This window comes from Peromyscus eremicus, chromosome 3 (genome assembly GCF_949786415.1).
Source record: "Peromyscus eremicus chromosome 3, PerEre_H2_v1, whole genome shotgun sequence".
In the NCBI taxonomy this organism is placed as follows: Eukaryota; Metazoa; Chordata; class Mammalia; order Rodentia; family Cricetidae; genus Peromyscus; species Peromyscus eremicus.
Window position 1 is genome coordinate 80,473,692 of NC_081418.1, and position 144,179 is coordinate 80,617,870.

At 41.4% G+C, this 144,179-nt stretch overlaps 2 protein-coding genes across 6 annotated transcripts; one reads left to right on the plus strand and one right to left on the minus strand.

The window, feature by feature from the left end:
- Positions 1–24,758: 24,758 nt before the first annotated feature.
- Positions 24,759–40,584, plus strand: Serbp1 (SERPINE1 mRNA binding protein 1). 5 transcript variants are annotated; one of them, XM_059257918.1, is made up of 8 exons: positions 24,759–25,248; positions 28,875–29,028; positions 29,587–29,727; positions 29,837–29,926; positions 30,585–30,659; positions 35,223–35,400; positions 38,854–39,027; positions 40,186–40,584. In XM_059257918.1, exons 1-8 carry the CDS (start codon positions 24,936–24,938, stop codon positions 40,240–40,242), a joined length of 1,182 nt encoding a protein of 393 aa, XP_059113901.1. In that variant the 5' UTR covers positions 24,759–24,935; the 3' UTR covers positions 40,243–40,584. The 5 variants fall into 5 exon arrangements, with proteins under 5 accessions (XP_059113901.1, XP_059113902.1, XP_059113899.1 ...); XM_059257919.1 differs by having other exon boundaries at positions 29,855–29,926; XM_059257916.1 differs by having other exon boundaries at positions 24,773–25,248; positions 30,540–30,659.
- A 7,627-nt stretch (positions 40,585–48,211) lies between these two features.
- Positions 48,212–117,445, minus strand: Il12rb2 (interleukin 12 receptor subunit beta 2). The gene is made up of 15 exons (XM_059257055.1): positions 117,430–117,445; positions 117,017–117,301; positions 114,275–114,389; positions 113,211–113,395; positions 112,097–112,239; positions 107,711–107,861; positions 98,807–98,886; positions 73,888–74,104; positions 66,454–66,654; positions 61,050–61,148; positions 60,806–60,964; positions 57,254–57,391; positions 56,695–56,785; positions 53,830–53,956; positions 48,212–49,461 (listed from the first exon to the last, which is right to left on the minus strand). Exons 1-15 carry the CDS (start codon positions 117,443–117,445, stop codon positions 48,943–48,945), a joined length of 2,526 nt encoding a protein of 841 aa, XP_059113038.1. The 3' UTR covers positions 48,212–48,942.
- Between the last annotated feature and the right edge of the window lie 26,734 nt (positions 117,446–144,179).

Consider the following 144,179-nt stretch of genomic DNA (forward strand, 5'->3'; position numbering starts at 1 on the left):
TGCCACCCCAAACTTACTTCTAACACCTACAGCCTTCTCTGTAATGACACAGAATACCTCCTAGATTTATATAAACAATATGGATACAGCATCTAGTGTATTCCAACGTTATGCTAAATTTCCCTCATTATTTTGTAGATTTCTCAGGCCAGCCTGGGTACTCTTCACTCTCATTTCAAACTCAACATAGAGGGCAGCTAATTATGGAGGCTTTTTAGAGCTCCCTACGAAAAAGATAGATTGTTCCCTGAATCCCAGTCATCCCACCTGACTTTATTTGTCTTTCTCCATAGTATTAGTTACATCTGCCATATTTACAGTGCCTGGCTTATTCTCTGCTCTTCCATCAGAATACAAAAACTATAGGGAGGGATTTAGTTTTGTTTCCTCTCTATCCCCAATGTCGAACACTATGCCTGATGCATGAAAGGCACACCCAAACATTTATGAATGAATGAATGGTCCTGTAAATGAGGTAGCATTGATACCATTTTGTTTTGATCAAATGCAAGGTTTGAGATGTGCTCATAGGCATGAAAAATGTGGCTGAGCTGGGCTAAAAAGTCTAACACTGACCTCATACCCCACTGCCTTCAGGGAAGATCATAGAGATGACACTTGATAGCCATGGTGTGTTTCTGTTAGAAGAGTCTGATGGCAATGAGGAACAAATAAAAGCCACAGCTGTGTCTAATGTGTCAGACAATTTGGATGAAGTAAGTATATTCTAGTAAACTGTCCTTTTCTTCCCTTCTGATGCTTTTCACACCTAAAAAGTTGTTGCCGTGTTCAAGATGGACTGTGTATATGCATGCATGAAATGGTTCAAGAGAAAAGAAAGTAACAAAAAACAGAAACAAAAAGTATCCCAGACAACCTTCTCATTAGGTCTAAGTAAGAAGACTAGGTAGGAAATGTCAGGGCTCCACCATCTCTTGCCTGCTTTGCCAACCTCCTGTAATTTCTCTTGTGGATGTCACAGTTCCAGTAAGGAGAAAGTGGATATGCAGTTCCCTGCATTAGGATGCTTCATCCTTTATCTCCACTACTCATGGGTGAAGTTACTAGCAGCAAGTGTTTTTTTTAAACTTTCTTTTTAATTTATTTTTTGTGTCTTTCAGTGAGCATCCCGATCCCACCCAACTCCAGTCCCTTTGCATCTGCTGTCTGCCCCTGCAATGTCCTCCCCCAAAATAAAACAAAAGAAAAAAGAAAAAGAAAAAAGGGAGAGAGAGAACATTTCGTCATGGAAGTTGCAGTGTGGCACAGTTAAAAGCCCTTTATCCATACATCTTTACACACAGGTGTTCACCGCAAAGAATCGTTGGTTTGTTTCGCGGTCCCTGGTCTCTTCTACACTTTGGACACTGGGCCCTCACTGGGATTCCTCCTGGACATACTGTTGCTGCCCTGTGTCGTGGCCACATTTTTCATGCCTATGAGCCCCCACACACACACCTGTGCTCCAGCAGATCACAGATGGGGTGGATGTTGGGGTGGGCCAACACTTAACCCTGGTTCTGGGCCTGGGTAGTTGCAGGGTTGATCAGCCTACCAGCTCTCCCCTGTCTTCACCACCGTGTGTGAGTTCTCCAGCACTGCCCTGGCTAGCTCACCCCTTGCAGCAGTGAGCAAGGGGCGGGGCCAGTTCTCCCACTTTCACATCCTCAGGGTGGGCTCTCCCACACCTACACCTTCAGGGCCAGCCCTACTGTGTTGCCCAGTCCAGGTGTAAGGACCACTTTCCCGAGTGAGCAGCAAGTATTTTAAACTGACGTTTTGTAGAAAACTAATAATCAAGAGGTCAAGTATCTGCTTCCTCTTGGACACTTTGACCTACAATGCTTCTCCTTGTGTGGAAAGAGCAGGTTTCAGGGCCAGATTTCCTCAGTCCTCAAGGCTTTGCGCTCTCTCCAGGGAGGAGGTTCTTGCCTAGGGAAGAAGGTTCACTACTAAAATAAATGATCCTAGAATGTGGTCGGGTCAGCACGAGAAAAGGACACCCTGGAAGTCCTAGGAGTGGCGAGGGAGGGCAACAATTCACAGGTCTGCTGCTCCTGGCACAGTGCTGTGTCACTGTAAACGGAAAACTGGTTTTGTAGGTACCATATGCCTTTCTGCATCTCAGAAGAACCTCGCCTGAGATTCTTGAGAGCTTCTTGAGAGCAAACAAATAAAAATGGTCAGTGAAGAAACCGCAATGGGCAAGGCACACAATCACAAACAACTTAGGTAAGCCCAAATTTCATCTGATAGAAGGTATGCATTTAAGGGTGCGCTGGGATTAGCTGCATTAACTCAGGGATGTGAAGAGTTCTCAACTGAAAGTTGCCTGATGGTTTCTGGTTTATTTAGAAGTCGTTTGGTGGCTAGACACAACCTGACCAGTGTCCATTAAAAGGCACTCAGCTGAGCTCACATGTTTTAGACTATATATATAAAATCTTTGATTTCTCACCTCACAGGAACCTTCACACACTTCGCCGCAGAAATAATGTTTGATTGTGTCCACTGACATTCAAACTCACAAATGTTTGCCAGCATCCCCACTGTTAGGTTATTTAAAGCAGCTGTAGAGATATGGAAGATGGAAAGAGAGGCTTGGTCTGACCTTAGGCAGGACTACTTACTCACTGCAAGGGGACACTTCTGTCACCCACGAATGTGGATGGGATGCTTTTCTCCTTGTGGGAAAAACACCTACAGAAGAAGATGGGATGCAGCACCTTATAGGGGTGGAAGTAACTTCCATAGCCCCCAAGGGAAGTTGGGAAATGTAGTCTTAAAAGGACCAGGCAGATGCCATAACAGGCTGCTCAGTCTTCTCTCAGAAATCAGGCCTCAATTTCAGTTTTCTGAGACTTGAGCAAGCGGTTTCTGGGAGGGCCATGAACAAAAGACATGGTCCTCACGGTAGCTCTCTTTCTGCACATACTCTGACTGCTCAAGGTTCAGTCAATTGTTTACTGCCTTGGACCCCTCACCAAACTTAGAGCTATGTGCATGGGTCAATGTGAATGTGCCAGGCCAGCCAGCCTCCATGGCAATTCAAGGACAAAGTCTGGGATTTGTCCAGGGACTGCCCAAAAATGGATAACTGTAATCCCCAGCTAACCCTAGCCAATTAAAAGTTACATGATTGCCACTCACATAAACCAATCCTGAGTCTGTTCCTATGAAGTCTGTAGACCCCAAACCCCCTTTGCTTTAAAAACCATACCCCATTGTTACTTGGGGTCTCTTTTTCTCTGCTGCTTCATCAGATGGATGGAGAGTCCAAATTTAACTCATAAAAATACAAAGACTCTTTGCTTTTGTATCGGATTTGGTCTCTTGGTGGTCTTTGGGGAACTCTGGGTACAACAGTCTTTTAGCAGAAAGCTATCATTCCTAACTCTGAGAGGACAAAAAATTCAGGGCAGGGGTATTACAGCTCTTTTCTGTTGAGTCTTTGTCAGAGGGTGTAGTTCTGGGTTCATTGAAGGGAGTGTCCTCTGGTCATGTATGTAGCAAGGGAAGAGTCCTAATTTGATTGGCTTTGACGACTCAGGCCATTGCTGTCCTGTGTTCATGAACAGACATGGAAAATAATTATTAGAGGGCTATAAGCAGATGATTTGACTACACAGTAGAACTGAGAGATTTGGGGGGGGGGGAAGGATAGGGGAGGGAGAGGAGTGGAGCTGGGAGAAACAAAATAGGCCAGTGAGAGAAAGTGGGCATAGAGTTGATTCAGAATGACAATGACTGGTCCCATTGCCAGACTGCTGCGTGGACATGAGCTGGCAGAAGCAGCAGAGAGCTACAGAGCATCGAAGGAAGGGAACAGGAGAAAACAGAGGACTAATGTAAAGAGTTGTAGCTGACCTGCAGTGAAAGAGGTGGAGGTTCCTTTTAGCCAGAGTTTCTCCACATCGTCTAAAAGGCCTGTTTGCGGCTCTATCGAGAACAAATGGAGGGAGCTATTGTAGGGTGAAAGCTATTGGGAGAGCTTGTGTGGAATGTTTTGTTTGGATATAGGGTGAAATTCTGTAAGCAAAGTATTTAAAGGACAGGGTAAAAACATAATTATGAGGATAATAAGTAAGAAAAAAAAATGAACCATGGAAAGACCTAGAGTAGTAGGGAGCCAGAAGCCCATACATAGGAGGAGACTTGTGGTTGCATCTTTGTCTGGCTCATGTCTCTAGGCACCATCTCAAACCAGTTAGGATTTGTTGGCATGGAAGCAGTCTTGTTTGAGGAGGAGAGTGAAAATCTTGGAGTACTGCAGGAGTCAAGGAGTTGAGCTGGTCCTGAAGGATGTTAAGCTGATCTGAGCTGGTGAGACAGAAAGGTTAGCTGATGCAAAGAAGGCTTCAGTCCAGCTGTTTTAGTTCTGAGTTCCCCAAACAACGTCTAGAATAGTCAGAAGAGGGTTGAGTTGGATAGCCCATGGCCCATTAGTCACTGAACTGCTTTTAGGGGTCTGGGGCCATTGATCTCTTGATAACTGCTTCATGGCTGACAGAAGAGTGACAGGGGAGCAGTAGATAGAGTGCCTCAGAAGAGAGTCCATCCAAGGGGCTGATAAAACTGAACAGTTGGCAAATCCAGAACATGAGCCAGGGCTATTAATTGTACCACTTTGTTAATAGATGAAATCACAGGAGGAAAACTTCTGTACCAACATTAACGTGGGTTAAATGCAATGGTCCAACTGGCTGGAGCATGCACTGGAGCTCTGGAGAAGGATAAGGTGATTGTGATCAGCTGTTTGCTTACATCAGACTCCTGCATAAGGAACAAGCAGGTGGAAGCTTTGTGAAAGAAGTCAGCATCCAAGGCATGAATCCAAACAGAAAGTGTCTAAGTGGTATCTCTCGCTTCCACGTGGGATAAACTTTCTATATTTGTTCCAGATGTTAACAATCCCAGCTGTTATTTATGGAACAAAACCAGAGAATCTCAAGTTAAATATAATTTTTGGTTAGAAACAATTTGCTAAGGTAAATTTTTTTTAAAAAATTGAACTATTACTTTAAATGACCATATCTAGTATTTGAAAACATGACTTAATACATATTTTTCTTAACATCAAATTGTTATACCTGTATTCCAAAATTGTATAGTAAATATCAAGCTACATGAAGTTATATTCCCCCCAAAAGAAGTGATTTTCATATTCCAACTTAAAAAATATACTCCTAGAGATGACTGCCTTGTCAAGAGTAAACGATTCAATTTACACTTTCTAAAATTAACTCTAGTAATAGAAACTTTAAAAAATGCTCTACAACATTTTTATCCCATACACTCAGCTAACAGATGAGAGATGAGACGAGATCGGGTCTCCCATCCAAGTACTAACCAGGCCCGACCCTGCTTAGCTTCCGAGATCAGACTAGATCTGGCTAGATCGGGCGCGTTCAGGGTGGTATGGCCGTAGACCAGATGAGAGATGAAAGCAGCCAGTCCTGTCGAGTCTGTAACAAATAATTTACATGTAACATGGACTTTGCAAAGAAGGCTGAAGCCAACTCTACTCCTTTTGTCTCTGGACAAATCTTTAGGTCACCAAATACTGACATTACTTAATATCATTCTATTTTAAAATAGACTAACTGTTTAGAGGCATAATTTGTAAAGCAAGATAACACAATTCAGTGAACTTTAACAAATACCGACTTTTAAAAATTCTTAGAAAGCATCCCAAGCATCACTGCCAAAGCCTGTATACTCCTTGTATGCTTCAAGGTGAGAGCTCAGCCACTGGCCCTGGAACTCTCCCTCTGGGTAGGGACTAGTTTATATTCCCACAGCACCACAGGTGAGTGCAAGTTGGAAAGAATCTCCTTCATCTAAGTCACCTCCTCCTGAGGAATCTGAGAGCTTGGGACATCATTTAATAGAATCATTTGTTGACTCTACAGATATAAAACCAATGGTCAAAGACACCGCTTGGGTATTCTGAATAACTTTCCAAAGCTGTGAGTCTGATGACAGAGTGTCTGGCATCCTCCTTTAATCAGGGAATATGGGTGACTAGGGAGTGAACCCTAGAATTAGCTTTTGCTAAAAGGAAGAACTGAAAGCCAAGGTAAAGGACATGACCAACTGAACTAGCATACAGGTCCCATCCCAGTGTGGTAAGCTTAGATACATGGTTCCCCTGTTCACAGCAGCCTCATATGTCAGTTTGGGAGACACTGAGGACAGAGTAATTATTATTTGCCTCTCTATTGTTTGAGGCATTTAGGGTGTGGGTGAAGACTGAGGTCCTCCACTGGGCAAGAGAATCCATCCTGCTATCATGTACCTCACCTTTGGATAAGGAGGTTTCTTTCTGGTTGAGTCTTCATGGCTAGAGCTGGTCAAGCCCATTGAGCCAGAATTGGCCAGGCCTACACAGCCAGAGGCAGAAGCAGCAGACTTGCGGGAGATCTTATTTCCCATGCAATCTTGTCCTGTAATGAGGCTAGCATGAAACTTACTCTGGTGGGATGGAGCTCTACCCAAGGGAAGTCTTTGAGCCTGGGGGTTGCCGGTTATTCAAGGGTATTGTACTTTTAATACATTATACTCAGGCATTCAATTTCTCATAACCAGTTTTTATACACCTGATTTTTAATATTATTCTACATTAAACAAGCTAAGTTTACTTTAAACTTGTTTTTGAGTTACTTGCTTTGACAATATATAAGAAAGTTATATAATAGGAGATATAAATTGGTCTCACCCTCTAAGCTTGTCTCTGTAAATAAATTATATTTTCACTTAGCATGGCTAATCATTAACTTGTATATCTTAATTATCTTTAAAAGTTTACAACAAGTTGGTATCTTTTATAAGATTAGGATTTTGCCCTTTTGTCCCTGTTAAATTTGAGCCTTAAAAATTATAATTCTTAAATTAAAGATCCTTTAGTATTAAAATAAACTTTAAACCATAATTTTTAATCCACAGAGAGACTAGGAACCTTATTTTTATGATCCTTTTATAGTGTATTTTTACAAAATGCCAATTTTTTATGTGATTTAGTTTCTCCAAGTAACTAAAGCTTAACAAAGATAGCAAAAAAAAAATCCATTTTTTTATGACTCAGTTTTACCAAATAGCTAAAGCTTAATGAAGAGCAAAAATATCATAGTTTTTTTTTATATGACTCAGTTTCATCAAATAGCTAAAGCTTAACAAAGATAGCAAAAAAAAAAATCACAGTTTTTATATTAACCAGTTCTAAAATAAACCATTTGGAGATACAATGAGAAGCATAGGGATACCGTGTGATCACCTCCACCAAGATGATGGTAAAGTCACATAGCATGTTCCCATCCTGATGAGGTCATCAGCCAAGATGGTGACAAGCCACATGGCTGCTACTCCATCAGCCAAGATGGTACCCCAAGGTGAGCCTGTCATGCACACACACTTTTCCTAAACAAGAGTTGACACCAAGCTACATATATAGCATGTTATAGCAAATTTAAATTATCTATACATCCTTTTAAAATCAAGCTCAATGAGCTTACAAATCCTAAAATACAGAAAGTTAAAGTTTCACCCAAGTTCTAAAGATAGTAAACAAAACCAAGGGGAAGTGAGAAGAATTCAGAGAGCTAAACACCTTGCCATCTGTAACCTCTGTGCACAAAGTGTCTTTTCCTGGGATCTTCTGTTTTGCTCTCCTTCTCCCTGTCGCAGAGTCAGCTGGCCAGTGTGACCCAGAATAGAGACTTTGGAGGAAACTTTTAAACAAACACGCTTGAGTCTGGGGCAGATAGGCCAAATTCCCACTCCAGAAGAGCCAGTCTTCTCAGTGGAGTAGAACAGCATGAAATAACTTTTCAGTATTATCCATACCCCAAAGACATTTGAATCTCTGTAAGACTGAACCCGGTGATCAACGTATCTGTAAACAGTTTGTGTGTGTCTGCAGATGGGAGCAAATGATCTGCAATGCTTTTACCTCTTAGCTGATAAAGATACAAGCAGGAGTTTTCCAGATTTGGAGAGCCAGAAACAGAAGTAGGCCAAAAGCATAAGGCCAGAGAGGCATAAAGAAAAAAAGATTCTATATTACCGCATCAAGGAATAATTGTAAAGATTCAAATTTGGAGGCCCAGCAGAAAAGATGGGCATTCCAGCTCTGGGTGTGGTTGTAAGCCAGAGCCTTGAGAAAGACTGGTGTGAACTATGAGTCAGAAGGGGGAGGGGCCTCAACCACACTCACATTCCTTCTCCAAGAGTTACCTACATCAATTTAGTTATTAAAAATCAAGAGCTCTGAATTTGGGCGAGAAGTGGCCATTTGTCCAGTATGTATTGAGGCCAGATTTGGACTGAGAACTGAACAAGTGAACACCCCCAAACCATTACAACTCCAGGGTTAATTAGCTACTGGGCCAGTGGATGGTACTCAGGACTTTCAGCTGATGGAGTGATAGGACAGGGGAGAATTCTCAGATTTAGAATTCTCAGCCAAACTCTCTCATATTGTTGGGTGGTATCCACCAGAGAGGACTGCTTGGACATAGGTTTAAGCCAAAAGAAACTCTTTATTAGCTGGCTGGCAACTACATTTGGCATTCAGGATCCCAGTGAAGCACTGAGCCTTCCTAAGGATAGGCTTTTAAGCACACAAATCATATCCCGGGTTGCCATACCTCAGTTAACAAGAACAGGTAGCCAGAGTCGGAACTACAGAAGCCAAAAGGCAAGGTTAGTACATTTAAAGATTTCTCTAGACTTTTATGGATTAGGTCTTTGTTTTTGTTTTGGCAGTTGGTACTGTCTACATGCTGAGTTTTACAGCCTGAATGGTACTTCCATTATGGAGTCAGTTGTGCTAAGATCTCGGGCCCCTGTTACAACAGCCAGTGGGAAGTCTCCAATGCTATCGACTGAGATGGTCTTTAAAAAGACAGAGGAAAGCTCCAGTGACCTCCCAGACCTAACTACGGTGCCTCTGAGTTAGGTCCAACGGATTACCTTGTCCCGGCATTTTGCTGTGCGCATGTGTGCTCTGGTTGAATGCAGCATGGGCTTACACCTAGAAAGTCTGAATGTGTCAGTGTAAGGCGGTGAGATGAGAGAGAAAGGGCAGGGAAAGAGAGTGGAAAGAAAAGGCTTTCTGAGAGAAATGGGAGACCCTGCCTAGCCTTCTGGGGTTGGCCAGGGCTCATATGAGAGCCAGGGAGGTTTTTTGTGGGTGGAATTGAGCCCCTACTAGGCTCAGATTTCCCATCCTGGTTTTCAGACCATATGTCAGATTATTTTAAAGTAGCCACAGAGATGGAAGGTGGAAAGAGAAGCCTGGTTTGATCTTAGGCAGGACCATGTTTATTCGTGGCAAGGGGTCACTTTTTTCACCCATGAGTATAGATGGCCAAATGCCTACAGAAGAAGATGGGATGCTGCACCTTATAGGGGCAGAAATGACTTCCATAGTCTAACAGGGAAGCTGGGACATGTTGTAGAATATTATTTTAAGGTATGTTACTTTTGTTTATGTTGTATTTGTTTAACTCTGTGAAGCTTTGTTACTGTGTCTGTCTAAAACATCTGATGGTCTAATAAAGAACTGAATGGCCAATATCAGCAGGAGAAAGGATAGGTGGAGCTGGCAGGCAGAGAGAATAAATAGATGGAGAAATCTGGGAGGAAGGAAGAAGGAGCAAGAGGAGGAAGAGGACACCAAGGGCCAGCCACCCAGCTACCCAGCTACCCAGCAAACCATGGAGTAAGAGTTAGATTTACAGAAGTAAGAGAATGGGAAAAGTCCAGAGGCAAAAGATAGATGGGACTAATTCAAAGTTAAGGAAAGATGGCAAGAAACAAGCCAAGCTAAGGCTGTGCATTTATAATTAAGTATAAGCCTCCATGTGTGATTTATTTGGGAGTTGGGTGGCAGACCCACCCCAGAAGACCAAAAAACAAATAACAACAGGGAAGTGTAGTCTTTCAGCAGGAAACTGTCACCCACAGATTCTGGAGAAATTCAGCTAAGAACTCTTATGATGTCTTATTCTGAACCACCTTGTTTTGTGTAGCTCAGGCCTAGGTTTTGTCTACCTTCTCTCAGAAGCAGAGAGAAGTCTAGGTCATGTGTGACCTTGTGTGTACACATGAACCCACACACACACACACACACACACACACACACACACACACACACATCTGTGGTATTAGGTGGATTTATGTTGGGAGGTCCTGCTAGTCAGAGGTTGCAGTCTACCATGGCCTGGCAGCTCTCGCTGAGCTCAGCAGCACAGAGGACTCCTGCCCCACCCCCAGCAGAGGACTTCCTACTCTCTACCTGATATTATTTGGAGAATGTCTCTAGGCCCCAATGCCTGACTTATCTCTAGTGTGATCCCTGACACAGTTTTCCCCTGCTGTCCATATGGTAATCAGACATCATGTTAGGAGCTTTATGATTGGACCCTGCTGCCACACAAGGAGCCTTAGGATAGGAGCGTGCTGTTTAATACAAACTAAGTGGTGTTCCAGCCACTGTCCCCCACCTTTACATCTCCCCTTACTCTGGAATAAAGCTGAGCTGTAACACTGAAGCAGTCTCCCAGAAGGCTATTTCCATAGTGCTCACAGGCTGGATGAGGCCCCACCTCCTGCTTTTACGCCCTTTGCCCTCATGGCCCAATGGCCAATGGACCGTGGGGAAGTAGGAGAACCTCAGATTTAAGAAACTTTTTTGTTAAAATTTCGTAAAAGCAATATACCTGTCTATATATGGAATAATTTGATGATTGCTTTGCTAACCCACAATATTGATTGATTATGCCTTACAGGAGGTGTGGAGCACAAGTTTCCAACTGCATGATGAATACGAACTTCTTCTTGCATGTCCTGACGACAAATATACAGCCTCACTTGCGATCACGTCAACGTGAGCCCCAGGGCAGTCTTTGGCTGCTCCAGTCTAGTCTCCAAGTGGTACTGTCCTGGAATCTCTTGCTTTGCTGTCCTAATGCTAATCTGGCAACTCCACAGAACTCTACTGAAGCTGTCCCAAGCCGATTCCTTCAAGCATAGGCTTTCTTTGTAGTATACATTTCTAGTGCTGAATTTATATTATTTACATTGACAATGAGGCTAAAACAGGGGTGTCTAGAGTTCAAGGCCAGCCTTAGCTGCCTAAGACCATGTCACAAAATCAAGGGTTGGGGTGCGCTTCAGTGGCAGAGCATTTGCCTGCCATGCACAAAGCCCTGGGTTTGAAAGGAAAAAAAGAAAAATTAGTCTGTTGGACAAAAGGCCATCTTCTGGACCAGGTGCTGCTTAAAAGCTCTCCTCTCACTTAAAATCCCTTTCCTTGTGGGCTTCTTTTTGCCTCTCACTGCAACCGTTCCCTTGATAGAGGAACCGCTTGTCTTGGATCTCTGGGAGTTGGATACAGGCAATTAGCTTCAGATTTCCTGCTGAACTACTTCACGGCCATCCTATATGGGAAATGATTGTTACTGGAGCAAACTGCAGAGTACCTTCACTCAAAGCTACTCTTCATTCTACTGGGCTAGGGAGTTCACTAAGTTTAGGGGTAAATTTATTATGTAGGAATAATGAGAACATTCCCACAAAATGGCTGCAGCTACCCTTGACTGGGAAAACCGTAAAAGCAGCAAGTCTGTGGAAAGGACCCTTGATCAAACACCTATGAATAGTTTGTCTTGGTGGCCTAGTCCTTCTGACTTTTACAGTGTTTGTAACTGCTGAAAAACTTAAACTACAAAACATCTAACTCTATCAGCCAGGAACCAACATCTTTTTCTTTTTCAATATTTTTATTTTATAATTAATTTAATTTTACATATCAGCCACGGATTTCCCTGTCCTCCCTTCTCCCACCCCCCAGCCTCCCTCCATCCACCCCCCATTCCCACCTCCTCCAAGGCAAGGTCTTCCCTGGGGAGTCAGCCCAGCTTGGTAGATTTAGTTGAGGCAGGTCCAGTCCCCTCCTCCCTACACCAAGGCTGAGCAAAGTGTCTCAGCATGGGCCCTAGGTTCCAAACAGCCAGCTCATGCACTAAGGACAGGTCCCGGTCCCACTGCCTGGGGGCCTCCTAAACAGTTCAAGCTAATCAACTGTCTCACTTATCCAGAGGGCCTGGTCCAGTTCCATGGGGGCTCCTCTCCTCAGCTATTGGTTCACAATTCATCAGAACAGAGCAACATCTTTTTCTTTTCCTCAGTGAATTCATAAAGTTTTTGGTAAATGCCTTGAGTGTCTTATGAAATGTGTGGCAATTTCATCGGTAAAAAGATCTACCAAGCAGATAGATGTCTAGAATCCCAGCACTATGGAGACTCACAGGCAGGAGGATCATGAGTTTGAGGCCAGACTGCACTTAACATAGTGAGAGACCCTGTCTCAACAAAAATAGAAGATAGGAAGGAAGGGAAGGAAGTCAGGCAAACAAACAAGCAGAAAAGGAGGGTCGCTGGTTAAGAACACTTGCTGCACAAGCCTGAGAACCTGAGTTCAAACCCCAGCACCCACACATAAGGCTGGATTTGGCTATGGGCACCCGCAATGTTGTGGTGGGCTGAGATAGGGGGATCACTGTTGTTTAATGGCCTACCTCCAGTTTCAGTGACAGGCCCTGTCTCAAAGTAGAGTGATAGTGCAGGACAATTTATGTCCTTCTCTGTCCTCTATGCATTTGTATAGGTACACACACACACACACACACACACACACACACACACACACACACACACGAAGAAGATAAAGAAACTAACTCATAGAATATTTTCTTTGGGTACTCTGTTGTTAGAGTAGAAAACAGTTCCTTGTCAAGAGAATGGAATCTCTGGCCTGGGTGGAGACCCAAAATTCCGGTTGGGCTGGTTCATTCACTTTTGCTAAGAGACAACCCCTAGGAAGGTGGGCTTAAGCTAAAGAGATAGATGGGATAATTAGCTCCTTGATGAGATACTGTACTATTCCTTCCCAAAATCCCCACCCCTAGTACAGAATCTTACGGGCCACAGCCATGTAGGGTCATAAATATGCTTGCATTTCTGAACTACTCAGGAAAGTACAACGTTACCTTTTCTTCCTTCTATGAATTTTCTAAGCATGTGTCCTAATCAGGCTTCTGTTGCTATGATAAATACCTGACCAAAGCAGTGGGGGAGGGAAGGTTTATTTGGCCTCCATATCCTGAGTCGAAGTCCATGGAGGGAAGCAAATGCAGAATTTAAGACGAGACTCTGGAGGCAAGGAGTCATGGAGGAAAGCCATTTACTAGCTTGCCTCGCCTGCTTTCTTATACCACCCAGGACCACCAGCCCAAGAATGGCACCACCCACAATGTGTTGGACGCTCCCACGTCAGTCAATAATCAAGAAAATGCCCTACAGAGTTGCCAACTGGCAATATGATGGAGGCATTTTCTCAGTAGATGTTCCTCTTCCCAAATAACTCTAGCTTGTGTTTAGTTGGGAAAACAAAACAAAACAGAACACCGCATATTTTTGTGACACTTTGGGCTTTTCTTCAAATTTTAGGCTTCCTTACTTTCTCTGAAGCTTTCTCCCTGCCTTATGGCTGCTTGTGGGCCACACATCTGACCTCTACGGCAGCTAAAATGGCATGGCTTTTTCTTTTTCCTTTTCCCCTCTATTCTCCTTCTTGGGGCAGAAGCTTAGGTTTTAGAGTCTTCCTACCCTACAGGTCTTCTTTTAAACTTTAATAAAATTGTTGTGTTGACATTTGAGTCTATTTTCAAATTTTGTTATTAATGAGTAAGAACTCCAAGAGGAGACTTATTTCCTCTGTATGATTGCGTCTTCCATAATTTATTCCCAGTGAATAAGCTTTGTGATCAATATTTGTTCCTTTAGTAGTTCACAACCTATTCTATCATGCTTTTTCCAAACAATTTATCATTGAGTCTTATGATTCTGCAGCTTGATTGGCCTGGCAAGTTCTCACTCCAGGTCTCTTGAGTCCTTCTAGTCAGTCTACTTGGGCCGGGCCTGGTTTCACAGCCCATCACCTGGGCCATGTACAGGACCCTCTGTTCAGAAGGGTCTCAGGCTCAGCTCAGAAGTCTGCTCTTGCTGTTTTACATTTCTTCAAAAAAAAAATTATTTTCGAGACAGAGTTTCTCAGTATAGTGTTGCCTGTCCTGGAACTCGTTCTGTAGACCATGCTGGTCTCGAACTCACAGAGATCCACCTGCCTCTGACTCCTAAGTGCTGGGATTAAAGGTGTGTGCCACCATCATCTGGCCATTTCTTCAAATTTTTGAAGGCAGATCTGTGACTTTTCTTTTTTTGCTGGGGCATGTAATTATACTGTTGGTCTCTGCTGTAGCTGTTCTTCTCTGAAAGTGTGACTAGTCTGTGCCTCCAAGATGTCCCCTTCACACAGGTGGCAGATAAGGCTTGCTGTTGACTGGAAGCTCTCTGTGGTTGTCATCCGGAGTCACTGCTCATGACTTCTCTGTGTTGCTTAGGTTTATCAGAAAGAGTATCTCAAGAATAAGTGATTGGAGAAATGTCCGGAGAAGCTGAGCCGCTCCCATGGGCCTTCTCAGGAGACCCAGAAAGTCATTCACAGCAGATTCTTTAGATCTGGAAATCTCTGAGGACCAACCCAGGTTCTAAGTTAAGAAAATTAGGCTTTATTATTGTTTTCAAACTTTAAAAATTTACATCATTTAAGTGTGTGTGTGTGTGTGTGTGTGTGTGTGTGTGTGTGTGTGTGTGTGTAAGTCAGAGGACAGCTTGTGGTTCTCTCTTCCCACCATGTGGTGCCTGGGCTTCAAATTCAGGTTGTCGAGCTTGGCAGCAATCATCTTTATCTAACAAGCCATTGGCTTGCCCACTACTTCATTTTTTAAAAAGACAAATAAAATGGATGTACAATTATGATTTTCAGTATTTTGAAATATATACATTGTGGTATGACTAAATTTAACAGGCTATCCCATTTCTTACTTCATTTACTTATTTTTTATTCTTTTAAATTTTTTATTTTATTTTTACTTATGTGTACGTGTCCGTGCACCTGTAAGAACAGATACCCTCAAAAGCACATCACCGGGTGGCGGTGGCGCACGCCTTTAATCCCAGCACTCGGGAGGCAGAGCCAGGCGGATCTCTCTGAGTTCGAGGCCAACCTGGTCTACAGAGTGAGATTCAGGGTAGGCACCAAAACCTGATTTCTATCTTGATTGAAAATGCATTACAACGTTTAATACAGTCAAAAGACAAAAAGCCATCTACTATCTCAAATTAATTCTAACCAGCCATTTTTTTCTTTTTATATTTTTCATGTTTCTGCATAGACAGCAAACTTCATAGTTTGTTACGATTTTGATTAACTATATGTAAAGTGTCTAATACTGTGCCTGACACATAGTAAACACTCAGAGTGTGGTATTTGTGAATGTTCTGAGATTTGAAAAAAAGTCCTGGCACCAAGGCTCAGGGGACAGCTCAAAAAGAAAGTGGGAAGAATGTAAGCGCTGAAGGAGGGGGAGGGGTGTTTCAAAATGCAAATTTCTGTAGTTGACATAGCTGTAGCACTCAGGAACTCACACCAGCTGTGGCGGTTCTTGCATAACATCAATCTGGCCAAAATTCCAGCATAGATGGGGTAGATGATTCCAGGCCCCATTCATTACTAAGAGCTACCCGCAGTTGATAGCTGCTGGGGGAGGGAGAATTTAACACCTGTAACCTTCTCAGATGGCCAAGAACCTGAGACTAGATAGCCCAGGGAACTAGAGGAAAACCAGATATTACTATTCTGCAAATGGAATGTAGCAACAAACTGGCTAGCAAATTTCTGCCATACCCATTGATCAGTGTCTTGCTCAGCCACCATCAGAGAAGCGTCTTCCCCCAGTAGATGGGAATAAATACAGAGACCTACAGCTAGACAATGTGCATAGAGTAAGAGACTTTGGAACACTTGGTCTCTAACGGGATGTCTCCATCAAATCCCTCCCCTCAGGGCTCAGGGAACCCTGTGAAAGAGATAGCAGAAAGATTTTAAGAGCCAGAGGGCATGGAAGACACCAAGGAAACAAGGCCTTCCTAAACATAGCAGGATTGGTGCACATAGGAATGTAGAGACTGCGAAAGCATGCTCAGGGCTTGCACAGGCTTGGGGCTGAGTGTGGACATGGACAGAAGCCTGCATCCATAACCCAGAAGCTATCTTTAATTGATAACCACTAGCAAGTGAAAAATTATTTTTCTCCAATGGAATCTCACTTGGGATACCAACTACTCATAAGGCCAGGCCCCATGCCCAACAGTAGATGGCCAAATCAAAATGAACTCAATGGTTTTTTTCATTTTGTTTGTTTGTTTGTTATTTATTTTTATTTTTTATCCTACTGGTCTTCTGCTTACATATTAGGATTTCCTATTTTGTATTTTTGTGGAATTTCTGTTTGTCAATGTGTCTCTGTGTCTATATGTGTTTCTTGAGCTTTTCTTTTCTCTTTATTCTTCTGTTTGTTTGTTTTGTTCTACTCACGTTTGGTGTTTATTTTATCTATTATCTTTTTTTTTTTTTTTTTTTTGAGCTGAGGACCGAACCCAGGTCCTTGCGCTTGCTAGGCAAGATCTCTAACACTGAGCTAAATCCCCAACCCGTATTTTATCTATTATCATTATTATTGTATGCTTACTTGTTTTCTAATGAGAGAGAACAAAAAAGGGTGTGGATTTGGGTGACCAAGGAGGTGGGGAGGAGCTAGGAGGAGCTGGGAGAGGGAGAACCATAATCAGAAGATATTGTATGAAAACAAATAGAAAACAAAGGCCTTGTTTATAATGTTCCCCACAGAATCTGTCGAATCAGATCAATACCCTGGACTATGTGCAGCAGCTGTTGAATTAAATAACTTGTTGTTAATAATAGTTGTTGAATAACTATGAGAATACCTAAGAGCGGGAAGTATGAAATCTATTACCTACTTTCAAAATGCTTTCTATAGGCACAATGGAAACATTATTGGATGTGTTTAAACTGAAAAACTTGAGCTGGGAGATGAGTCAATGGCTAAAGTGTTTGCCATGTAAAAAGCCTGATAACGGGCCGGGCGGTGGTGGCGCACGCCTTTAATCCCAGCACTCGGGAGGCAGAGCCAGGCGGATCTCTGTGAGTTCGAGGCCAGCCTGGGCTACCAAGTGAGTTCCAGGAAAGGCGCAAAGCTACACAGAGAAACCCTGTCTCGAAAAACCAAAAAAAAAAAAAAAAAAAAAAAAAAAAAAAAAAAAAAAAAAAGCCTGATAACATGAGTTTGATCCCTAGAATCCCAAGATGTAAAATAATAATTTTTTTTTTTTTGGTTTTTCGAGACAGGGTTTCTCTGTGTAGCTTTGCACCTTTTCCTGGAACTCACTTGGTAGCCCAGGCTGGCCTCGAACTCACAGAGATCCGCCTGGCTCTGCCTCCCGAGTGCTGGGATTAAAGGCGTGCGCCACCACCGCCCGGCTAATAATTTTTTTAAAGGCAAGCATACACCCACTGTGTTATATCCACAACCCTTGGTGTTTTGAGACAGTACAGAATGTGTACAGAATGCATGGCTCCTTGTGCCTGTCTCTTGAGTGGCCTTACAGGCAATATAGCAGGAAACATAGAAGAAAACATCAGTAAACTTGGGTTGGGCAAAGTCTTGTTAAGTGTGACAACAGAAGCATAAACAACAAAATAAAGATAACAGGACTTCATCATAGAGATCCTTTCATGCTGCAAAGGATACTACAGAGAAAGTCAAAAGTAAACGTTAGCTTCAACAGCATATAAAATATGACTGAAAAAAAAAAAAAGGTTGCTGGGCAGTAGTGACTCACACCTTTAATCCCAGCACTCAGGAGGCAGAAGCAGATGAACCTCTGTGAATTCAAGGCCAGCCTGGTTTACAGAGTGAGTTCCAGGACATGTAAGAACAGCTAAGGCTACAGAGAGAAACCCTGTCTTGAAACAAACAAACAAACAAACAAAAAAACAAGAAGAAGAAGAAGAAGAAGAAGAACAACAACAACAAAAACATGGGAAGATCAGAATTACCCAGGCACAAGGACAGCATGCAGATTTGGGAAATGTTCCTTATTTTTAAATGTAGTACAATTCTAAACACAAATATCCAGCTTTAATACAGAAAGTAAATCTAAGTCAGGCAGTGGTGGCACATGCCTGTAATCCCAGCACATGGGAGGCAGAGGCAGGCGAATCTCTGTGAGTTTGTGGTCTGGTCTACCAGAGTTGGTTCCAGGACAACCAGGGCTACATAGAGAAACTCTGTCTCGAAAAACCAAAAGCAAAACAAGAAGAAGAAGAAAAAAAAAAAAACAAAAAACCGAAGTAAACCCAAGGATATGGAATTTTGTGGCTACCTTTGGAATTTTAAAATATAATTTTACTACATTTATTTATTTATAAATGTGTGTAGGTCAGAGGACAACTTGTCAGAGTCAATTGTCTCCTATCTTGTGAGTCCTGGAAATCAAACTCAACTTGTAAATTTTGACAGCAAGTACCTTTGCCCACTTTAACCAAGTACCTTTACCCATCTTGTTGGCCCTTGAATGGTCTCTTAAATAAAAGGCTTTATGTGGGAAAAGAAAGTGAAAAATCAGCCCATAGACTAGGAGAAAATATTCATAGGTATTATATCTGATAGAACAATCCTAAAGCATATGAAGAAGTCCTACAAAACAACAATAAAAAGATAAACACAGAAATTATTAAAAGGCAAATAATCTGAGTAGACATTTCCCACAGGCCATGTAAAAAGGCCAATAAGCAGGAGCAAAGGTACTCAGTTCCATCAGCTTTACGGAAAGTGCAAATCCAAGACCCACAGACCCCCGTGTCACATCCAGCAGGATGGCCATGACCAAGGACAGAACAAGGCACGATAAGGGCATGAAGGTCTGGGGCTCCTCTCATTGTTGGTGGATCCTTAAACGGAGCGGCCTTTTGGGAAGATAGTTGAACAATTTCTCAAAAATGTTAAGCACAGTGTTACTGTATGACCTAGAAATTCTTACCTGGTATATCCAGTGAAATATCCAGAGAACTGAATAAATATAGTCACACAAAATCTGTAAACCATCATTCTGACAGCATTACTCATAAATGACAAGGAGTGAAAATACCTAAATTTCTGCCAACTTGAAAAAGAGATAAATAAAATAGGTCTATTCTTGCAGTGGAACATTATTCAGTCATAAGAAGCAATGAAGTATTGATTCGTGCTACAGTAAGTGTGAACCTTGAAAACATTCCATGAGAGAAGGCAGCCAGTCACAAAAAGACACACACTGTATGATTCTATTTATGTAGAGAGAATGGATACACACTAAGAAAAGCACCCTAGTGATTGCCTAAGGCTGGGGATGGATGGTCTCAGTTGTGTGAATATACTAAAAATGCATGAAATAACTACACAACAACACCCTTTAGATGAATGGATTATATAGTTAATGAATTATATCTCAGTAAAGTTGCTTTTCCGTTCTTTGTTTGTTGTTTCATTCTTTTTTTTTCTTTTTAAAGATTCATTTATTATGTACACAGAAGAAGGTTCCAGATCTCATTACAGATGGTTGTGAGCCACCACGTGGGTGCTGGGAATTGAACTCAGGACCTCTGGAGGAGCGTCAATGCTCTTAACCTCTGAGCCGTCTCTCCATCCCCTCTTGTTTCATTCTTTTGAAACAAAGTATCACTCTGTAGCCCAGGCTGGCCTTGAACTCACGGTGGCACCCCTACCTTAACTTCTTGAGTGCTGGGACTGCAGGTGTGACTAGAACACTAGCTTTGTGGGTCTGGTCAACAATATTCTTAATTTTGTTTTAAGAGCAAAATGGAAGAAAAATAAAAACCTGAAGTTTAAGTCAAAAGGCTCACCCTTCAAAGTAAGTTTACCGTAGCAAAACAGGGAATACAATGTTTCTGTTTTCAGCTCTGAGAGTCCCTAATTTTAGCGAGAACTCAGACTTGCAGTACTATGCTGAAAGCGTTCCATCCTCATACACATTAGATTGGTCCTTTTCATAAAAACCATCTTCAATGTATTTGCTTTTAAAAAATGAATTATACATTAGGTAAATACTAAAATGTATCACTTTCCTACTTACTTTTTATGTGATGCCTGTTCCCCCAATGTGTTCTATTAAATTATAATTATAGTTTTATTTTGGTACTTGTAGTAACAACGTAAAGATAAACTTTTTCCAGGACCACGGCTCTCACAATGATAAAGATTGGGTTCTACCAAGTTATAAGCCCAGACTGCTTGGGATTGAAGAGATGGCTCAGCAGTTAGGAGCACTTGTCTTCCAAGTGAACAGGGTTCAGTTCCCAGCACCCATGTTGGCTCACAACATCTGTAATTCCAGTTCCAAGGGCTCTAGTGCCCTCTTCTAGCCTCTAGGCACACACGTGGTGCACATGCATATATGCAGGCAAACATCAATACACATAAAATAAAAAGAAATAAATTAAAGAAAATCAGACTGCTTGGGCTCTTAGTCAATGTGAATTTATGGGAGTACTTAAATTCACTAAACATAAAAGAAGAGGGAGGGGCTGGAGCGATGGCTCAGCAGTTGAGAGCACTTGCTGCTCTTGCAGAGGAGGGGTGTGTATGTGTTCAATTGCTAGCAGCCACATGAAGGCTCACAGACTCAGTCACTCCAGTACTAGGAGATCTGATGCTGTCTTCTCCCCTCCAAAGGCACCAGACACACAGGTGGTGCAGAGGCATACATGCAGGCAAACACCGATACATGTAAAATAAATAATAATTAAAATTAAAAAACCCGATAGAGGTAGTAGTATTATTTCATGTTATTCTGAGAACTAAAGGAAATGAGGCATACAGCATACTTAGCACAGTGTCTAGGACATGGTGAATGCTAAAGTCTTAATTGTCCTTAGTTATTAATTATAGGAACAGTGACAAAGGATTGAGGTTATTAAGAAATGTGTGAGCAGAGCCAGGGAGAGGGCTGTCAGTAAAGAGCTTGCCACAGAAGCATGAGGACCTGGATTCGATCACCAGCACCCATGTAAAAGCTGAGTGCACCTGTTACCCCAGCACTGAAAAGGAGGAAAACAGAGAACCTCTGGGGCTTGCTAGCGAGCCAGTCTAGCCAATAGAAGAACTTCAGGTTCAGCAAGAGCTCTTATCTCAAAAAATAAGGTGGAGAGTCGAATGGGGAAAATCCCCAGCATCAACCTCTGCCTCCATGTGCGAATGCACGAAGGCATGTGCACGCATGTGCACACGAAAAAATGGGTGAAAACAAAATTGCAGTGTGGCTGAGAATTGAGTATTATTAGCATCAAAAAAGCAAGTACTTCTGAGTTTTACTATTAGGCCAGTGTTAGACAAATATGCTATATATTTAGTCAAGGTATTTGGGGAGTTTTCACATTTATGGATAGAATATTCTTGAGAGAAGCTTGCTGTGCATAAACTGTGATGCCACATCAGTGGTTTTAAGAGACTATAATGTGGCTCCAGTAATGCTGCAGATCCTGGAATCTGAATGGGAGTGTTGGAGAGTCTCCCCTGCTCTTCCTGTGAGGATTGTCCCACCAATATTCATTGTGATACTAGCAACCATTTTTTTTCTAGAAGTTTGGTTTTTTTTTAAAAACATTTTAGTGTGTGTGTGTGTGTGTGTGTGTGTGTGTGTGTGTGTGTGTGTGTGAATGTGCCACAGCATGAGTGTGGAGAACAGAGAACAACTTATGGGAGTCCCATTTCTCCTCCCATCCTGTGGGTACAGGAGACAGAAGTCAGGATGTCAGGCTTGGTGGCAAACATCTTCACCTGCTGAGTAATCCTGCCAGCCCAGTATTTTAATATTTTAAAGTCTATATGTGTGTGTACTTTGTGGATGTGTGGTGTTGGGAATCAAACCTAGCATCTTCTACCTGCTAACTAAATGGTCTATCACTAAGCTTATATACTGAGCTCTAAAGACCACTTTAATTTCTTAGGATAAAGACAAAATTAGTGCTAATAGTTGTGAAATAACAACTCAATAATAGATCTTAAGATGTAAAAGATTTAACACCCTGGGCTTTATTTGTATACTTTAGAAATGGGCATTGAACTTTTTCTGGATTAACTAAATTCTAGATTTACAGGTTCTTTGAAGGCTCTCACCATTCTCTCAAATGTTTATTCTTAACATTTTGAAGTTATCACAATAGGTAAGTTCTCTGGAGTAGGTCAGTCTTATATATTTCTAGGTAGCCATTTCTATGTATAATCTATGTTCTTAGGATAAACAATGCTTGGCACCTGTGAAGATCTGTTTAAGAAAAGTAATGAATTGTCAATGAAAACTGACCAAGCGAGGCCCTCTGGTTTCCTATCCCAGGGTATGAGGTGAAGGAGTAACTTAACCTCATTGTGCCTCATTTTCTTCACTTTTCTCCTCCCCTCCCCCACTCCTCTGGGGACTGAAGCATCTCACACATGCTGGTGCTCTACTACTGAGCCATATCCCCAGTCCCCATTTTCTTCATCTTAAGATGAGAGTATTACTTAGGGACAGAGCCAATGGGATTAAATGGGATCCCATATTGAAAGTGCATTAGGCACATAGTAAAATATTGTTTTAGTTATTAATATTATTATGGTGGCAGTAGTCAGAAAGAAGGTCAGAGTTTCTGGAGATGCCTCAGAACTATAGATAGGTACTATACTTGTTGGAGAGGAAGCATTTGTTAAAGTATGATCTTGCAAATTGTACTTGAGCTCTTTTCAAAGGGTGGAAAGAGTGTTGTATTCACCGGAGAAGACTGATTGGACACGGGTGAAGCCAATAGAAAGTCTTTATTAGACGTCTGTCCATAACACTGGGTGGTCGGGATCCCAGTGCAGCCCTGAGTCTTTCTCAGGGTGAGCTCTTAAGCCAAAAACCATGTTCTGGGTTGACACAGTTCAGTTAACAAGAACCGTTAGCCAGAAGCAGAACTACAGAAGCTAAAAGGCAAGGTTAGTACATTCAGAGACTTTCCCAGAACTATATGGACTTTGATGGATTAGGTCTTTGTTTTAGTTTTTAGCAGGTGGTGCTGTCTTTGTGCTGAGTTTTACAGCCTGAATGGTATTTCCATCATGGAGTCAGTGGTGCTAAGGTCTGGGGCCCAGAGCTGCTTGTTTAGTATTGGGTAAGAGCCACAGGCTGTGGAAGAGAGAGAGAAGGTGTGGACCTGGGGGTGGGCGTGTGGGGGGGGAATGAAGCAATGGGGAAATAAATGATTTTGTGGCATTTGGGAGGATGGAACATAAGAAAAGCAGGAGGCATGCTGCTGATGCCTGTAATAGAACTCTGTATTCTAATTTCCTCAAGGCATTGACTTAAACTATGCTCAGAAATTATTACCTTCAACCATGTTGTTTAAACTTCATTTCGTTATCAGAATTTCAACACTTGTCTTAACTTCTGTCAGGACAGAAATTGGTTTACAGAATTGATGTCAACAATCTCATAGTGCAGTTAGAAGACTGCCACTGGCACTTAACATAAGTGCGAACTTGGTAAGTCATAGCACCTCTGACATGATTTCATCGCTTGCGGAAAGGGGACAATTTAAAAAGATGTGGGGACCGAACATTCCTAGCACCTGCTACTTGAGAGATACGTTTTCTATTACATTCTGTGTCAATGGAAAGGGTTTAAAAACTATAATATGTATTGGCACTGGATTACCTTAATGGGATTTAAAGTTCCCAACTAATGTCAGTGTTTTCAAGTGGTTCCTAGATTAATTTTCCTCCCTTCACACATAATACTCAATGCATTATACTTATTCTTCTTGAGCACATTTTTTTTTTGAGGGAAGGGGGGGGGGTTTCTGCTGTGTAGCCCCTGCTTTCCCTGAACTTGCTCTGTAGGCCAGGGTGGCCTCAAAATCAGAGATTTGCCTACTCTGCCTGGAGTGCTGGGATTAAAGGCATGCGCCACCACCTCCAGGCTCTCCAGTACATTTTACTAATACCGCTGCCTCTTAAGCCTTGGGTGGCCAGATATTGATGGATCCGTTAATCGGATTGATTCTCGAAAGCGTTTCCAAGCACACTGCCTTTTGGAGGCTGGCCGGGCGTCCAGTGCGGTAGTCGGGAGTTAACAGCTCTCAAAGCATGGTCGCAATGACCGGAAAAGGCGCGCAACCCAGATAGTTCAACTCGTCTTTTTGATTCGTTCTGCCACCTAAATTCACGTCTCGGTGCGAGCGAACTCCGAGTTCCGTTCCACATTAAACCCAAGTGCTTCGATTCGCTGCAAAGCTGGAGGATGATAGCTCCGAACCCCAAACGCTAGGGTTGTGCAGCCGAGCGGCCGCAACCTGCAACCTACGGGAGGGTAGTGTGACACCTCACCCCCCCGGAAGTTTTTGAGGCTCCAGTTACTAGGTCTGGGAGTCACCTTGACCCTCTCAGAAAGGTGGAGAAAGTCCTCGGCCGGAGAAGGGCGGGGTGGGCGAAACCAAAGACAAGAGAACACTTTCGTGAGCAGAAGACACGCTCACGTTTTCCTGTTTTCAGGGGTAGCTAAAGACCGAGAGAGTTTAAGGGTGACAAGAGCAGGTGGCAGAACTCCGCCCAGCACACGCTTCTCCACCTTCAGCTAGCACGCTTCACTCTCTCCGTGAGATCCCGCCTCCCAGGCGCGCGCGAAGAGTGGCTGCGCGGTGCACGCTGGGGGTTGTGGTTCAGGAGCGCACAGCCGTCTCAGGACGATCGGGCGAGGCCTACACGCCCCATGGTGCTGTGCGGCGCAGGCCGCTCCCGGATGTGTGCCTAGCGCCGGAAGAGAAGGCGGCCCCCTTCTCTCGGCCCGGCCATCTTGTGGGAAGAGCTGAAGCAGGCGCTTTTGGCTCGGCGCGGTCCGCTGCAATCCGTGGAGGAACGCGCCGCCGAGCCACCATCATGCCTGGGCACCTACAGGAAGGCTTCGGCTGCGTGGTCACCAACCGATTCGACCAGCTATTTGACGACGAATCGGACCCTTTCGAGGTACTGAAGGCAGCAGAGAACAAGAAAAAAGAAGCCGGCGGGGGCGGCGTTGGGGGCCCTGGGGCCAAGAGCGCGGCTCAGGCCGCGGCCCAGACCAACTCCAACGCGGCGGGCAAACAGTTGCGGAAAGAGTCCCAGAAGGACCGCAAGAACCCGCTGCCCCCCAGCGTCAGCGTGCCCGACAAAAAGGAGGAGACGCAGCCGCCGGTGGCGCTTAAGAAAGAAGGTAAAGCCGGGCGAGGCGGTGGGGAGCCCCGGGGCTGGCGGGCAGGACGGGGGCGTGCGCCGCCGCTTTGCGTGTGCAGCGGCAGGGCCCGCGGAGCCCGCCTCACGGTCCCCTGCCGGTGCCCGGAGCGTGGCCGACCCCGAGTCCACGCCGCCGCTCGCAGGCTCGGTGGGAGCCTTCCCGCCTCGGGCTGGCTGAGCGTGCTGGGAGAGGGCAGCCCGGGCGTTCCCGCCGATTCGGGCCGGGCGTTCGCCGCCTGCCTCTCGGTGCCCGGGTAGCAGCGCGGGCACGTTTCCTGCCCGGCGTGCTCCTGGGGGCTGCTGCTGCCCGCTCTGGGCTCCTGCCCTGCCATCTTGTCCCACAATGGCGCGGACCTTCAAGGAAAGGCCGGGGGGGGGGCTTGGGAGTTTCCCACTCGGGCTGCGTCTCAGTTTGGGGGCGCACCGTTCGAGGGGAGGGAGGTGGTGTTTGGGTCCCACGTGCGCTTTTTGTTGCACCCCTTTTCGCTCTCGTGTTAAAACTTCACTGTAACTTCCTGGCGTGAATGAAACTGTTGGGATGGAGAGGAATTTGGCCCCCCTCTTTTTAGAGGGAGCTCTGAATGAAGACCGGTCATGAGCAGGTCCCTTCTCATGTCGCGATCCCTTCTTCCAACTCCCTGAAGCCCCCAGGTCATAGGGCTTTTCCTGCTTTTGGCTTGGTGGGTAAAATGAGTGCCCAGCCTGTCACGTCCCGGCCGCCGAGCTCCTTGGAGTCCTGCAGCTTTGCCTCCGCACGTGCGTGAAGCGTGGTCAGGTCTTCATTGGCGGTTAATAGTCCCTTCCAGGGCGCTGAAAGTTCCGTAGTTGTTTTGATTTTCTTGTAGCATTCTTCCCCAATACTGGCTTATTGTGGGTGAAAAGGCAAAGCAATTAAGGGTTAAGAAAGTGCAAAATCAATAGCAGGTAGGTATAGAATCTAAGCTGTGAGTCTTTACAATTGCCATTATATGTTAAAGTTGCCTCTTACTGCCTGCCACGTGCTCATGAAAGGAATTGTTTAGGTTTTGGTTTAAGGTATCTTTTTGAGCGCGCGCGGGGGGGTGTCTCTCTCTCTCTCTCTCTCTCTCTCTCTCTCTCTCTCTCGGCTTTGAGTAAACCTAGTTGATTGAATAAAAGGAAGAATTCTTGTGCTAAAATGAGAGATTTGGAAGGGCAGTCTGGAGTGTTAGGAAACATCACCTGGGCAAAAGTACCCAGCCGATTAAGCTTCTTGACATCACACAGTTGAATAAGGCATTTAATTCTTGTGTTAAGAAATTGGCTGGTGTATTTATTTTAAACTGTTTACTTCTTTGATGACACTAATTAGAAGAAAGTACATGAATAAGTTGTGTCTAAAACACACCAGGTAGATGCCCTCACTCATTAAAATGTTCAAAGCATGAAGCTTAATTGAAATTACTCAGTTTTCACCACGAATCCAATCTATGGTCTTACCTGGAAACTAACATTGTAAGTCATAAATGTAGGGAATTTTTATTATAGCCAGGATTGTTTGTCATTTACTTCAGTCCTTTGGAAAACTTATTCACTCACATTGCTGATCGACATTATCAGCATTAGTATTTCAATTTTTTTTGGTATTGGGGATTGAACTCTGGACTTTGCCCATGCTGGGGAAAAGCTGTTTCCTACATCCCCAATTCTTAGATCACTCTAAAACCAGAGCTTCTTAGAACAAGGGTATACATAAGGGGAAATTTTGAATAAACATGTCAGTTGTTCTCTGTATTGGGTGGTAGTTGGTACCTCTAAGAAAGGAAAGAATTGTTAACCTACGGTGTGTCTCGTGTCTCGATAACACAATGCTGGAATGTAATGGTGTCTATTTGAAGAACTTGAGAGTTGGCAAAATGTTAAGTGTAGACCAGGTTTTTGGATTTAAAAAAGCACCAGGATTCTACTGCAGTTACAATTCAAGTATAGGTAAGTACATCAAAACAACCTTGCGTGTTTTAAAAAGTATCAATAATTTTTCATTAGATGAATTTACTTTTTGTGGTGATATTGGTAGAACCCAGCGTTTTGCACACTAGCCTATAGTAGCTCTCACTGAGCAACACTCCCAACCCCATAATGAGTTTAATAAGTTTTTCTGATTATGTAGGCCTCATTGAATATTGGGTGGGGAAGCAAGCCATTGTTCCTTGGGTGTGTTTAGCTTGGTTATCATTACAAGGACTGAGCTGGTTCCATAGCTCCACCCTAACACACTGTACCTCTGATGAAATTTATGTAAATGTCTTGGTATAAGGTCTACATTTAGGTCTTGTCCAGAGAATTTACAGAGAATGAAGTTTAAATATTAATTTCATCTTTACTGTATGACTAGTTAGGGCTATCTGAACAAATTGGTATATCCTGATGGTGTTCCGTTTTCTTAAACTAAGTCACATAACTTAAAAAACAATTTCTGAGCAGTTTTTTGACTGTCAAAACCTGTGGTTTGGTAATTAGAGCATACCTGAAATGGTAGGCATGTATTTACCATCAACTTGTCCTTAAGACTACCAATAATTCAATTCATATTGGTTCTTTTTTGTGAGTTTCCTATGTTATCAAAAAGAAAAATGAAGGTAGAAAAATTGATTTAGGCTTTAAGTGTCACTTAAAGAAAATTCTGTTTTGTTTTTTGAGGGTGGGTACTGTGACTGAACTCAGGCCTTCCCATGGTACTATCATTCTGGATGGTTGCAGCCTTCTTAGTACATAATTGCTAAATGAGGATCTTTCTGTGTGTGATTTGTGAAGATGCTTTGAAAACAGATACTTGAAAGAGCAGACATAGAAAAAGCTTTCTATCCATACCAATTATGTAGTATTTCCTAATGGTTACACAATAGTGTTAAAAGTTAGAATTGGGAATATGTATATAGATTTGTGTATACATACTTGGACTTTGAATGTTAATGAGGAAAGTGGTGTTTTTTTTTTTTTTTTTTTTTTTTTTTTATTAAATAGCTCTATTTGCTTGCTTGAGGTGGAGTTGGGACATGGTCTCTGTAATCCAGATTGGCCTTGAACTTCCAAACCTGCCTTGTGCCCCACTCTTCTAGTGTTAATATTGTATGCACCATGTCTAGCTCAAATAGCTATTTTAAATTAGTTTTTTTTCTTTCCTAGAGCTCATAAATGTCTTTTATTTTTCTTTCAGAATTATAATTTTCTAGATTTAAGAGTTCTTTACTGCCTTCCCCCCTGCAGATTATATAGAAAAATAATAGTGTGAATTTCAGTGTTTTTTAAGGGGCATATTTAGTGAATATCCAGTGCTTGGTTATTTATTACTGGCTACTGGTATTAGCTTTGATGTCTTTAAAGCCAAAAATATATCACAGGACTGAAATATCTATAAGTTTAAAATTTTGTAGTAGGCTTTTGACTTCTTGGAAAGTAAAGGTGTGATGGTGCCCAGTGATTTCCAAGTCAGTTCTAAGTTGTAGATGAAGTTTGAGATGTTTACTGTTGAATAAAAATGTCCTAAAACAGTTTGTTACACATGGGTGATGCCCATCAGCCTTAATAGTCTAGCCTAAACTTTTGTGTTGTAAAAATGATTTGCTTATGCTGGTTGTTTGTCATAAGGAATAAGGCGAGTTGGAAGAAGACCTGATCAACAACTTCAGGGAGAAGGGAAAATAACTGATAGGAGACCAGAAAGGCGAACACCTCGGGAAAGAAGATTTGAAAAGCCACTTGAAGAAAAGGGTTCTGAAGGTGGTGAATTTTCAGTTGATAGGTAAGCTTTAAACAAGCTTTTCCCGCTTTGTTCTCTTATAGTTAGATCTTAATGTAAAGCTGTAAATTGAGCATAATTGCCAGGTAGTAGTTGGGGTGGTTACTTAGGTGTATTTCAGAGAAAAGTGAGTATATGTTGTTGCATTTATATTTATGGATAACCTGTTCTAATCTCTTAATAGTAAATATTTTGAGTCAGTGGCCAGTTTCTTTTCCTCCCTTTGTCCAGATACTGAGTTTAAAAGGATAGTGGTATTGTCTGTCACTCATCATGCAAGTTGGATATGATTATTGTAGTTAAGAGTATTGGTGAATACAAGTATGACTGATGCAGTGAGTCAGTAAGGGAAAAAGTGTACTGGCAGCAATGCTTTAAAGAATAGCAAAAGTTTCTAATTCTTTCTCCCTTTATGTGTAGAAATAAACTTGGAATTACATATATTTATTTGTTGAGTTATAAACCAGTAAGCATAGTCCATATTTTTGAGCCTTGGAGTGGATTTTCCCTGTTCCTTTTTCTAGAAACGTCAGAGGTATAATTTTAAAATTTGTTTTGTAGACCGATTATTGAACGGCCTATCCGAGGCCGAGGTGGTCTTGGAAGGGGTCGAGGAGGCCGTGGACGTGGAATGGGCCGAGGCGATGGATTTGATTCTCGTGGCAAACGTGAATTTGATAGGCATAGTGGAAGTGATAGATCGTAAGTCTCACTGATTGTTGTATGTTTTAGATTTAAATGTGCTTATTTAATAAAAACAAAATTTGAATTTCTAGAACTAAAGAGTATAATGTTAACTCAGTTTTGTTAGTTCTTTTTCGCATTACAGTGGCCTGAAGCATGAGGACAAACGCGGAGGTAGCGGATCTCACAACTGGGGAACTGTCAAAGATGAATTAACGTTGGTATTCTGATTTTTTTTTAAGTTAAATAATTTGAAACCAAATGCTTAACTTACTAGAGGCTTGTCAGTACTTAAATTTTGTTCTGGAGATAAGAATGGATGTTCTGTTTCAAAGCTATAGCCTTATAATATCTTACGGGATGTTTGTATTTAAATAAAAATAATTAAATACATGAATAATTTTATTTTAGTGATAGATGTACGTAGTTTTTCTGAAGCCCCATGATAAAGATACTGGGAGTATTATGACTTCAATTGTTTGAACTCTAGTTATCGTAGTCTTCCTTACAAAATTTGGTAAGGCCCTTCACCCCCATTTTTGTATTTTTGAAATGGGTCTTACATACTCCAGGCCAGCCTTGAACTTGCTGTGTAGTTAATTATAGGCATCCACTATTACGTCTGACTTATAAAATCTTGTTTTAAAAGTGTGTAAACTAATTTAATAATTTGTTTTCTCTTAGACGTCTACTGAAGCGTAAAATGAATAGAATAGAATAAAATTAGTAATAAAATACATAAAGAATGTAAAAGTTTTTACTTTGTTATGATGGACTTTTGGCTACGTGTACATGGACCTAGATGCCTTTCTTTTTCTTTCTTTCCTTAGAGAGTCTCCCAAATACATTCAGAAACAAATATCTTATAATTGCAGTGATTTGGATCAATCAAATGTGACTGAGGAAACACCTGAAGGTGAAGAGCACCCAGTGGCAGACACTGAAAATAAGTAAGTGGTTATGTGTGGAGGAGATGTAATGCTCCAACTTGGGAATTTGTCTGGATTTTTACCAATAAAGTAACTCAGGAGACTTTCTTGCTTTGAGACATTGTCTTGCTGTGTAGTTCAGGATGGCCTGGAACTCAGTATTCAGTATTCTCTTGTGTTACCTTCTAAGTCCTGGGAGTACAGGTGTGTAATACCATGCCTGACTAAGTGTTGATATGATAATTTTACTGTTTTTATACACCTTAGAAAAAAATAAGGAATATATGTATTTTAAGTAAAATCTTTAAGCCCTGATCATAAAAATCAGCTGTTGTTACCCAGGTATGAAGGAAAGGAGCAAAGTACTTTGCATTTGAATTTAGGAAGGGTAATTCTAATGATAGCTGTACTACGCTGAGATTCTGAATAGGTGGAGTGTGCTAAACTGAACTAAGCTGGGCAGTGGTGGAGCACTCCTTTTAATCCCAGCACTCGAGAGGCAGAAGCAGGTGGATGTCTAAGTGCAAGGCCAGCCTGGGCTACAAAGTGAATTTTAGGACAGCCAAAGCTGCACAGAGAAACCCTGTCTCAAAAAAACAAAAAGAAAAGAGAGAAACCAAACTGAACCAAATTGTTGGTATAAGAGATGTTTGTAGTGTTCAGTTCAATGCAATCTCAACATTGTCAGTTTTAAAATCTATATCTTAAAACTTTAAAAAACAGCTTTGTAAAAAATTAGGCTCAGACTGAAAAGCAATGATGAGAATGCTCATTAGCATTCTTTTAAAAGTTCATGTGTATGAGTGTCTGCAAGTTCATGTGTATGAGTGTCTGCCTGCATGTGTGTTAAGCGTATTGCATTCATGCAGTATCTACAGAGGCCAGAAGAGGGTGTTGGATCCCCTGGAACTGGACTATTAAGTAATGCTACAAGTAAACAACGGGGTGTGGGTGTATTTTTGGCATACTGATTTTATTTCCTTTGGGTATGTTGTGGAACTCAATCTACTGGGCATAACATGAGCATTGCTGTCCTGAAATCGTGGCACCTGTTGCTAAACTAACATTTATTTATGGGCTTGCAGGTGGTCTGAGGGCCCCTACTTTGAGTATGTATAAGTCTTTAATGATTGCTAAGGGATGGGGGGGGGGGGCTCTTCTCTGTTGGTGTTACTGCTCATAGGTTTTCTGTGTTCCTGTAAATAACCACTCACCCATGCTCCTATAAATAACTAATGAAACTCATTGGTCCACCAAGCAGGTGGAATAATTTTCTTAACTTGTGTGTGCTTGTCTGGAGTGAATACATGTTTATTCATGTCTACCCAGGAAAAGTTAAGCTCAGCACAATATGTGCCCAATGATAAAATTTTTGATCTGTTTCTAGTTTTTATTCTTTTGAGAATCTTTGATTTCCTTTGTAGTTGTATTGATGACATTTCTGAGGGTATTTTCTCATCATCCTCACTAGCATTTATTTCTCTGTTAATAGCCATTTGTGACAAGGGTGAGATGATCTCATTGTGATTTTGATGGTGTTTTGTTTTGTTTTTAGTCAGGGTCTTCAGTAGTCTGACTGCCCTTGAACTATGTAGTGGAGGATTATTACTTATGTATGATTCTTTCCAAGTACTGGGATTGTGGGTGTGCTCAGTCATGTCTGTTTTGCATTGCTAAGACTTACCTCAGGACCTCATACATGCTAGGTATGTACTATCATGTGAGTTACATCCCCAGGCCCATAGTTTTCATTTACTTTGTGTAACAGCCTTGGCTGCCCTAGAACTCACTTTGTAGAGCAGGCTGGCCTTGAACTCTGCTGGCCCACCCACATTTACCCCCCCCCCTTTAAGTTAGATTATGTGGGTGGTTTTTTTTGGGGGGGCTCTTGGGCTGTTTTGGATTTGTTACATATTTTCTATTAGTCACTTGAATGGGTTACAGGTATTTTTTTCCATCTGTGCACATTGTCTTTTAGTTTGATGTAATTCCATTAGTCAGATTTTGCTTTTGTTAACTTGCCTTTGGGGTTTCTTTGGCCAGCCAGTTCCCTGAAGGACACCCTCCATTTAAACTTCGTTATTTTAAATTTTACGTGTATGAATGTTTTGCCTACATGCATGTGGTATATCCATGGAGGCCAGAGGAAGTTAATTGGATCTGGGTCTGGAGTTGTAGATGATAGCCTGTATGTAGGTGTTTGAATGTGGGTCTTTGGGAAGACTGGCTAGTGCTCTTAACTGCTGTACCATTTGTCCAGTCCTGTTTGGTTTTTGAGACAGGGTCCACTATGTTGTAGTGCTGGCCTAGAACTCTAGACCAGACTGTCTTTAGTTCACAAGAAGATCTATCTGCTTAACTGTCTCTAGTGCTGGGATTAAAGGCATGTGCTGCCACTCCCTGTTCAAGTCATTTAAAATTTTTAACTGTTGAATTGGAACCTCTGAGACTACATCAAAAAAAAATTAGAAATGTGATATGCTGTTTTGGTGAACAACTCTTGTTTTTGTTTTTTTTTGTTTTTTTTTTGTTTTTCGAGACAGGGTTTCTCTGTGTAGCTTTGCGCCTTTCCTGGAATTCACTTGGTAGACCAGGCTGGCCTCGAACTCACAGAGATCCTCCTGGCTCTGCCTCCCGAGTGCTGGGATTAAAGGCGTGCGCCACCACCGCCCGGCGGTGAACAACTCTTAATGATGAGAGGAAGCATTGTATTTTGTGGGCTTGTTGAGATAAGGAAACAATCACTAGAGTATATCAAAGTAATGGAATTAGATGGTCTCTTGCGTTAAGAATCGGGGTGTGTGTGTGTGTGTGTGTGTGTGTGTGTTTTACTTTGGAGGAGGGGTAAGCATAATGGGGATTAATGGTACCTCACAATACTCAGCACATCCTTTTCTTTTATTGAACATATTTGAGTCGCTTTCAGGGTGATCCTCAAAGATTGTGTTTCTCAGAAGGAAATGATATATTCATGGGGTATTAGAAAGGATTCTTCTACTTGGGACCTAGAAGCAGTTGGGGATAATTGTTCTAACAAAGATGATGGTCACCATTTCAGAGCAGTCTATTCTTAGAAAGTAGGGGGAAATGGATTATAATTTTTTATTTGCAGGATAAGTTTAAGAAGCAAAGTGGTCTTTCAAGGTCTTTAAAGGTAGGTATCACGGACTGTCGACTAGTGAGTCACGAGGACAGTTTTCCAGAGCTTTAGTTCTGTCATATGTAAAAGTGACTTGACAGACTTGATGTCCAATGTCTTATCAAGAGCGAATGTAAATTTGTTTCAGGAAGTTGTAAGATAGAATCTGTCCAGATATAAAGAATTACATAAAGATATTTTAGCAATGATGCTAAACTAAATCACTTGCTATCTTTGGAAGGAAGCAGAGCTCTCAAAATAGCAAATGATTTGTTTGGTGACATTTGGAATTGGACTAAGATAATGGATTCCTAGGCCAGTGCTTTATGTAGAAAGGAGGACAGATAACTATTTTGATATAAATATTGAAAGCAATTTGTTTTGTGGACAGTTCCATTACTGATGAAACCTCAGTCTTCTGCCCATATATTAGAGGTTGATTTGAAAGTTGGAGTTATATAGAGTTTCAGATTTGTAGGAATCAGGCTTGTATACTTTGCTAGAATGCTAGTAACTGAAGTAGAAGAGCAACAGATAATGATTTATATATGAAATGAAAACGATGGGGTTATGGAGGTATTTCAGTCAGTAAATCGCCTGCTGCTCCAGCTTTAAGACCGAAGTTAGGTCTAGCACTCACATAAAAGCCAGGCGTGGGTGCACACCTGACCAACCTTAACCCTCCCAGTGGGGGTGGGAAGATTTTCTAGAGCCATCCAACCTAGCCAGTTGGTGAGCTTCAGGTTCAGTGAAAGATCTGGTCTCAAAAAATAGAGCAGAGAGTGATCATAAAAAATACCAACATTGACCTTTGGCATACCTTTGCATGCACATGCATGCATGCACCATATGCAGTTTAGGAGAAAGTAGAACATGAAATCAATTACACGAGAGGGTACAGTTTAAAATGTAGTTTCAAAGAAATGTGTATTACAGGTTGATAAGGCCAATTCATGGTATAATCATTTAAGAAAGCAAGTTGTAAGGTAATCTGTATTCACAAATCAATATGCAAATGAATTGGTCTCTACCATTCTTGGAGTTGGTTGCTGGGTTATAACAGAAAGCTGCGTTTCTTCTCCAATAGTCTTTCTAACAGATACTAAGAGTCAGGGTCATTTTCCTTATTGTAATTTGAAATATATATATATGTGTGTATATTTAAAAAATTTTTTTAATGTATATAGGTGTTTTGCCTACTTGTATGTATGTGTACCATTTGCTTGCCTGTTGCCTATGGAGTTCAGAAGTGGATTCCATATCTCCTGGAATGGGAGTCACAGGATTTTAGGCAGCCATGTGTGCTGGGAACTGAACCTCAGTTTCAGTTCTCCGGGAGAGTACCCAGTGCTCTTAACCTCTTGGCCATCTCTTCAGTCCCCCAGAATTTTTTCTACAAATTTGTAACAACCATCAGGTATAAAATTTAAATATCTTTTTCACAGGGAGAATGAAGTTGAAGAGGTTAAGGAAGAGGGTCCAAAAGAGATGACTTTGGATGAGTGGAAAGCTATTCAAAATAAAGACCGAGCGAAAGTAGAATTTAATATCCGAAAACCAAATGAAGGTGCTGATGGACAATGGAAAAAGGGATTTGTTCTGCATAAATCAAAAAGTGAAGAGGTAAAATTGTTTGAATTTGTTCATTTGTGCCTTGAATTATAATTTTTGTTTTAAATTTCATATGGATAACTTTTGTTTGTTTTTTTGAGACAGGATTTCTCTATTTAGCTCTAGCTGTCCTGGAACTTGCTCTGTATACTAGACTGGCCTCACACTCACATAGATCCACCTGCCTCTGCCTCCCAAGTGCATGTACCACCACAGCCCAGCTAATACAGATAACTTTTAAGCTTTATTTTAGACTTATTTGGTGTAGAAAACTTAATCAGAAAGAAAGAAAGAATATTCAGGACTTAGAAAATGTTAGTATTTTTCCTTGTTATGGAATGGTGTCTTTCTTATAAAGACTGATTAGAGTTTCTTATGTAAGAAACATGGAAACTAATGTAAATACTTCAGAAAGTCATGCTGATAGGGGCTTATGTGAATATGAATTTAACCAAATTATTTCTTAAAAATTTTTTTCTAGCAGCTTTTGCTGGCCTTGATACATGTATTCATTCATGTAATAAATTGGGCTGTGTCACTTATTTTTGATATTGGGAATTGAACCCAGGAACATGCTAACATGCACATGCTCTGCCATTGAGTCATAACTTCTGTCACTCAATTTCTTAATACATTTTGGTTTATTAGACATACAAATGGCTGAGACCAGTATAGGAAACACTGTTAGATAAAATTGAGGTTAAATAGAGTTGGTTTTCTAAGTTTAGAGAAGGCATGGTTTTTAATATTTACTCCATAAAAATATAAATGAGAAAATTGTCTTAGATGTCAGGTCTTAAAAAAATTTTTATCCCAGTTCTTACAGATAAAATTGTTAGTGTTACTGATTGAACAATGAAAATTAATGTAGGAGTTTCCATTTAGAATAATAAGTGGCCTATGTTAATATGAAAAAGGTTTACCTAGGCTCTGGCTTTTCCCATTAAAATCTAGTTGAAATATTAGGTAATTCATTAATATATTGAAGTCTTTGTGTGTTACATGCATGTTAAGATGTTTCCCAATTTGAAATGTTTTATTCTGATAGCAGTCCTATTTAGCTGTGTGTTTTTTTTTGTTTTGTTTTGTTTTGTACCTTGTTTTCAGTTAACCTATAGTTAACTAAGGTCCAAAAAATAGTAAGTAGAAAACTGTAGAAATCCATAATTTTACATTGCACGCCATTCTAAATATTGTTGTAGAAGCTTAGCATTATCTTGTACTCTCTGAATGTATGAATTACCGATTTACAACTGTATCTGCATTGTGTATACTATTTGCCTATTCGTTAACTAATAGCTCATATATAGGTAAAAGCATAGTGTAGGGTTTGGTGCTGTGGTTTCAGGCGTCTCCCGAGTTTAATGTCCTGCAAATACTAGGGACTGCTGTATCATGCAAGGTAAGGTGTAAGAAATTTTTGAAAATTGCTTCTGAAAAAATTTGGAACTTTGACATTATTTATCAAATCACTTATATTTGGGTTAATATATTTATTGTGTCTTTGTCATGTGAATACTTAAACAAATATGGGCTTACTGATTTATTTAACACTGATATTACCTGTATGGCAAATAATGAGGTGGTTCTGAGAAGGAAGAAATGTGGTTTGGGGAATGGTAGACTGAGTCATTGTACTGACAGATCTGAGGTCAGAGCAAGTTGACATCCTAAATGCTCTAGAGAGATAAGTGAATTTGTCTGGTTTCATCACATTCTAGAAGTCAACCTAAAAGTTAGAAATGTGCCCTAAACATCAAAACTTTTTTGTAGTAAACCATCCAGATTTAAGTTTGTTTTGTTTTGTGCTCTAGAAAGTTATTGACATCGATGGTTTGAAATACCAAACATTTAAACCCAGATAAAAGACAAGCTATAAAAATGATTTTTTAATTTTCGTAGTGCTTTTGTAGATTTATATTTAATGATTTTTAGATTTCCTTAAAATTTATATTTGAGAAACTATTGTCTTTAAATTATTATCATAACTAAAGGGATAGAATTTAATTTGGGTATCAGTATATGGAAACATTAATGTGAACAACGTTCATTTGTGTTTTTAAAGTAGTTATTAGCAGCTGTGATACAGGCTATAAAGGACAGTGTACTTGTTATCCTTCAAAATAGATTTTATATGTATTAAGAATAAATAAAAAGTAGACTTTTGTTAGCATAAAGCAAACTTTTCAGCCAAGGAGTATAACTAATTTTATCCAGAATATATAAAGCTAGAGGCATTAAGCGGTATTAAATTCTATTAATTCCTCCTTCCAGGCTGAGACATCTTACTTTTGTAATGTCTCATTTATTAGTAAAGTGCTTTTAGTGCATTTAAGGGGTGGACTTATGTATAGTTCTAAGAATCTCACGTAAAGTTTATATTGTTTGACTTTTGAAGTTGGCAATTTATGTGGAGGAGCAATGAAGGCTGAGTGAGTAATCCTTGTCTGAAATGCTTGAAACCAAACATGTTTCAGGCTTTGGGAGATTTGTGCAGAACATTGCTAATTTAAAAGTTGGGGTGCACAAAAAATTTAGTATTTGAGTTAGGCATGCTTGCTCAACTTACAATTGTATGTAAACAACAAAACTTAAATGTGTACATTCATTCTTGGGTAGGAGGGTCTAGTTTGGAAGAGTATAGATTAACAAAAATCTCAGATTTATCACTAGTAAAAACTATATGTCTTCTATCCAAAGATCATCAGGGATTCACATTGGCATTCCAATTTTAAGGACCTGTTGTGGATGTCACATAGATTTAACTGCTGAAGATTTAGTAGAGTGGGAACTTGTCACTTGGATTATCACCTGCAATTCAGAGAAATTGATGATAAAGGAAAGTTAAAAGAATTCCACAACAAAGTTACTACCTGACCCCCAAGTGAACTGTACTACCTGTAGAGCTAGAAGTGGATGCTGTGGAGTATCTTTTTGTATGCTGTGAGGGTGTTGCTCTGATTGATTGATTGATTAAATAAAACACTGATTGGCCAGTAGCCAGGCAGGAAGTATAGTGTAGGCGGGATAAGGAGAGAAGAGAATTCTGGGGAAGTGGAAGGCTGAGTCAGGAGACTGTCAGCTGCCCCATGAGAAGCAAGATGTAAAGGCAGAACTGAGAAAAGGTACCAAGCCACGTGGCTAAACATAAGTAAGAATTATGGGTTAGTTTAAATGTAAGAGCTAGTCAGTAATAAGCTTGAGCTAATGGCCATACAGTTCGTAAATAATATAAGCCTCTGTGTGTTTACTTGGGTCTGAGCGGCTGTGGGACTGGTGGGTGAGAGGAATTTGTCCTGACCACCGGCAGGCTGGGACACAGGAAAATTTTAGCTACAAGTGGATGTATTCATTCACACAAAGTACAGGATTAATAATTGAGTCTTTAGAGAGAAAGTACATTTAGAAATTTTGCAGCATTACTTTTATATTAATTAACCCAAGGGCCTTCACTTACCATTTTAGGCTCATGCTGAAGATTCGGTTATGGACCATCATTTCCGGAAGCCAGCAAATGATATAACGTCTCAATTGGAGATCAATTTTGGAGACCTAGGCCGCCCAGGACGTGGTGGCAGGGGAGGACGTGGTGGACGTGGCCGTGGTGGACGTCCAAACCGTGGCAGCAGGACTGATAAGGTGATTTTAAGATGCTTTTTTTCTGTCTTAAGCAATTTAGGACTTGTAAGAGATTACTGGCTGGATATTCTGGAGGGTGGGGGATACAGAACTAAAGAAAGAAGTGACTTATTTTCAAGAAACAACAATTTGCAATAGTTTCACTATGGCTCCAGCCTGACTGGAACTGATCTGTGTAGACCAGCCTGTCTTTGAACTCTTTGATCTGCTGTGAAGTGCCGGTAAACATATGCACTGTCACACCAGGCATTAGTTTTATTTCTGTTTAAAGGACTTTAATGATTATAGTAGTGCTGCCATTGAGTTGAATTAAGCATACTGTTGAATTCTTATTTTATGCTTGTCAGGGTGCTGTGTTAGGCTTTTTGCATGCTGGCATAATTTCTTTTTACTCTGGGGTGTTTATCCTCACTGCTGAGTAAATTGAGGTATAGAAAATTCTTAGGATTGCTAAAGTTTCCGTGGAACATACTTTATGCCGTGATTTTTAAGAGTGGGATACAATATTAATTTGTTTATGGGTGCTATGTTAGGCTGTTCCCAAACTGCAGTCAGGTCTCACCCTCCCAAAGGTCCTTTATACCACGTCCAGCTCTAAAACAAATTCTTAGTGAGAATTTTGATAGATGCTCAAGGAGTTGATTTTGAATTCAGAATTGTCTGTTGACAAAGTATTAGGGATAACTTTAATGTCCAGTTTGAAAAACAAACCATATTTATTTTATTTTTGGAGCTTTTTTGTTTTGAGACTGGGTCTCACTACATAGCCTTGGCTGTCCTGGAACTCATTGTAGACCAAGTGGCCTTTGCCTTCCAAGTGCTGGGATTGGCAAAATCTTGTCCGAAACAGGGTGGGGAGGGGGGCAGGAAACGTATCAATCAGTGGTAGAACACTTAACTTAGCAATATACAAGCTCTGTACATGAGACCTAGCACATCAGATAATTAAAGTATTTCATTGGAGAAATAGAGTTGTTGCTGGTGTATGTATAGTTTTATTCTGATGTATAATTTTGTGTCTAAAAGCTTCAATCTATTTTATGTAGTGTTTTAACCTGAAGACTTTATAGAATTCAGTGTCTAAATATAGACAATAACAGCCTATTTTTAATATTTGAGAATTGTGGTTAATTTTTTGTTTTTTTTTTTCCTCCTCAGTCAAGTGCTTCTGCTCCTGATGTAGATGACCCAGAGGCATTCCCAGCTCTGGCCTAACTGGATGCCATAATACAACACTGGTTCCTTTGTGGACCCTCCTGTTCAAAGCTTTTGCATGCTTAAGGATCCCAAACAACTAAGAATTAAAAAAAAAAGACTGTCATTCATACCATTCACACCTAAAGACTGAATTTTATCTGTTTTGAAAATGAACTTCTCTAGCTACACAGAAGTAACAAATATGTTAGTCAGTTTTGTATTTAGAAATGTATTGGTAGCAGGGATGTTTTCATAATTTTCAGAGATTATGCATTCTTCATGAATACTTTTGTATTGCTGCTTGCAAATATGCATTTCCAAACTTGAAATATAGGTGTGAACAGTGTGTACCAGTTTAAAGCTTTCACTTCATTTGTGTTTTTTAATTAAGGATTTTGGATGTTCCCTCAATTACAAGCCGGTTTTAAATATTAGGCACAAGACTGGTTTTAATATCTGCTTTGCATTTTCACACATGGTCAGCTGGGACATGTAAACTTCTGATTTACCAGATTTTATGCTGCGTGAAATACTAACCACTATGTATTTTAACTATATATTTTTATTTGGGAGTTGAATTTTTTTCCACAACTTATGATAGCTGATATATACTAAATCTTTATACAGAATTATCAGTACTTGAATGAATTCAAAACACATTGGTTTATTAACTCTTGGCTCATGCATGGTTTATTAGGTTCAAATTACATCTGATTCACCTATATTTACTTTTAAAATGTGTGGCTTCCCCATTTTAAAAGTAAAACTAAACACTGCTTTTGGAACTTGTGTAAGCTATTACTTCTTTACAGATACAGCCTGTGTTCAGTAAAATAGTTTTGTGGGTGTGGGCAGAGTAAGTTAGTTTGATAATGCCTAACAGTTAAACTTGTGTAAAATAAGAGCCTAGCCATTTGATATTTGTGTGCGAAAGGTCCCCAAATCAAGGTGGTTATCTGTAATTAACAATCTTTATTTTTGATTTATATAAACCAAAGGGCACTCATTGGTTACTATGCTGAGATGGAAAACTATCTTGTAGTATTTCAAAACCAGCTTTACTTAGTTTGGAACAGCAACACCATACGTAAAATACAAAACAATATCTTGTTTATGAACTTACTATATATTATTATGATTTTGCCCTGGTTGATAGACAAATGTATATCAGAAAGTGCTATAAGTTTCCATTTCCTCCATTAGAAAAATAGGTAATTAATGGATTTTTGAACAGAAGCATCACTGCTTATTAAAAAGTATGTACACAGAATTATCCAAAAACAAGTTTTCTAGGATATTTTTATTCACATTTATTAATTAACCAGGGAAGGAATTTTATTCAAAGCTTTTAAGACTTGTCAGTTGTCAGTTTTTTTAAATCTGTTGTAATTTTAGAAATAATGGAGATCTTAAATCTTACATTTGCTAGTTAGATGATTGGTTTTTATGTACACATCTAAATGATATTGTATAGTACATTTAGTTATTCATTTAATTGCATTTACTTATCTGGTTGCCACCAAGTCTGACAGCTTGAAAAGAAGGTTTTTTTTTTTGTTTTTTTAAATAGAACTTGCTGCACAAGTTCTGTACTAATGCCGATACCTAACTTTTCACATGTTAAGACACCTCTCCAGAGGTAAGGGTTAGCCCATGTGGACTTGTTGGACCTTTGAGAGTGCAGCATATGCACCCTTAAGTCAGTATGTTTAAACTTTCAAGTATCTTAATTGACTTTTTAAGAGTAACACCTTTATAAATTCAGATTTCCAGCAACATATTGCAGAAAACACCTTCTCTTAGAAACAAAGGTTTTACTGAGTCGCTGTCACCAGAAAACACAGTGGCATTTGCAACATTGTTGCAACTTTCAAAGTAGGTTGAATTTGAAGAGGTAGGTCTATTCTTTCTGATAACCTGTGAGTTTGCTTTAAGGTTCACTTTTATGTGAAGAACTGAACGTAGACTTTGTTTATTGAAAATGACAATTTATTGGCATGTTCACTTCCTGAAAGATACAAAAGCAATCAAGTGGGAGCCCCTTTATATGTTTCTTGGCTTCCCATTTTCTGATCTCTGTGCACTGTCAAGATAATGCTACTTTTAAGATTTTGAATGTTTAGATAGCACGTGAGGTTTTAAATGAACCGCTGACTCCTATGCGAGGAATACTTAATGACAAAGTTGGGAAAGTTAGTACAATAATTTCAAGAGTGGATATAATAGTTGGCCTAAATGCTTTTAAATATAAATGGTGTCAGTTGAAATTTTTAGGATAGTTCCAGCTTGGATTGACGGGAGAATGAAATTTATTAGTTGAATATTATTTGGAGTTGTCCAGAGATCTTAAATGTACCAGCAGGTACTACAGTTCATTTTATTCAGTTCAAGACACGTAATATCCAGAGTTGTGAATGTATTTCGTTTATTTTGGGTATGGGTTTGGAGAGATTATTACATATTCCTTCTGATTGTTATTTTTATAATTACTAGAGATGATTGATGAAATAGAAAAAATGTTATATTTAGTTTGCAAGTGAAGTGTAAGTATTCTGTGTTAAATTTTTAAAAACGTCTTCAGAGCATTAGCAGGTGGAAGAAACCAGGTATTAAAAGTTAAAAATGAGAAGCTGCCAGAACCTTACCCATGTTGACTCTAAAGGTAAGACAATGCAGGCACATCTTCTGGACAGGTGGCCCAACACTGAACTAACTGGTATAGTATACCTATGATGCATGCCGTTTTGCTTCCCCTCCCCGACTACTTTGGTGCTGGGTATCTGCTGGGCAAGTATGCTGAGCTATAACCACAGTACCACAGTAAAGGAAAAGTTTAGTGAATATATTCTAGCCCAAACCTTTGTGATTATAGTGAGATTAATATGTAAATGTTAAATCTGAATGTCATATCTTCACAGTAACTCAAAGCCCAGAAACCAGACTACTAGTATGCTTTGAAGAGTATGACTAATAACAAGACAGTAAAGTATTACCTTATTGAACACCCTTAGTAATTTATCTGCATCAGCAAAACCAGTTGTCGGGTATTTTTTAAGGTTGATTTGAAGTGCTAGGGATTTGTGTATTCTAGGCACATGTTTTGCCACCAAGCATTCCTTAACATGAGTTGCCAGGTTTTGTTGGGATAAATTAGTTGGCTGCTTTCTGAAGTGTGAGTGGGGTTTGCTAGCTATGTCCTTCCTGACTGTCTGCTGTTACTGATCATCCCAGGCCAGAATGTAAATGCTCCTTTAAAATAAAAGTTTACCTCTATGTATCCATTAAGTCATGCTACTCTTAAAACAATCTGTCACTTTAATCCAAAGTGTGGGGTTGGGTACAGTGTCTCTCTGGTAGCCACTTAACTTGCCCATAGTCAAAAAACTATAGAGGCAGTATCTGTTAGTTTTTTTTTTTTTTTTAAAGATTTATGTATGTGAGAGAGAAGAATGATATGTGTCTGTGTGTCTTTCAGCATGTGAGACTGCAGATGCCCATTCAGTCCAGAAGAGGACATTAGATCCCCTAGAGCTGTAATTAGAATTCTAGCCTCTGATTTTGCTATTTTAAAACAATATATTGTAGCTTGCATTAGTTAAATTGGTTTGCATTACAATACTTGGTTTACAGTTATTTCTAAAATTTAGTAGTGATGTCTAATTTGTAGAAATTTATTTACATACACATAAAAATCTGTGAACTCCAGATTAATTTATTTGACTAGGATTTTGTTAGGGACTAAATGCTTCTAGTCAGTACTAAGTGAGACAATTTTTTAAATTTTATTTAATTTTTCACTAAATTTTAGAGCACATACAAAGGTTCTTTTATACCTGTAATCCACAGAGACCTAATGTTTGGTTTGGATGACAGTTTCTGTGGAAGTTCTTGACAGGGCTCTTTTAGTAATTCAGTATTTAGTAATGAATTTAAAAAATAGGTTCAAGAAGATGTTTTAGTGTTCTCCCATCACATACATGAACATGCTTATGTCTTCATGATGTGAAGTTAAATGTACTTTTAGAGACAGGCAATTGGGTGGGATTTGAGTGTTTTGTTTTTCTAGAGGCAGTGCTTTGCTCAGGATTGCAAGCTGGCCTGAAACTGGGGATCTCCACAGCCTGGGTTTTCTGAGTGGGTTGTAGATAGGCAGTACCATGCCTGGCAGTTCTTTTGCATATTCTTCCCAATTTTCAGAATTTCTACTAGCTTCAACTTTATTCTATATACCTTTTTAAGTGTTTTCTTTATGTATTCATGAAGGGTTTACTTGGGTATTAACATCTAACATCAAGTAAGACAATTTTGCTATGTGGGAGACCTGGGTAGTTCATTGCCCTCTTATCAGTGTGCAATATGATGTGAAGTTATGGTGAATCCATATTCTCAGTTATGTAGTATGTGCCTCACATTAATTTTTTCTCTTAACAGTATACTTACTATGCGTTTAAAAGCAGATGACACTTTGTCACTATATCAGAAAGCTCTAAGTTAATTTTTTTATTAGTGATAGGCCTAGCTTCCATGCATCTCAGTTTAAGAGTCGAGAAGTAGAGGTAATTTTTCCTGAAGTCGGGGATGTTGCCAGTAAACAACTGCAAAACTTTACTAGCACTTCCTAGTTACAGGAGAGCATGGATGCTTTCTTTTTTCGGCTTCATCAATCAGTCTCTTGATATTTAGAGTTTATTGCAATTTTAAAGTATCACTTTCCTGAGAAAGGCACTTTTCTGATTGTTTACAGGAATTGAAAAGAATCTAAAAATTGAGTTGTCCAATGTTGAGGGAAACTAGTGTTTTACTACAGTTTTAGGTAAAGAAAACAGATGGTCAGTAGTCTTTAATTTGTTGTGATGGAATAAAAGTTGTAACTTCTGTTTCTAAGTGAAATCTTAGAGAATCCCACGTATTAATGAAAGGTTTGATTAAATCTGAAGTTTAGCAAGTGAATAATGAACTTCGTTGCTTATATTCAGTTTTGAAGGTATTTTTACAGTTTTTAAAACCAAGAACTGTAGACGAAGACCAGGCCAGCCTTGAGTGGTGGCATTGAAAGCATGAGCCACTGCACTGGATTTAGTGTTTTAGTGAAAATATTCTTGATGATTTTTGATATGTTAATGAGAACCAGTCTTCATAATGTTGCCTGGTTACCTATTTTTTCTGGAACCGTTACTGCAAAGTATAGCTCGTGATATCTAGAGTGAAGTAAAAGACATTTTTTTAATGACTGAAAAAATTATCCATGGCACAAGATTCAGGCATCTTTTTTTGACTTAAATAACTTAAGCCACACTTCAAAATGCATAAATTGGGTAGAATTAGGAGGTGGAAGATTATTCTCAGTTAGGGTTTAAAAGGCATGCTAGGCTTGGTGGTTCTTGAGGCTGAGTTTAAAGTTACAAGCTGAAGGTCAGTCTTCTTGCATAGAAGGACCTACCTTAAAACCCAGGTCTACACCTCCCAAGAAAAGCATGTTTTATTTTGTTTATCAGTGTGATAGGTTTTTTGGTTTTGTCAACTTGTCACAATCAGAGTTGTCTGGGAAGAGGGGAATTGCACCTATTAGATTGGCCTGTATGTAGTCAAATCTATGGGAACATTGTCCTAATCTATAGGAAGAGGTGCCACCCCTGTATCTCTGGGTTGTATTACAAAAAGCAAGCTGAGCATGCCAGTGAACAGTTTTCATGGTGTCTTGCTTCAGTTCCTGCCTCCAGGTTCCTGTTGTGACTTTCCTCCGTAATGGATGAACAGTGATTGAAATGTGTATGACAAATCATTTACTCTCCATTTACTCTCAGTCTGCTTTCAGGGTTTTACCATAACAACAAAGTAAACTAGGACACAAGTTGGTACCAGGAGTGTAATAATGCTGTGACAGACAGACCTGGCCTTGTTGCTTTGGGGAATATTGTAGACATGGCTTAAAGCTAAATGGGCTATTGTGTGGGAGCTTGGAAGTGCTGAGAAAAAGCCTAGAAAGCCGCTTTCTTTCATGGTCTCCACTTCTATTCCTGCCATGGCTTCTCAGTAGTGGTCCATGATGTTTTATCATACCAATAAAAAGCAATCATACAGAAGTTGGTACCAGTAGTAGAGTTTGAATCTACATAGATAGGTCCAATGTACTTGTATGAGCATGTTCACTTAAGTGTGGAAAGCAGAGGCATTGCATTGTGTTCCCCCACCCCCCAGCCAGACTTAATAGGCAGTTTTAAGACATCCTGTGTGGATGCTGCAAATTAAACTCTGGTCCCCTGTAGTAGCATTCCATGCTTTATTTTTAATAAGACTTCATTTTATGTGTATGAGTATTTTGCATGTTAAGTGTGCACTGTGTGTGCTGTAGCCATGGAGAAACAGCTACCAACTTGGTGTTGGGAGTGGAACCTGTATCCTTTGCAAAAGCAGATTGCTCTAAGCCACTGAGTTGTCTATATAGTTAGTATTCTTTATCATCAGTTTTATGCCCTATCTTAATTTTAGGGATATCAAAATGTGAAAGGCTAAGTCCTACGTGCCTCTAGCATGCACAAGGCCAGTTTTATTCTTACCACCACTAAAAAGAAAACACTGAGACCAATGGCACAATCAGTTTAATTAGGGTTTTGCTTAGAATTCAGAATCATGTAGAGTCGAATTCCTTGAATGCCACAGTATTTTTATTGTACAGATAGGCACTACTAGTTTTTGAAGGGCCACCATTTCAATTCACTGATGAGAAATCCTGTGTTCCTAAGATACTAAGCTGCTCTTAGCTATGTTGATGAGAATTGAGTTGGCTATTAGAATTTTGTTGAACATTGTCCAGCTGCCCCTCAATTGTCTACTAACACCAGTTTCTCTTGATTAATACTGGCTAATTCTGTAATCGCTGCTAAACTGGTGGAATTACTTAGATAGTACTTGGTTTGCATTTCCTCAATTACAGTTGACCACAGTTAATTATGTACTTTGTCATTGAAGTGCAGTCTTTCCGATGTACCTGTTCAAGTGCCTTATTAAGGAACTCGTTTTATTAGAAATTTATTTTGGTATAAGCTATAAATTCCAATTTGACTTCTTTAAATCACTCAGATTGAAAAGTTCTACCACATATAAGAACTTGGGAATCCAAGTGGTAGGCTGTTGCTTCTCATAGAGCTATGCCTTTTAGTCTGAATTGCTTTTCTATTTGAGGGAAGAAGGAAGGTCTTTATCTGAAGCTCTTTGAAAGTGCTTTGTTCTGGAAGTTTTAAAGTGGACAGTGCAGGATAGAAGAAAAATAAACCTTGAGAGGGCTTGGTCTTTGATATTGGGACTGGAGGCAAGTTTCAGGTGACTCAAGAACAGATCCTACTTAGAAGAATGGAACACAGAGAGTAGCTAGTGGCATTTTTTTTTTTTTTCCTGGCTCCAGGACATGGGTGAGCTGTAGTTGCAGCTATTAGTGGGAGACGAAAAGTGATGATAGGGTTAGGACTGGGGGGTTCGGTGTGGGGGAATGAGAGATTAAGTTTGACATCCCACTTGCCTGCGAGAGGACTAGGAAAAAAAACAAAAAAATCCCTGGCTTCTGGGAAAGGACATTTTCAGGGCAGTGTGAGAATCCCTACCTGAACTTGAGGTCTGGACACAGTAGAGTTTGTCTAACAGAATCATGGATCCTACCCCCACACCTTCAAAAGAAACCCAAGAAGATTTCCCTGACCTTTAGTGTTGTACACTATGGTATTTAGATTCCGGAGAATTGTGGAATTTTACGAGTTAGAAAGTAGAATTAGTTGGTGTTGGTGGAATATATTTTAGACTTTAAAAATACCAAGGAATGAAAGACTTAACTATTTGGAGTTTTACTTGGGGAAGAACAACTACTTGTAGTAGTGGGCAAAGGTTACCTGTTGGCTTTGACATTCATCAAGATCTGTCAAATCTATCAGGCAAAGAGAGACCTGAAAAGTAATGTAAGTCCCTTAATGTGATTTTGTTTTTGTTTTTGTTTTTTTTTTTTTTTTGTAAAGCTTGTGCTATATATAATAGCTGGTGAGTGGGAAGCAAGTTGGATCGGCCAACGGAAGTGATAACAGGTGACATGACCAGGAACTATACTTGGAAGACCTTGCCAAGGTTGTAGATTAAAGTAACATGAGAATCTTGATGAGGGAAAAGCATGGAAGAGACGGTCAGCCTTACATAGAACCTTGTCATGGCAATCAACTAAGGAAACTTGATGCATGCAGAGATGCCAAAGCTATACAGTAGTTAGGGTAGAATAGAAATGTAATGGAAAGCCTCATACTTTGAAAAGGACTGTGCAGATTAAGTCTGGAATAGCAGCAGGAAACGATGTTTATGAGCAAACTGACCAGATATGTTCAGTTTCTAGAGCTGCATAGGAAACAGGCTGAGAACAGTTTACAAGACTAGGCTATACGACACATTGCTAATTTAGTAGGTTAGAAAAGGAAGCACAGATTTACAATAAAGAAGCAAAACAGCAAGGTCCAGGTTCTTGTGGCTTGAGCTTTTAGACCCAGAGGGAACTGGTGTTAAAGGCAGCAAGTCCCTATGGTGAAACTAACAGTTCAGAGACAGCTGGCTGGTCTGCACTGTCCTGAAGCTACAGCCAGGTCTTATACTACCAAAGATGGTGACCACTGGAGTAGGAACTGGGTAACTAGATATGTTGTGCTGCTCTTGTGATTATAATTAATGGGCACACTGACTTTCTAGGTATCAAGCCTCATTACTCATGAGGGAGTCATACCCCATCTTTAACTGATCCAGAGTCAGCCTCTCGCCACAGAAGGTGAGTGGGCGAAGAGAACTTGATGCAAAAATGGAAAGAGAGATGTGTTGGTGCTCCAGTTCTAAAGAATCAGTTGAAGGAGCCTCATGTGGAGAGAAGTCTTCTATGTTGGAGGGTAAATAGCCTTCATGGCTGGGAAGGTAGTCCACTGGGGTGACTGTCAAGGAATTGGTCAGGTTGCCCAGTTTTGAGTCAGGTTCCCTGCTTTCCAGCACCTTGTATAGATGAACTAGTCTTGTGTCGGCTGTGAGAGTTCCTGTAGGTTGTAGACTGGAGGCAATGTATATTGTGTCTTCCTTGGGGGTAGATTGATCTTGGAACCCTTGTCCTCTTTTGGGGCAATAGGGTTGTCTGAAGATTGGGGTCATTTGGTAAAGGACCTCATTGATGATCAGGGGCTCAGGCTCTTCGGGAGTGGGCCAGGCCATTAGGAGACTGTCCATGGCCTGGGAGAAGAAAGAATGGGTATGTAGGTCACTTTGACAACCTGTATCTCTGAGTTTACAAAACCTTGCACCCTGCCCTGTCTCAGCCTCAGATGAGAAGCTGGACCTTTAAATTTTGTAGGCACTGGAGCCCGATATCCGTTCCCTGCTCATCATTGCCAATCTCCAATCAAGGACAGATTGATGAGCTTAACCTTCAGTCTCTGAATCAAGCTATACCATTTGCTTTTTTCTAGTGGCATAAGCCTGGAGACAGAACGGGAAAGCTAGAGTGGAGTCTGGAGAGATGGAATATTTTCCGGGTTGGAGGTGGTAGAGGGAAATTAGTGTATTGAGCCTGCTGGTTTGTTGTCTTCTACCATTCATTGCTGAGAATCAAATCCAGGGGATTTTACGTGCTAAGGCAAGTGCTTTACTACTGAGTCACATCCCTAACCCTGTTATTTGTTAGTACTGGGGGAAAAAAAACAACAGAGTTTAGAAATGGGGGAGACTACTCATGAAGGACTTCTACTAAAGACTGCATCATCACTATGTAGTCCTGGCTAGCCTGGATCTCTGCCTCCTGAGTGCTGGGATTAAAGGTGTGCATCATGTCATTAAGGCCCTTTAAGAACATGCTAAGGGGTTTGGGCTTTGATGGAATTAGATGGTTTCAGATAAGGCAATGTTCTTGTCAGATTGGGATTTAAAAAAGTATTTGAATAGCTTTTCTGTAACAGATTTTCATCTTCCCCTTTAGCTAGTCTTGATAATGCATTACTAAATTTTTCTGTTAACTTTTTCAGCATTTCTTTGGTCACCAGCTCTACCATGTCTTCTTAATAAGTTTACTGCCAGTTCTCAAGTTCAAGTCCTTGGCACTTGATTAACATTTCTCCTACCAGGCTTTAGTTGAGTTCTTACATCTTATTCTGTTCCAGTTTGCCTGGGCTTCCCAAGGTAGAGCTGTTAACAACTAGGCTTATATGAAAAGATTTCAGCCCCTAGTCTGCTCCTTTCTGCATCTATTTCCCATTTTACTTCCACATAGTTTCTCAGTGGGAGCAACACATCTGTTTGGCACCTGACATTTCCATTAGTTCCCTATTTGCACTCCACTCAAGCAGTACATGCAGACCACCCAGGAGGATCTGAATACGTAACTTTGAGAATGGGCAAATTCTGAGGATGAGTCCCAGCTTTGATAGTCTTTGGGAATTTTTGATCAATCTCTGCCTTGTTTTTCTCATTTATTAAATGACAAGTTGCACTTCTTGGTATAATTAGCCTCTGACATGGCCACCTTTTGAGGGCATGACAAGTGTCAAGAAAGGAATGACGACAATGTCAAGAATTCCATGAAAGGCTTCCATTGTTCTCTTTTAAAAGTTGGTTCTCCCATGGTCATCCTCAAGCTGGTCCTGGCATGTATGTTTGTCTTGGAACATGCATGGCAGCTGTGCCAAAGCAAGGCTACCATGTGGGAGAGATTAACAGAATGGGAGAAGCTGTTTGTTTTCACTAGGTGAGCTGTTCTGCCTCTGTGGGACAGTACTGACAGACTTCTCCAGCACTTCCTGGGGGCTGGCTTCTAGAAAGCCCCAGGGAAAATTCCTTTAACCTTATGGTTCGGGAACACCATGGGCACTGATTTTAGTGATCTTCTGTGTAGTTTGGCCTTTTCCTTCAGAGTTTTAAGGTATATCTTTATTTCTAATCTATTTTCTGCCTCAGTCGGGCACAAAGTGCATTATATAGTTTTTTAGAAACAGACTACCTATGTACTTAAGTCAAACCATCCAGGCTGTGGGGTTGCCTCCAAAGTCTTTATCAACTAAATTTTTAAAGGCTATTTGTGGCCTGGAGAGATGGCTTAGAGGTTAAGAGCACTGGCAGCTCTTCCAGAGGTCCTGAGTTCAATTCCCAGCAACCACATGGTGGCTCACAACCATCTAATGAAATATAGTGCCGTCTTCTGGTGTGCAGCCATAAATGCAGACAGAACACTACACATAACAAATAAATTAAAAAAAAACTTAAAGGCTATTTATTCTTTGTGTATATGAGTGCTTTGCCTTCATGTATGTTCTGTGCCACATGTGTGAAGTACCTGCAGAAGTCAGAAGAGGACATCGGACCCCAGAGGTGGTTGTGAGCCACCTTTTGGGTGCCAGTAACAACCCAGGTCCTCCTAAGCAAAAATTTGTGCTTTTGACCATTGATCCATCTTTCCAGCCACTAAAAGCTTCTTAATTTTTTTCCCCAATGGACTATTTTTACAAAGTAATAATTCAGAGGTCAAAAAGAATATGCAATAAAAATCAAAAGACTTCATATTTTCAACTTTTCTTCAGAAGCAGCCACCATAGTGGGCTTATGTATTTGGCAGGCTTCTGTAAAAGCCATCTCCTTCATACCCATGAAAACTACATTAAGCACTTGTTACAAACTTTTGACTTTTTTATGAGACTCCTGATAGCTCACATTGCTCCTGCTTTAGCCTCCCCAGTACAGAGATATGCATGTACCTTTTACCCTCCCACTTGTAATTTGGTTACAAACCTTTAAGCACATACAGGTCTCACTTTTCTTTATGCGTGTTGTTTTATTGCTATGACTAGTGTACTTTTGCCATGTGGCTTTGGGCATCTATATGCCAGTTTTTGCTGCTGTACTATCTCTAAACTTTTGTGCATCTTATTTGACGTTTTGTCCAGCCAGTAGCATCTCTGTGTGCCTCTATTTCCTGGTCAGAGTCCATGGTTACAGTGTGAAGGCCAGTGTTTTCACCCAGCACAGAGCTGCCTTCCACTGTGTTTTAGCCTTAGATTGTCAAGTTTGATTGGTTCAAATCCTGGTACTTGAATACTCATATGCCAGCAAGGCAACTTCTAAGGCCTTGTGGCTCATTGTATACTCCTGTAGATTATGGTCATCCAGTGAGGGCCAGTGTGTGGATACCTCCCTAGTGAGTGTTCAGCTCTGCAGTATGGGACACTAGAAACACTCCTCATACTGTGTTTAAAGGTCTGTTGTAAGGTGTAATGTCTTCATGTCCTGCTTGGAAATGAATTTAGGATCCATTGTTTATCACTAGTATTGGGCAAGTTATTTGGTCCTCTGCTTCAGTTTACTCATCTGAAAAATCAAGATAATACTATGACTTATAGCTGCCAATAAATTGCCGATACATGAAATTAAAAGTGCCTGCTACATAGGAAGTAATATGTAGGTTATATATAAATATAGTAGGTTGATGTACTCTAATTACGTACCTGACTAGTACATAGTATAGTATATGGTGAATGTACGTCTATCATTGTCACTACTCTTGCTATTGTAAACAAAAATCCCTCAATAGAGAGAAGTCTCCAAGTATGGTTGTTCTTGGGAAGAAATGAAAACTGAAAAGAAGTGGACATGGTGGATGATGCCTATAATCCCAGCACTTGGGAGTCTGAGGCAGGAAGATTTGTGAGTTTGAGGCCAATCTGAGCTATAGAGTGAAAAGCTATCTCAAAAACAAACTGCAACAAAAAAGTAAAAAGCATTTGCTTCACATGTTGTCTTATTTACTCTTCAGTAATAAAATGTGAAACGATGGCACTTGGTACTCAGATAGTTGGACAAGTTCTCCAAGATGCACACTGGGAAACAACAGCAGCAGGCTCTTCCAGAACCAACTGCAAAGATGCCGAACTGCAGTGATTTCAGTTCCTAAAGCAGAGGCGACTAGGAGCGGTTCCTCTAAGCAGAGGCGGGGCCACTGGCTTTTGGCTTAAGGAAATGAATCTAAAGAATCTTGAAAAAAAGGCTTTCAGGACTCAGCAACAGGAAAGATTGGCACGTGGCTTCCTTTCCCTCTTGTTCTTCAGATGCAACAACTTTCCGACCTCCTCCAGAGATATCCCATCTTGCTCCCTCCCGTGCCAAAGTCCCTTTGCTTCTTTATCCCCAGTGCTCTCTCATTTGTATGTTGAGCGCCATCTCTTCCATAAAGCCTTTTCTTTATATACATAATGGCTTTCCACAAAAATCAAATCTAAGGGTTGCTTTTACTTTGTTCTGTCCTCCAACAGGATTGGGAAAGTTAAATTCAGTTGCTTGAATTTGGATCAGTTAATTATCAGAGTACTATTCCAAATGACAAAAAACAACCAAAAATACATGCTTTCTTCTTTTTGAAATAAGTTGAAGTGAGGGGCATGAAAGCTCATGGAGTCATAAAGTTTGGTAGGTCTTATGTTCATGGGCTTCAGAAGTTCTCATGCATGGACTGCTCTTGAGTCCAGAAGAAAACTGATAATTCGTTATCAACTCAGCTCATCCACAGTATCTTATTCCTGGGAGCATTTCTTTAGATGTGGTCATTCACTAGCACTATACTAGCTGCAATGTGACTTTGTACCTTACCTCTGCAATGGGGTACTTCTTTACCCATGTGCTATTTGCTGGATCTGGAATGGTTCTGCTGTACCATTGAGGTCTGAGAGTAGAAAGGAAAGCAAATAACCTATAAATAAGAAAACAGTGACAGTTAGTTAGATGTGTGTACAAAGGCACAGGCTCTCAGTGCAGTTATTTTAGGGGAGAGGATTCTTCTGTATGAAACGAGTAAAAGACAAACCCTGAAAGAAACATTATCCAAGGCAGGAGTTCTTTGGATTGATGACAGTAAGTCAGGATACAACCACTTAGAGTTTGCTAAATAAACTAAAAATTTTTGTTCCACTAAATTTTTAGTAGTCCCTCACTATTTAGCCATGCATTAATTCAGCAAGTAACATTAAACTAAACATGTGATCAGTACAGTGGCACATGCTGGAAATAGAAGAGCAAAGCAGAAGATATTCATATTTTGGAGGATCTTGCTAGTGAGCTAATTAAAATATTAATACATTATTATAATGAAGATTTAAAATAGGATATAGAATAGTGTAATATCTTGATTATAATCATGTTTAAAATACCAAGAAAAGGGTATTTTAGAGAAATATCTGTTAACGGTGATTACACTTTGTGATCAGAGGAAATTGGAGGTCTTAATGTGATGAGAAAAAAATTCAAGAAGCTTATTAAGTGCACATGACTTAAAATTATTGGCCGTTAAAGAATTAAAACCAGTCAGGCAGTGGTGGCACATGCCTTTAATCGCAGCACTTGTGAGGCAGGGTCAGGTGGATCTTTGTGAGTTTGAGGCCAGCCTGATCTACAGAGTGAGTTCTAGGACAGCCATGGTGGTTACACAAGAGAAACCCTGTCACAGGAAAAAAAAAAAAAAAAGGAAAAAAAAAATCAAACCCAATATAAAGTATTGTTCAAAGACTGATAAGCTTTGATGAAGAAAGGCCAGCTATGATTTAACTGTTAAATTAGGGATTCTCAACCTTTCTAATGCTGTAGCCCTTCCCTATAGTTGCTCATGTTGTGATAACTTCAACCATAAAATTATTTTCATCGCTACTTCATAACTAATTTTGCTACTGTTATGAATCGTAATGTAAATATCTGATATACAGGATATCTGATCAGCAACTTCTGTGAAAGGGTTGCTAACTCACAGGTTGAGGACCACTGTGTTAGATGACTAGATATGCTGTGTGGCAATGATGGGTAGTGATAGCTTGGATATGATTCTCTTTTACTACTGAGATAAACTTTATCAAAGTATTTTTTAAAGTTATTTGTTTTTGTCTTTTTATGTGTATGAATGTTTTGCCTGGTGCCCACAGAGGCCAGAAGAGGGCACTGGATTCCCTGGAACTAGAGTAACAGACAGTTGTGAGCCACCATGTGGGTGCTAGGAAATGAACCTGAGCCCACTACAAGAGCAACTGGTGCTTTTAACTGCTGAACCATGTCTCCAGCCCCTTACAAAGTCTAAAGAGCTCTGCTTTGGTGATCTTTGGGTAGATCTGCCAGACAAAGTGCACCGTCTGGCAGAATGTCAAGTTTGTTATATTTGAATGCCAAGTTGTATTACTTGGCATCTAAAGAAAGCTTTGTGTTGAAAAATGAACTGATTATTTTTTCCTTTGCAAAATAGTATATTTTAAAATTAATTTTTAAAAAAAGATTTAAAATATTATTTTGTATTGGTGTGGGTGCACATGTGTTATCATGCATGTGAAGTCAAAGGACAACTTGGTGTAGTGGGTTCTAGGGATCAATCTGTCATCAGACTTGGTGACAAGTGCCTAACCCACTGAGACATCTGTCTTGTCGGCCCAATTTTTATAAAATAAGTAGAAATAAATTCACCTATGGTTCCCAGATATAACCACCATTTAATACTGTGTTGTGTATCTTTGGAGCAGAGTGTTCATTGCCACTTAATATTTTTTTTCCTCCTTTTTCCTCAATTCAGGTTCTTGATTTATTGAGATGACAGTGAATGCAGCTAAAAGACCATAATGTTAGCCACTCTTGCCTCACTGAGTTATGTCTTTTGAGATAAAACTGAAAGTATCATATGCAACTTTCAAGCTCCTTAAAAGGAAAGAATTGACACCTTTTCCTTTTTCCCCCATTGTAGAATACAATATCGGTAGTTCCCACAGCTGTGAGATCACAGGGTGAAAGGTCATGCAGAAGCTGTAGGATAATAGAGTGCAATATATCATCCAAATCAGGATAGAAAATTTGTTGCTGTCAACTGTGGAGCTACCAAAGCAGCCCTTTACCCAGGTGAGAACGTGCTACACAGCTTATATAGATTCAAGCTGATAGAGTACACACAACCAACTGCGTATTGAGAGCTTATTTGGAGGTTGTAACAGGAACACAACTACTCACATACCCTTGATGGAAGAACAGTCCTCTACCTTGGAAAATGACTCTTGGTGTGTTCCTTTGGGAGGCACTGCATAGAGTGATAAGGGAGGAAGGGGACCTCTTCCTAGTTAGTCAGATGAGCTGAGTCACCCTGGTGATTAGTGGGGTGTCAGATGTAGTCAGATTGCCTGCTCACCTCAACTGTGTATGTGACATGTTTCTGTGTATGGATTATTTCGAAATGTAAATACGGTTTGCAAAATTTAAAAACTAATAGCATTCATTACCTCTAACTTCAATATTATCTTTAGTGGATAAATAGTAAGACACCCAACATCCTTCCCTGCTCTCCGCATACCTATGCATAGTTTCCCCGTATGTGCATACACATATGTATAACACACACACACACACACACACACACACACACACACACACACACGTATTAAATTGGGGGATGTAACAAACTCAACTCACTTTTGCCGGAAGGAACGGATTGAGAAAAGACCCACCATGATGATAGCAATGCAAATGCTTGATGCCACAAATGCTTTCCAGTTGGCTTTGCCTGCAAAGTTAGCAAATTTTGTTATGGTGTTATCGTCAGGAAAGACTTCAAAAGTCTGACTTTGATGAATACTCTAGACCTTAACCCACAGTGCCTGGGTAGTTGGGTTTAGGAACAAAGTCAACTCACTTTTAACTATTCAGTTAGAAGGACACTATGGGGACCCAGCTGTATATATTCTAAGAGGCATCCAGTCCTGCAAGGGCTCCCCCAGCTCACAGGTGTGGAAGGAGTATTCAGTGGTGGATATAAGCCTCGCAGGGCTTCCTGGATGAGGGGTAATATTTCTACTGCATTTTGAAAAATGAGTTGATAGTCTTCTAGTAGACAGTGCGGTGGGAGGGCAACATACAGATTAATAGCAAGTGTGAAGTGCCTGCAAGAAAGTCAGCAGTGAGGTAAGAAAAGTCGAGTAGGAATGTGTCTATGTTAGAGTCCACAGTGGACTGGCTGTCTTCAGTTTCTTACCCTGTGGACAAAATTCCCTTTCGTTTCCTTGGGGACTTTCACCAGCAGCTGTCAGAGCTGTCATCCATAGGACGTATGTCACTCCAGGCTGCAGGCTGCTTATTGGATATGAATTTTGGGAGTGTCTGTACGGAATTTCTGAAAGGAAGACAAAGGAAAACAAGGCTGTGTAAAGAAAATAAGCAATGTAGGTACTCACCTATTTCTATTTTTAATGCATCATTTGATTTGAGAGAGAAGCATATTTGCCTCCTATGTACAATCTCCTGGGTTGCATCCTCAGCATCTGTCAAGCTAGAATGTGAATAGCAGTAGCTGCTGGCTCACTCAGCCAGCCTGTGCCTATGCTGAGGACAATAGAGGAAACTGGAACTTAGGACTGGGTCCAACTTCATCAACGGCCCATGAACAGTCACAGATGCGTGTTGCCTGCTCTGAACACACAGCATCACCTCAGAGAATTCACCATGTAACAGGAAGAACAGACTTTGTCCACTCTTCTGTTCTACTTAACTGTGGGTAGATAGTAAGAAGGAGCCCTGGAATATTCCCTCTGCCCCACTAAAAAGGGTTGAGGCATGAGCAGATCATTTCATAGGCTGTATTTTATAACTTTTTTTTTATTTTATAAACTATATTTTACAACCTGTTGAGAAAAATATCTTGTGGAAAATTCCAAGGTCTGCTATAATTGCTTACAGAGACTTAAGCAATATGATTAAGTGGGTGTGTGGGGATCCCTATTCCTAAAGGAGGGGATTTTAAAAAAAACTTTCTTTTAGGAAGCGCTTCTGTTCATCTTGCAGGCACCAGGGAGTCAGCTGTCCAACTGTGTGAGGTGTCCTGAGCTGAGGAAGCGAGATGAGACACTGGAACAGAAAGGAAGGGATTTCTATGGTTTGCTGGGCTGGTTCGCACATGCCTATTTGAAGAACAAAAATAGCAGCTGATGTGGGGAGGTGAGAGTGGCAGAGTCAGCAGTTTTGTTGGCAAAATAGGCTGAGTTGTGTAATGAGAGAAGTCAAGCAAGAAAGACTGGTCCTGCTGCCTCTGGGCTGTGTTCCCAGGAGAGATAAAGGGGTCCCTTCAAGCCTCAGTGGATGGAAATTTAAACTCAGGTGGTTCAGTGATAAAGGGATGAATTTAGAAGGATGTGATCGCTGCCAACTCTCTGAAAGAATGTGGCTATGAAGGTCAAGAAGAGTAGACTTGAACAGTTACACTGATTCTGGGAATGTATTCAACCATTTGTTATTCAATGGATATCTGGCTTACTTAGTAAGTACACCTACCATCTCTCTGGTTGTGTTCTAGAGGAGAGAAATGGTGATTGAATTGCTATAGCTTGTGTCCTTGAATGCTCAGAACTTGTTGGCAAAAACAGGCAGGCAGAGGCAAGTGTCCTGCAGAAGGGAGGTTTTTGCTGTTGGAGCACCAGTGCATGTGGCCATGCCAGCAGATATCCCGACAGCAGGCTGTGCACTGATGCCAGGGCACTCTTAATTCTTCACCTCACCTGTCCCCGTAAAGCTAGTGTAGTGACAAAGAACTGATACTTCCACATGCGTTTGCATTGCTCTCGGGGACTGAGTAATGTAGTGGTATTTGCTCCGCCCATGACCTTGGGCTGTAGGGCCTGAAGGAGGTGGTGTTTCCTGCCTGTACACGACCTCTTGAGAGGGAGAACGGTCACATGTTCTTTAACTCTGGCATGATCAGACACCAGCAGGTCTTGGAACTGAACCTGGGTCCTCTGGAACATCAGTCAGTGCTCTTAACCATAGAGCCATCTCTTGTACAATGCACCCTATAGCCCAAGGTCATGGGTGGAGCAAATACCACTAGACTTTTCTAGTTCCTCTGCACACTGAAGGCTGTGAGGATAGGGAATGGGGCTTAGTCACTAATGTGTGCTTACTGGAATAAGTGGGAATTTAATCTAGACTAGTAAAAAAATCAGACTGTGAATCTTGCCTTTTAGCTTATTTAAAAATACCCTTGTGTAGGCTCTACATGCATCAGATCTGTGAGAAAATATAGTAGGTTATTTTCAACATCTACAGCAACAGCTACAAGGACCAACTAACCACACTGATCTTTGTGGTTGTAAATAGGCATTGGCTTAAATTTTGCCAAAAGGAAAATCATTTCTGGGGCAAATATTACAGGAAGGATCCCAAATACCCCATGAAAAGGCCAGTTGATTGGCCAGCCTTTAGGAGGCCTCAGAACTGTCTTACCCTGACAGGCCTGGTGACAGATTAGCTAACAAATGACAGAAAGTCTACAGAGCTGTTAATTAAGAATGAATCAACTCACAGAGACAGATGTGGAAAGATCATCAAAAGTGCAGGTCCATATAGAAAAAGATCCCAAGCACATTTTTGTGTGTGTGTTATTTTCCCTCAGAGCAGCCTGAGAACTTTTATTTTCTCTCAGAACTAATGTAAAAATTAACAGTGAGAGTCATAACTGAGAGAAAGGTCAACAGAGAAGACAACTCTTCTTAAGGTTCCTAGGCAAAAAGCTCTCCCGTGGCAACACTCTGGAGCCTACCACTCAAGTAGTCATATTTCTGAGCCAATAATTCCAATGAAGGGATGAAAATGCCCCTTCTTTCTAACAAATGCTCCTGAAAGAAAGCCAACTGCTTATGAAACAGAGAGGGCCAACCCAAGAAACAACAAAAATAAAAACAAAGCAGTTCTGATTAGATCAAAGATCTGAAGAGCAGAACTCAAGTGACTAGTTACTTGAAGGAATGATTCATGAAACCATTTGAGATAATGCTGCAGCCAGAATTTATTGTAATTGTGTTTGCTTTTCCAGCTATAGAACAATTATAGGTCATAAAAAGTTATCTAAATTGTGCTGTATTTTATTCCAAGAAGAAAATAATATGATAATTACAAATGTGAAGAGTTAAGAAGTATCTGAATGTTTTGAGTCTTGAGGACGTATATGATTAGCACTGAAGTGCCTTAACTGTTTCATTAAATTGCCAGCTCTACTTTGACAATCAACATCATCAATGACATTATAAGTCTGAGCTTTCTTGAGTGTCATATTCCTCTTGTTTAAAAACTCATGCTAAACCAGGAGTTTTGGGTTGTAAAACTGGATTTCTTTTTACCTTTTACCTGTCTTTATGTGTGTGTGTGTGTGTGTGTGTGTGTGTGTGTGTGTGTGTTTTACCAGTTCAACAAATACACAAGTGTTATTATTTGTCATCTGCTTTGAGACAGAGTCTCACTGTGTAGCCCAGGCCTACCTTGTCTTGCCTTAGCTATCCTAGTTTGGTCTTTGTGAGCAGGCGCTGTGAGAGCCTAGTCCACTCATTTCATTTCTGTATTTTTAACAATTTGCTTAGCATGTAACACATATTCAATAACTTTTCATGTGTGCATTTAAGTGTCTTTTATTTTTCATAATTCAGCTCATTTCACAAGTGCTGACTTAGTGCTAGCACTTGTGTAGAGTGGAGACATGCCTAATCTGTGCTTTTCCAATATCTAAACAGGAGGCCCCACAGCACTTGGTTTTCACACATACCACAGAGCTCAGGCTGCACAGTAGAGTTTCGTTCTTTCCAGTATATTCTGTAATGGAGGATGCAGCCCACTGACTCCTGGACTGGGATATGGGACCAGGAAATCAAAAGGCTCTCCTTTTTCTCTATGATGTCAGTGATCTGAGGGCCAGTCAGTGGTGCTGGGGAAAAGGACACAAGAGGTTTCTGTCACCCTCTAAATCCAAACCACTAACCGAAGCTTGAGTGAAAGATCCTAAAGGTCACCTTTGTGGCTGGAGTCACCCAGGGTGGAGCTGCAACCCCCTTGGTCCTCTGACAGTGCATGCACCCGGATTTCATAACAGGTGTAGGGACAGATGTTCTCTGCACGAGAAAAAGTCATGTTAATACCTGCATCTAAGTCATTTTTAGTTTTCCTTAGTTTGAAGATTGAAGAGCAGTCTGGACTGAGAATAAAGGGATGGCCTAAGTTAGAATTTCCCAGTATCTTACGTCCATGATGCAAGCTTCTAGGTACCACTTCCAAGAAACATAAGGGATTTTATTTATTTTTGTAATAAATTCTTTCTGTGTAGCCCAAACTGTCTTCAAATCCACAGCAGTCGCCCTGCCTCAGCCTTCTTAGGCCAAGAGTTCAGACATACATTACTATATCTAGTTTCTTCATTTAAGTGACCAGAGTAGCTGTTCTTAAAAAGGAGATAAAGGCCTTTAAAAAGCTCTAATGAGGATTTAAACATATCCATACAAGCATACCGGATATTGGATTCTACAGATGAGTCACTTGTTTATATGGAGTTATTGGACTTTTGCAGGCATAGCACCTCAGTGGCTTTCATATGCCACACTGGTTTGTGACTAAGGGGTGTATGCAGTGCAAGCCAGCCCCTGGTTCCTGCTCTTGGCTCCCTTCCAGTTAGATCTCAGTTGTCTTACAGCCTCAAATATTGGTGATTTCCAGGAATGTTAATGTTCCTTTCTAGCTTTGAAATGCTATACTCTGCAATTTTTTGTCAGTCATGAGGAAAGTCAGTGCCTCTTTCCCACCCAAAGTCCTTATTGTACTGCCTGTGAAGGATGGTAAAGTCCTTATAACACTGCCCATGATGTGCCTTTAAAATTCCAAATCTTGCTGGGCCTGGTAGCACACACCTTTAATCCCAGCACTGGGGAGGCAGAGGCAGATGGGTCCCTGTGAGTTCGAGGCCAGCCTGGTCTACAAAGTGAGTTCCAGTATAGCTAGGGCTACACAGAGAAACCCTGTCTTGAAAAACCAAACCAAACCAAACAACCCCCAAATTTGCTGGGTGGTGGTGGTACATACCTTTAATCCCAACACTCAGGAGGCAGAAACAGGTGGACCTCTGTGAGTTTGAGGCCAGCTTGGGCTACAGAATGGAGCCCTTCCAGGAAGGGCTCCAAACCTACACAGAGAACCCTGTCTCAAAAAAACAAAACAAAACAAATCCCGCCCCCCCAACAAAAACACCCCCCCCCCAATTCCAAATCTCCCCACCCACCCCAGCTTATTTTTAGTTTTGTGTGTGGGGATGGGGGTTGGCTTGGTGTGTCCAAGGAAGCCAGAATAAGAAAGGTATCAGATCCCTTAGAGCTAGAGTTACAGGCTGTTGTGAGCTGCCTGATATGGTTCCTTTGGGAGAGCAGGAAGTGCTCTTAACTTTTGAGCTATCTCTAGCCCCTAAACTCTAAATCTTGAAGGCACGAGAGAGATGATTCTCACTAGGTAACTACAGTATCAGGTGCTTAATGCTGCCTGATGGCTTACTTGGGTACCTCTACTCTGATAATTGACTATGACTTAATGTCTTTTTGGGGTGCAGAGGAATTTTACCTCACACAATTATTGATTAAATTTGTGTGTGTGTGTGTGTGTGTGTGTGTGTGTGTGTGTGTGTGTGTGTGTGGGGTTTACATGAAAGCCCATTAAATCATCACACAACCATTGTTGGAAGAGAGCCTGACAAGATCAGATTCACATGAGAGTAGGTGCCAACTTGAGTTCATAAACCAGAGAAAGTGGAGAAGACTCTTGCCACCTTAGTCTGTAGAGTGCCATGGGATCCATGCTGAAGGCAACGGAGGGTATAGAATCACACTTCCTTGGGAAGGGTCTGGCAAGTGGCTCTCATTTCCATGTTTGGTTTACTTTCCTGTCCCATGTCGTGAGAAGAGCCAACCCACCCACTGCCCTGTGGAGATCTGTGAGTTCCTGATGAGCCTTGCAAAGCAAAATGTGAGTGAGGGCACTACTATACTGATCAGAAGCTGTGTCCCCCCCCCCCCCCCCCCCCCCCCCCCCCGTGAATTGCCTGCCCTTAGTCAAGGAGGAAAGATACGTGGCTGTGCGTCTTCATTGACATTTTCTCTTTCAAGAAGAGCAGAGCCTTCCTAGCAAACTTTTTACTGATTTTGGCCTTAAGGAGACACATTTTTTTTGGATCATTTTGTATGAACACTCCCTGCTCACCCCCCCAACCTATGGGTATCTATTCCCCACTTTAAGAACCTTCAGTGGAGGAAGCCCACCAGCAGAAGACTCTCATTTCCTTTGCAATATGGCCCAGTTTCCAAGCTTATTTCATGTTACTATGCTGACCTATATGCTCAACACCCTTGGGCAAAGGCCTTGTCTTTGTTTATAAGCTATTCTACAGACTTTTTTTTTTTTCTCTGCAGAGATTTAGTTTCACGTCAGGTGTGGGAGAATATAAGCAACTCTTCCATGAATAATGTACCCAAGAGTCATTCTGTACACACCAAGAATAACTTGTGAGGGACACAGCTACCCTAGGTCTTGGGAAAACTTCCAGACACTGAGATACAGTGGGCAGACAGGATGGGGCTGGTAGTCTCTAGCTAGCTCCACCGTCCCACAGTCTAGGAATCAGGTTTATTCTGACTCATTCCAGGACATCTGACACTGTCCATACAGCCAGAGTAAGAAAAAGCTTGTAAGGACCCAGTGGCATTAGGAATAACATTTGAATTCGTGAATTAGTGAAATTTTCAATTCAACAGAAAGTGATAGCAAACTAAATATTTCCCAAGTGGCAGAATAATCATAATCAGTTATTTTGTAACTTTATTAAGTTGGTTTTATTCAAATGCATAATTCAAAAGTGACTCAGAATATTTTATTTTACTAAGTATGGAGAACATGCTTGTCATCTACTTTATGGTATTTGTATAGAATTATCTGATTTCCAAAAGAAAGGCAAGGTTCAAATTGTCCATGAGGGATGAATTTTGATATTACCTCACAGATGAATTACTGCTTTTCCTATCTGTATGCCATTTAATTTGGTGGGTGTGATATCACCCCCCTCACCCCCCAGGGAGACTGGTCCTACTGCAAAGCCTCCAGCTATCCCAGAAGAAAGTCACAAAGCTGCTCTCAAATTTGATGCCTCCTTCTGGGCTGTAGTAATGAATACATGCCTTCAATTCCACCACTCAGCAGTCAGAGGCAGGAGGATTTCTGTGAGTTCTATGGCAGTCAGGACTAGAGTGAGACCCTATTTCAAACAACAACAAAACTTGATGCTTTCTTTTCTTACCATTTCATTCCAGGATTTGAATCTTGCTTTCTTGAGCAACCAAGGGAATACACACATACTTTTGGATGTATATATATATTGTTTGATATTGTTGCTGAAACCAGCAACAATAATCAAACTGCTGCCTCATCCCTTCTAAAATCTCTTCTTTTTTTTAAAAGATTTATTTATTTATTTATTTATTTATTTATTTATTTATTTATTTATTTATTTATTTATTTATTATGTATACAATGTTCTGCCTGCATGTATGCCTGCAGGCCAGAAGAGGGCACCAGATCTCATTATAGATGGTTGTGAGCCACCATGTGGTTGCTGGAAATTGAACTCAGGACCTCTGGAAGAACAACCAGTGCTCTTAACCTCTGAGCTATCTCTCCAGCCCCTAAAATCTCTTCTATGGGCTAAATGGTTTCCAAATGAAAAGTTCTAGATTCTCTGTGTCTTGCTTTTCTTTTTCTGGATGCTCACTTTATTTGGCCTCCTCCTTAAGGGTTAGTAAGGAGATTGTAACCCGTTAAAGTTTGGGCAGGCCCGCCATAGAAGAGGCACACATTTAAGGACCAGCTCATATGTTATTGTATAATATATTTTTCTCCAAGTAAAGCTTATCTTAAGCAGATTGTATACATCCCCCTGGAGAAGTGGAATGATTTTCATGGTGGAACAATAACATAGTTTAATGTTTGGAGCTTGTAAACCTATTCAATTCTTATTTCTGACACATTTAATAATAATCACTTGTTCGCTAAATTATTCAGTACATGAAATATGCTAAGCACTGTTCAGAACATCTTCCATATATTAATGCAGTCAGTCCTCATAACCACTCAGATGAGAAAAGAGGGGCATAACAGAAATCTGCCTAAGATCTCACAAGTGTTAGTGAGGGAGCCATGACTCAGACCTGCGTAGGTTGTCTGTATAGCCAGACTGTGAACCACAATGCTGAGCTTACATTTAATATGACATTAGGTTCTCTAGTCCTTTTAATATGTTTTCAGATACTTTCACTTTATTGCAACCCCTGACAGAAACCTCACTTAGGAATAGAGATCCCAATTATGATATAATAGTTCAAATGACAAATAGCAGGATTGGGAATGAGAATCTCCTGGTTTTGTTATCTGTATCATGGCTTTAAAATAATGACTCAATGCACAAAATTATTTTGAGTTAAATGACTTTGCAAAGATAAAGGTATTTGTTACATCGACAAGTTAATTTACGTTTCTGCCATGCTTATTTGGTTCAAATATTGTTTCATCTTACTGGGTATGGTGCTAGGGGACATAATTCTTCCATAAACATAAGACTTCTTCAGTTAGTTGGTCCTCAAATTAGTCCTAAGGACAGTCTTTGCTTTTTCAAGACAAAGTCTCACTATATAGCTTTCACTATTCTGGAATTCACTGTATAGGCCAGTCTGGCCTTGAACTCACAGAGATTTGCCTGCCTCTGCCTCCCAAGTGCTGGGATTAAGGGCATGCACCACCACATCTGCCTTACAGGGCAGTCTTGATGGACTCCAGGTCCCCACTGTTTAGGATTGTAGTGTACCATGTAACCCTCTGTAACTGAAGGCAAAATTTCTTGAAATCTCCCCACATGTCTTAGGGTTTCTTTTACTGTGATAAAACACCATGGCCAAAGGCAACACGGAGAGGAAAGGGCCTACTCCATCTTATTATAGCTTGTATTCTACCATCCAAGGAAGTCAGGGCAGGACTCAAGGTGTGATTCTCGAAGCAGTATCTGACGCAGAGGCCATGAAGAAATGCTGCTCATTAGCTTGCTCCCTATAGCTTGCTCAACCTGCTTTCTTATAGCAACCAGAACCACGTGCCCAGGGGTGCCACCACCCTCTGTGGGATAGGACTTCCCACATCGATTGTTAAGACATAGTCTTGCCTACAGACCAGTCTTATGGAGGCATTTTCTCAATTGTGGTTTCCTCTTCTCAGATAACTCTTGTTATCGGGTTGACACAGAACTAGCCAGCACACCAAAAAAAAAAAAAAAAAAAACAAAAACAAAAAAAAAAAACAGAACTTGGTGGCTCTCTAGAAGGAATGTGAGCAATGAGGTACCTGAAATCAGAGCAGACATGTTGTAGGGAGGGATCCGCAACCAGTGTGGGGGAGACCTCCTGGTGTTTCCTGGCTGTAGAGCCCTCCACTCCACTATGAACTCCTGAACAGCAGAGGCAACTTTCTGGGGAGGCTGCCAGGTCACCACAATGTTGTTCATGTCCGCTGACCTTGCAGATACCCAGGAAGGAGCCAGCAACCCTTTGGGGGTGAGGAAGAGGAAGGACAAAATGAGAATGGATAAAGATGAAGACAGGAACTGGGGAGACATCTCAGTCGGTCAAGTGTTTGAGGACACGAGTTCAGTCCCACTGGGCTAGACGTGGTTGGCATGGTGGTGCACGTTGGTACTCCTAGTCCTGGGGAAGTGGGCCAGGAAGATGCCTGGGCATCTCCAACCAGGCAGACTAGCTTACTTAGCAAGCTCCAGCCAGTGAGAGACTTTTTTTTTTTTTTTACAACAACAAACAAAAAACAAGGTAGATAGTGCCTGAGGAATGACATCTACCTAAGGTTATCCTGTGCCTATATATGCACACATGCATCTGTTCATGCATGAACACACACACACACACACACACACACACACACACACACACACACACACACACACGACAGCTTATCCCAGCTCAGTCTTAGAAACCATCAATCTCTCTCTTGGGACTTCCAGGTCAAGGATTAAGTTTATGCTTTTCAGTTCATGGAGGATTAGCCTCAGCAGCTTGTCCTATAATCCTGTGTAGCTTTCTTTGTGGATTTATTTCCTCTTTGTCTTCACTTACTTCATTCCCTCAAAGTGCTTACTCCGTTAAATGTAATATACACCCTTTTAATGACCTCCCATCTGTCTCCTTAGACGGAAATGTATCACTGAAATGTAGTGTGACCCTTTGCTTGGCTGTTATGTTTTCACACAACAGACTATTTTGTCAAACCTTTTCACTTAGCTTTCTGTTTCTGGGATAGATTCATCCTCCTTCTCTGTAAACCTAGCTCACTCCCTCACACTTCTGCCTACGCCCTTTTCTCATCTGCTTTCCAGTGGCCAGCAGGAGTGTGCTGACACAAAGACACAGTGACCGGTCTCTGCAGCCCCTCTTGTGCACGTGCAAGACCATTCTGGATGAACATGTGCAAAACTGCTTGCTTAAGGAGTGTCCTTCTGCTTGATCTCCAAAACAGATGGATGACAGGAGGATGTAGCTCTTGCCCAGCCTGAGGAAGGCACTGGACACACACACAGAAGGTAAAAAAATTAACAACATGTTGACACTTCGCCAAAAGTAGCTAGCCTGAGGACTCTCACTTCACCTACACTTTGTATTTCCCTACTTTCTATGTTTATCAATTTGATATACATAAAATGATATGTGATTAGAGGTTCGATTTTCATGTTTGTGGTTTAAGGCCAAGCTTCTCATTGACTTTTCTTCTGTGACAATTTGTGGACTTGGCTCATTTTTCTCTGTGATTCTGCCTTTTTATGATTGACAGGTAGCTTAGATGATCCTAATCACTTTTCAGTTTCTACTCTTAATACAGTCAGTTAGTTCTCTGACAACTTTGTTATCTACAGCGGTGCTGGTAAATTTACCTCAGTTTTGATTTTGAGTCTTGTTTGTAAAATTCTACCACCCTGGGGCTATAAACACATTCAACTACATTGTCTTCTATTGGCCTTTACTTCTGCTTCTTATGCTTAGGTTTTCAGTCCAAAGTATAAATTAAAAGGGTTATTTTTTAAAAGGGAAATGCTATTATCTCTTTATGATTTCCAGGGCCTGTGAGTCTGTGTGGTAAACTGCACAGACATACCCACCTGCTGGTCCTTAGATACTCGCTTTTCCTTTCAATTCTGGGGGTAGTGGCTTCCCTGGGGTTTTACTTCTCCGATGGGTAAAAGAAGAATTGGGTAATGGGAAGAGTATGATGAAAGTACATGGTAAATATGTATGAAAATGTCACAATGAAACCTATGAATATACACTAATAAAAATAGCAGAAAAATTCTTCTTAAGTAGAAAGGAAAGAAAGATATTTTATGCTAGCCCTTCAGTTATAAGTAGAAATACTACTAGCTAGAAAAAAAAAAGCCTTCATACCCTAAGAATGAAGCATTTACTTGAAGAACAATAGAAAACTATAAAGCAAAAGGCACTTAATGACAACAAAAGAAGTTTCCTATGTGCAGACATTTATTTCTATCTGCAGTGGGGGTCAGGAAGGAGGGAGGGAGGAGGAAGAGGATTATTGCCTTTTTAGTTTGTCCATTCTTTACTTGTTTGAGGACAGAGTAATAATTTTCAAATGCTGTATATGCTTACCTGGAAGTTGGAACTATTGGCACTAATTTTTAATATACATCTATATAGATTTAAATTGCCAATAATTAATTTAGATTTTGTGTCTGTATGCACAAATGATTTAAACAATAATCTTTCCTGTACTGTCTTTATTTGCCTTTATTAATAAAATAAAATTGATCATAAAACAATTTATCCCATAAAACAGATTGGACAGCTTTCCTTATTTTCTATTTTCTACAGGAACTTTAATAAAATAAGGTTATGTATTTTTTCAGGGTTCAGTTGTAAAGTAGTTTGTGCCTGGGCATATTTTAAAAAGCATAGGGGTGCGAGTAAGGTAGCTCTCGTTTTCAAAATGGTTACTGTGGCTGCCTTTATTTTATGTGTGTGTTTTATTTTGTGTGTGTGTGTGTGTACTTACACGCTAGTGTCGAGGCATATGCATGGAGGTGAGAGGACACCTTGCAGGAGCTGGGTCTCTCCTTTCATGTGTGATCTCAGGCCTAGAGCTCAGGTCGTCAGGCTTGGCAGCATAAGCCCTTTCCTGCGACTCATCTTGTCAGCCTGAGGGTATTTTTTAAAATTAATTAATTAATTAATTAAGTAAGTAAGTAAGTATACAGTGTTTTGTCTGCATGTATGACTGCAGGCCAGAAGTGGGCACCATATCTTATTGTAGGTGGTCGTGAGCCACCATGTGGTTGCTGGGACTTGAACTCAGGACCTCTGAAAGACCAGCCAGTGCTCTTAACCTCTGAGCCATGTCTCCAGCCCCCCCACCCCCCACCCCAGGGTATTTTTTTTAGAATGAAATTTATTCATTCCATAGATACTGAGTGCTACAGTTTGCAAGACCCTTTGCCTGAGGTTGTGCTAAAATCTCCAAAAAGCCCTTTTCATCTCTACTTTATCTGGAATTTGCCAAGCAAATCAGCTTGCACCTTTCAGGACTCCTTCAGCCTCTAGGTCGCTGTTCTTGCCAGGCACCAGTCTGGAATTCCCTTCTCTAGGATGTCTGCCAGACTGCATTCTTCCCTTCAGGACCCTGCTAATAATGCACCTTCTCTCAGTCACCTTTCAGAATCATCCCTTTATGTCAGGCATGGTGATGCACACCTTTAATCCCAGCACTTGGGAGGCAAAAGCAGGTGGAGCTCTGTGAGTTCAAGGACAGCTTAGGCTACAGAGTGAGCCCTTGTGTCAGAAAACAAAAACAAAACAAAATTGCTTCCTCAGCTTCAATCAGAATATCCCATCTCCTTGTTTCCTGAGAACTACTCTGTGGAGTTCTGATGCCTGTAAGGTACTACCTAAGAGAAAGGAGGCTACCTTTTCCATTCTGCTCTGTTGCTTACTGGATGTCTGATCTCGGACTGCTCGGATTATTCTCATTAGTGGTTCACTTTGAGTCACCAGTAATGCATCAGTATTGAACTAAGGAAAGAAATAAAACACTTCCTCTTGGAGTCATTTAACCAAGAGAACAGATTTGAATTCTCTACTTCATGTTCTCTGTCTTCTGTCCTCTATCTGTCCCTGTCTGTCTGTTTTGTGCGTTTTGTGTGTGTCTGTCACATGAGCTGAATGTGTCTCTGTGTCTGTCTGCTGCATGACTTGTATGTGTCTGTATGTACTGTGTGTGTCTCTGTGTGTGAATGGTGTCTACCTGACTGTATCTGTATGTGTGTCTGTCCCTTGGGGTGTGCATATATATGAATGTTTTACATAGGTAACACACATATTCAAGTGAAATAAAAATAAGTCTTTAAAAAGTCTATGTGTAATACTTATCCACAGAGGAGAAATATTAAATAAAAAATAACCAGGAGGTTGTAGGATGGCTAAGCATGTAAGATGCTGACTGTTAAGTCTGAGTTTGATCCCTAGGATCACTTGGTAGAGGCAGGGAACTTACTCCCCAAAGTTGTCCTCTGACCTACAGGCACACTGTGACATGAACATAAACACACATACTAAATCAGTAAATGGAAAAAATAAAATAAAATACTTATTTATTCTTTTTGGTTTTTCAAGGCAAGTTTTCTCTGTGGTGCTCTGGCTGTCCTGGATCTTGCTCCGTAGATCGGGTTGGTTCAGAGATCCTTCTAAGAGCTGAGATTAAAGGCATGGATCACGATGCCCATCTTAAAAAAGATTTTTTAAAGGAAAGAATGTACCAAAAAGTGTGTTTGGGGGATTGAAGAAAAATCACCTGTAATTCATATGAGGCAAAGATGATCCCTGCTAATATTTCCATGGCTTCTACTAGTCTTTTTGTTTTTAACTATAAAAAAAATCTGCTCATATAAATATAGATTTAAATGGAATCATCCAATATATATCCTTTTTAAAAAAAATATTTATTTATTTGTTTATTGGTGTGTGTGAGGTATCTCTCTATGTATTCCTGAATGGCCTAGAGTTCCCTGTGTGGACCAGGCTGGCTTTGAACTCATGAGGTTCTGCTTGCTTCTGCCTCCCAAATGCTGGGACCATGTATACTTTTAAAGACTACTTTGTTGCTTGTCATGTAAATCTTCCCACTGAACAGTTAATGGCATGCTGGTGTGTGATTAAGACAGGCAAAGGTCAGACGTATTTAAGAGTCTGTTCTCTATTGGACATTTAGGTCAGCTATAGTGTTGTACTGCTTCAAGAAACATTTCCTTTTACAAAACATAATATTTATTTATTTATTTGTGCATATGTGTGTACCACAGCACAGGTTTGAAGGTCAGAGGACAAGCTGAGGGAGTCAGTTCTCTCCTTCTACCTTGTAGCATCTTGGGGATTGAACTCAGGTTATCAGGCTTGGGGCAAGTCCTTTACCTGCTGAGCCATCTCGCCAGCCCTCAAGCAGTTATTCAACAAACATCTGCATTTACATTTCTAATATTTATGCTATTATTTCCTGAAGATACACTTCTCCTTCCTTCCTTCCTTCCTTCCTTCCTTCCTTCCTTCCTTCCTTCCTTCCTTCCTTCCTTCTTCCCTCCCTCTCTCCCTCCCTCCCTCCCTCCCTCCCTCCCTTTCTTCTTTTCGTCTTATTTATTTTTGAGGTTAGTCTCACTCTGTATCCCAGGCTGGTCTGGAATTCACTATGTAGCCCAGACTGGCCTTGAATGCTGAGATTACAGGCAGTAAACAACACACCTGGCCTGACAATACATATTGACTTGAGAAATTCTATGGACAAAAGGCATGATCATATTTAGCATTTTTTATATATTGCCAAATAGTTTTCCAGAAAGTTCTACCAATATACATACCTACCAACAACACACAAAAACAGTTTCACCGACATGGAGCACACTCATTCTTCTCATTCCGTCAGACTGACTTGATTTTTTCATGCTTTTTCAAAATTTACATCTCATTAATTGCTAGCTAAGTTAAACATTTTCATATCTTTATTGCTCCTCTCATAATTGGTGGGTGGGGTCATGGAGATGCAATGGGGGTCAAACTTAGGATATCCTTGATATCCCATGTATTTGAAAAAAAAAGTACAGATTAATTAAAAATTAATTTAAAAAGATTAACAGACATATAGGCAACATCAACTCTCTTTATACTAAAATGTGATATATAATCACACAATTATATAATATATGATACATATATATATATATTTAAGCTCTTATTTGCATTTTAAGCTTTGCTTGCATTTTTTCTTCTTTTTGAGACAGCATCTTACTACAGAGCCTACACTGGCTTCTAGCTTGCAAACATCTTGCCTAGACCTCCTGTTTGGGTTACAGGTGTGCACTATCACATCTACCACTAATTAATTAATAGGTTTTTAGAGACTCCTGCAGACTGGGGTCACTCCCTTCTGCCTCCTCTCTGTTCTGCTGCCTACAGAGAAACAGCTAGAGCTCTCGCAGCCTTTTGGGCCATTTCCATGTGAGGGTGAACGCCAACTTCGGCAGAGGGAAAGAGAGAGCATTGGAGTGTTGATGTCACCACCCGGAGCTATCTGTCTGTGAACCTCCTTTACATAGAGGGCAAATGAGCCATAGTAGTAGACTTTCAGTCAGACTGACTCTGAGGAGCAATTCCTAACTCAGAGGCTAAATCGAGGTGATACCTATGTTTACTGGTATTTTCTTCTAGCTGTTTTCATCATTTGCTCTTAAAATATAACCAAGATTTAATGGTGCATCTAAAACAATAATGTTTTGGGACTGGAGAGATGACTCAGCCATTAAAAGCACTGGCTGTTCTTCCAGAGGACCCATGTTCGATAGGTCTCAGCACCCACATGGCGGCTCACAACCATTAGTAACCCTGTTTTTAGGGGATCTGATGCCCTCTTCCAGCCTCCATAGACACTGCATGCAAATGGTACATACACATCCATGGAGGCAAAAGACCTATACACATAAAATAATAAATAAATCTTAAAACAACAATCTTTTGTCAGAAATTTCTTCAAATTGATGATTGCTAGACTCATGTATATACAACATTATGACCCTAAGTTGTAAGAAAGGGTCCAATTACAGTGTTTTATCTTGCTTAGACTTTTTTTTTTAATAGTTCAAACCTTGAGACATAGCATAAGATCCATTTTCTTAGCTAATTATGGTCTTTTCTTTGAGGAGATAATTTTAGAAGATATGATTATAAATGTGAGACTTTACATCTAGTTGGGATTATTTTACTGAAGACAATTAGATACATATTAAATGTATGTAATAAAGAAAATTTTATCACAGTTTCACTAAGGTCAGAATTTCATTTTAATACTCAGCTTTTAAATATAAGTCTAAATTTTTTGTCTAGAATTTAACAATGTATGTTATTATTGAATCTGTAAAAGTTAGTCTAATTGGAAAACACTACTCTAATGTAACTTTACTAACACTTATATGTAAGATTATAATCTTATAGTGATTTGCAAGACAGTAACTATAATTTCCATCTTAGAAAGAAATTGAAGCACAGAGGGTTCATTTTAATTCATTTGCTCAAGGTCATCTCCAGGGTAACAGGAAAAGAGAGCTGTTGACTCCAAAGTCTAAACTCTTGGCTCCTCACACCAGGCTCTGGCCTGCAGCTGCCAGAGAAAAAAGGTGAGGGAGACAGTTTCCCACGGGCAGTGTTAAGGTGACTGGGTACTTACCGGTGCCGCACAGGTCCACTATGGTAATGCGAGTGGGCGCAGAAGTGCCTTTCGAATTGGTTGCAGACAGGGATGCAGTCCAAGCCCCGGTTCCAGGAATGACCCCAGTCCAGGAGGTGTGATTTGTACTATTCTCCAGTGTCATTTCCCCTGTCACCTCCTGTAAGGTCACCTGATAGCAGAGGATTTCCCCCCTTGCCTCTGATGGACTCAGACTCTGCAAGAAAGCATATGCACATACCCTTACTCCCAGACAAGATCTTGGATGCTCTTCATGCCTGGACCACCTGTCCCGGCTGCAGGTCACTCTATCTTAGTGAGTTTTTAATTTATGTCTTCCCATCTCCACACTTCCATTCAGTGATTCACATCCTCACACCTTCTATTTAGTTTTTTTTTTTTTTTAAAAGGTTAGCACTTTAAAAAGATAACTCTTTAAAACACATTGAGTTTTCTTTCTTCAGAACAAAGCTTCCCCACGGTAAATAAAACTAATGGGAGAACTATGGAATCTGACTGTAGAAGCACTGGCTCTGAGCTTCGAATTTACCATCACTCAGATCTTGGGACAGGCACTCAGTTCCTCTGGGTTTTTGTTTTTAAACTTCTGAAATATACTCACAGAGAGACACGTCACAGAGACCTAGTCACAGAGACACTCAGAGGGACACACAGAGAGACACATTCGCAGAGAGAGACTCACAGAGAGACACGCTTTCAGGGAAGGCATGGGCGTGGGTGGGGGGATAAGGAGAGGGTGCCTTTTTGTTCGTTTGTTTTTTGAGACAGGGTTTCTCTGTGTAGCCCTAGACTGGCTTCAGACTCAGAGATCCACCTGTCCCTGCCTCCTGAATGCTGGGATTAAAGATGTGTTCCACTACCACCTGGTGAGGGTGCCTTTTTAAATATAGAAAGTGCCAGGCTGCTTAAAACATTAAAACTACCACTTTCGGGAGCTAAACTAGTAAAATGATCCTTAGGGACTTCAATTAGGCATCTGTGCTAGGAACCTAGTTCCAAACTGCCAAGTTCTGATTGAGATCATTTGGGAACAAAGCCACAAAGTAAGCAGAAACTGTTATTTTTCTCTTGTTTTGTACAATGGCCATGACAAACGCAAGCACAGACCTGAAGAGTTGTGAAGCCTAACCCTGGCAGTGCCCATCCCTGCCTACTGCATTAAGAAGGCTTGGCTAACATATTTAAGTGGCATAGTTTTCTGGGCACAGCCATTTGTTCACAGCAGGAAACTGTTTACTGGGAGATCCCCTGAGGACCAGCAAGTGCCCTTGTTCTGGTTCCTTGATTACCAAGAGGCTGAATAATTTGGTTTCCTATGTGGTTTATCTGTCAGAAGAATTTGGACATGAACATCTGGCACACTTCAATTCTTTAACTTTAAGTGAATAAGCTGCCTTCTTGATTATAATTTGGATTCTGAGACATTTAGTACCGGAGAGAGAATGTTCTGATTTGCTGAGTCAAGTCTTCTGATTGGACCAGTAGCTACATTCTTATTGTAGTTAATCAATGAGCTCTCAGCTCTCTATATTGCCACTTCCAGAGCTTAGTTAATGCAAGTCTGTTGGGGGAAACTTTTGGTCCACGAGTCCTTAAACTAGATCTTAGCCAGGTCCAGTGTACGATGCTGCTGTGGAACCTTGGGAGAATACTCAGCAACTCCCTGAAGTTATCTTTTCAGGTGTCCATTACATTCATTACAATCAATCTCATTGACTCTTGTGAGGATTACTTAAGTATTTGCTTTTTTTTTTTTTTTTTTTTTTTTTGAGACAGGATCTCACTGTGAGGCTCTAGCTGGCTTAGAACTAATTACATAAACCAGGCTGACCTCAAACTTTTGTTAGTGCTCCTGCCCCTGGGATTATAGGTACGTGCCACTACACCCAGCTACACAAATGTTTTTTCAAGTCTGATGTTCTAACAAACATCATATTAATAAACGTGGCCTTCATCAAAGGAGAAAAACAACATAGATGGAACCAACACTTGTCAGGGAAGCCATCTTCTGGCAGGAATGGGGGGCAATATGAGCAGTTAACTTCTGAGGAGTAACTTGGTGGGGAGAAATTGGGACTGTCTATGTTAGATACATTTTTTGCTGAACCTATAAGGCTGTCAGGGAAAGACGGAGTGAGAGACAGCTGAGGGGATGCCTTTCTGTAACCAGTACCTGCTTTTTATCTATAGTGTTTTTCTCCCTCTGCCATGATGTGTGGTGCTCCTCAGGCCTGAGGCAGGGAGGAGGTTCAGGCTGCTGCAATTTATAGATGGAATCCCAGTCACCCTCTCAGCTCAAAGTTGCAAAGCACCTTCTCCAGCCGTGGGGTTATGATGCATTCTGACACACGGCGTCAACAGAAGGCATGACTTTAGCAATTTGGGAAGGGTGGAGACAGGAGTTTTTCTCCAAGTGCCAGAAGGCTCTGAGTCACGGGAGACAAGCAGTGAACTCTGAAGATAGCCATCCTGACCAACCGACTGACTGCAGATAAACAGTCGTAGTCCAGTGCTACTCATTTGAGAAGGTGATAAGGGAGAAAATAACAGTTTGTTAATCACGAGCTTTACATTCCTTGTCATGTGTAGCTCTTTTCTCTTCCCTTTCTGAGGCACGAGCCCAGTCTTCGAGCAGCTGAGTAACTACCTCAAGCCATACCCAGAGAGAAGACGGATGAGTTTATAGAGCGCCCCCTGGGGGATGTCAGGGAGGGGTGTTATCTGGAAGGTGCAGTTGCCGATCCTGGCAGGGTTTCTGACATTTGGATCCCTTCTAGTAGCACTGAGTACAAACAATGAAAAGAAGAAATACTACGTGGCTATGTGGTACGGCAGCCAGAACACTGCCTCTAATGACAGAAAGGGAAGGCCATTAGAGTTTTGCTTATGTCAAAGAAGAGCAGCGGTCATCAAGACCCCTTTGGAAGCTCAGGCATTGAATGTGTTAGTCACAGCTCTCCTGTCCTTTCATTTCAGCTTTGGATTGTTGCTGGGTTTGTGCATGGTTGATGCTGGCCATTGAATACAGGCCCTGTGCATGCTACTACGTGCTTTTTGCCCTGAACTGTATCCCCACCCTCGATTCTTAGTAGGAAGGACCTTTGATTTTCTCACTTCTCTGTGTAACATCTATTGCACAGAGATACTTTATCACTCTGAGACATAATATCACTATTTTCAAAATAAGGATAATAAAAACTCCTGGCTTATCCTTTAGCTCTCTATGAAATTTCTAATGTCCGACCTGATCACAAAGTCCATATAGTTTGTGAGTTGAAAACTGAATACTGGGCTGGCAGGACGGCCCAGTGGGTAAAGGCATTTGCTGGAAAGCCTGATGACTTGAGTTCAAGTTTTGAAATGCACATGGTGGGAGGAGAGAACAGATATCCATACTGTCAATGTCACGTGCACATGACAAAAAATAAATAAATGTAAAACGACAACAAAACAAGAACCCCTCCCTTGACACACAAACTGAGTATTTCATTTTGGAATCATGACTTACATTCATCAACCCCAGTACAAAGTGGAGAAATAGCAAGAAGTGCTCATTGTTTGCTTTCCTGAGATGGTCTCTCTACGTTACCAAGGCTAGCCTTAAGTTCTGAGGCTTAATGATCCCCCTACTGCAGCCTCGTTAGTAGTTGGGACTACAGGCGCATGCCAACTGTGTTCTAATTTTGATTTCAAGTTTTAAACATCACTCCACTGAAATCTTTGATGTTTTTTATTCTCCCCTCCCCTGAAGACTATCAGTTCACCTTTGTATCCTTACGGGTTTGCACAATGCATGCCTAGTAACAGGAATGTGGCCCTGACTTTCATAATTACCTTGTGAATCTTTATGGTAGCCTCGTGTGCTATACACTAGTATTATCTTAAGTTTGCTTATGAGGAAAGTATGTCCAGGGAGGCTAAACACCTTGCCCAAGAACACGTGAGGTACCCCACCATGCAGCTGCAACAGAACCACACAGAGAGTCCTGCTTGCTCATGAGGTCAGAGGTTAGCACTCCTGCCAGCCCTGGCATGTCCCTCTACCGCCACAGAACTGAATGGAGAACCTAGTTCATTAGGTCAGCACCCAGCACCCTTGTTGTTCCCAGAACCCCAACCCCCAGCCATGCGAAACCATGTAGAGAAGCCATGTGCTTGTCTGGTCAGTGGCCAGTGCCCCTTCTGACCCAAAACTTCAGCATCTCCCCAGACACCACATGGAGATCTGGCCTGCTTTTCAGGTCAGAAGCTGACACTCTAGCACCTCATCCTCAGCTGCCCTAGAACCAGGTAGCGAGTGAACTTGTTCATCAGATCAAAGGCCAGCACTTTTGATGACCCTGACACCCCACCACCCTACCACAGAACTGCATAGAGATCCCATGGGTTCATCAGGCGAAAGGCTAGCATCACAGCTGACTCTGGCACCCTGTCTCTTTGATACTGCAGAATCACACTGAGTGCTAGCTCATGAGGTCAGAGGTCACTCCCACTACTCAGGCATCTCCCTTGCCAACTTATACAGGTTACCCACTTCTAGAAGAGGTCGTGCCCCTTCTAGACAAGCTGGTGCCACCTCAGCTACCCTACCACATACCAGTACTGTGTGTTTCCACGAATGAACTTGAGGCAGCATAGCTGACCCCAAACCAGAGAAGCTGGGTTAATTCCAAGCATGGATCCAAACAGTCACCCAACACAGGTAGGCTAGACACTCAAACAAAAAGAAAACCAGTGAACAGTTCCAGATGTAGAAATCCCAACTCAAAAAACCAAGACAATATGTCTCCTCTCCAAATGGCCAATCCCATAGTGATGGTCCCTAGTGAGAGCAACTTAGGTGAATTTCCAGACAAAGTGGCCCAAAGAATTATAAATATGTTCAAAGGATTCAAAGAGGACATAAATAAACTCTAAAACTAATTTGAAGAGGACTGAAATAAACTCCTAAATGAATTCCAAGAGAATTTGTTTGTACAAACAGCTTGAATAAAATAAAGAAGTCAATTCAGGATACAAAAATAAGTTCAATGAAGAAATAGAAATATTGGGAAAGAAGCAACCTGAAATGTATAAAAATGAAAAGTTAAGTAAGTCAGATAAAAAGAAATTCAGTGGAAAAACCTCACCAGTAAAATGGACCATGCAGAGAATGGAGTATCAGGGTTAGAAGACAATGAAAGGACTGGATCCTTCAATTAAAGAAATCAATGACATTTTAAAGACTTGTTCATTTATTTTACTGAGTGTTTGCTTGCATGTGTGTACGTACACTATGTATATCACATGCATGCCTGGTGCCCAGGGAGGTCAGAAGAGGGTATGGATTCCCTGAAACTGTAGTTACAGATGGTTGTAAGCCACCACGTGGGTGCTGGGAACTGAACCCATTTTCTCTGCAAGAGCAACAAGTACTCTTAAAAACACTGAACCATCTCTTCAGCCCTATTGGTAAACTTTTACAAACATTGGAACAGACATGTGAGATCTTTGTGATACTTTCAGGTGGCCAAATTATGCACTATGGGAATAAAGGAAGGAGAAGAATGCTGTGCCAAAGGCATAGCAAACATAGAAACTTTAAAAACCAGAAACAAGAGCCAGGCAGTGGTGGTGCATGCCTTTAATCCCAGCACTTGGGAGTCAGAGGCAGGAAAATCTGAGTTTGAGGTCAGCCTGGTCTACAGAGTGAGTTCCAGGATAGCCAGGGCTAAACAGAGAAACTTTGTCTTATTTTTTTTTTTAAATCCTAGACCTTTTAAAAATTATATATATGTATATGTCCTGCATGTATGCCTACAAGCCAGAAGAGGGCACCAGATCTCATTATAGATGGCTATGAGCCACCATGGGATTGCTGGGAATTGAACTCAAGACCTCTGGAAAAGCAGCCAGTGCCCTTAACCACTAGCCATCTCTCCAGCCCAAAAGCCTGTCTCAAAACAAAAGGAGTGGGGGTAGTGAAGGGCGAGGGTCGAGGGAAAGAGAGCTTGGGTGAGTGGGAGATCCCAGCTGGATCAAAAACAGAGAGGGAGAACAAGGAATAGGAGACCATGGTAAATGAAGACCACATGAGAATAGGAAGAAACAAAGTGCTAGAGAGGCCCACAGAAATCCACAAAGATACCCCCACAACAGACTGCTGGCAATGGTCGAGAGACAATCCGAACTGACCTACTCTGGTGATGGGATGGCCAAACACCCTAATTGTCGTGCTAGAAACCTCATCCAACTACTGATGGATCTGGAGGCAGAGATCCATGACTAGGCCCCAGGTGGATCTCTGGGAGTCCAATTAGCGAGAATGAGGAGGGTTTATATGAGAGAGAATTGTTGAGACCAAGGTCGGATAAAGCACAGAGACAAATAGCCAAACAAACGGAAACACATGAAATATGAACCAATGGCTGAGGGGTCACCAACTGGATCAGGCCCTCTGAGTAGGTGAGACAGTTGATTGGCCTGATCTGTTTGGGAGGCATCCAGGCAGTGGGACCGGGTCCTGTGCTCATTGCATGAGTTGGCTGTTTGAAACCTGGGGCCTATGCAGGGTCCCTTGGCTCAGCATGGGAGGAGGGGACTGGACCTACCTGGACTGAGTGCACCAGGTTGATCTCAGTCTGTGGGGAAGGCTTTGCCCTGGAGGAGATTGGAATGGGGGGCAGGCTGGGGGGAAGGTGAGGGGGGCGGGAGGGGGGAGAACAAGGGAATCTGTGGCTGATATGTAGAACTGAATTGTATTGCAAAATAAAAATTAAAAAAAAAACAAAACAAAACAAAACAAGAACAAAAAGCCTGAAAAACTTGTAAAGATATATTTCAAATTATAGAAGAGATTTCATAGGTGGACTGGGAGTGGGTGGAGATGGGAGCACAAGGGATCAGGTAGGGTGGGATGAGGGGAGAATACTGAAAGAGTCAACTGGAAAGGGGAGATACATAGTAGATACATAGCCTAAACTGGCCATCTCCTGTGACCAGGAAAGACTTCCATTGGAGGGATTGGGACACCCACCCAGTGACACAGCCTTCGACCTACAGTCTGTCCTGCCTACGGGGTGTGCTGGGGTAACAGTGGTGCAGAAATTGTGGGAGTGGCCCACCAAAGACTGGTCCACCCTGAGACCCATGCCACAAGAGTAAGACCACCCCTGACACTGCCTGAAGCACCAGGACCCAGAGGCTGGATGACCCAGAGACCTAGAATAGAACCAAACATGACTAGAGAAAAAAAAGTCAATGTAATGATGCCTAATGATACTCGGCTATACTCGTAGATTAGTGCCTACCCCAGTAGTCTTCAGAGAGGCTTCATCCAGCAACTGATGGAATCAGATGCAGAGATCTACAGCCAAACATTAGGCTGAACTTGGGGAATTCTGCTGAAGAGAGGAAGGAAGGATTGTGGGAACCAGAGGAGTTAAGGACATCATAAGAAAACCCACAGTTTCAACTAATCTGGGCTCACAGGAGCTCACAGAGACTGAACCGATGACCAGGAAGGCTGCATGGGACTGACCCAGGCCCTCTGCATATATGTGACAGTTGTGAAGCTTTGTCTTCTTGTGGGACTCCTAACTGGGAGCAGGGACTGTATCTGACTCTTTTGCTGACTTTTGGGACCCTATTCCTCATACTGCCTTGCCCAGCCTTAATAAAAGGTGAGGTGCTTAGTCTAACTTCAACTTGATATGACATCTTTTGTCAATATCTATGGGATATCTGTCCATTTCTGAACAGAAACAGAGAAGGAGTGGATGGTGGGTGCAGGGAGGGGGGGTGAGAGACAGAAAGGAGAGGAGGGAGAGGAAACTGTGGTTGGGATGTTAAATAAATGAATAAATATTAAAATAAAACAACAACAACAAATATATACATGCATACATACACACATGTATACATATATATGTATACACACATACAAACACACACACACACACACACACACAAATAAAACACCAAAATGTATAGAATACAATGAAGGTGATCCCAAGAGGGAAGTTTGTAGTTTTAAATACCTACATTAAAAAATTGGAGAAATTCAAATACATAATTTAACAATAAATTTCAAGGATTTAGAATAATAAGAACAAACCAAACCTCAAGCAGCAGACAGGAAGAAATAATTAGGATTGGTGCAAAAGTTAATAAAATAAAAACAAGCACAATACAAAGAAACTATGTTGCAAATCAAATTCAAGAACATATAAAAAAGAGCATTCACCTTGATCAATTACAATTTATTCCAGAAATTCAGGAATGGTTCAATAACTGTTACAAATTATATAAAAGGAGTTGAGGACAGAAACCACAAGTCACTTCCATGAAGGCAAAAAAAAGCACTGACAAAATCCAGCGTCCTTTCATGTTAGAAGCTCTGAAGAAATTTGAAATGGAAACGACATATCTAAAATGATGCAGGGTTTATGTAAGACATACCCATAGACAGCATTGTATTCAAAGTGAGAAAGATCCAAAGTTTCCCACTAACAGGAACAAGTAAGCGTGTCTACTTAATCTGCTCTTATTTGGCATAGTACTAGAAGTACTAGCTAAAACAATAAGACAAGAAAAAGAAATAAAAGGGGTACAAATAGGAAAGGAAGAAGTCAAGGTATCTCTATTTGCAGATGATACAACTGTTTACATAGAGACCCTAAAGATCTTACCAGAAGACATTCAGAACTGATAAACACTCATCAAATGCCGGGCGGTGGTGGCGCACGCCTTTAATCCCAGCACTCGGGAGGCAGAGCCAGGCGGATCTCTGTGAGTTCGAGGCCAGCCTGGGCTACCAAGAGAGTCCCAGGAAAGGCACAAAGCTACACAGAGAAACCCTGTCTCCACAAACCAAAAAAACCAAAAAAAAAACCAAAAAAAAAAAACCACTCATCAAATTGGCAGGATACAAAAGTGACACACAAAAGTCATTAGATTTCTTCTGTATCAAAGATGAGTAAACTGAAAAAGAAATAATGGGAATAATCTCGCTCACGATATTCTAAAACTAAGGAATAAATTAAGGATATGAAAAATTTCTATAATGAAAACTTTAATTTTTTTCCCTTGATATTTTTTAAACAGGGTTTCTCTGTGTAGCAGACCTGAATGTCCAGGAACTAGCTCTGTAGACTAGGCTAGCCTCGAACTCCTAGAAATCTGCCCGCCTCTGCCTCCCAAGTGCTAGGGTTAAAGGTGTGTGCCACCAGTGCTCGACTACATTTTTTTTAGATTAAATTTTATTTATTTATTGTGTGTCTGTGTATGTACAAGCCTGTGTAGTATTGGTTGAGCATACCACAGTTTATGTGTGGTGGCCAGAGCTCAACTTGTAGACATCAGTTTTTTCTCTAACATGGGGTTCCAGCAATTAAACTAAAGCCATCAGGCTTAGCAATAGGCACCCTCTAAAGCCACCTCATTGGCCCCATAGAAGAAACTTTAAAACACTTAAGAAAGGGATTGAAAAGGACACTGGAGCAGTGGTTCTCAACGCATGGGTAATGACCCCTTGGGACCAAAAGACCCTTTCACATGGGTTACATATCAGATATCTTGCATATCAGATATTTACATTATGATACATAACAGTAGCAAAATTGCAGTTGTGAAACAGCAACAAAAATAATTTAATGGTTGGGGGTCACCACAACATAAGGAATTGTATTAAAGGGTCACAGCCTTAGGAAGGTTGAGAACCACTGATCTAGAAGATGGATAGGCTTCCCATGCTCATGAGTTAGAAGATCCAATGATGTAAAAATGGTCATCTTCCCAAAAGCAACCTACAGATTAAATGCAATCCCAATAAAAATTCCATTCACATTCTTCACAGAAATAGAAAAAAAAACTTGGAATTCTTATGGAAGTACAAGAGACCTTGGACAGCCAAAACAATCCTAGGCAAAAAGAAGACTGCTCAAGGCATCACTGTATCTGATTTTAAGCTATATTATAGAGCCATACTAATAAAAACAGCATGGCGTTGACACAAAACCAGGCATATATATCAACAGAATAGAATAGAGGATCCAAGTAGATGCCAGTAGATAATAGCACATACTTCTCTTGCAAAGGACCCAAGTTCTATTTCTAACACTCATGTGGGTAGCTTACAACCACCTATAACTCTAGCTCCAAGGGATCTGAAGCTTTTTTTCTGGCCTCTGTGAACATTATAGTCCTCTCCCTCTCCCCCTCCCCCTCCCCATCCCCATCCCCCTCCTTCTCCCTCTCCCTCTCCCTCTCTCTCTCTCTCTCACACACACACACACATACACACACACATATAAATAATTAAAAATATTTTTTTATAAGAAAAAGAATAGAGGACCCAGGCACAAGTCCATGTAAGTACAATCACCTAGATTTTGACTAAGATGCCAAAAATACATACACATTGGAAAAAAAGACAGCCTCTTCAATAGTCTAAGAAAACTGGATGTGCAGAAGACAAACAACTAAATTCTTGTCTTACCTTGTACAAATAATAATATCAAATGGATCAAGGACCTCAAGTCCTAAAACTCTGAAAATGTTAGAGGAGAAAATAAGAAACAAACTTCAAGATATAGGCATAGGTTAGGATTTTCCGAGTAAGACTCCAGTTGCCCAGGAGATATGGCCAATAATAAATAACTAGGATTTCATGAAATTAAAAAGCTTTGTGTAGCTGTCAAACAAATGAAAATGCAGCTAATCTAATTGGAGAAAATGTTTGCTAGCCATATGTCTGACAGAAGATTAGTACCTAGAATATACAAAAAACTCAAGAAACTCAACATTGAATGGGGTGTGGTATTGCACCCCTTTAACTCTAACACATGGAAGGCAGGGGCAGGTGGATCTCTGTGAATTTGAGGCCAGCCTGGTCTACAGAGCAAGTTACAGGCTAGCCAAGGCTCCATAGAGAGACTCTACCTAAAAAAACAAAACAAAACAAAATAAAACAAAAAGAAACTAAACATTAAGAAAATGAACAACTCAACAATAGAACCATGAGATTTCTTAAAAGAAGATAAACAAATGGCTAATAAGCATTAAAAATATTTAATATCATTGGTTATCAGAGAAATGCCAACTAAAAGTACTATGTGATTCTATCCCTTCTACTCAGAATGGCTGTGATCATGAAAACAACAACAACAACAACAACAACAACCATAAACTTGACCAATGTTGCGGGGGGATGTGGGTAAAAGGGATGCTTATTCACTGATGGTGGAGTGTAAATTTGTCCAGCTATTATGGAAGTCTACATGGAGGTTTCTCAAAGAGCTAAATATAGAACTACTATGTGATCCAGTAGTACCACTCCTGGACACAGATTCAAAAGGTTCTGTATCCTATGGAGAAACTTGCACATACATATTCATTGCTGTGCTATTTACAATAGCTAGAAAATGGAATAGATGTCTATTAACTGATGAATGGATAATGAAAATGTGGTACAAATGCATAAAGGAATTTTATTCAGCTATAAAGAAAAATGAAATTGGTAGGAAAGTGGATGGAGCTAAAAAATATACTAAGTAAAGTAAGCCCAAAGAGAAAAATGCTGCATATTATCTCTTATATGTGAATCTTAGCTTTGAAATTTTAGATTTATATGCTTAGTCTGGAGTATCTGTAGATCTCGGGAAGCTGAAAGGTCTATGTGAGGGAGATGTGAAGAGTAGAGCATATATAATCTAGAGGCAGAAGGGAGAATACTGGGGTTAAAGATTTAAGCAGGGATAGTACCAGAGGGACAGAGGAGAGCAGCGAGTTTGTGCAGGTTAGCTAAAACTAAAGATGTATGAAGAGCTCTCATGGAAGCCCACTACTTTGTAGGCAATTGAAAAATATAGTAATTTATGGTGATATTTTATTTGTGCTGAAATGTGATTTTATTTGTATGTTAATTAATAAAGTTGCCTGGAGTCAGAGCTAATAGCAAGCCATAGCAGAAGCCGGGTGGTGGTGGTGGTGGTGGTGGCGGCGGCGGCGCACGCCCTTGATCCGATCACATGGCAGGCAGAGTCTGTGTGTTCAAGGATACAGCCAGCATGGAGACACACGCCTTTAATCTCAATACCAACCATAGAGACCTGGAGGTCTGTATAGACAGACAGTGACGAGGAGGTCATGTGGTTGGGTTTACAACCAATAAGAAGGCAGAACAGAAAGTCAATAAAAAGACAGACACACAGGAAGTATGCCTCTTTCTCAGGGGAAGGACGGCAGCGGCGGAGAAGGGTAAGAAAGGGTTTTTAGTCTCAGCTCTTAGCTACTGCTCTGACCTCTTAGGCTTTTAACTCTGCATTTGGCTCTGTGTTTCTTATTTAGTAAGACCGTTACATCTACAGTAATTTTTAAAAGGAGCTTGAACATAGGTGCCCTGCATGGGTGGCAATGCTTCCATAGAAGACATTTATTAAATGAAAATCTCAGTGCCAGTTATAGGATTCATCCCTATGAGTTATTGGATAGGGAGGCCCCAGATGTTTCCAAAACAAGGAAGGCTGTTGTCATTGCTCTTGGTTGCCCACCAGAACGAAATGGGAAAACATACAATACTTTGATTATGGGACATAGAGAAATCAAGCTGTAATTGACTCCAAAACTTCCTCTCTGTTGGCCAGTGTTCTAGTGTTGGAAGGTGCTAAGCACACAGCTTTGGAGAAATGCCATCCATGCTGTTTACTTACAGCAAACCCTGCATGTTACAATGCTGACCTGCTGGTGTGACACATCCACTGATGAAACAGTGACTTGAAGTTTACGAGGTGACCAACCACTTGGGGATTTGGTTTGAAGCCTGCTCCATGGGAGTGAATTTATGCCTGGTACTGTTAACCTGGTCAAAAGCCCATGGTTAAGGGAGGTCAAAGGCCCTAGAGGGACCCTACTACTGTTGTCTTGATAAATGAACGTGTTGTTAAACTGGCTTCTAAATATTTATATACATATTAGTGCTATCTCAGCCTTGTCTAGAGAAGCATCTCTCTGCAGTGGTCATCAGCTAAAGCAAAGCTTCATAACTGGTCAAAGTACTGAAAATATTGAGTACTCAGATCTAAGTGGGACATCTATATCAACCACATGCTCAAGACTCAGTAAACACTGCAGAAGAGGAGATAGAAAGAATATAAGAGCTAGAGGATGGGAATAAATACTGTGAAATGCTGTCTTCTGTCTACAACATGGCCATTGCACTCATGTACTCATTGTAGTGATCTGCACAAGACCTGCACAAGATCAAGCCAACAATGTAAGTGGATTCATTGGGTTATTAAAAAAAAAAGGAGAGGACATGAAGTGGGGAGGGAGATGTGATGGGTGCCTGGGGAAAGTAGGAAAGGGGACTTAAGGACAGATAAAATCAAGATACACTGTTTACATGTGTCTTAGTTAGGGTTTCTATTGATGTGAAGAGATACCATGACCACAGAAACTCTTATAAAGGAAAACACTTAATTGGGGCTGACTTACAGTTCAGAGGTTTAGTCCATTGTCATCATGGTGGGAAGATGGTGCTAGAGAGAGGTAGCTGAGAGTTTTATATCCAGATCTGAAGGCAGCAGGAAGAGACTGCCATACCCGGCCTGGCTTGAGCATCTGAGACCTCAAAGCCTGCCATCTAGTGACACACCTCCTCCAACAAAGCCACACCTACTCCAAAAAGGCTACACCGCCTAATAGTGCCACCCCCTGTGCATTCAAGCACATGAGTCTATGGGGGCCATTCCTATTCAAGCTACCACATTACCCTCCTTGACCCCCACAAGCTTGTAGCCATAACATAATGAAGAATGTATTCAGTTCAACTTCAAAAGTCTCCATCATCTATACCAGTCTCAAACTCATTTGAAAGTCCAAAGTTCAAAGACTTCTGAGATTCATGCAATCTTTTTACTGTAATCTCTGTAAAAGCAAAATAAAAAAGTGGATCACATACTTCCAACATATAATGGTACAGGATATATATTGTCATTCCAAAAGGGAGCACAGTGAGGAAATATTGGACCAAAACAGGACCAAAAACCAGCTGGGCAAACTTCAAACCCTGCATCTCCATGACTGGTGTCAAAGAGCTCTTTGGATCTCCAACTCCTTTCAGCTCTGTTGACTGCAACCTATTTCTTTCTCTTGGGCTGGTTCCACTCCCTTTTAGCAGCTTTCCTCAGCAGGTTTCCCACAGTTCTGGCATCTCCAACATCTTGGGGTCTCAAACACAATCCAAGCTTCACCTTTACAGTTTCACTCATGGTCTCTCTAGGCCTCCAAGCAGGGACACACCTGACACATATCTGGCCTCAGTGGCTTTCCTTCGTTGCAGAGGGAGATTCCATATCCCTTTTCTTCTATCCTTGTCTCTAAACTCAGAAACACATGGCCAAAGCCGTTGCTGCTTTGCTGGGGCTGGAACGTGGTCACCTTGTTCAATTATGTCTTCACCAGCTTTTTGTTTCTGATGGTTTCCTTTATTGCCTAAGCATGGCTGTCCTGGAACTCACTCTGTAGACCTGGCTGGCCTTGAATGTAGAGATCCACTTGCCTCTGCTTCTGGAGAGCTAGGATTAAGGGTCTGGATCATCTGACCTGGCCCTAAGTTTTTCTTTAATTGCTTTTCACAAGTTGTAAACTTAGCTGGATGGGGTCTTGCCCTAAAGTCACTGCTCTCTTTATTCTATCTAACTCAGGCTTTTCTTTCATCTGTTTGTCTCCTTGAACACAGGATTTAGCTCCGTTTCACTTTCTGGTGCCCCCTTTCCTTTTGAACTGTCCTTTTTGTATTTTCACTTGCTCAGCTTGCTCTTTTTCATTATAGATCTTCGTAAGAGTAAACACTAGTAACTACATGATAGTGTCAATAATAGGCTGTTTTGAAATTTCCTCTGCTAATGGAACTAATCCAGAATTCTTCACTTTAGCCTCAGGCAGACTTTTGGAATAAGAGCAAAAAGTAGCTACATTCTTTGCCAAAATATCACAAGAACATCTCTAGGCCACATACTAAAATTCTTCTCCTCTGAAACCTCTTGAGCCTGGTTGCCAGAGTTCAAGTCACCCTCAGCACCACTGTCTTCCATGTTCCTATTATTATGTCCCATTAAGTCCCATTTAAAGTGTTCAACTGCTTTTCTAATCAAAAGTCCCCAGATCCACATTCCTCCAAACAAAAGCATGGTCAGGCATATCACAATAATACCCCAGTCCCTGGTATTCACCTTCTTGTCTTAGGGTTTCTATTGTTGTAAAGAGATAACATGACCACTTTATAACTCTTATAAAGGAAGACATTTAATTGGACTGGCTTACAGTTCAGAGTCCATTGTCATCATGATGGGAAGCATGGTGGCATGCAGGCAGACATGGTGCTGGAGAGGTAGTTGAGAGTTCTATGTCCGGATGTGAAGTCAGCAGGAAGAGACTGCCAAACTGGCCCTAGCTTGAGACCTCAAAGCCTGTTGCGTAGTGACACACCTCCTCCAACAAAGAAACATCTACTCTAATAAGGCCACACCTCCTAATAGTTCTATTCCCTATGACTAACCATTTAAGCACATCAATCCACGGGGACCATTCCTATTCGAACAACCACAACATGTAAGAAATTTTCAAAGTATAAATAAAAAATATTCTATTAAAAAAAGGAAAATTGGTGAGATTAATCTTAAACTGTGTTTTCTTTAGCCTAATATAGTCAACTATTACTTCAACATCTAACAAATTTTAAAATTGAGATATTAAGAAAATGAATCAGTAGAACAGATTAGTTGAAAAGATAAGCAATATTAACAAATCATTAGTTAAATTAACCAAAAGAAAGAAAAGACTCAAATAATAACATTGGAGAAGAAAAGAAGACATTGCAAGAAATACTGATGAAATGCATAAAATCATAAGGACATATCTTTAAAAGCTATATCCTACTAGATTGGAAAAACCTAAGGGAAATGGATGAATTTTTAGATTTCTATGACCTACAAAAGTTAAACCAAGATGAGAGAATTAAGTTAAACAGACCTATAACAAGCAATGAAATTGGAGCAGTAATAAAAAAAGCCCAGGTCCATATGGACTCATTGCAGAATTCTATAAGGCCTTTAAAGAAGAACTACAATCAATGTTTCTTAAATTATTCTGAAAAATGGAAGAGAAAGGAGGATTTCAAACTCTTTACAAAGCCAATTTACTCTAATACCAAAAGCAGATAAAAACAACAAAAGAAAAGTAAATGCCAACTATAGACCAATCTCTCTGATGAACATAAATGAACAAAATTTTCAACAAAATATTTGCAAACAGAACACAGGCACACAATAAAAATGTCATTCTTAATGATCAAGTTGGCTTTACACCAGTGGTTCAGGGATTGTTCAACACATGCAAAGGAAAGAAATCATGTGGTCATTGCAATAGATACAGAAATGGCCTTAAAAGTCCAGGAGAATATTGGGATGAAGAAAAAAAAATCTCTCAACATAACAAAGGCTATATATGCAAACCTATTAAGATCATGAACAAGACAAGGGTGTCATTTTCCCACCTTTATTCAGTATAAAGTCATAGCTAGAGTAATAAGACAAGAGAAGGAAATGAAAGTAAATTTGATTAGGAAAGGAAGAATTAGGTTTCCCTATTTGCAGATAATATGATTTAGTGCATAAGATAAAGACTCTACCAGAAAAACTCCAGGAGCTGATAAGCATTTTCAACCAAGTGGCAAGATATGAAATAAATATATAAAAATCAGTCCTACAGAGTGGGAGAGAAATGAAAGAGATATCTTGATAGAGGGAGACATCATGGGGATAGGGAAAAACCAGGTGGTAGGGAAGTTCCCAGGAATCCACAAGGACAATCCCAGCTTAGACTATTAGCAATAGTGGAGAGGGTCCCTGAGCTGGTCCACACCAGTAATCAGATTGGTGAATACCCTAACTGCCATCGTAGGGCCTTCATCCAATAACTGATGGAAGCAGATGCAGAGATCCATAGCCAAGCACCAGGCTGAGTTCCAGGAGTCCAGTCAAAGAGAGAGAAGAGGGATTCTATGAGCAAGGGCATCAAGATCATGATGGGGAAATCTACAGAGACAAACGAACCAAGCTCCTAGGAGCTCACAAACTTTAGACCAACAGCTGTGGAGCCTACATGGGACTAGACTAGGCCCTCTGCATAATCGAGACAGTTGTGTAGCTTGGTCTGTGTAAGAGGCCCCCTGGCAGTGGGATCAGGATCTATCCCTGGTGTATGAGCTGGCTTTTTGGAGTCAATTACCTATGGTTGGATACCTTGCTCACCCTTGATGCAGGGGGGAGGGGCTTCAACTGAATGTACCAGGTTTTGCTTTTTTGGAGGAGGGGATGAGGGGTGGTTTGGGGGGAAGGCTGTGAGGGAGCAGGAGGAGGGATGAGAGGGGGATCTGTGGTTGGTATGTAAAATGAATAAAAATTTTCTTAATGAAAAAATAAAAAGAAAAAAATCAGTCTTAAACAGGACAGCTATTTCACTTCAAGGCCCAGTGAAAATGGGGAAGAGGGAGCAGAAAGAATGTAGGATGAGGGAGAGTGCTGTAAAACACTGGAATGACATGGCAATCGCAATCATGAGACAGTAGCTGTGGTTACCTGAACAAGATTTGTGTGAGGTTAGGCCCATCAACATTCCCTCAAGGACAGGGCAGGGACTCATGAGTACTTACCCCTCCTTAAGGAGCAGTTGATAGTTAGTGGGTTGCTGTGGCAGGGGAGTCATTTTCCTTAGTGGTGTAGCCACTGGGAAATTGCTCAACCTTCAGTAACACTACTCATGCTTATGCATGCAACCTCAATTAAATCCAGTGGGTCACATACATGTGAAAAAAGGAGTTTAGCAGGTTGGGTGGGCAATGGACAATAATGGGTGTGAGTCTCAGCATAATACAGTGTGTGCATATATGACATAAAAACCCCCACATTAAATATTTGTATGAAATTTTCAAAAATAAATTAAAAATTGTAACACAAACATACACACATGTACCATACACACACACACACACACACACACACACACACACACACTCATACACATGCAAGTTCATACAGACACGTATGGATGGACACACAAAAACACATGGATCACATGATAGAAACAGAACTTGAACTAGGTAGCACAGCTCTATCTAGACTAGAGGGTGAACTCTTAGCTGGACCAGTTTGCACTTACCTGAGCTCTTCCCTAAGGGCTCTGCTTCTGTGCTGATTGAACCAAGAATGAAATCTCATGGGTGTTGCCCTGGAATCATAATTTCTATCTCAATTTGCAACTAGAAATGCTGTAAAATAAGGGAGACTTTTATGAAAGCAAAACTCTATTTTCCCTTCTGTGTCTGCTTTCTAATTTGGTAACTCTCTTCCCCTGACTCTCTCTTTTCTGTCATTGGCTACATTCTGCTCCCTAACCAGAACCCTCTACCTTTCAGATGAAATAATGGATAATTAGCAGTTGGGGAAGAGCAACCTTTCTTCTCACAAATAACTGTCTTTGGAAATTCTGTGTCCGTCCGTGATAGGGCAAGGACTGGAAAGGAAAGAAGAAAGCATGGAATCTTACAACAAACCATCAGCATTTTACTGTTGCTTTTTGTACTGGCTAGTTTTATGTGTCAACTTGACACAAGCTAGAGTCATCAGAGAGGAAGGGGCCTCAGTTGAGAGACTGCCTCATGAGATCCAACTGTAAGGCATTTTCTCAATTAGTGATCAGGGGGAGAGGGCCAGCCCATGGTGAGTGGTGCCACCCCTGCACTGGTGGTCCTGAGTTCTATAAGAAAGTAAGCTGAGCAAGCCAGGGAAGCAAGCCAGTAAGCAGTATTCCTCCCTGTCCTCTGCATCAACTCCTGCCTCCAGGATCCTGCCCTGTTTGAGTTCTTGTTCTGACTTCCTTCAGTGATGAACAACAATGAGGAAGTGTAAGTCAAATAAACACTTTCTTCTCCAACTTGCTTTTTGGTCATTGTGTTTTGTAGCAGCAATAGAAACCCTAAGACAATCTGGTACCAGGAGTGGGGTATTGCTGTGACAGACCTAACCATGTTTTGGGGAAGATTGTGGAAGGACTTTGTGACTTTGGACTAGAAGAACCATTGAGTGTTAAAAACTCTCTGGGATGTTCTTTAGGAGCTTGGAAGATAAGACGCTGAGAACAGTGCAAAAGATGGAGGCCTGGATTGTGAAGTTTCAGAGGGAAGTTTAAAGACTCTTTCAGGGTCATTTGTTATTTTTAATTAAGATCCTGTGGTTCTGGTTAGCTGGGGCTGAAGAATCAGCTGTGATCAACAAGATACCAGAACTACTAAAGCAATATTTTGATTTGCTGGGATACTTGATGCTGGTTGGCTGGAGCTAAGAAATTGGTGGTGATTAAGAAGAGACCAGCATCACTGAGGTGAAATCTGAGAAGTGTTTCCTGAGAGCACAGAGAAGGTGTGTTCCAGAGGTGGCCAAGGTTGTATCTTGTGCTGGCAGCTGGACTTGGTAATGTATAAGAGTCAAAAGTGGTACTAGTTTTAAAGGTATGAAGGGGTCATTGGAGAGCTGCTGAGGCTTTGTCACTGTGAGAGGCCAGGAGAGGCCTTTGGTGCAGGTGCGGCCTTGATGGCAATTGAAGGCCCAGGACGTTGAGGCTTGGCACCATGAGGAAAGCCTATGAGAGGCTATTGGTGAAAGTGCAGCCCAGTTGCATCACAAGATCCCAGTGTTTTGGAGATGCCAGTATCATGGGAAGACCACTAAGAACAGTAGCAGCAGTGGAGTGGAGCCAGCCGGAGCTTAGAAGACAACCTGTGTGTGCTGCAGAGGGTAGAGCTAGAGAGGTGACCATAGCCCTTTTCAGGAGTCTAGAAGATCAAGAATGAATCCCAGATAATTGGACATTGAGTTATTTATACTGTTTGAGTTTGATTTGACTTGATTCAGATTGTGATGGTGCCCTGGTTCTTCTCTCTTGAAGAAGGTATTTAATTTAATTTAATTTTGAGTTTTAAAGGAGCTCACAACTGAAAGACTTGAACTTTTAAAAGACATTGTATATTTTAAAGAGACTGAAATTTTAATATGTTTGAATTTGTAAAGACTGTGGGACTTTTAAAATTATTTATGATTTTTAATGTGAGAACTTGGGGATAAATAAGAAAGGAAGAGTTGTGGCTCAATAGTGATGGGTTTGCGTGGTAAGTTGACAAGGGGCCAGTTGTCCTGGCTGGTTTTATGTGTCAACTTGAAACAAGCTAGAGTCATCAGAGATGAAGGAGCCTCAGTTGAGGAAATGCCTCCATGTGATCCAGATGTAAGGCATTTTCTCAATTAGTGATCAATGGGGGAGGGTCCAACTTATGGTGGGTGATGCCATCGCTGGGCTGGTGGTCCTAGGTTCTATAAGAGAGCAGGCTAAGCAAGTCAGGGGGAAGCAAGCTAATAAGCAGCACTTCTCCATGGCCTCAGCATCAGCTGCTGCCTCCAGGATCTGCTCTGTTTGAGTTCCTGTCCCATTCTTCAGTGATGAAGAGCAATGTTGAAGTGTAAGCCAAATAAATCTTGTCCTCCCCAACTTGTCTTTTGGTCATTGTGTTTGTAGCAGCAATGGAAACCCCAGGGCACTCTTGTTGCTGCTTTTTGTGTGTTGTCGTTGTTTTGAGAAGGTCTGTAATCTCAGCACTTAGGAACCCGAGGCAGGTGGATTGCTGCAAGTTCTAAGCTGCCTAGACTCCATAGTGAGTTCAAAGTCAACCTGGGATGCACAGGGAAGCCTTGTCTCAAATAATGAACAATAATACAATCCCTGAAACTAAAAACAATCTCTAAATAAGTTAAGTGGCTTGTCTGTCTTCCATTTCCACAGGGCAATGTTTCACCAAGGTGGTGCTTTCCATAATGAAGTTTCAGTCCCAGGTCTCCCAACAAATGTCATCCTTGTCCTGGGAACTCATGCTTCTTGGTCTAGCTCTAGTCTTACTGGCTGTGACATCCTTTCCCTGCTTCTCACTGTTTATTCCTGATCTATTGGGTGATGGATCAGAATGCCTTTCTGTTCACACTTGAACTCTTCCTTAACCCACAAATATCCTTATCACCCTGCTCCTATGTCTGTTCCCCTGATGGTCTGTGAACTTTGGGATGCAAGGCCTGGGTGGGGCTTCCATATCCTACCAGGCAGCAAATGTCTAGCTCTGAGTTGCTTGCTCACTTGTTTGGATGGCAGAATGGATGAGCTCCTGAGCAATCAGAGCTTTGTCATGGGCTGTGACATAAATACAACAGATGGCAATCAGTAATTCAGGTGTCGACCCACCAGATGAATAACTCTCTGATGGAGGAACCTCTGAAAACTGATTGCTTCTGTCTGTTATTTTTTTTTCATGTGCCACTACATTTCTTCCCTAAAAACAGCTATGGTTATTTTCCCCATTGCCTGTGTGTTTATCTCATATACATGTTCCATCTACTGGGCACACATATATCTGTGGATGGTCAGGAAGATTATTTCTTCTTAAGCTATATAATTTTGATGAATTGAAATAATACCAGGATATTTTTCATAGCTCAGACTGACATAGGAAAATGACAATGTTCTCAGCTACAAAGACAGTTGTAGATTTTACACAATTAGCTGATTTAAGACCTTAGAGCAAATTCAAAGCAGACTCGTTGCCCCTGCAAATGAAATGCACAAGGACAAACCCCCAGGTGTCTAATTGTTGAACCAAGGTCAGGCATGAAACAACTTTAGTGCCACTGCTTTGCTTGCAAAAGCCTGGCTAATAACATTAATGACGTAACTCCCTGCACAGATTTTCTTGGCAACTGACTCTCTGCACACACTCCTAATCTCACTTTTGTGATACAAGGCTCAAGGTTCAGCCAACTAACTGTTTATTGTTTAGGTCCCGAATTTCAATGTCTCTCTCTCTCTCTCTCTCTCTCTCTCTCTCTTTTTTTGGTTTTTCGAGACAAGGTTTCTCTGTGTAGCTTTGCGCCTTTCCTGGAACTCACTTGGTAGCCCAGGCTGGCCTCGAACTCAGAGATCCGCCTGGCTCTGCCTCCTGAGTGCTGGGATTAAAGTCATGCGCCACCACCGCCCTGTGAAATGTCACTCTCTTTCAAGGAACACTGACCACTCAACTTTACATGCTTACTTTACAGAGTGTGCATCAGGGAACTTGGCTAATAGCTAAGAGTTGCCATGGTTACTCACCATGCCCAGTCAGTGTGACTTCTCTAGCCTGTGATTTCTCATATGTTACAAAATGGCTCTGTTTCTTTATTGTTTACTCAAAAAAATGTTATTTGACCCTCAAAATGTAACTCATATATTTGTCCAGAGTTTCTCCTGTGAGAGAGATGAAGATAGATGTATAGGAGAGAGATATGTAGAAGAGAGATGTGTGAAGAGAGGTGTGTAGCTGTGTAGAAGAGAGATGTAGCCGTGTGGAGACAGAGAGATCATTAGGAGAGGAGAGATTTTTTTCAAGATGAACTAGAAGAGACAGTTACCACCAGAAAGAGTGTGTTTTCTTTCTTATTACCCCCTCAGATAGAAAAATTTAGCTCTCACTACATTCATGGATTTTTTTTTTTTTGGCATACCCTGTGCTGCTGAATGCTGGCCCTCCAGGCAGTGATAGAGCTTCATCTGGACACAGATGTTGCTCTCCCATATCAGTGGGCCTCAACCATAATTTTTGTGGTCAATACTGAGGAAATTAAGAGGCAAGTACAAAGGCCAATGTGACTTTAACACATTGCCATGTTTCTTTCAGGCTCCATCTAAACCTACACATTGAAGAGAGTTTTCCTTTAAAGGATGTGTGCTGTGGGAGAAAGGCACACAGGAGTCATGGGCTCAAACAGGTGTGCAGTCAGAGCAAATGGCATGAAGCATTGGATAATAGGAAGTGGCTTACAGGATGCTCCTGGTGTATGGCCACACAAGTGCAGAACCTGCCACAGATTCTACAGCATTTCTTCTGTACTGCATTTCTTCCATTTCTTAGATTACCTAAAACTTTTGGGCTTCAAGATAGGGCCTACTTTTTAAAATAGTTATGAATAAACAAAAGTACAGGCTATTGGGCCAGTGAGATGGTGAAAGCAGGAAAAGGCACTACCACCATGGCTGATGAACTGAGTTTGATCCCTGTAACCCACATGGTGGAAGGGAAGAACTGATTCCCCCAAGTCTTCTGACTTCTATACACACATCTGTGCATGTGTACACATGCAACAATAATAAAAATATTACAAAGTACAGATATTTTTTAAGGAAGTGGAGTTTTCAGGAGAAACTGAAATACGAGAAAATGATGAACTGTGGAAACATAACAGTGAAGTAAAGCCTTCTGCATCTTAGCACACCACACATTCACATAGATACACATCTACACACTTTATGCTACCTTCTACCCACATATGTAAACCTTCTACCCACTCACATCCTCACTCATATACACACTTACCTGCATGCACACATTCATTCCTACATATAGGCTCACAAGTCACTCCCTTATATATACAAACTCCTATGTACATACTCATCCTTATATCCATACAAACACATTCATACATACATACATGACACAATCTCATAATGCACCCACCCACCCACCCACAGATATTCATGGGAGTACACTTACACCTGTACCTACACACACTTTCTCCCTACAGGGGTTGCACCCACTCAACATAAACACCCTATAAAAGTATAAGACCAATTTCACATTTCCTTTCATTCAAGAATAACACTCTGTCATTGCCTTCACAGGCTGGTGGAGTTCTACTTTGAACTTCCTGGGTGCCCCTCTTTGCAGTTATGGGGTGTTCCAGTGTTGTTAAAGAACCCTCATATGCATGCCCTCGAGCCCTCCCTCCAGTGCAGTACCACTTGGGCCTTATTATAAAACATCCAATCTGGATTTTTCATTTACAAATTATGGCTCTCAGCATATCTTACTTTGAACATTGTTCTTGGAAGCAGCTTCATTTTGAACTGCAATGTTAGTTTCAAAGTGAAGGGCTTGGTCATGATGCAACAAGTTATTTTTAAGGGATTCTCTTGTACCAGACACTGTGTGTGTGTGTGTGTGTGTGTGTGGTAGGGGGAGGTGGGAAGGAGCTTTGAGAAATAAAATATAGTACACCTCACCTGGAAACCTTGTCCTGTGAGCATGCAGTCATAGCTGAATTCAAACAGTATTTTGACTCAACCAAGATGACTCATCAAGTAGTAGAAAAAGATTTAGAGAGGCTCTCGAGTCCCCGTCTCCACCTAGTGACTGGATGACCCTAGGCATGCACTACCTTCCTCTGGTTTTTTAGATATTCCTATCTGGTACCTAACCCACGGCAGTTGAGAAAATTAAATGAGGTAGTGATACTGGCTTTCAGCCCAGATGCAACTTTGCTTCTTCATAAGAAAGGCGGGTTCTAGTGTTCTGTTGTTCCCGCTGAGGAGGGTCACTTTCCATTACCATTTAGGTTATTTTCAACTTCTTAAAACCTTTGCTCTTTGAACAACTGTGGGAAAAATTCCTAAACACCCACACTCTCAATTTTCTCATCTTTTCTTCCCTGAGGATGACTCAATAAGACAGAAAGTCTCTGCGGAGCACAGTTTTGGAGGAGTGGTGGCTAAGGGGAGGGTATAGTTTAGAGACAGAAATGCTGGTCACGGAAGTGGGATGAAGCGAGAATGTGAACATTGGAAGAGGGAACTCAAATGGAGTGCTGATGACATTAAGTCAGGTATCACGGAATCATCTGAGCTCCCATGTCCCTAAAGTGCCATATCGAAGCCACAATGGAAGCAGAAGGACATGTTCTCATACTCTATTAAGTATATACTCTCCTTGAGTTTCAAATTGAAAGCTTACCTTCCAGAAAAGAGAGATCTGTTGTTTGTTAGAGCCGATGTTCTGTTTCATGTACCAGATGTCTAATGTCCCAACAGGCTCTGATGGAGGGAGGGGTGAAAAGCACATATTCACGTAAATATAGATATATACACAGTAGAAAACCTTTAGAAGTCAATAGATAATTCTGGAAATAGGATTATAGGCTAATTTCAATTTTCACTGTAATCTAGTATTTCCTGTTTTATTTAAAAGCAAACATGTATACCTTTGGCACAAAAGTAAAAGAAAGAAAAGATGGATACTTTGAAGAGAAAAAAATTAAAAATACTAAGAAAATTTATTTCCTCACTTACCTTTAAAATATATTAACTCACATTTCATTTGTTCATAAGTATTTAAGTTAAAAAACTCAAGGTATGTGTGATTATTTATTTATTTTATTGGAATGTGGGAAAGCAAGGACATAAAGGAAACCAAGGTATTGTAAGAACACAAAACACAAGTACAAATAGCAAGCCTTATCTTTACCCCAGTCCTAAACTGAGACCGAAGTGTGGTTATTTGGTGTGATCTACTTGGAGCAAAGGCACATCTCCTTTACTTAGAAGCCACAATGCTGAGTAGAGTATTTAGGACGTAGTAAGTGTTGTTCAGTGACGAAGGAACAAACCAGGCAATGTTATTCATTTGATGTCAAAACACAAGCTGAACAAATAGAAGAAATAAGCATCAAGCTACAAGACAATGGTTGAATATAGTACAACTGAACTTGAGAAAAGCAAACACACTTGAGTGTTCAGCCTGCAGGCCAGAAGAGGGCACCATATCTCATTGTAGATGGTTGTGAGCCACCATGTGGTTGCTGGGAATTGAACTCAGGACCTCTGGAAGAACAGCCAGTGCTCTTAACCTCTGAGCCATCTCTCCAGCCAAGTAAACACACTTGAAAAAGAGAATAATCAGCCCTGTGCAGAGTGTGTGTGTGTGTGTGTGTGTGTGTGTGTGTGTGTGTGTGTGTGTGTACGTGTGTGTATGTATGTGTGTGTATGTGTTTGTGTGTATGTGTGTGTACGTGTGTATGTGGGTATGTGTGTTTTTCTCTCCTACTTGACAGATTTGCTTTTAGACAGGAGTACAACCGTTACAACCAACCACTGAAGTTATCTGCTGTCACCCAACCCATCTTCCTTCACAGGGAACTTGCAGTGTGTTTGAGGTGAGGCCGCACTGGGATTCCTTCTGGAGTGTAGTTCCTCTCAGCCGGAACAAACTTTCTAGCATAGTAACGCCTGCTGCCTGCTACGTGGATAACAAAAGCTACACAGCTGGGGAGAGACTAGCATTGGGAAAGGTAAGGCAAAGCGGGGCAGCCCTGTGCCAGCACCCTTCAAGGGTCTACTGGGCTCTTCACAGCACCACCTTCCTCATGTCCTGCTGGCATTGGAGATGGAGTGCAAGGGGTACCAGGGAACCAGGCTGTCTACCACAGAACCCTGCTGTGTGACCTTTAGCAGACACACCCTTTAGCAGGTTTCCTCAGCTGTCAAATGGTGTTGATGGCTCTCTATCATGGGGGCTGTTCTGAGGATTTAGATGAAGAGTAACGCCACGGGGTGTTTAGCTGTTGCTATTTTTCTCATTTGAAGACTGAGCGGCTGAGTGGTTAAGAAACTTAACAATTAATAGTTACAGAAGTCAGGCTCTGAGCATGGGTCTATTTGATCCTATCTCCTGGTCTGGGCTTTGCAGCAGGCAGTGACTTGGCTCTGAAAAAGCTTGTGACTTCTCTATGAAATTCACATTCCCCATCAGGTGGATCTCTTCTATGGTTCTTCTCTCTCTCTTCTGCCTTCTACTTGTGTGTGTGTGTGTGTGTGTGTGTGTGTGTGTGTGTGTGTGTGTGTGTTTGTGTGTTGTGTTTTGCTTTTTTTTTTAATTTATCTAAAGCCCCTTTCTCCCTTCTCTCTTCCTATTAGGGGTAACATTGCTCTTTCAGCAAAGACAACAAGATGAGAAAAGCTTTCATAAAGCATTCTGACATGCTTTCAGTTCTTCAGGACATGAAAGAGTGCCACAGGAACTGAGCCTGGGCCTTGTATCTGAGAGTTCATGTCCCAAGAATTAAAAAGTACAGGCAACTGACACTAACCACTGCGAAGTGCAAGGGAAAGCTTAGCCACTGCCATGTACATGGTCTCACTGAGCCCTCTTCTGATATAGCAGACTCACGTGATGACATCTGCTGTACAGCTGTGGACAAGGAGCTTGGCAAAGACCAGATCGACAAAAGACTCAGAGCTGAGAGCTGCAGCCAGCTCTTGCTATCTCCAAAGAGCCTGCTTTCCCTCTTGCAGTTTGCTATAGTGAACAAAGATCTGTATTGAACGTTCCACAAATTACATCGTCCAGGCATTGACCATGTAATTAGGATTGGGCGTGTTCAGTATCCAACCAGTTGGCTTGTTCACAGCAATAACACCTTCAACTAATTACATATTGGCAACAGATTTAAAGGTATTGCTCACTAGATTGCTTGTTAAAGATCCAGCACCTAACAGATTATTACAGACTGGGAATCAAATTCTGCACTGACGCTCCCTCTACAAACTCCAGAACAAATGTAAATGAAGTTTTAGTGGTGCTCTCCAGCACAGGACTCAGACTGCCTTCCCTGGATCACCAGCGGCCCCTCCCTCAGACCCTCATCATTCTCTTGCAAATGTACTGCATTGGGTCTGATCCCCAAGAGAAAAACAAGGAATTTCTTAATAGCCTATACTTTTCCGCTACTGCCCCCATCTCTGTCTTTCACAGAACTTTTTAGAAAGAGTTGAGCATTGTGGCTGCCTTCATTCCCGCACTCCACATGCACTCTCTGCCCATGTTATGTGACATCCCTTCCTCCATGCACACTGATCGCACAGCTACAGGCTGTCCCAGTCACCAGGTCTAGTGGATACTTCTTCGCTCTCATTTCGTTGCATTTCTTAGCATCCCAAGTCAAGAAGTTGTTTCTATTCTATTTTTCCGATGCACAGATTTTTCTGGAGACATGATTATGTGTGAGAAAGTGCTGAGGAAACCAAGGTTTCAAGCTGTCTCCTGCTGCTTCATCCACTCTACTATGAAGGAATTAGATTAATGATGGGAAAAGCGGGTTGTAGGTAATACAGAGAGTGCAACTTTCAGAAAGCTCAAACAAGGAACGCTAGATGTTGTTTAGAGACACATGGATGAGAAATACACAGCCCGGGACAGTGCGACCAGTGGGAAGACATGACAGGAAAAGAACATATTGGTAATGTGACAGAATTTAAGACAAGTGTTGAATCTGGAAGTGCTAATGTTGTCCTACTTGTGATGAGATCACAGATGAGAACAAGAAGAGAAAGATAGCGCAAGAGACCAACAAAAAACCAAGACCATGAGATTTCCGAGAACTCAAGCACATTACACATTTCAAGAGGGCAATTGCTCCTTTCCTCACTGCAAGACCTTGAAGACTGTAAATCCCAGACAAAGCACCTTGTGTCAGACTGCTGTGAACCGAATCTATAGGATGGATGGCTTGAACAACATACGTCTGTTTGTATGGTTCTAGAGGCTGGGAAGTGAAAATCAAGGTGCTGTTAGATCTGAACCTAGTGAGAGCCTGCTTGGTGTGGCTGTCTTCTTGCTGAATCCTCACACAGGAAGTGGGTGAGTAGGAGACAGATCTGTTTTCCTCTCCTTTCGACATCTTCATACTCATAATCCAGTTACTGGCAAAAGTCTCACCTCCTAATTCTATCCTATCAGGGACCAGAGCAGAGCTTCATTATATGAGTTTTATGGGAACACGAACTTTAGTTTTTAGCAGTGAAGAAATGTAAAAAGGCTACCAGATTCCTCTTTGGGGTTATGCTTAACCTTGGTGTTGCCTCCCCCAGGAATTTTGCTATATCCTTTCAAGATAAATTGCAACTCCTGGAGTCTGAAGTTCTGACTGGTTGTCGTTATGTCCCAGCACAAGCTGTAGCTCCTGATGCAAACACATTTCTTGTAGGCCACGCTTTCTATTACAACAGAAAGCACTTTCCAGTACTGGGGTGGCCATCGTGTATCAAATAACTGAGCACAGGCATTTATTTCCTTAGAGACAGGGGCAACCTTAGGGAAGACTGAAAAAGAGGCAAGGGTCTGGACTCCGGCTAGATCAAAAATGACTTCCCCAACGAAATGTTTGCATGCGAATCCTTTTAGTAGTATACGAAGACCTTCATTCTCATTTTCTCCAACCTTAGGCAAAGAGATAGAAGCATGATAATCTCTGAGCTTATTCTAGGGGTTGACAACCAAGGCTTGTGAGCCAATTCCAGCCTGATTCTTGTTTTTGTATAGTTGTAAACAATAATAGTTGCTTGGCATTTTTAAATGGTTATAACATCAGAAATATCAATTTACATGGAAATTACGTAAAATTCAAATGTTGGTACTCATATATGGAGTTTTTTGGAATCCAGTCACATCTCTGATCGATGCCAATGCTACTTAGCTGCTTCAAGAATGACTTTTAATAATTGCAGAGACTACATGGTCTACAAAGCTACAAGTATTAACTTCCTGGATCTGCAGATAAACCGATTGCTAACTCCCAAGCTTCACTGTGATGAAAGGCTTGTTTTCTAAGATGTTAGAATAACTCTGGTATTTAATTGTTCACATCTACCCTAATGGTGATAATAGTTTAGTATAACATATGAGTGAATGAATGAATTTCCTGGCTTCTCAATGTGAGGAAGGGTGGCTGTAATGGGTTGCTGAATCTCTCTCTCTTGGGCATTTTTCACTCATCTGTGCTGTCAGAACGACATGAGGCACTTCTTTGCCACTCTGATCTGAAGATAAGCATGCCATGCCTCCATAATTAATCCCCCAAATTCATTGAAGCGAGTAGCACTCAAACCTGTACACAGAGAGTCACATACCTAAAAGGAGGCCTATTCATCTTAGTGGAGCCTTCTGCTAGGTGTTGTGACTGTTGCGTGTGCACAGGTCTGCATACTTTTGAGCTCAAATGTATGAATGTTCTCTCACTAGAAAGAAAATTTGGCTTCAAGTCCCCAGAGTCAATACTGCTTTTGATGGATGCTGAATGAGAAACTGTTTCTCAGAAAGTGACATGGTTTCCTTCCTCCTCCCCTTCCTTAGTGGTCATTTCTCTGAAGACCAGGACAGGAGTCAAATTTAACACCCAAGGAAGGGGCCCACGTGCAGTGAAGAGAGTCTTCACTCAGTTGGAACGACACAAATAGCCACACCTGGGCCACCGGGGGACACGATGCTCCTCCCAGGTTTTAGAAGTTTAGCCCTCAGAAAAAGAACCCTCTCACAAATCATTCACAGTTTCAGAGAGTAAAGTGAGTTACGTATGACTAGACACTTAGAAGGGTTAAAAGGAAGAAGTGTTAAAAAAATTTTCACACGTTTAGGTTTACGTCAGTTGGTGTTTCAAAAAGAAACTGATGACAGAAAAGAGTGGTAAGGGGTGTCAACCACAAAGCTTAAAGTAAGAGCAGCGAGTACCCACAGAAAGATCAAACACAGAGAAGCAAGACGCAGACATCGAAAGGAAGCCTACAGGCCGAGGTAAACCACGCCTCAGTTCTCTGAGTGTCTGCCCTGCTCTGAACACACATAAGCCTCACAGTGACTGGTGGCTTATTTATAGCATATTAGAGTTACTAGCTTGCCTTGGAGAAGTCTGAATTTATCAGGTAAGTGCTAAAAAAAAAATAAAAATAAATCCTTTTCAATACATCTAAGTAAGCCATTAATCTGTGTGTAAATGACAAGGATTCATAAGCCTTGAGGTTCTGTAGTTTATAGCTTGGACCCATGTGATGTAATAATGTAGCTTACAGATGTCTAGACCCATATAGTCTTTTGGATTTGAATATCAAATATGACCCTTTGAAAAATCTTATCTGCACTGTACAAACAAAATCAAGTCTATGAAGTATTTAAAAAAATATTACTTCACACTGAGGGGAGTGGTGCATGCCTTTAATCGCAGCACTCAGGAGGCAGAGGCAGATGGATCTCTGTCAGGGACCAAACATGGACCATGGAAAAGTACTAGCTAGGCCAGAGAACAAGCCCCTGCCCTAAACCAGATGCCCCCAAAGATAAAGAACGGGTCAGGTAGGTCAGGTAGCATAGCAACAGAACAATGGGCCCTGACCAGTGACCTTACCACCTAGCACAACACCCTAATGACTTGCACGTCTCCCTTCACCTGCACGTAGGGCATGTCATGCACCCCTTCCCTCCTTCCTGCCCCCTCCCCCTCCCATGCTATATAAGCCTTGCTGAGGAGAATAAAATTTGCAGCTTGATCAGAACACTGTCTTGCTGTCTTCTCTCGTGTCTCCCTGTCCCTTTCATTCTCTCCTACAGGTGGGTCGCCCCCGTTGACACCCCGCTGGCCGGGGCAGATCTCTGAGTTTGAGGCCAGCCTGGTCTAAAGAGCAAGTTCCAGGACAGCCAGGACCACACAGGGAAACCATGTATTGAAACAAACAAAAAAACAAACCAACATTACTCCAACTACATTAAAGAGTGCAAAGAAAAATCTCTGGAACACAGAGGGGCACGTGGGTCACTAATGTGATCTTTAGTCAGAAAACGAGGTATTATCACTCACTAGATAAATCCATTTTAAATATTTTCTTACATGGAGAAATGCAATTACCAAAAGACATGAAGATTATTATCCAAACTCTATATTGGGTGTAATAGTCTCATAGTAGGTATCAGGCCTCTCTGGGGCCTTGGATGCCACCAGCTCATCACTGATAGGTCATCAATTACCAAAAGACTATTAAGAAATGGGTTGTGGTGGCACATACCTTTAATCCCAGCACTCAGGAGGCAAAGGCAGTGGGGTGGTCTCTGAGTTCGAGGTCAGCCTGGTCTACATATTGAGTTCCAGGCTAGACAGAACTACAGAGTGAGACTCTGTCTTAAAACAAACAAACAAAACCAACAAAACCCCCAACTATTAGAAGCTCAAAGAGTGCAGCTCAATCACAAGGCTGCTTCCCATATACACATACTCCCACCTTCATAAATAATCACTTAGATGTTCACATCAGTATTATAAAAACTCCAGCTGGGTGTGGCAGTGCACATTTTTAATTCTAGCACTTGGGAAGCAGAAGCAGGCAGATTTCTGTGAGTTCAAGGCCACCCAGGTCTACATAGTGAGTTCCAAGCCATCCAGTAAGAATTTGTCTCACAAAACAAAACTCTAGATAGTAATAAGCAATTGATTACATTCCTGTAATTTTTCTTTGATTTAAATTTACATGAAGTATCATAACAGTGTCTCAGACCTGATTAGGCCCCCAAACCTTAGCACAACTGACTCCATGATGGAAGTACCATTCAGGCTGTTAAACTCAGCATGTAGACAGCACCACTGGCCACAACTAAAACAAAGACCTAATCCATCAAAGCCCATATAGTTCTGGGGAAGTCTCAAAATGTTTTGACCTTGCTTTTTAGCTTCTGTAGTTCTGCTTCTGGCTAACTGTTCATGTTAACTGAACTGTGTCAACCCAGAACATGGTTTTTGTGCTTAAGAGCTCACCCTGAGAAAGGCTCAGGGCTGCACCGGGATCCTGAACACCCAGTGTTGTCAATGGCCGGCTAATAGAATTTCTCTTGGCTTAAACCCATGTCCGAGCAATCTTCTCTGGTGAATGAATACCCCACAAGAGTATGAAAAGTTCTATACTATGCCACTACCGAGTGCTTAAAGAAACAAAACGAAACAGGATTCTTGTGAATTCAAGGGTTGTTACTATTGGGAAGGAAGTGTTTTCCAGACACCACAGGGCCGGTGCCCATTTGAATTCACAGTGGTTGAGACAGCATGCACAAGAGCTGCACAAGCTCAAGCCAGATGAAGTTCCAGCGCGGAGAGGGGAGGCAAGCATGGAGTCCCGCCTCCTGCTGAGGAGCTCTTGGCAACTGATAACTGCTGGGAGAGGGAGAGTCAGGTTTCTCTAAAGGTGTGTGGCTCTCAGTGGGTTGACCACTCTCCAGTGGAGGCCACACATCCTAGAGTATATGGGCAGCACGAATGGAGCTTCATGGGTTTTTAAAACAAACAAACAAACAGGAAAAAGAAGACATAATTGTGTGGGTTAGTTATGAATCTGGAAGGAGTTGGGGGAGGGAGTGATATATATGATCAAAATATATTACACAAAACTCTTAAGGAACTAATAAAAATGAGAACAATTTGTTAATATGACAGAAAGATTATGTAAGAATTTCTGTTTCAATAAAATGTTTGCTCATATTTCAATGAAATTGACTTCTCAATAATTATCAAAAGGAAAAGCCCATTAATTAGATAAAGACTTGAACTGGTTATGCTGCTCCTAGTCCTGGCACAACGGGGCTCCTTTAGGCAGGATAACATCATAGGCTTGAAGAAGTGCAATGCAGCATTTGAAGAAAGAGGATTGTTGGACATTCCTTTTATTTCAGGATACTGTCTTCAGAAATTCTTTCAAACTTTTAGTATGGTTTATAGTTTCTAAATAATCATTTATAATTTTCAAACAACCAAAGAGATAAAATACATCAAAGAAATGAGATTGATTACTGGCTACAGCTTTGGGGAATAACAGGTACTGAGACAGAAAGAGGAATAAGAACACACTTAATTGAACACTAACAAAGCCATGGTTTGACTGATGGAGAACAGGGGTAGGACCGGCCTCATGCTCAACTGCTTAGCACCATAAACGTACCTTCCTGGGCAGTTTCTGTAGCCCATGCCCTGGAAGAGTCTACTCCAAGGGAGACTTTGCCTCTTCCCACCCCCTTTTTCTGCTTCCTCCACCTCATTTTTGGCTGGATGCCTACCTTCCTCGGGCGTTCGTGTTGTCAGTGACTTACTCCAGTCGCTCCAGCTTCCTTTAGAGAGATGTAGCTTGGAGGAAATCTGAAATTCATACTCTGTAAACGGTGTCAGATCTTGTAGGCTGTGTCTTCCTTTGGCATTTGTAGTGTTAACCTTGAATCAGATGAGATTTGTTACACTGAGAGACAATGCTTGTGCATTTTTAGAGAGTGGATTGTGTATTATGCCAGTCCAGTATGGGCAGAGGGTATGCAACGGCCAAGGCAAGGAGCTAAGGCTCCTCTCCTCACAAAACAGTAAGCATCGAGACCGGAGAGATGGCTCAGGGATTAAGAGCACTGGCTGCTCTTGCAGGGAACCTGGTTTCCATTCCCAGGACTCGCATGGCAGCTCACAACCATCTATAACTCCAGTTCCTGGGGATCCAATCAGATGCCCTCTTCTGGCCTCTGTAGGCACCAAACATGCGTGTGGTACACAGAAATAAATTACGCACAACAACCATAGGCATTAAAAAAAACCTGAAAATAGTAAACATGTTCACACTCTTTTGATTGCTTTGAAGTACATCATAGGTTACTCCAGCTGTTTTGGTGTTAATGTGCTAAGGGCGAGCCTGATGTCACTCCTTTCCTCAGTCTCCTCCTTCTACTCTACCCTCCACAGGCTCTAGTGACAAATACATGCTCTTACTCATTAAGGCAATCTTGTAGTACAGAACAGAACAGCAGCGCAGACAAGGTCGCTAAAGTGCCCATTAGTAGCAAATGGACTTAAAGAGGAGACAGCTCGGTGGTGCAGCATGTCCTCAGCATGTACAAAGCTCATATACAGAAAGGATAATGCAAAGAATTTTTAGATGTATGTATGTATGTATGTATGCATGCATGTATGTATGTATGTGTGTATGTATGCATGTATGTATGCGCCTGAGTGTTTGGATGTACACCACATGTGTGCAGGAGGTCCGAGGAGGCCAGTCAGAAGAGGGCATCAGATCCCTTGGAACTGACATTATATGCAGTTGTAAGTCACCCAGTGCGGGTGCTGGGAACTGAAGCCAGGTCCTCTGCTGCTGAGGTATTTCTCCAGCCTGATACAGAGAATTTCAACTTGAAAGGACAATCTAGATGAGATGACCTTTTAATTCTCTGGATCTACCATTCAATGAGAATGAATAATTGTAAGGTTACTGCATATGAGATGTTCATCTAATATAGTAGTTTCTCTTAAGAAAAAATCTCTAGAGATTAAGAGTCTGTCTGTTGGGGGCTGGAGAGATGTCTCACTGGTTAAGAGCATTGGCTATTCTTGCAGATGACCAGGGTCCAATTCCTAGTACCACATGGTGGCTCACAACTGTCTGTAACTCCAGTCTCATGGGATCCTCCCTCTTCTGGCTTCCATGGGCAACAGGCACACACAGTACACAGCACAGACGGGCCTAGAACTCTATCCTTTCTCTCAGCCTTCAGAGTACTGGGATTATAGGTATGTGCCATCACACTAGTCCAAAAATCTGTTTTTAAAGCCACGTGGAAAATTTCTACACCATAGACATAAAACTGGTTTCAGGAAAAAAATGTTAGTACTGTTCTCTCTCTGTCTCTCTGTCTCTCTGTCTCTCTGTCTCTCTGTCTCTCTGTCTCTGTCTCTGTCTCTCTCTCTCTCTCTCTCTCTCTCTCTCTCTCTCTCTCTCTCTCTCGCTCTCTTTGTTCTTTGTTTTTTTTGAGACAGGGTTTCTTTGTGTAATAGTCCTAGCTGTCCTGGAACTCACTTTGTAGGCCAGGCTGGCCTTGAACTCACTGAGATCCACCTGCCTCTGCCTCCTAATGCTGGAATTGAAGGCGTGCGCCTTCATGTTCTCTTGAGTCTCAACTATATGTGGAGCCAATCCCTTTGTATTATCATAAGCCACTGTACTTTACAAAAATTCTTAAAGGAATCATAATCCTATGTTTTTAAAAAAGTATTATTATAAAAAATGGTAGTGCCAGGTTGGGAAAACGGCTCAGTGGGTAAAGTTCTTGCTGATCAAATGTGAGGGTCCGAGTCAAATCTCCAGGACATGTGTAAATCCAGGCACAGGCACTTGTAATACCAGGCTCAAGCAGTGAGGTAGTTCAGGAGACCGGAGAATGCTACAAGCTCATGGACCACTCACCTGTTGTATGCATCTGAGAACAGAAACACACCCTGTCTCAAATGAGGTGTAATTGAAAGGGGGGGACTGACACTCAAGGTCATTCTCTGACCTCCACATGACACATATGCACTCCCAACACCCCCTTCCCCCCAATCGACACACACACAGTGTAGTGCCTAATATATCAAACTGCAATCCTTTCCTTGGGAATATCTAGTTCCATATAAGCCTTTGAGTACATACTCGAATATTTCTTTCCAATATGTTCTTAATGTTAAAAAAGAAAAACGAGAAAGGGGATAGAAGAATAAGGAAAAACAAATTATTTATTAAAAATAGGTTTATAAAAGCCCTTGGCTTAAAACAGTCAGACTAAGGGCCTGTGAGATCACTCAGCAGGTAAAGGTGCTTGCTGGGTACGCCTCATGACCTGAGTTCCACACCCAGGACTCACTGTGGGAGGAGAAGATGTACTCCCAAAAGTTGACCTCTGACCTCCACATATACACTGCAGCACACATGTACACACACACACACACACACACACAACAACAACAACAACAACAACAGCAAAATAAAATGTAAGGGTTGGGAAGTAGCACAGTGGCAGAACACCTGTTTGATACAGGCAAGGCTTTGGGTTCAATTCCCAGCACCCCTAAAACCAAACAACCAATCAACCAACCAAACCTGCTGTTTAAAGAAAAGACTTTAAGGATGTCTTGAGATTGCTCAGTGGGTAAAGGGGCTTGCTGACAAGTCTGACATCTTGATTTTGATCCCCAAGATCTCTATGGTGGAGCCAACTCCCATCAGCTGTCCTCTGACCTCTACATGCCTCCCACTCCTTGCTCCATGCCCCCCCTCTCTCCCTCCCTCCACACCACCACATAAATAAGTAAATAAACAAAAATGAACAATGAAAATAAAATTCAAGATCAGGGATCAAAATATTTCATGTGTGTGTGTGTGTGTGTGTGTGTGTGTGTGTGTGCATGCTTGTTCATAAGTGTGCATTGTGTGGGGGGCATCATACATGTGTCTTTGCATGTGTATGTACATGTGAGACCCGAGGTCATTGTTAAGTGTCTTCCTCAACTGCTTCTCCACCGTATTTCTTTTCTTTTCTTCTTCTTCTTCTTCTTCTTCTTCTTCTTCTTCTTCTTCTTCTTCTTCTTCTTCTTCTTCTTCTTTTTTTTTTGAGGAAAGTTTCTCACTGAAGCTGGCTCTCACTGACTGACTGGGAGAGCTGGCCAGTGCCCTCCAGAGGTCCCTGTCTCTATGTCAGTGCTAGGATCACATGCATATGCTGCCACGCCCCACTTTTTAGTAAGGGTTCTGAGGATCCAAAGTCAGGTCCTCACACTTGCTCAGCAAGCTCTTTACTCACGGACCCATCTCCCCTACCCCAATCTTTCTTTCTTTTCTTTTTTTGTTTGTTTCAAGACAGGGTTTCTCTGTGTAGCTCTGGCTGTCTTGGAACTCACTATGTAGACCAGGCTGGCCTTGAACTCACAGAGATCCCTCTGCCTCTGCCTCCCAAGTGCTGGGATTAAAGGCATGTGCCACCACTGCTTGACTCACTTTCTTTCTTTCTTTCTTTCTTTCTTTCTTTCTTTCTTTCTTTCTTTCTTTCTTTCTTTCTTTCTTTCTTTCTTTCTTCTTTTCTTAGAATTTATCATATTTTAATGATTTATTTTTATTTTATGTACAGTGGTATTTTGCCTGCATGTATGTCTGTGCAAGGGTGCCAGATCCTCCGGACCTGGAGTTACAGACAGTTGTGAGCTGCCATATGGTTGCTTGGGAATTGAACCCAGGTCCTCTGGAAGAGCAGCCAGTGCCCTCAACCACTGAGCCATCTCTCCAGCCCCTCCAATGTTTCTAAAAAACCCAGAGAGATGGCTCAGTGATTAAGAGCACGTGCTGCCTTTGCAGAGGACCAAGTTTTGGTTCCTAGCACCCATATGGTGTCTCAGAACAACCTGCAACTCCAGCCTCAGGGGATCTGATGCTCTCTTTGGGCCTCTGGGGGCACAAGGTGCACATATATGCAAGGGAAATGCTTGTACACACAAATTTTTTAAAAAGCACACAGAAGTATGAACAACTTTCTGATGGATTTCCAATATGTGTTTCCAGGCTTAAAGTTCTTAAACTCCCTGCTTTGTTGACATGACAAGTCTGTGCAGCAATGTTGAGGCCCTTACTGATTTTCTCCCTTCCCTCTGAACACTCTTACCATATTCCAGGACCTGCTGTTCCGAGGCCGGTATCTGAGTCGATTGCACACCACTTGCTGCTCATCTTTCCACTGCAGGATACATCTGCTCCCAGAAACATTTAGAAAATTGATTCTGATGTCCCACGGAGGAAGAGGCCTCACTGGTAACCGAAACAAACCAAAATGTTCAAGTTAGGCTTTATGATCGGCTATTGCTTTAAGTACTGACATAAGCTATTTAAAATGTTGGTTTCACTTCTCAGCCATTGAGATAATTGCCCTTAACCCAACCTCATCTTTACCAAGTAGTGGATGTGTTGACCTCACTTACTGGATTTAAAGAAAACAGTATGCCAAGGACTGCAAAGGCAGAGGTGGCGAGTAGTGACCACTTCAAGAGAAAAAAATGTTAGGAAAATTCAAAGCAAAGCAAAAATACAGGAAAACCAGAAAAGCACAGGAAAAGATGGTGGTGTACACACAGTTTTTCAAAAGACAGAAGGTGGATGAGGAGAATGGTGGAGAGCAAATAGGTATGCAAATAGCAAAGAGGTACCACAGGAAGGGAGAGAGACACGGTGTGAGTAGGAACTATAGGCAGGATAGACAGGTAGGTCCATCTGGATGGTTGCCAGTTGGGATGCTTGAGCTTGGCCTCTAATTTAGCTAGGCCAGTTCTATTGTTCACACGTTGCTGGGACTGGTTCGTTACAGTTTCCAGGGACGAGAGCTAGAGGCTAGCATTCTCAGAGAAGATACATCTGTATCTTGGCACATTGTATGCACAGTGTGCACAATGGGGGTAGCCAATGGGATAAAAGGACACCTGTAAGACCTCCCGGGACACTCTTCAGTTAGTGGTGGCAGATGCTTCTGTCATGGGAAGAAGTCAGAAACTCTTGACTTCTCTAAGAGAATGAAGTTGAAGGTCCCATTCTGCAGCCACCTCTACATGGCCACAGGCCAGTCCTTCTTTTACATGCATCAAAAAAGCCACGAACTTTGTCTGTACCCATTGGTTGCTTTCCATCAGCTCCTGTCTCCTTTAAAACAACTACACACAGAGGATTTGAGTGAGCTTTAAGACACTTTTCATGTGCCAGTAAACGAACCTGAGAAACTGCAAATTTACCTATGTCCAAGAATGTGAATGTAAATGGAAATGAAGAAGAGTTTCCAAGGTCATTGATGGCAGTGACACTGACTGTGAACGTGGATTCAGCTAAATCAGAAGTTAGAGTGGTTCCAAGATTCAAATGACTACATTTCTGACAGCTGCATAGGCCCTGACAGGTCACATTGTTTGGTCCAGTTAACCTGTAACCCAAACACAAGGCTGTTTAGCAATATACTTTACATGCTGGTTCCTGAAATTACTACAAAAGAATACAATGTTCTAACATCAAAAATTCCAGACACATTTCAAGGCTGGTCTTATTACTAGGGGATATACTTGAATCCTGTTCTTATGTATAAGACCATGTCTCCTCCTTCCCCATTTTTTGGTACGACTGAAATCTTTTTAAATGAATGCTCTTGTAGAGGGGTATTTGCCTACACTGTTCAATTCCCCCAAAACTGGCTGTTATCTCAGCTCCTCAAGGCAGATCCAACCTTAATCCAAAGGACCTTTGAGGATCTGACCTCCATTGGATGAAAGTACGGCGTGAGCTCACAGTACAGTGGTAGGAAGACTCCAATCCCGGTCCCATTGTCTTTTCTATCTCCTATCCACCTAGGCATAGCTGGACTTGTGATGGGATTATGGGATATATTCCAGGAAGGGAGGCTCCTCATATCCCCTCTTCTTGTGGACTCTTACACCAGCCAACTGTATTTTAAAATGTAATTCCTCCAAGGAGAAGTCCATTTATGTATCATGATGCCCAAGAGTGTAAGATTGCAGAGGAGTGGGGTTTTACACAGCCAGCTCAACCCAATTGCAGGGAAACCATCTTGACCGAGGTCTTGGATGACCCAAAGAAAACCTTGAATGAGAATGTAGGACCAAGATATCAGGCCTCATATTTCAAATGACTGGGGCAGCTCTCACTGACAGACACTGGGAACAGTATTTAAATTCTAGGTGAGGAAGCTATTGCTGTTTTTCCTTGACATATAACAAAAATGTTTGATACTGATGAAAGCCATGTAAGATAGAACATATACAAAACAGCCACATAGTCCCTTACTCACTGTAAAGTGTAGTGGGTTTTCAGATGAGTATCTTGTCCAGGGTCCCAGGTGCAGGTCACAGTCCCATGTTCTCCTTTCTGGATGCATGATATGTTTCGAGGTGGCTCTGGAGCAACTTTAAAAAGGAAGAGCAAGACTTGGAGTTTGAAATATTCTGTAGGTGATCTCAAGATCACATTATTATTATTTGCAGTATATTGATAATTTCTTCCACATGCCCACAAGTCTACATGAAGTCATATTCTAACATGTTCATATTTGCTTCCAAGGCATGAATTTTCTCTAATAATTAAAGCAATAGTGATGACTATTGATCACTTCTTATAGCCTAAGCCCTGTGCCAGCTCCCTGCCAGAGAACTCCACAAAGTAGGTAAGATTATTTTTCACTTTATCAAAGAAGAAACTAAGACTTAGGAAAACATCTGGCCCAGACTACAAAACGATGAAGGGCAGAATCAGGGGTCCAGTTCAGGTGTGGCTGGTAAGCTATAATTCTACCTTTTTTTTGTGTGTGTGTGTGTGTGGAAAGACAAACATCTATTACTCCAGGGAGACCCACAATGCCAGAGAAATAGCAACTCATTATAAGAAATTTTAAGCCAGGCATGGTGGCACACACCTATAATTTCCTCACTCAGGAGACTGATGCAGGAGGACTGTGAATTCAAGAGTAGCCTGAGCTACATAGATCAACCCCATCTCAACAAAGAAACAAAAACAAACAAACAAAAACAAATCTCTATCATCAGTGACAAATTAAAAGACAACAACAACAATTGTCTTTGTCTCCACGCACGTGAAATATGCTGCCCGAGACCCTGTATTGCTTGGAGCACTTTATGAGCAGGTACAGCTTACGCATACAGATGTTCACAGCTTCTAGTCGCCAGACATAGGCCTGGCTGTTGAAACAAAGTTATGCAAGGCAAAGGGGGTCTATTTTCCCCTTTGTCTGTTTTGTATATGTTCTATCTTACATGGCTTTCATCAGTATCAAACATTTTTGTTATATGTCAAGGAAAGGGGGTGAGCATGGGTGTTTTGTCTGTGTGTGTATCCAGGCACCATTTGCATGTCACAGAATACAGAAGAGGGTGTCAAATTCCTTGGAACTGGAGTTATAGATGGTTAGGAACCTCCATGTGGGTGCTGGGAATTGAACCCAGGTCCTCTGCAAGAACAGAATTAACGGAGGGCTTTAAGAAAACACTGAGTTGAACAGCCACCCTATTCTAATACTGTACTGAGACTCCCATGCAGATCGATGTGCCTTTGGCAAGATTAAAAAGTGCACACTGCAAAATCCTCCCCATCTTTTCCAAAGCTGTAACTGATGGGGAAAATATCATTTTTTCTTTTCTTTTTTTTGCTAGCATCCACCACAGATACGTACACAGTAGTGTTCGTTGGGTGGTTTTGGACAAGTTAGCATCTCAGCATTTAGTTCTATTGACTGGGTATAATGATATATAGCACTCATGGTTCTATTTAATAAAATAATAAATCATTCCTTTTGCTAAAATAATAAGCATTTCCTTGCATATGTGTATTTAGGCATATATACCTCCAGAATAATGGAGGCTAAAGAGCTATAGAATCCTTCAGGGCCCAACCATGTTCAGCAGCTTGCCTAGCTGGACCCGAGAAGCTGTGGGCTGCTGGCTGGGAACAGCAGGCAGGGGTCTGCGGGCTTCCCTGTGCTCATGTCGCAGAGGCCAGTTGTGATGTTTTAGTTTTTTCCTCTTAGCAGTTGCCTGGAGTGTCAAACTACACAAGCCAGTAGCGTAAAAGAGTTCCTGTGGGGAAAACTTGGACCAATAAGGAGCTAGGTAAAGGCTTTTCCCCTTTTCTTGCTAGTGTGTTTCCATATGCTTTTCCCGGAAATGTCCTTAAGTGTCCAAACAGTTAGCAGTATTTTCTGCCAAGGCCTTGTCAGCTTAGTAACATCACCATGATGTACCATCATGTACACATAATGGTGTTTCAGTCTACAGATCACATTTGGAACAGTGTTTCTGTGAGATGTTGTCACCTGGCGATGCCATTTTAGCTTAAGATTACTTTATGCTGTTTGCACAATGGTGAAATTAATGACACTTTTTCTAGAACCATTCCAATACTAAATGATGCATTAACTGTATTTCCTAGCGCCTTTCCTCACTCTCAGGTCCCGTTTTGAAGTATTAGCCTATCAGTTTTGCATTGGGCAAATTTCCAGGCGTGTGACAGCCACTCCTCATGGGTGAGTGGAGATGGAAAAACTACTTGCTGTGCAATAAGTGAGGGGAGAGGAGGTGCTCCCCAGTGTGCTGCCTGCCTGGGATGCAAGTTGGAAGAGACACTCTCCCATCTCTTCAGGAGCTTGTAGCTTTGAACCAGTTTCCCTAAATCAAGAGGGTGTGGCAATCTAGCCGCAGAGCCAAAGGCAGAGAGTAAGCAAATTCTCCCAATGGCCAGAGAAAGAGGAAAGGAAAAAGGAGAAGAAGTGAGAGAGAGTGAAGGTCCAGAGCTGGGGAGAGACTAAATAAGAGCTGCTAAATAAGATCCCAATTCTGTTGATTTCTGGCCTTTTCACACCAAGATTCTCATGCTGCTCTCACAATAAAATACTTAATGTTATGGAAGAACAAAGAAATCTGTCTGATGTTTGGGTTCTATTTACGTCATGTCAAATACACACACACACACACACACACACACACACACACAACTTCCTAAGAGTTCAGAAAGGAGTGCTCACCACCAACTGAGATCTCCACCCCACACACTGGGTGCTGGCTCCTGCCACAGTCCAATTTGCAGACGAATAAGGTCACACCAAGGGGAAGGTTGGTGACTTGAAAAGTGGAGGAGTTACCATAGTGTAAATGGACCCTTCTATCAACCCTGAAGAGGATTAATGTTTGAGAATTAGAAGGAGGAGAACAGCCGTGTTTGGGATTCAAAGAGCAGGAAATATTGGCAGCTGACCCAAGGGGAATCACAGGGGATGGCTTCACAGTCACTGTGCCTCGCTTGCACACATCTGCAGGAAGAGACAAACACAAAAATCAGCTAGGAGGAAGACATCCATTTCGAGATGGAGGGTTTGTTCAACCCCCACAGCAGGGTGACATCAAAACTCATCAGATCACAGAACTATTAATAACCTACATTGCTCCAGCAGCATTGGCGATGCTGGAGAACAAAAGACAGCCATACTAACATGTGTTTGAATTAAATATATATTCTTCTCAAAACATCTGTGCTAATAACCACAAGATAATAATAATATATATATTATATATAGTAATAAACACAAGAGGAAAATATCAAGAAAGCAGCATTGAAAGAACATTCTGGAATGCAGTTCCTAAATCTCTGATGGGACTTTTTCACATGCAGATTTCATACCAGAGCACTTAAAGAGAGCTTCCCATGATAAATTGCATGTTTATCTTTGTCTTTGTAATTTAAAATGCTTATTTTAATACTCATATTAAGAAAAAAGAAAGACAATGTTACAAGACTTTAGAGTCATATCTAGAAATAATTCCTTCTCTTAATTTATCAGTTGTATTAAATAAGTATAGCTTGTAACATCATTTTATAACCAAGATAAAATATTCCAAGGTTCAAGGGTGCTTTTAATTGGCATCAGGGTGAAAATCAGAAGCCAGAAGCCAGGTATAACCGGTTCTATGATCCCAGCACTTAGACCAGGCTACGTAGTCAGAGAATGTACCAAAGAAACAAACAAAAACCAAAGCAGAGTGGGTCCAATAATCTGCATTTTGGTAATTCTTTAAGTTATAGGACCCTGGGTGGTGTGGTTGAAGTAAATGCCATGTGTGTGCCTCCTTGAACTCCCATTTAACTCACTCCCAAAGCCTTCCACTGACACACTTCAGTAAAAGGAACTACAAAATCCAGATTCATCCTCACTCTCAGAGGTGATGTAAAGTCCCCACTGGAAGTCTTCTTTGGGGATAATTCTGTGATAGGATCAATGTGCATCAGGAGGAACTGGCAAAGAAACTACTTACATCAAGTAGATGAAATACTGAACAATTCTTTAAAATAAAACACTCCTTTTTATTTTCAAAGCTAAATGGAGCCTTTCACCCTCTCCTATTTTTCTTCTGTTTGGTCTTGGTTTCTTTGATTTTTTTCAATATAATGGGCCAGAAAGCCTAAACCAAACTCTTAGTCATAAAGCCAGGAAAATGTAGACACACACAATATATATGTATGTATTTGTGTGTGTGTGTGTGTGTATGATAGCTGAATTCAACCATGAATACCCCTGCTAAAATACACTGTACCTTTTTATTTTATGAATTATTTATGTGTGTGTGCACATCTGCCACAGCACACATATGGAGGCTGGAGTGTGAGCTCACAGGATCAACCTCAAGTGGTCAGGTTTGCACAGCAAGTGCCTTTACCTGCTGAGCATTCTTTCTGGTCTTAAGATGCACTTCAATGTAAAATATGCTTCCATTACGCTTTATGTTTCTTAGCCAGTTTCTCAAGAGTAAATGCATGAGTATATCCTTATATTAATTATTAAAATAAATAAGGGAATACTACAGAGCCTGACTTACCCATTAAATGGTAAAAGACTGACCACAAAATTCACTTACAACACTTACCACAACGCCTGGTTCATTTGTACCTGAGAATTTAAACTGCAATTCCTTCCACAGACTGGTTTACAGAAATATCTTACCTATATTTGCTTTAACCAACAGCCGCATGAATAAAAAAATAAGTCCCAACAAGCATTCTCTAACAGTGTGCGCCATGAGTCATCAACTCCAGAATACAACTCAAGTTCTCCTTGTAAAAGAAGACAAATTTATTCATGTTAAGTACATTCAGAAAATACCAGAACCACCACTTTCCAGAACAATTCAAGCACTACTGTTTCCCCATGTCGTTAAGACTGCCAAACTAGGAAACTGAAGAATCATAGCCACTTTCTGCGCCCCTCCCCCACCCCCATCTCAGTGAACCACCTTGGTTCTGCCATAATTTCTTTCAATGATGAATTGTGATGTGCAAGTGTAAGACACAATGGGCAGACACTGGGAAGGGGCTGGCTCTCTCATTGTGTTCAGGCTGCTGCAACAGCTCCAGAGTGACACTGGGGAGCAACCAGAAGCATCAGATCAAGAAGGCAGAAGCTTCAGTGTCTGATGAGGACCTGCTTCTCAGTTCATAGACAACACTTCTGGGCTTGCTTTCCCACGGTACAGGAGCAAGGCAGCTGGGGCACTAATCCCATCCATGTGTGCTGAGCTCTAGGATGTGATCATCTTCCAAAGGCTCCATCTCCCCAACCGTTGGGATTAACATTTAAACACGTGGATTTTGAGGGGACACGAACAAAGCAAACTCTGAAGTCACTTAAAAATATGGGTTTAAATACTTTGTGACCATATGGAAATTATTTAACTTGTCTATACTCTACCATACATAAAATTTGTTTTTCTATTAAAAAGGGGCTGCATCATCACAATTAAATGGAGCTTTTGATTGGGGGAGAATTTCTAATCTCATTATAGCTCTGAAAACAGATTAAAAATGGCTGACATTGGTGTGGTAGCATTAACACTGCATTATATTTTATTCTGCTTATTTTTGCTACACTGTGATTGGCATCTTTAATGGGTTTTCATTATTGTAGTTAAAAGGTTAAATAAAATACACTATCATAGGACATTAGCCAGCAATACTACAAGCACTGAAAAGATGTCAGTGACAAGAAAGTCATTTTTGTACTGAATATGGTGGCACAAGTGGGCAACCTCAGCACTCTGGAGCCTGAGGCAGGAGTTTCACAGGTTTGAAGCCAGCCTGGGCAAACCCCTGTCTCAAAATACCAACAACAACAGGGCGTCATTTTGATTTTGTCTTGGTTAGTTTTATGTCAACTTAGCATACACTAGAATCATTTGAGGAGAAGGACTTTCAATTGAGAAAATGCCCCCGTAAGATCTGTCTGTAGGTGACTCTATGGGGACATTTTCTTAATTCATGATTGGTGTAGGTGGTCCAAGCTCACTGGGAGCAGGGCCACTTCTGGGTAGGTGGTTCTGGGTGCTATTGGGAAACAAACAAACAAACAAACAAACAAACAAACAAACAAAAAACAGGCTGAGCAAGCCAAGTGGAGAAAGCCAGCAAACATTATTCTTTCATGGTTCCTGCTCCAGTTTCTGCCATAGCTTCTTTCAATAATGGACTGTGATGTGCAAGTGTAAGATGAAACAAATCCGTCCCTCCCCAAATTGCTTTTAGTTGTGGTGTTTTATCACAGCAATAGAAATCCTAACTAAGATAAAAATTGGGAACAGAAGCAGGATATTGCTCCGACAGACCTGACCATGTTGTTTTGGGGAGGATTGTGGAAGGATTTTGGAACTTTGTACTGGAAAAGTAATTGAGCATCTAGAGTTTAGACAACTATTGTGGGAGCTAAGAAGATAAACCTGAAGGCAGTCCAGATGATGAAGACCTAGCTTGTGAAGGTTCGGAGGGAAGGAAAGACTCTATCAGTATTGTTTGAATGATATTTTGAATTAAGAACCAGTAAGAGGAAACCTTTGCTTTGTTGGGACAATCAGTACAATCAGCTGTGATTAAGAAGAGGCCAACATCATTTAGGTGAAATCTTCTGGGAGTATTTCTTCAGGATAAGCACACAGAAGCTGTGGTCCAGAGGGTCCAAGGCTGTATCTCATGCTGGCAGCTGAACTTGGTAATATGTAAGAGTCACCTAGGTGGTACTGGTTTTGAAGGCATGAAGAGGTCACAGTGAACATCTGAGACTTGTCACTGTGTGGCAGAGCAGGGGTCCCTGAAGAGAGGCAGAAGAGTTCATTAGTGAAGGTGCCCTCAGTTGCAATCGAAGCCCTAGGGTTGAAGGGGTCATGGAGAAAAGTTGAGGCTTGACATAGGGTCTCTGAAGAGAGCTCAAAAGAGGCTGTTGGTGAAGGTGTAGCCCAGTTTCAGTGGAGATGCTAGCACCATGGGATGATGAGCAAGGACAGCAGGGACTGGGTGTGAAGTCAGCCTGAATCTATAGGGCACAGTGTGTCCTGCGGCAAGTCCTTTAAAGCCTGGAAGACTGTGAGTCTCAGAGTCTGACACTGTGATTTACACTGTTGGATTTTGGTTTTGCTTTGATCTGATTGTGACTGCCCCAATTTTTCCCTCAGAGTAAGAAAGTATTAAACTTATTTTTGATTTTACAGGAGCTCACAGCAAAGAGACTTTGGAATTTTACAGAGTTTGGATATTTTAAAGAGACTTAACTTTTAAGTGTTTGAATTTTTAGACTGTGAGATTTTTAAAGTTTTATATTGTAATATGAATATTGAGATAATCTGGAGGAGCAAGAAAAGGAAGGTTATGGTTTAACAGTGAAGTGTTTATTTATGAAGTTGACTGGGGTCAATTGTCCTGGTTAGTTTTATGTTGACTTGAGACAGGCTAGTATGGTGATATTTTATTTGTGCTGAAATGTGATTTCATTTGTATGTTAATAAAGTTGCCTGGAGATCAGAGCTAAGAGCAAGCCATTAACCAGAAGTCTAGTAGTGGTAGCACACACCCTTAATCCCAATCACATGACAGACAGAATCTCTGTGTGTTCAAGGACACAGCCAGCATGGAGACACACGCCTTTCATTTCAGTACCAACCCTAGAGACCTGGAGGTCTGCATAGACAGGCAGTGACGAGGAGGTCATGTGGTTGGGTTTACAGCCAATGAGAAGGCAGAACAGAAAGTCAATAAAAAGACAGATACACAGGAAGCAGGTCTCTTTCTGAGGGGAAGGACGACAGTGACAGCGTTGGGTAAGAAGGTGGTCTTAGCTCTTGGCTGCTGCTGGATCTCTGGGCTTTTAACTCTGCATTTGGCTCTGTGTTTCTTATTTAATAAGACCATTCAGAATTATATTTACAGGCTAGAGTCATTTGGAAAGAGAGACTCTCAATTGAGAAAATTCCCCCATAACACAGCTCATGTTGGCAAGGATGTAGGGAAGGGGGACATTTATCCATTGCAGGTGGGAGTGCCAACTTGAGCAGCTTCAGTTCCTCAAGAAACTAGGACTAGATCTACCTCAAGATCCACCTACACTACTCTTGGGCCTTTACACAAGGGGCTCCACATCCTACTACAGAGACACTTGCTTATCCATGCGCTCTATCCATAGTAGCCAAATATTGGAAATGGCCTAGATGTCCATCAACTGATGAATGAATAAAGAAAATGTGATACATTTACACAGTGGAATTATTATTCAGCTGTTAAAAATAAAAGCATAAATTTCACAGGTGAATGGATGGAGTTAGAAAAATTCATACAGAGTGAGGTAACCCAGACTCCAAAACACAAATATAGTATGTATTCTCTTATAAGTGGATGTTGGCTTTTAAGCCTTCACCAGGCATCCTACAGTTCACAGAGGTTAGGTAACTAGTAAGGGACTTGGGGGGCAGAGGGGGATTTCCCAAGGAAGAGGAAATAAAATATATAGTTATAGTGAGACAGTGGGAAGAATGGAACAGGAAGATCAAATGGGGAGGAGGGGAGAAGAGGGGGTAAGGGAGGGAATGGTGAGAGGGTCAACACTAAGGGCTATTTGATGGAGTATATGGAAACCTACTGTATATAAGTTTCTTAAATGATATACACACATAAAGTAACTCGAAAGGGAGTCACCAAGTAACAGGGAAGACAATGCACCAACTACACACCTTTTGGCACCAAGTATAACTCAAGTGACAGGAATGGGTTACATCTAATTGAGTTGTTGGCCACAGAGGACCCATGGGGACACTCAAACAACTCAGGCCAAGGCTATTGGTGGCTCTCCACAAACTAATTGTAAGGCTTTATTGCTGAAGACAACACTTACCTATCTCATTAAACATGAAGAAGTTTAACTGGTGTCTAACTATAGACTTTACCCCTACTGTCTGGTATTCAGGGTACTAGAAGGCATTCTGCATGGTACCAGAGGAGAAAAAGGTAAACCACAACCCAGTTACAAACCCTGCGATCACAATGGTGACCTGACTGCAAAATATTCTTGTGCAATAAGGGTGCAAATGTTATGAGAGTTAACAAGCACTCTGTGTTTGGATTTACGGCCTACTCCGTGAGATGGAACCCATGCCCAACACTGCTTGGGATGCCAAAGACCTGAGATTAGATAGGGCATGTACCTAGGGGAAAACAACATACTATTGTTTGTGGTTGATATATTGTGCACCCCAATAAACTTATCTGGGGGTCAGAGAACAGAACAGCCACTATATTAAACATAGGTTTAGGCAGTGGTAGCACATGCCTTTAATCCTATCACTTGGGAGGCAGAGATTCATCAGGATCTCTTCGAGTTCCAGGCCACACTGAAAACCACCAGGCATGGTGACACACACCTTTAATCTCAGGAAGTGATGGCAGGAAGCAGAAAGGTATATAACACGTGAGGACCAGGAACTAGGCTTGTTAAGCTTTTAGGCTTTTAGCAGCAGTTCAGCTGAGATCCATTTGGATGAGGACACAGAGGCTTCCAGTTTGAGGAAACAAGATCAGCTGAGAAGTTGGCAATGTGAGGTTTGCTGTGGCTTGTTCTGCTTCTCTGATCTTTCAGCGTTCACCCCAATTCCTGGCTCCGGGTTTGTTTTTATTAATAAGACCTTTTAAGATTCGTGTTACAATTGTTCTGTTAAAGGAACACAACAATAAAATGACTTCTAATGACATTATGCTGTACCTGTAGATCAGTGCCCTGCTCAGTCATTGTCAGAGAAGGTTTCTCTTTCAGTAGATGGAAACTAATACAGAGACCCACAACTGGACAATGTGCAAAGAGTGAGAGACTGAGGAACACTCACTCCTAAATGAAATGTCTTCATCAATCCCCTTCCCCTAAGGGCTCTGGGGCTGAGGAAGAGGAGGTAAATGATTGTAAGAGTGATGGAGGACAGAAAGGAGACAGTGTCTTCCAGACACAGAAGGAAGGATGCACATATGAACTCACAGAGGGCCAGCACAGGTTCAAGCTGGACAAGTTTCCAATGCTGAGACGGGGAAGTGGACATCACTTCCCATCCCTACTCAAGAAGCGATCCCAACTGACCCCATTTGCAAAGGACAGATTTATTTTCTTCAATGGAATCTCACTGGGTATATAAGGGTAGACTGCATGCCCAGCATGGCTAACACAAAATGAACTCAGAGGTGTTTTTATAGACTTGTTTGTTTCATGTTGCTTTGTTTGGGCATTAAAAAAAAATCTTATTGGCCTTTTGCTTGTATGTTATGGATTCTGATTATATGTTTAATTTTTTTGTATCTGTGTGTTTATGATTTTTCATTTTTAAAAATTCTGTTTTTTATTTGCCTGTTTGTTTTCTGGTCAGAAAAAGAAGGTGCTGAATTGGATGGGTGGGAGGGTGAGGAGGGTCTGGGAGGAGATGAGGAAGGGGAAATTGTGATCAGAATATATTGTATAAATTTTCAGTGAACAAAAGAAAAAAGAAAAAAATTTGTCTGTAGGCAAGTCTGTGGTGCTTCTTCTTGATTAATGGTTAATATAGGTTGTTCCAGGTCACTGGGGGCAGTGCTAATTCTGGGCAGGAGGTCATGAATGGTATAATGATTAATGTAGGGGGTCCCAAGGTCACTGAGGGCAGTGCCACCCCTGAGCAAGTGGTACTGGCTGGTATAAGAAAGCAAGCTAAGCAAGTCAGGGGGAACAATCCAGTAAGCAATATAACACAGTGATGTAAACATAAGCATTGATTGTCCCTGAAAGCCACGTGAAAACCCCACAACAACTTCAAGTAAATGAGGCATCTTCCAATAAAACGAAACCTCATACGGGCTGTAAACATCCTTCACATAGCTTGCCTCTAAGGTCAATATCAAAACTACAGCTCTATCATGAATCACAGAATGACAGACTCTGTCCCTGACTCCTCACTCCACAGCCTCCAGACAGTGAAAACAATGCACAGAGGGAGGCCAGGGAAGCACCCCAAGCAGCACTACCCCGTAGAGGCAGGAAGGTACAGCAGCTACTCCCAGCCAGTCTCTGCCCAGTCACCTCAGAGACAAACACCAAACAGGTAACTTCTTTGAAGCTGTCCTTCAGCAGACTATGAAAAAACCCCAAACACTTGGTCTTCCACAGGTGATAATTTCACCCAGATGGGAACACTTTGTATGTCCACATTTGTCCACATTTGTTTTCCTCTGTAGCACTGTAGTGAGTTGAAGGAAAAAGGTGGTATTGTGAGGGAAAAAAAAGGCTAGTACATCTCAGTTCTGTTGTGTGCTGCTATGTGTGAGAGCCTCATTTCCTCATCCCTGTGGTGGGCATTAGTAATGCCTGCCCATACAAAGTTGTCATGAAGATCAATGTGTCTCAGGCCCATGACTTACCAAGTGAGCTGTCCACCGAGGCCACTGTCTATTTCATTTTCTCTTCAGTCCTGGGTTGTGTTGCTTTCTGAATCACTTTCAGTGTAGGGGAATTGTACATTTTTCTGAACAAGGTAAAATATTGTATGTTAGGCATTGAAAGAAGGCCTCTCAAAGGTTGACAGATATCTGTTATGGGCTTCTGTCCGTCCCCCCCCCACCTTCTTTTTTTTTTTTGGTTTTTCGAGACAGGGTTTCTCTGTGTAGCTTTGCGCCTTTTCCTGGAACTCACTTGGTAGCCCAGGCTGGCCTCGAACTCACAGAGATCCACCTGGCTCTGCCTCCCGAGTGCTGGGATTAAAGGCGTTCACCACCACAGCCCAGCCCCCCCACCTTCTTGATAGGTGATATTTCTGTTCACCACTGAACTGTCTCTGAATGTGCACAGGGCTTGCTGTGTTACAAAGTCATGATGTAAATTAACAGTAGAGTCAAAGAAGCTTGTCATAAAAAATAAAAACAAAACCAAATCTTTTATAACTTTCAAGGTTCTAATACAAAAGTTCAATGACTTGAAACTTTGAAAGAATACAAATATTTTGTGTAATTAAAAAAAATTTTGAGACAAGCTCATGTATAATCCAAGCTAGTTTTATACTCACTATACATTGAGGATGATCTTGGACTCTTTGTTTAACCTTTAAAATTCTATCTATCGGTTTCAGCGCAGAGTTCTACCAGATCTTCAAAGAAGAGTTAATACCAATACTCTCTAAATTGTTCCACACAATAGAAACAGAAGGAACATTACCAAACTCCTTCTATGAGGCTACAATTACCCTGATTCCTAAGCCAAACAAGGATACAACAAAGAAAGAGAACTACAGACCGATCTCCCTCATGAACATTGATGCAAAAATACTCAATAAAATACTGGCAAACAGACTCCAAGAACATATCAAAACAATTATCCACCATGATCAAGTAGGCTTCATTCCAGGGATGCAAGGATGGTTCAACATACGAAAGTCCATCAATGTAATACATCATATAAACAAACTGAAAGAAAAAAACCACATGATCATCTCACTAGATGCAGAAAAGGCATTTGACAAAATCCAACACCCCTTCATGATAAAGGTCTTGGAGCGATCAGGAATACAGGGAACATACCTAAACATAATAAAGGCAATTTACAGCAAGCCAACAGCCAACATCAAATTAAATGGAGAGAAACTCAAAGCAATTCCACTAAAATCAGGAACGAGGAAAGGCTATCCGCTCTCTCCATACTTATTCAATATAGTACTTGAAGTTCTAGCCACAGCAATAAGACAACATAAGGAGATTAAGGGGATACAAATTGGAAAGGAAGAAGTCAAGCTTTCCCTATTTTCAGATGACATGATAGTATACTTGAGCGACCCCAAAGATTCCACCAAGGAACTGATACAGCTTATAAACACCTTCAGCAACATAGCAGAATACAAGATCAACTCAAAAAAAATCAGTAGCCCTCCTATATACAATGGACAAAGAAGTGGAGAAGGAAATCAGAGATACATCACCCTTCACTATAGCCACAAATGACATAAAATACCTTGGGGTAACACTAACCAAGCAAGTGAAGGACCTATATGACAAGAACTTTAAGTCCCTGAAAAAAAGAAATTGAAGAAGATGTCAGAAAATGGAAAGATCTCCCATGCTCATGGATAGGCAGGACTAACATAGTAAAAATGGCAATCTTACCAAAAGCAATCTACAGATTCAATGCAATCCCCATCAAAATACCAACACAAGTCTTCACAGACCTGGAAAGAATAATACTCAACTTCATATGGAAAAACAAAAAACCCAGGATAGCCAAAGAGGTTGAGTACAATAATACAACCTCTGGAGGCATCATGATCCCTGACTTCAAGCTCTACTATAGAGCTACAGTAATAAAAACTGCTTGGTACTGGCATAAAAATCGACATGTGGACCAATGGAATCGAATTGAAGACCCTGACATTAATCCGCACACCTATGAACAAATAATTTTTGACAAAGAAGCCAAAAGTGCACAATGGAAAAAAGAAAGCATCTTCAACAAATGGTGCTGGCAAAACTGGATATCAACATGTAGAAGGCTGCAAATAGATCCATATCTATCACCGTGCACAAAACTTAAGTCCAAGTGGATCAAGGACCTCAACATAAATCCAGCTACTCTGAACCTGCTAGAAGAGAAAGTAGGAAGTAGTCTTGAACGCATTGGCATAGGAGACCACTTCCTAAATAGAACACCAGTAGCACAGACACTGAGAGAAACAATCAATCAGTGGGACCTCTTGAAACTGAGAAGCTTTTGTAGAGCAAAGGATATGGTCAACAAGGCAAAGCGACAGCCTCCAGAATGGGAAAAGATCTTCACCAACCCCACATCTGACAGAGGACTGATATCCAGAATATATAAGGAACTCAAGAAATTAGACATCAAAATGCCCAACAGCCCAATTAAGAAATGGGCTATAGAACTAAACAGAGAATTCTCAACAGAGGAAACTCAAATGGCTGAAAGACATTTAAGGAATTGCTCAACATCCCTAATCATCAGGGAAATGCAAATCAAAACAACTCTGAGATACCACCTTACGCCTGTCAGAATGGCTAAGATCAAAAACACTGAAGACACCTTATGCTGGAGAGGATGTGGAGCTAGGGGAACAGTCCTCCACTGCTGGTGGGAATGCAAGCTTGTACAACCACTTTGGAAATCAATATGGCGCTTTCTTAGAAAATTGGGAATCCATCTCCCCCAAGATCCAGCTATACCACTCTTGGGCATATACCCAAGGAATGCTCAACCACACCACAAGAGCACTTGTTCAGCTATGTTCATATCAGCATTGTTTGTAATAGCCAGAACATGGAAACAACCTAGATGCCCTTCAACTGAAGAATGGATAAACAAAATGTGGTACATATACACAATGGAATACTACTCAGCAGAGAAAAACAATGACATCATGAGGTTTGCAGACAAATGGATGGATCTAGAAAAAATCATCCTGAGTGAGGTAACCCAGACTCAGAAAGACAAACATGGTATGTACTCACTCATAGCAGGATACTAGATGTAGAACAAGGATGACTGGACTGGTACTCACATCACCAGGGAGGCTACCTGGAAAACAGGACCCCAAGAAAGACATGGGGATTGCCCAATGACAGAGATATGGAATGAGATCTACATGAACAGCCTGGACATGAGTGGGGGTAGTGAAGGGCGAGGGTCGAGGTAAAGAGAGCTTGGGGGAGCGGGAGATCCCAGCTGGATCAACAACAGAGAGGGAGAACAAGAAATAAGAGACCATGGTAAATGAAGACCACATGAGAATAGGAAGAAGCAAAGTGCTAGAGAGGGCCACAGAAATCCACAAAGATACCCCCACAACAGACTGCTGGCAATGGTCGAGAGACAGCCCGAACTGACCTACTCTGGTGATGGGATGGCCAAACACCCTAATTGTCATGCTAGAAACCTCATCCAACTACTGAGGGATCTGGATGCAGAGATCCATGACTAGGCCCCAGGTGGATCTCTGGGAGTCCAATTAGCAAGAATGAGGAGGGTTTATGTGAGCGAGAATTGTTGAGACCAAGGTTGGATAAAGCACAGGGACAAATAGCCAAACGAACGGAAACACATGAACTATGAACCAATGGCTGAGGAGTCCCTAACTGGATCAGGCCCTCTGAATGGGTGAGACAATTGATTGGCTTGATCTGTTTGGGAGGCATCCAGGCAGTGGGACCGGGTCCTGTGCTCATTGCATGAGTTGGCTGTTTGAAACCTGGGGCCTATGCAGGATCGCTTGGCTCGGCCTAGGAGGAGGGGACTGGGCCTGCCTGGACTGAGTCTACCAGGTTGATCTCAGTCCCTGGTGGAGGCTTTGCCCTGGAGGAGGTGGGAATGGGGGGTGGGCTGGGGGGAAGGTGAGGGGTGCCGGAGGGGGGAGAACAAAGGAATCCGTGGCTGATATGTAGAACTGAATTGTATTGCAAAATAAAAAAAAATTTAAAAAATTCTATCTATCTATCTATCTATCTATCTATCTATCTATCTATCTATCTATCTATCTATTATTTGTCTGTCTGTTTGTCTGTCTATCGTCATCATCTACTTATCTATTTGTGCATGTGCACCTGTGCCATGGCAATTGTGCGGAGGTCAGAGGACTACTTGTGGAAGTTGGTTCTCTTCTCCCAGTTTGTGTGTCTCAGGGACTGAACTCAGGTGGCCAGGCCTGGTGGCAAGTTCCTTAACCCACTGAGCCATCTCATCAGTCCTGATTTTGAACTCTTTATCCTCTTACCTCCCCCTTCCAAGTGCTAGGATTATAGGCCTGAGTCACTACATCATACTCTAGTTGTGTGCTTTTAAATAATCAAAATACTAAACCTTTTATAAAACCAATACTTAAATAGCTTAGAAAAAAAGAAGGAAAGACAATGAGAAATCTTAGCATGCTAACCAATCAGTAAAATTTAATATCTAAATAAGAATTAAGTAACTAGAAAATTATGCTCAAAAAAGGAGGGAGTTAGAAAGGAAAGAAAGCCATGTCAAAAGTTTTTCCGTAAAAGAAACATATGTTTATGGAACATATGTTCAGTTTCAAGATATTCCCAGATTAAAAAAACCTTTTTTTTTGAGGCAGGGTTTCTCTGTGTAGGCCTAGCTGTCCTGGAACTCACTTTGTAGACTAGGCTGGCCTCAAACTCACAAAGATCTCCCTGCCTCTGCCTCCCAAGTGATGGGATTAAAGGCATGTGCCACGCCTGGCCTCCCATAAAATAATTTTTTTTGTTTATTTTTTGAGACAGGGTTTCTCTGTGTAGCCCTGGCTGTCCTGGAACTCACTCTGTAGTCCAGGCTGGCTTCAAACCCACAGAGATCCACCTGCCTCTGCCTCCCGAGTTCTGGGATTAAAGGCGTGTGCCACCACCGCCCCGGCCTAAAATAATTTTTTTTACCAACATTAAAATTATCAAATTGGGGCAAGAGAGATGATTCAGCAGTTAAGAGTACTGGCTGTTTTTCTAGAGGACTTGGATTTGATTCCCGGAATCCACATGGTGGCTCACAATCATCTATAACTCTAATTCCAGGGGATCTCACACCATCTTCTGGCCTTCACAGGCCCCCGGCATGGATATGATGTACAGGCATACATGCAGGCAAAACATCCATACACATAAAATAATGAAATGATCAAATCACACAACTGAAAAAGAAACACATACAGATATGACACTATCCAGGTGCATTGTGCTGCAAGTCACCCACTTTCAGCCCTTCCTCTGGCTGCTGCCTTCTTTTCAGTCCGTCCCTCTCCTCCTGCATATATAATCCAAAAGTTTAGATTCTCGAAAGTTCTCTGATATTCTTCTTTTAACATTTGCAGATACCGAAGGTTGAACCTTGGTAGTGTAAAGTTTTCTCTAGTCACTACTGAAAAAAAAAATCTACCTCTCTTTGGAGGAGAAGATAGAGATGATATCATTTTCATATCACTAGAAGAAAGTGATGGGGGCAGGGATCTTTCTATTACAGGTACTAAAAATTACCGTCACCTGTGTTCTCTTTGCTTGCCTCTCAAAGGCTTACAAGCCGTGGGAGGTTGCTCTAGCATTTTGTTTCACCTCTGCTGTAACAGCAAGAGGATGGTGAACATTTCCTGCTGGGAACTGGAACCAATCTGTGCAGCTTCGTCTAAGTTTGCAATTTGTATGTCATCCCTGCCTCTTACCTGGCAAAAGCTGGACACCTGGGGAACCTTCTTTGTTATGTTCTTGTCTGGCACAGAAATATCACTTTAAAAAGCTGATCTGGCCTCTTCTTTGCGGCAATAGCTCCTGTTTGACACACCCTTGGGGCCTTTTGCGAAGGGTATGTAGGCCTGCACTGTTTGATGAGGGTGGTCTGCTCCAATCACATGATAGTTAACTGCTGTGATACCCCAATATCTATTCTTTTAGTGTGTTCTTTTATAATTTTCCATATGGTGTCACAAGCTTTAGCAAACCAAGCTTTTCAGCTAAGTAAAATTGAGAGAGCGAGACTTTCCTACCTTCTTCTGAAATTAGTAGGCAGTTTCTAAAACCACCATGTAGCCAGCAACCCTTCTTCAGAGTTTTCTCTTTCTACCCAATAGCTGAAACACCACTGATGTGAACTAAATTTGGCACACACACCTGTCTTCTATCTGTGTGCAGCTGCTGAGGCATCATTGGATTCCTGCTCATCTCACTGTTTCCAGTTCTGTGCTTCTCCTTAGCTTTTACCCAAGGATAGGGACTTTCCTTAATGCTTGAGTTTAGGACTCCGTACTGTTTGCTTTTTATTTGTTTGTTTGCTTGTTTGCTTATTTTCAGCCCTTTTAGGATCTCTTTATTATTTATCCTTAAAAAAAATCTTGCCAATTCATTCATGTGATATACAGATGGCTTACCACACACAAGTCAATAAATGTAATACAGTACATTAATGAACTCAAAGACAGAAATCACTTGATCTTTTCAACAGATACACAAAAGGTGTTTAAACAAAATCCAACATCCTTTCATGATAAAAATCCTTAAAGAGATTAGAAATGGAAGGAATATATTTCAACATAATAAAGGCTATATACAACAAACTTATTGCCAACATTATGCTAAATGGAAAAAAAAACTCAAAGCATTTCCTTTAAGATCAGGAATAAGACAAGGGTTTTTACTGTCTCCATTCTTCCTCAATAAAGTATTTAAAGTCTTAGCTAGAGCAATAAGACATGAGAAGGAAATAACAGGGAAGCAAATAAGACAGCAAGAAGTCAAGGCATACTTGTTTGCAGAAGACGTCTTTCTATACTTAAGGGAATGTAGCTCAGTGGGACAGTCCTCACACTGGGGAGGCAGAGGCAGGCTGATTTGTGTGAGTTAGAAGTCAGCCTGGTCTACCTGACAGTTACAGCCCAGTCAGGACTAAACAGTGAGACCTTGTCTCAAACCAACCAGCCAACCAGCCAGCCAACCAACCAGCCAACCAACCAACCAACCAACCAGCCAACCAACCAACCAACCAACCAACCAACCAACCAACCAACCAACCAAAGACTCCACCAGACAGCTCAGAACTGATGAACACCTTCAGCAATCTGGCAGGATACAAAATTAACATACAAAAATTAGTAACCTTCCTATACACTTGTGGCAAACATACAAAGAAATTGGGGGAAACAATCCCATTCAACACACATATCCACACACACACACACACACACACACACACACACAACCAAAACAAAACAAAATAAACACCTTAGAATAAGCCCAAGTAAAGAGGTGAAAGACCTCTTCGATGAAAACCTTAAAACACTCAAGAAAGAACCAGTAGAAGATGGGAAGACATCCCATGTTCATGGACTAGAAGAATCAATATTGGGAAAATGGTGACACTTCCAAAAGCAAGATTCAGATTCAACAAAGCCACGAATCAAATTCCATCGACATTCTTCAAAGAACAGAAAAAAAATCTTGAAATTAGTTTGTAAGCACAGGAGATCCCAGATAGCCAATGCAATCCTGAGCAAAAAAGAATAATGCTAGCTGTGCCACACACCTGATTTCAAGTTGTACTACAGGACTATGTAACTAAAAGAGCACAGTATTCACGCAAAACAGACATCTATGGAGCTAAAGACATAGATTATAACTCACATAGCTACAGCCACCTATTTTTTTCTTTTAACAAAGATGCTAAAAGTACATAATGTTGAAAAGACAGCATTTTCAAAAGTGGTCCTGGGAAAACTGGATATCCACATGTTGAGGAATGAAACTAGGACCTGTAAAAAAAATCACCTCCAAACAGAGCCAAGGCCTGAATGAAAGACCAGGAACTTTTCAATTGTTAAGGAAAAGGTAAGAAGCATACTTCCAGACATAGGCATAGACAGGGACTTCCCTCAACTGGATTCTAGTCATGCAAGAAATAACCCTAATTGACAAATTGGACCTAATGAAATGTAAAAGCTTCTGCATAGAAAAAGAAATAGTCAATCAACTGAAGAGATAGTCCTCAGAAATCTTTGCCAATCATACACCAGAGGATTAGTATGTAGAATATATAAAAATAAAAAAGAAACCTAAGCAACAAGAAATCACACAACCCAGCCAATAAATGGGCTAATGAAAAGAACAGACAGTTCTGAAAAGATGAAGTGTAAATAGCTAACAAGCATATACAAGTGCCTAACATTTCCAGATACCAGTTAAATGCAAATAAAAACCACATTGAGATTCCATCATCACTGAGCCAGGATGGCATAAGGAAAAAGCAAACAAACAAAACCAAAACCAAACAACAAGGGGAGCTAGCAAGTTGTGCAGAGGTTACAAGTACGTGTTGTGCAAGCCTGATGACCTGAGTTTGATTCTTGGGTCCCAAAGTGGAAACCAACAACTAATGCCTACACATTTCCCCTGACCTCCACATGCTAACTGTGGCAGGTGTGCACATGGGTACACATAAACACATACTACAACTACTAGAAGATTTAGATGGCCAAACTAGGTAAGGTGATATAGACATGTAACTTCAGCACTCAGGAAGCTGAAATTGGCAGATCACTACAGCATAGGAGTTCAAGGCCAGCCTGGGAAACACAGCCAAGAAGCCCATCTTAAAAAAAAAAAAAAAAAAAAAAAAAGTAAATGAAATGATTCCTAATGACAACCCGCTATACTCATAGATAGGTGCCTAGCCAAGCTACCATCAGAGAGGCTTCACCCAGCAGCTGATGGAAACAGATGCAGAGACCCACAGCCAAACATTAGGCAGGGCTTGGGGGAATCCTGTGGAAGAGGGGGAAGAAGGATTGTAGGACCAAGAGGTGTCAAGGCATCACAAGAAAATCCACAGAACCAACTAACCTGGGCTCACAGGGGCTCACAGAGACTGAGCTGACATCCAGGGGGCCTGTATGGGACTGACCTAGACCCCTCTGCATATATGTTACGTTTGTGTAACTTAGTCTTCATGTGAGACTCCTAACAGTGAGAGGAGGGACTGTTTGTGACTCTGTTTGCTTTTGGGACCCATTCCTCCTACTGGATTGCCTTATTCAGCCTTAATAGAAGAGGAGGTGCCTAGTCTTACTGCAACTTGATATGCCATGGCTGGCTGATATCCATGGGGTGCCCACCTGTATCTGAAGAGAAACAGTGGATGGGTGGGGGAGGTGAGGGGAGGAACTGGGAAGAAGGGAGGGAGGGGAAACTTTGGTTTGGGTGTAAAAATAAAAAACAAACGAACAAGGTGAAACAAATCAAACAAAACAGAAGACAACCAAAAACTCAAAGAATACAAAACAAAGAACAAAGAGAAATGACCCCAAATGAAACCAAATGCAACCAACATTTATTGAGATAATTAAACCATAAGGCTGGGGAAATGGCTTAATGGTTAAGAGTGGGAATCACCCTTGCAGTGAACCTGAGTTCAGTTCCCAGCATCCACATCAGGCAGCTCACAAAAACCTGGAACTCTATCTAGTTCCAGGGCACTGAATACCTCTGGCCTCCATGGGCATCTGCACTCCCGTGTACATACCCACTCCTCACCACCACCTATACACATAATTAAAAACAGTAATAATAAATCCTTTTAAAAAGAACATCAAATCTCCTGCAAGATGTTTCTTCCTCAGTTTATTGGACAGGCCTCTGTCTGATACCTCAGTGCTGATGTCTCTGTGTGTGATCAACGCGTGGAGGCAGGAGGTTTATTTCTGCCTCTTGAGCACCGGGAAATCTGACAAGTTCGCTTCATCTTGTGACATCACCCTCTGCCTTTTCATAAAGTGGGGTGAACTCAAGACGAACAGCCATCCTACAGGGTTTCTCATATAGAGAGTTCAGCTGAAGTTTCTGCCCTCACAACCCATATGTCAACATCTCTGCCTGACGTTTGCTTAACCAGTTCCTTTCCTTGACATTGTAATGACAAAACACATTCTGATTAACCTAATGTTGATCATCTTTTCTGGCCTTGGTTAACAATTTTACATAATGCAGAGCGTATAATTTAGTTTTTAATCCTTGCTTGACTATACAAAGTAACTATTATCATTTCTATACTGTGGTGAAATGTGCAGTGACCAAGATGGCATGGGAAACTTAGGAGCAGATTCAGAACCACACTTGAACATGTTTCATGCTTTCTTCTCACTCCTCCATCACTCTGGATGCTTGCTAGCCAGCAGCAATTCCTCTTAGGCTGCCTCTTGCAGTTCTGTGGGAACTGGCCTATATAGCTCATCTATTTTCAGTGATCCTCAGTGCTCCCAAGTCAATGTCACAAAGTAGCTAATTCACAGCTGCATTGGGCGATGTTTGCTCTTCACACTTTAATCAAGCTTTCAAAAGAGCCCCCTGAAAAACTGGGCTAGTCAAGAATTGAGCAGCAGACCTGGGGGAAAAAAAGCAGTCCCAGCTGATGATTCTAGCTGTGTGGCCTATCTATGGAATGAGAAATAAAATGGTCCCTGCTTAGTCACGAGATTATTTTGGGGTTAAAATGAGATGCTCTTAAACACTGGACAGCAAGTGCTCAGTAAATAACCCTCCTGTTCCAATGCTGAAAAGGAAAAGAACACCAATTTTTTTTCAAGGACATTGTTAAAATTCAGGTAGGTAGTCTGAACTTCTGATTTCCCTCTTTAAGCACTCACCTAGTGCCACTGAAAGATTAATTGGATTCAAACTAGATGCCATCTCTTCGTTTGCTATCCTCTTAACTATATCTCTAGTTTTAACTTCGAAGGAATGTAGTAGGTCTTCTATTGGTTACAGTGCCCACAAATGCAGTGAGAAAAATGGACGTTCAATTCATATTTTTATCTTAAAAACAACAAAAAATGTTGTTGCCATATGCGAAGAGTACTAGAAGCTTCCAAGAGCAAAGGAAACCGTTGTTCCAGATCTCTTCTGAGATTTGGTGGTTACATATTAAAAGCAGTGACGGCAAAAATTTGCTAGAGAACAAGCCAGGTGCAGCAGGAAAGCCAGCCCATTACTAAAAAACTATTTGCAACACTTACTTAGATGATTCTTCTCCTCTAAGGTGAGGTTCAGAGTTTGTCATCCTATCTAACTAACCACGGTGACATTGAAGAGCCATGAGGCACAAATCTGAGCGGACTGCTGTGCCTAGCAACGGGGTAGCGAAGGACTCACTGAATCAGGAGTGGGGGATGCACAGGGAAACTGGCGCTGTACCCATTCCTGACAGATGGAGAACAGGGAACCCGATCTCTCTTTCCCTCTCTTCTCTAAGACAGCACCTCACTCTGTAAGGAAGCCGTGATGCCCTGCCTCAGTCTCCCAAGTGTTGGCCAGGGTCACGGCTGGTCCCGAGGTGTGGCTCCCCTCCAGACCTTCGTCAAGGGCGCCAACCACTATTCTTTTCCCAGGGAAGCCTGCTAAGGCTCAGTCTGAGGACCAGCCAGAGCCCGAGGGTGGAGGGAAGTCGGACACTGAACCCCGGAGTCGCGAGGCCGCCTTACCGGGTTGCTCGGTGCTCGCCTGGTACCGCCACTCACCAGTTATTCCCGCGCACAGGACGCGGAGAGGGATCCTGGCCCCTGCTGGCCGCGCCGCGCCACCCGCGGGAGCCCGCGCGACAGCGTGGTCCTCCCTTGCTGTGGCCACGGCAAGAGCCCCGGCGGGGGTGCCCGACCCTTGGGGAAGTACCTCCTGCGCTCTCACCACGCCCGCCGCGAGCCGCAGAGGGAGGGTTTAAAACTTAAGTGAGAAAGGAACCTGGGCGTGTGACCCCAGCAGCGAGCGCCCTGCGTGCTTAGTGCGGTTCTGAGAACAGAGGGAAACCGCCCAGTGCGGGGCAGCGGCGTGTGCCAGAAAATGACAAGGCTGACGCGCGACCCGACCCAGGGCCACTTAGCAACTCATTAACTAACATCCCATTTATTTAAACATCCCTTTAAGGACACACAAAGCAGAAGCGGGACTCAAAACAAAATACACCGGGTAAAATATTTCTTATCTGTGTTCACATTGAGACTCTAACACGCCTAACTAAAGTTTTTTCTTTCCCTCATTATCAGCGGATGAACAAAGCAGAACTTCAGAAGCGTGTGTGTGTGTGTGTGTGTGTGTGTGTGTGTGTGTGTGTGTGTGTGTGTGTGTTGCTGCTGTCCCAGTATGGTCCCCAGCTCCCCCACCTCTTGCCCTGCCCAGGCCTCCAGACTAGGACTTCAGCTTTTCTGCCTCCTAATTTGCCGGGAGTTAAAGTTGGGAAAAGTTGCAAATAGATTGTGCCGCATGTGATTTACATTCTCTAGCAAGTTATGTGAGGGCTACAAATACAGCTTTTAAATTTCAGAATCAACACTGCTTTGTAACAAGATGGCTCAGAGTTGTGGAAATCTTTTGTTACAAAGTTAACGGAATTGTCTCGGTCTAAAGTAGGTAATGTAAACCAGGTGTAGCGTTTCTCAGCTGTGATCCTAGGCAGGGGGGCTTCGGCAAATTCCAGGCCCGCCTGAGCGATAGAATGAAATCACTAATTATTTTTACAGAAATAAATATTTCAAATTTGCTGATTTCTCTGTAAGATTGTCCATAATATGGTACCTATTTTTCTTCAAAACATTAAAAAGCCCAAATGTATAAGTTTTGTTAACACCAAGTGAGAATAAGCTAAATTAATAATGAATAAGCAAGTACACAGTAGCTTCTGGTTAGTTGAAAGGACGGCTGGTGATATCAGAGATGACATGATATAAAAGCTATGGTGGCCAAATATTGATAATAAACTCTGTGCTTTGTGGGCTAGGTTGTTTTTCAATAATTTTATTTAGGCTATTAATTTTTCACCTATGCATATAAAATGAAAAGCAGCTGAACATATGTTGGAACTGAGGTCTTAGAAATCCCTTTTTCTTTTCTGAAGGAGTGTAGTCTAAAATGCCCAAAGACCACTGGTTACTGACCTCCATCTACCTTACAGCATTACTTACTATCAGATGCTCATTGCTTTAAATGACTCTGAGACATTTTATTTACCTCAGAGTAAGACATGAGAGTTTAAGAGGCAAGTTTAAAGATTGTGAAGCAAGTACATCAAATTGTGACAATACAACTTTCTTTGGTTTTTCTCTTTCTCCAGAGGCAAATCCATCAGATGGCCTTTCTTACATAGCTTAGAAGAATGTTCCCTGTCTATGACTGTCATTTAACTCAGGGTTCAGGTCAGCTAGAACTTGTGCTACTGGTTATACATAAGAGTGCGTCTCTCATCCTACTCGCACCCTAGGTTTTAAGTTCCTAGAGCCCAAGGATCCTGTGTGCCACATCTGCTTGCTCTCTTGCCTCTAGCATATGGCATAATGGAGGGCAGAGGACAGGAAGCTCAATAAAGTTTTACTGAGTTGAATTAGCCCTTTTCCAAAAGAGCTCACTCTCTTTGGTCAACCAAAATGACAGGTATTTAGAATTTTCAAAACTTTCAACAGAGTTACAAAGTTGTTGGAAAATGACAATATTCTTAGGGAGTCTGGAGCCCTTTCATCAATGCAGAGCTTTCTCTTTGTCTCCCTCCATTCTCTTCTCCCTCTTCATTGTAGGTGGCTGCCTGTCTAGTTAGAGAGGAGAGGGAGGCTTGCTGGTGTGCTTTCTAAAGAGCAAGCCTAAGGCAGAGGAGGCGGTTCGTGCAAGGCAGCAGGAGCCCAACATGTGAACCCAAACGTCAGCCTATGCCTGTGACATGGCCTTCTGCAAATGAGAAACTCAGCTACGGGCATAACCACAGTGACACCATCAGAGGCTTTTCTAGGAAACACTAGCTCAGTTTCCATTTCTGGTGCATTTGTATTCCTCCAAATGTCTACTTTGGCTCACTGATGACACCAAGCTTCTTGAATGCCCTTACTTGGACATTCTAAGAGTAATGGAGTCCTCTGCTTAAAATGCCCCTAGGATAAATATTAAGATGTGCTTGCCAACATGGAGATTCAGGTATTAGAGAGTGCTGCTATTAGTTAAACATGGTAAGAAGTCTTAGCTAGTGCTGCTACTCATTAAGCATGGTAAGAAGGTGTGGTGGTTTGAATGAGAATGTCCCCTTAGGGAACCAAACATTCAAATATGTACCCCTATGATAGAAGGCCATTCTCATTCAAACCACCAGAGAAGGTGTCAACACCAGTTTAACATTTTACAAACAATAAGACCCAGATCTAAAATTAATCACTCCTCCTTGTTGCCTTGCTTTCAAAAAGTTTTATTTTAACAGTACTCATTGAATTATTTGTTTTACTCACCACTCCAATGTGCTAAATCAATGTAACACCTCAATATGCTTGTGGTTATCAAACATTGGAAAGGATATATATATATATATATATATATATATATATATATATATATATATATATAAATATCTCCCTTCCTTTCTGTTTTTTAATTTTTTTTTTTTTGGGGGAGGGCAGGGTTTCTTTGGCTGTTCAGGAACTCACTCTGTAGACCAGGCTGGCCTCGAACTTACAGAGATCTGCCTGCCTCTGCCTCCCAAGTGCTGGGTTTAAAGGTGTGCACCACTAATGCCCGGCTAATATATGCAATCTTATATATACATATGTGAACATCCTTAGATTCTAATAAATTCCATTCTTAAAATATCATCATAACTTTTTATTTATTTGTTTATTTATTTACTTTTTATTTATTCTGCACTCATATCTCCTGACAGCAGTTTCCTCTTTTCCTCTACCCCCAGCATCTCCCACCCCCCCACCTTCCCTAATCCCCAGAGTCACTCCTCCTCTGTTTCCCTCCAGAAAAGAGCAGGCCTTCCACAGATATCAGCCAAACTGAGATAAACAAGATATAGTAAGACTGGGCACAAACCCTCTTATCAAATCCGGGCAAGGCAATCCAGTAAGAGGAAAAAGGTCCCAAGAGCAGGCAAAAGAGTCAGAGACACCTCCACTCCCACTGTTAGGAGTCCCACAAAACCACTAAGTTAACAACCCCAACTAACATATAAGCAAAGGACCTAGTGCAGACCCATGTAGGCTCTGGTGATTGTTGCTTCAGTCTCTGTGAGCCCCTATGAGCCCTGCTTAGTTGATTCTGTGGGCCATATTCTCCTGGTGTCCTTGAGTCCTCTGGCTCCTACAATTCTTCCTCCCCTTCTTCCCTGGGGTTTCCCAAGCTCCAAGGTCTCTGGGCTATCCAGTTCCCACTCCCACTACCCACCCCCATTCCTGGTCATCCAGGTACAGTAGAACACGGGCTCTCACTCACGTCTGGGCCTCAAATTAGAATAGTCGTTGGTTGGCCACCCTCACAAGTTCTGCAGCTCCATTGCCCCAGCACATCTTGCAGACAGCAGGATAGATTGTAGGAGGAAGGTTTTGTGGCTGGGTTAGTGTCCCAGTCCCACCACTGGAAGCTTTGCCTGATAACAGAAGATGGCCAGTTCAGTCCCTATATCCTTTGCTAGGAATCTGTGGTGGTTTGAATAGGAATGGCTCCCACAGACTCATGTGTTTGAATGCTTGGTCCATAGAGAGTGGCACTATTAGGAGGTGTGGCCTTGTTGGAGGAAGTGTGTCACTGTGGAGGCAGGATTTGAAGTCTCATATGCTCAAGCTGTGCCTAGTGTGGCACACAGTCTCCTTCTGCTGCCTGTGGATCAATATGTAGAGCTCTCAGCTACCTCTCTAGCACCATATTTGCCTGCATGTTGCCATGTTTCCCACCATGATGATAATGGACTAAACCTCTGAACTGTAAGTCAGCCCCAATTAAATGTTTTTCTTTATAAGAGTTACCATGGTCATGGTGTCTCTTCACAGCAATAGAAACCCAAACTAAGACAGAGTCCTCAATAGGGTCATCCTCATAGAATCCTGGATGTTTCTACTGCACTAGGTTTCCACATTGCCTCCCCCGATGTCCTCCAATTCCAGTCATCTCTCCCCATACCATCTACTTCCACCCCACCCCCAAACCTGATCCCTCTTGGGAACAATCCCATTCCCACCCACCCGCAGTCTATCTACAAGCAAAATCTATTCTATTTCTCCTTCCCAGGGAGATTTTTGCATCCCCCCCCTTAAGCCCTCGTTACTTAGCCTTTCTGGGTCTGTAGATTGTAGCATGATTATCATTTACTTAACAGCTAATATCCACTTGTTAATGAATACATACTATGTTTGTCTTTCTGGGTCTGGGTAACCTCATTCAGGATGCTTTTTTCTAGTTCTAGATGCATGCAAATTTCATGATATCTTTGTTTTTAACAGCTAAGTAATACTCCATTGTGTAAATGTACCACTTTTTTTTTTTTATCCATTGTTTGGTTGAAGGACATCTATGTTGTTTACAGTTTTTGGGCTATTATGAGTAAAGCTACTATGAACATAACTGAGTAAGTTTCCTTGTGGTAGGATGGAGTGTCCTTTGGGTATATGCCTAAGAGTGGTATAAGCTAGGTCTTGAAGTAGATTGATTCCCAATTTTCTGAGGAACCACCATATTGATTTCCATAGTGGCTCAACAAGATTGCATTCCCACCAGCAATGGAGGAGTATTCTCCTTGCTCCACATCCTCCCCACTTGTTTCCACTTGTGTTATTGATCTTAGTCATTCTGATAGGTATAAGATGGCGTCTAGAAGTAATTTTGATTTACATTTCCCTAATGGATAAGGATGTTGAACATTTCTTTAAGTGTTTCTCAGCTATTTGAGATTCCTATATTGAGAATTCTCTGTTTAGATCTGTACCCATTTTCAAATTGGATTACTTGGTTTATTGATGTCTAGTTTCTTGGGTTTTTTAAAATATATTTTGCACAATAACCTTCTATGGGATGGAGTTGGTGAAAATCTTTTCCCATTCTGTAGGCTGCTGTTTTGTCCTATTGACAGTGTTCTTTGCCTTACAGAAGCTTTTCAGTTTCATGAGATCTCACTTATTGTTCATCTTAGTGCTATTGGTGTTCTGTTCAGGAAGTTGTCTCCTGTGCCAATGCATTCAAGGCTATTCCTCACTTTCTCTTCTGTCAGGTTCAGTGTATCTGATTTTATGTTGAGGTCTTTGATCTACTTGAACTTGAATTTTGGATAGGGTGATAAATATGGCTCTATTTGCCTTCTTCTATATGCAGACAGCCAGTTAAACCAGTACCATTTGTTGAAGATGCTATCTTTTTGTCCCCCATTGTGTCTTTCTGGCTCCTTTATAAAAAAATCAGATATTCATTGGTATGTGGATTTATGTCTGTGTCTTTGATTCAATTCCATTGATGAGAGTGTTTATTTTTATGCTAATACCATGCAGTTTTTATTAGTACAGCTCTGTAGAATAGCTTGAAATCAAGGTGGTGATACCTCTGGAAGTTCTTTCATTGTCCAGGATTGTTTTAGTTATTTTGCTTTTCTGTGTGTGTGTCTGTGTGTTTCCATATGAAGCAGAAAATTGCCCTTTCAAGATCTATGAAGAATTGTGTTGGAATTTTGATGGAGATTTCATTGAAGCTGTGGATTGTTTTTGGTAGGATGATGATTTTTACTGTGTTGATTCTACTGATCCATGAGCATGGAAGATCTTTCCATCTTCTGATGTCTTCTTTAATTCTTTCTCCAAAGACTTGAAGCTTTTATCATAGAAGTCTTTCTTTTGCTTTGTTAAAGTTACCCCAAGATAATTTATGTTATTTGTGGCTGTTGTGAAGGGGGTTATTTCCATAATTTCTTTTTCAGATCATTTACCATCTGTATCCAAGTAGGCTACTGATTAGTTTGAGTTTATCTTGTATCCAGCCACTTCACTGAAGGTGTTTATTAGCTGTAGGAGTTCCCTGGTAGAATTTTTGGGGTCACTTATGTATACTATCATATCATCTGCAAATAATGATACTTCGACTTCTTCCTTTCCAATTTGTATGTTTTTATGGGTGTAGTTAACCTCTTTGGGTTGGAGTTTTCTTTCTAGTACCTTCTGTAGGGCTGGATTTGTGGATAGATATTGTTTAAATTTGATTTTATCATGGAATATCTTGTTTTCTCCATTGGTGATTGGAAGTTTTGCTGGGTATAGTAGCTTGGGCTAACATCTGTGGTCTCTTAGAGTATGTAGGACATCAGTCCAGATCCTTTTGACTTTTAGAGTCTCCACTGAAAAATCAGATATAATTCTAATAGGTCTGCCTTTATATGTTACTTGATCTTTTCCCCATGCAGCTTTTTGCTGTGGAATGTCATTCTGTATGCTGTGATGTGTATTGCTCTGATTGGTTGATAAATAAAATGCTGATTGGCCGGTAGTCAGGCAGGAAGTATAGGTGGGATAAGCAGATAAGAATAATTCTGGGAAGAGGAAGGCAGAGTCAGGAGTCGCCAGCCAGACACA

Excerpts from the sequence above, each read along its gene's own strand:
- Serbp1 (XM_059257916.1), top strand. The coding sequence starts at position 24,936 with ATGCCTGGGCACCTACAGGAAGGCTTCGGCTGCGTGGTCACCAACCGA. Across the intron at positions 29,029-29,586 it reads GGTGAATTTTCAGTTGATAG|ACCGATTATTGAACGGCCTA; the intron begins GTAAGCTTTAAA and ends TTTGTTTTGTAG. Across the intron at positions 35,401-38,853 it reads ATAAATCAAAAAGTGAAGAG|GCTCATGCTGAAGATTCGGT; the intron begins GTAAAATTGTTT and ends TTACCATTTTAG.
- Il12rb2 (XM_059257055.1), bottom strand. Across the intron at positions 114,390-117,016 it reads GGTGGAGATCTCAGTTGGTG|TTGCTCCAGAGCCACCTCGA; the intron begins GTGAGCACTCCT and ends TCCTTTTTAAAG. Across the intron at positions 56,786-57,253 it reads AAGGGAATTTTGTCCACAGG|GCAAAGCCAACTGGAAAGCA; the intron begins GTAAGAAACTGA and ends CTAACTTTGCAG.